Here is a 143,511-nt window from a genome sequence, read left to right as displayed (position 1 = left end):
CAAGTGTTCGGCAGACTATGCGCAGCCAACATGAAACTTAAAGTGTCCTAGTCTAAGTGTGTCCTGTTCCGAGAGCAAGTGGCTTACTTGGGGCACATCGTCTCCGCCAAAGGTGTCGCCACAGACCCCCAAAAGATCCAAAAAGTGGCTGGGTGGCCCCTCACCCCAAAATATATCTGAAGTGCGTCAGTTTGTTGGCCTGGCTTCGTATTACAGACTCTTTGTCAAATATTTCACCTCCGTTGCCAAGCCCCTCCATGAACTCACCAAAAAGTATGCACGCTTTAACTGGACGGACAAATGCCTGGAGGCTTTTTGAACAACTGAAAAGCCGGCTGACGTCCGTACCTGTGCTGGGCTATCCCCTCGACAGTGGTGACACGGACACCAGTGACTGGGGACTTCTGGCAGCTGTCGAGTTCACCTCTCATTTCCAGCTGTACCTGCTGGGGAGATAATTTATCATACGGACTGAACACAGCAGCCTGCGCTGGTTGACTCGGATGAGGGAGCCTGAGGGCCAGCTCGCTCACTGGCTGGAAAAACTGTCAGAGTACGACTTCCAGGTGATCCATCGTCCAGGGAGACACCACCAAAACGCGGGCGTGCTCTCCAGAAGACCCTGCGGGACGTCGTGCCCATGCACAGTTCCAGAGCCTAGCCTCAGTAAACAGTTTCAGCACAAAGGAATCCAGAGCAACATGGCTGAGAGTCCAGCTGCAGAGGATGCTGGGGAAACTCCTGCAGAGCAACCTCCAGTGGGGGTAGTGGTGCCCGAAGGGTGCTGTGTAGAGGTATCCCCGCAGTTGAACCTAAGTATCTTCCAGTGGGGGTAGTGGACGCTTTCAGTGAAAATCAAGCTGACTCTTCGTTCCGTCCAGGTGTCTATAGGGGGAGTGAGCCAGCCCAAACTAACCTGTTCAGTGGTTGGACCCAAGAGCAGTTAATCAGTGCTCAAGAAACTGACCCAGATATAGCACCAGTGAAAAAGTGGATGGACAAAGGGAGGGGCAGGCCACCCCGGGTTGATATAGCACCCTACAGCCTTGCCACCAAAGCCTACTGGTTGCAGTGGAAAAGGCTCTATCAGAAAGACAGAGTTTTGCTAAGGAAATTATACTGCACGGATCGAAGAGTGTTCTATCCACAGATCCTGCTCCCACAGGAGTACCGCACCTCAGTGACAGAACAATTGCATGATGGTCCAGTCGGTGGCCACTTTGGAGGAGAAAGGACCCTTGCACATCTCAAGGACCAGTACTACTGGTACAATATAAGAGATGACGTCACTCTGTGGTGCCGCACCTGCACCAGCTGTGCTGTGAAAGCCCGCCCCAAGAAAACACCCCAAGCCACCATGGGCACAGTGCGAGTTGGTGCCCCCTTCGAACGAATAGCAGTTGATTTAATGGGACCATTAAACGAAACCGAAAGGCGCACCCGCTACATAATAGTGGTACAGGACAACTTCAGCAAATGGGTCGAAGCCTATCCTGTTCCCAACGAACTTGGCTGAAAAGATTGTTTCCGAGTGGGTGTGTAGGTATGGAGCTCCACAGTGCTTACACAGCGACCAAGGTACCAATTTCGTGTCAGCTGTGTTCCAGGAAATGTGTGGTCTACTGGGAATCGACAAGACACGGACCACGCCGTTTCGCCCACAGTCCGACGGTCAAGTAGAGCGCTTCAATGCCACACTGCAGAAGATCATAGCCACCACTGCAGAGCGATACCATTGGGACTGGGACATTATGATCCCATATGTGGTCATGGCTTACCGTGCAACCAAACACAGCTCCACGGGCCTGACTCCTAATATGATGCTGTTCGGATGGGAAATTACAGAGCCAGTTGATCTTGTTGCTGGGTTGCCGCCGGACCCAGATAACACTACTACTCCTCCATCCTATGTTGTACAGCTCAGGGAACGAGCTCGAGCTATCTCACCAGTTGGCCCGGGAGGCGCTGGGGAAATCTGTAGAGTGTGCCAAACGACAGTATTACAAAAATGTTTGCAGAGTCCAACACAAAGTCGGTGATGCAGTATGGTTCCTGGTCAAGGGCACAAGGAGAGTAAAGAATAAAGTGCGGAAGTTCCTGCCTTGCTACGAGGGTCCGTACTTCGTGGTGGGTATACTGGTCCCCGACACTCCGGCTGTCTGTTGCGGCTCGCAGAGCGTGATCACTGTCTCAACCTGGAGGCAGAGCGAGGCTGTGTGGGCGCCGGCGCTGCCTTCGGTTGGTGGGGTGGCAGAGCCATAGGCTGACGGCCAGATGCAGAGCTTGATCTTTTAGGCAGGAAATGTTTCATCGCCTGCAAAGCCTTCTGCGCCTACGTGAAGCGTTCCGCGAAACCCACTACTGCAGGGCCGAACAGTCCGACAGATGAGATAGGCGCGTCCAGGAAGGCAGCTTTATTTAACTGATCATATATATTTTATCCAGGATATTGTTACAGCTAAACCTAGCTTCTGTAATCTTTCAACCAAGGTAAGGAGTATTGATTAGGGGTGTGCAGCACGGAGTCGCATAGAAATCACGCTATCATGATAGAATGCTACGTTACCAAGTCACTGAATGTTAATTAGCCTACCTTGTTTATTGTTCAAATTCACTAGCCTTCCGTTATGTTCGGGATGAAAACATTCTCTAAATTAAACTGCTGTAAAAACGTATCAGATAATTTTTTTTTGTTGCAAAAATCTGTTAAAGGTCCCATGGCATGGAAATTTCATTTTATGAGTTTTTTTAACATTAATATGAGTTCCCCTAGCCCAGGGGTTTTCAAATTGGGTGAATGTGAGCCTCCCCTTAGAGTAGGTAAGGACAGCCGAGCCCCCCCTTCCCCAAAATCCTGTCCGCCTGCTCTAACCCACACACGCCTCGGCAGTAAATGCCATCTTCTGTGTGTTCCTGGCAATGATGAGTTTCAATAACAACTAATAAAATGTAAATATTTTTTCATATTGTATTTTATTTCCTTTTTTTTTTAAGAAGTGCATTCATAAATCTTTGCAACAGCAAATAACTTCCAACTTTATGCAGGCCTATTTGAGGGTACTTTTAAAAATCACAGAACATCAGTAGGCCTAACCATAAGTCAACAAAACATGCTTAACATGTGAATGTTACAAGTGTGAAACTTGTGTCTGGGTCTTAAAGGGATAGTTCACTTTAAAATGAAAATTCTGTCATCATATAGCCTACTCACCCTCAATTTGTTTCAAGCCTGTATGAATTTCTTCTGCTGCACACAAAGCAAGATATTTTGAAGAATGTCAGTAACCAAACAGTTAACTGGTCCCATTGACTTCCATAGTAAGAAAAAATATATATAATATGGAGGTCAATGGGACCAGTTAACTGTTTGGTTACTGACATTCTTCAAAATATCTTGCTTTGTGTTTAGCAGAAGAAAGAAATTCATACAGGCTTGAAACAAATTGAGGGTGAGTATATGATGACAGAATTTTCATTTTAAAATGAACTATCTCTTTAAGCGCACATTTTAATGCACATCGTCTCGAACAAAATCAGCACAATGGACAGCTCTCTGATCAATGAACGACAACGCTTTTTGTTCACGGAGCGCATAACACATAACAGTCAACTGCATTGAAGGCATGTTATCAGATCAAAGAGATTTGCATTACAATTTTTTTTTCAGCCACATACAAGATTTGTATGTGGCTAAAATTATTTAAAATCATACATTCAGATTTAAACAATAAACAAAATGCACCATTCACGTCATTTGCACGTGTCATTCACGTCATTTGAATTTTAATTTTGAACTTTGAATAACCGCCCATGTCAGTGGGAACAATGAGGACGCGCTTTTGACGCGCAGAGGTGTTCGATGAAGGGGCTGCACTGCAGAGAGAAATAAACGCAAGTCGTCCTCCACCTGCAACCTTGATCTGTATTTATTTTTAATCATGGTCAGTGCGGAAAACCCACACTCACACAAGTAAGTGGAGGTGAAGGGGATTAGGACTTGCATAGCCTTAGTGGAGATCTGAGGGAACTCGCTCTCCACAGACAACCAGAAACGCGTGATCGGCATTTCTGCCAGTCTCTGCTTCAAGTCCACATTCGAGCTGAATAAAATAAAAATTTAAAATAAAAAAGTTCGATTTCGTGCATTGATTTGTATTAGTAGGCCTACACTAGTCTTTTCTGTCTGTGTCAGCTGCAAAAATTAAGTTGAAGATCGCCATCTCCGTATTGAACACGCCTAGCCTACAGAGAGAAATGCACATCATGGATTACATTGAGTAACGTTAGCTAGCCTATTTCTTTTCGTTTTGAATAGTTTCGTTTAAAGAAATGTAAAGCTTTCTTAAATATTTTTCATGTCTATGAGGCATAAACTGAGTTTCGATTAATTTATAATAAAAAATTAAAGAGATATGAGATATAAATTTATGATGCGCTCCAGTTCACGCGTGCAATGATCGCGGCTATATTTGCTTCTTATTTATTAAATCCAGGCAATTTGTTGAATAAACATTTATTAAAATGAAGATACAATTTATACAAAACGAAATTCACTTTAAACTAAAGAAAGTCTTTCTACAAAACGAAACTTAATGAAGTGGTCAATCATGTCTGACCCATTCCATGTCCCCGATGCATCCTATCTTACTCATGGTGTTCACTTTTCATAATCAACATATAGATGGAAAAAAATAACATATAATATTTTAACTTATGAAACTAAATGCGCTTATTTAATGGCTACAACACATAGGCTATTAGGCACATTCAAGTTAATTCTCCAATTAATTTTAAAATGATTGAAAAAAATAAACATAGCCTACCCCTTAAAAAAATAATTGTATTGCAGTTTTTTCTAAGTTCAAGAAACACTCTTTCTGCGTAGAGTGTTTGTGTTGAAAACAGGTGCCATTCATAAAATCCTTCAGTTTTCGAGTAGGCCTATTGTTTGAGCACCTGTGCACACGTTGAGCCAGAAGGAGCCATTGCTTAATCTGTCAGCATTACTACTTGTCAGTAATCAGTCAACTCGTTTGTACCACGACGCAAGTATCCCGCGTAGCTTTTACCCAGTATACCGCGATGCGAGTATATGGTTTATTTTTTTTTTTCTTCACGTCGCGCCTCCCCTGTGGCTCTTTGGCGCCCCCCAGGGGAGGCGCGCCTCACCTATTGAAAACCGCTGCCCTAGCCTGTATATGGTCCCCGAGTGGCTAGAAATTTTGAAGGGTGTAAACCGAGCTCTGGCTGTCTTTCTCTGCCTTTGAGAAAATTAGAGTTCAGACGAGCTGATCTGGAATTTTCCTGTTATGACGTCATACCAGGAAAGGTTACCTCCCCCTTGAATGACAGTCTCAAAATCCAAATGAATCAAATAGGATCGACTCACAAACGAGTCAATGAATACATGTGCGTCACCGGGTCCACAAATGCACATCTTACTAGAGAGCTGCATTGGGATTGAGTCCCGCGGGACCCAACGTAAATCTCGCGGGAGCGGGCGGTTTGAATTTTGCTGCGGGCGGGAATGGGCGGCTAAAAAAAACACAGCGGGAATCGGCGGGATAGGGAGGTTGCCTAACGACATGATGGAGAAGATGTCAATAGATGATGTAGAAAAGAACCTCAAACGAGGTATTTACAGCACAAAAGCTAAGCAAGGAAAGTCTTACATTTGGAGAAGTTTCTCAATTGTTTTGGTAGGCAAAATCATGCGGTATAACGTTATATGTATCCACATATTGCGCAGCTGGCAAATACATAGCTACTTGATCATACCTCACCAAAAACGCTCAGCACTCCCTGCAGGTCAAGTTGACTGTTTGGTGTTTTTGACAAACAATACATAGAAGTTTAGTGAGTGCAGTGGAAATGGATTGTTTCTAAATGTCCGTTTGCTATTTTGTGTTCACATTACGTTCTGTTTAAGCATGTTTTCTCAGGTTTCCTTTCAGTCGGTCACGTTCGACGTACATCGGAACTGACCGACGAATTGGGATCTGTTTTTTGTTTCTCAATCTGTTTTTCTGTTTTCTGTTTTCTGTTTTGCAAAGCAGTCTATTTTTATGTGCAAAGTTTTTGATAAAAACGAAATTATATTTGAATGTATTTGTCTTTTTTTTTTTTTTACATGCAGGCCAGGGAAACGAAACAAACAACCCCATGAATCTCTTTAATAATATCAATACAAATAGGCTACGTGTTTTTTTTCCCTGCGGGACGGGAGAAGACACAAAATCAATGCATCTCTATTATTGTGCGGGAATAAATTCTCAGAGTTTTGCGGGTGCGGGCGGGAGTGGACATACATATTGCGGGAGCGGGCGGGAGTGTAACACATACGTTGCGGGAGCGGGCGGTAATGGTCAGAAATTCGGCGGGTGCGGGCGGGAGCGGGATGAAGAAAACAGTCCCGCGCAGGGCTCTACATCTTACTCATTGCACTCACAAATTCTGACTTACATTAATACAAAGTTTTGTATTCACAACTATGTCTCTATTTGCACAAATCGCTGCACATTCATGTAATTCTGTATTTTGCACACACAAGTTAAAAGGCATTTGTTTGTGGATAGTAAAACATGTCTGCAACATTTATCAAGTTCATAGATAATTGTGTGTGCATTTATTAATCATTTTGAGTCTAAAATCATCCCATATTTTTACTCTTTAATTGCCAAGTTCATAAATTATGTTACTGATTTGGAGGGGAATACACACAAAATTACTTATGTTCAATATAAAAAGTGATATAATAAAGTTGATTTCTTAACCTTTTATCACAGTCTTGGACATTTTATTTTTTTCTCCCTCATTTATATGCTGTTATACTCCATATAAAAGCCAGAAACTTAGCTTTTTTTATTTTTTAGCACAGGCCAATTTAAAGGGTTAATGGTGCCAGCTGGTGATCAACAAATTACAAATTGTACCTCTTCCCAACAGGAAAAACCAACAATCAGAATGCATGATTATATGGTGTCATGGCTTGGCATTCAAAAAATGTCGTTATAATGGAAGTCAATGAGGCAAAAAAGTTTAGTGTAAATACTACTGTACATAATAATTTGTGAAATGCTGAACAACCAAATGTTTTATTAACAGTCTCAGGATTTTTTTTATTTTTGAGAGCAAATTTTTGAGATTATACAGTTATACTAGCTCTTTAAGGACAGTATACAGGATGGTGTATCGGTCAGGAAAAAACAATATAATGAGATGCAGTAGATTCACTTGTGTATTGTGTTATTCTGTATTGCCAACAGGCTGAAATAATAAAGGAAATCACCATTAAGGCACTGGTATCTTACAACAAAATAATTCCAATTACAGCTAAGCATTAAGGATTTTTGCAGTAAAATATCCAGAAACCACTAGGCCAGTGTTATATATTTTGATCAGTTGAGTACTTAGAATATCCCAAATGTTTTCAACTATTTGTAAATCGTGAGAAAATTGCTATTTTAACCAAGGAACCGGGACGTGTGAGCTATGCGTGTGAGGGAGTCGCCTGTCGATTGCGTCATATCTGCGTCACCCTCGGTTTCCGGTTTTATTCAGTGAAACACTTTACTCTCACTGCATTTTGAACAAGTGTCATAGCAGCCGCAGAGCGAACGTCATAACTTCCTTTTCAACACACTCAGATATATCTAATACGATAATCAGAGTTGCGTTACCTCATATACTCATGACTGGAAAAGAGGAAGTGGCGCCGGCAACCGTGTCATAATAAAAGTCCCGCCAGCGACTATGCCATAATAACAGTCCCGCTCTTCAATCGCTCCTGCGGCCTTGCTCAGCTCCACGACACTCGGTCCTGCTCTGCTTCATACTACAGTAATGTTAATAATCGCATCCATGAACATGATTTCTGCCCGAGTCCTATCCTGTTGACTGTTTCCCACCGGCTGTGAGGTAAAGACCACATGTCCCGAGAATCTGCGCTCAAACGTGCCGTCATCAAACTACGCCTTTGTTTTGAACAGGCGACCTCTAGTGGACGGAAAAGTTACATAGTGTAGCTTTAATAGAGATATACAAATATAATTTAGAGCCTCATAAATTCATAGAAGTATTCATTCCTAAACTATGGTGCATTTCCATACTCAGTAACATAAATAATAGACTATATAATCTGGGCAAACCTGGTGGGATGTCCCCACCAAAGCTGAGACCGAACCTACACCCTTGCAGAGAATGATAATTTCTGTTATTTTTTCAACTAAACTATGCGATCTGAATAATGGTTATCACACAAGCAGCAGTGCTGTCTTCATCTGCACTTTTTCTGACAACAGAAAAAAATAAGTAACTGAGTAACTTCCATAGACACATTCTGTTTGTGCTCTATCAAAGAAAACAAAACAAACAGCACAACCGCTGAATCTCGGAGCAACACTGTGTTTTATTCCTAAAATAATCAGCGTATTTGAACGAATCAGATGAGTAAATTATTTATTTAAGCTACCCATTCATGGATATGACACGTTCCTTCACAGGACATAGGCTACTTGAATATGAAAGTTTTACCATGTTTTAGAGAAAATAATATTTTGAGCTTCATGAATCATTTTCAAATGACTGTGATATTACTGAAGAAAGCTTGGAAACAGAGACACAAACTCTGATGATGAAAACTGCTACGTTAAAGGTGCACTATGTAACATTTTTTTCAGTAAAATATCAATACCACTAGGCCAGTGTTATATATTTTGTTCAGGTGAGTACTTACAATATCCCAAATGTTTCCAATTATTTGTAAATCGTGAGAAAATTGCTATTTTAACCAAGGAACCAGGACGTGTGAGGAAGTCGCCTGTCTATGGAGCAGATGTCACGTCTATGCCATAATAACAGACCCGCTGCTCGCGAGGCGTGTGTTCCGCTCTTCTTATTAACAATCACTCCAGCGGCCTTGCTCAGCTCCACAACACTCGGTCCTGCTCTGCTTCATACTACAGTAACGTTAATAATCTCATCCATGAACATGATTTCTGCCCGAGTCCTATCCCAAATCTTTTCCACCGGCTGAGAGGTGAAGACCACACGTCCTAAGATTCTACCCTCAAACGTGGCGTCATCAAACTACGCCTTTGTTTTGAATAGGCGACCTCTAGTGGACGGAAAAGTTACATAGTGCAGCTTTAATGTTTCTTTGTGCATTGTGTGTCACATAACGTAAATGGCATTACAATCTGAGAAATTCGAAAAGGTCAGCAGTAGTTTGCATCGCTGGAAATTAATGTCCATTGTTTAATATTTATGAATCGTAAACAGTCGGGAAATATTGCTGTATTGACTCCTCAAGTTCAGCTGTTTATCTTACCGGCTTGAATTAAAGTGCTGCTCGGTTTCTGGACATGCCAATGTTGAACAGTTTTCCGACGGCAGCGGCAGCTCCGAGCAGAGCTCCCAGGAACCGCTTGGGGCGGCGGTTGTGTCCACTTAGCTCTGCTTGCGTGACTGTCATTTGTCCCAGTTGAGTGAGCATATGCTTGACGTCAGCTTCCGCATGAGTGAGGGCATCCTCGGTCCATCGTGCACCTGCCCAGCTGTACTGTGTAGCGGTGCGGGGATAGTGTGCTTGATAGACGTTGCGAGGGTCCAGCCGAACATATACTTTCTGGGTGTGTGTCCTGCAGTTGGTGATCAGGAGTCCGGGTTGTCCCCTGAGTACAATGCCTGATGCCGGACCTGGTGACAGGACATCTGGTTGCAGTCGTCCTTGGGTGAACTGGAGGCACAGAACAGTGAGCCACAGCAGCATCCTGGTACAGGAAAGAGAGAGAGAGAGAGAGAGAGAGAGAGAGAGAGAGAGAGAGAGAGAGAGAGAGAGAGAGAGAGATGGGGAGAGAAGTGGTCGATCAGCGAGAGATGTCCTTGGTTGGTCAGGACAGTCTTTGTGCGGCGAGGACTGCACAGAGTTTAGCTTGCATTGGCCCCTCCCTGTCTTTCCCTGCCAGTGGCCAGATGTCTTTTGACCTGATTGCAGTGGACCCATTTGAAAATTGGCTCTTTCTGTCCCTGGTTCAGTTTGATTCGGTACGCAACCGGGGAGAGTTTGTCCACAATCTCAAAAGGACCTGTCCAGTGAGGCAGAAATTTCTTTGACAGCCGATGGGCTGCTGTCCGGGGCGGCTGGATGAAGCCGTAATACCAGACCCTATCGCCTACATCCAGTTCCTGGTGTGACGCTTTCTGGTCATAATATGCTTTCCGGCCTTCGGCACTCTTCTGAAGCTGTTGTTGGGCGAAAGCAAAGGTTGTTCTCAGGTTCCGGTGTAGCTCATCAAGGTACTGGTGAGTGGTGTAGGCCGTGACAAGGCTGGAGGCTCCCGTGTGATACAGCAGGTGCAGCGGCAATGTCATTTGCCGCCCAGTCATTAGTTCAAAGGGAGACACCTGAGTTGATTCATGCGGGGTGGCTCTGATGGCCATAAGCACTAACGGAAGTGTCACATCCCAGTCTTTCTAGTTGGCGGAAACGTACTTTCTCAGCATGCTCACCACCGTTCGATTAGTTCGTTCCACTTGGCCGGACGAGATAGGATGGTGACTGATATGCAGTTGAGCGTGTACTCCCAGAAGTTTCCAAACCTGCTGCATGATCTCAGCTGTAAAGTGGGTGCCTCTGTCTGAGTTCACTTTAAGTGGCAGTCCGAACCTGGAGAAGATGTGATTCATCAGGAGGTATGCCGTGGTTTGGGCAGTGTCGTTGGGTGCTGGAAGACACTCTACCCACTTGGTGAACTGACACACAACCGTGAGGAAGTATTTGTTACCCCTCATTGATCTGGGCAGGGGCCCTACCCAGTCTATCTGGAGGTCTGACCATGGGAATGTGACTCCTCTGCGTTGAAGTGGGGCTCTATGGTTTGGGTTTGCTGGTTGGAATTGGCAGCAAACCAGGCATTCTCTGACATATTCTGCCATGTCTTGTTGCATGCCCGGCCAGTATGCCACTTGTTTCAGGGTCTCGTATGTGGCTTTGGTACCGTGGTGTCCTGCACATGGTGCGTCGTGGGCATACATTAGCATGACCCCCCTTTGACAATGTGGCACCACAAGCCTTTGCGCTGTGAGGTCATCAGGGGCATACCACAGAATGTTGTGTTTCACACGCAGCATGTGTTGGATGTCATGTAACCGTCTGAGGCCTGGGGCAGCAGTGAAGTCAGACGCAGTGATAGGGTGGTTGGAGGGGTCAGAGAGGTGGTTTATCATGGCTTGTATGGCCGTGTCAGAGGTTTGCATGTCAGCTATGTCGTTGTTTGAAATTTGTGGCGCCAGCGTAAGCGGCTGTGATGTCTGAGCTGTTGCAGTAATTGTTCGCTTGCTGCGGGTTATCGCTGCAACGTCGATTGTGGGTGGGTGGGTTGGTGGTGACCATAGCTTGCCTTGCAGTGCATGCGTCTTGGCTAGGGCATCTGTTTGGTCATTCAAGTCTTTGTCGAGGCCTGGTTGCCTTGAGTGTCCTTTCACCTTTTTCCAGTAGACAATCATGTCGTGTGTTCTTGTGATGTCGTCGCATGCTTGGAACAGGTGTTGGTGTGTGACTGACTTGTTGTTTGCTGTTCTGAAGCCATTTTGTTTCCAGCCCGTAAGGTGGCATGTGAAACTGAGTCTGGCATAATTGGAGTCTGTGCAGATAAGGAGTTCCCTGATGTTGTGGGTTGATGCGATTTGGAGGGTTATTAGAATGGCTGCTATTTCAGCATATTGCGATGTCTGAGGACCCAGTTTGAAGTGCTGTGGAGGGCAAGGCTGGTTATTTAGCCACAGTACGCCCGCACCTGATTTTAGGGTGCCCTCTTGGTTGTAAGAGCACCCATCGACGTAGGCGGTGGGCATTCCTTGACACGCATTCTCTTCAAAGTACCTGTGACAGGTCTGTTGTTGTCGCTGGGGTTCCTCTGTGTCCAGCGTTGCCGTTGGTGTGTCATCGGAACAGTTTTGGCAGGCAGCCAAGCCGTTTCCCAGTGCAGACTTGTGATTCTGAGCATAACGAGTCTCAACATTGCGTCCCTGGAGGGCCATCAACCAGGTGGCTATGCGTGAATTGGTAACGACACCATCGCGAATACGCTGGCTGTTGAGGAACATTACAGGCTGGTGGCAAGTCTCTATGATAACCTTTTGTGCTCCGACGTAGTTGGAGAATCGCTGGATGGCCCACACGGTGCAGAGTAGTGCCTTTTCACAGTCAGAGTATCTGCTCTCTGGTGGGAGAAGTGTCTTACTGGCATATGCAACCACTCTTTTGTCTTGGTCATGTCTTTGGTATAGCCCAGCACTCAGGCAGTGTTTGGAGAATCCAGCTTCCAAGTGGAACTCCTTTTGTGGGTCAGGGTAAGCAAGACATGGGGCTTTGCACAGATGTTGTTTCAGTTCATTCATGGCATTTGCTTTAGCTTCTGTCCAGACGAATGAGCAGTCCTTCTTCAGAAGAGCAGTTAGTGGCCGTGCAATGTCTGCGTAGTTTTCTATGAACTGCCGTGAATAGTTGCACACCCCAAGGAAGCTTCGCAGCTCTGAGACATTAGTGGCTGGCTTGATGTTCTGAACTGCTTGGATACGGCTGGATTGTGGTTCAATGCCCCGTGATCCAATGAGTAGGCCCACATAATTGACCTTGGTTCGACACCACTGTCCCTTGTGGAGGGCAATTTTGGCACCGGCGGTGGTTAATTGGTTCAGAACGTGGTCTATCTCTTTCAGGTGGTCGGCCACTGATGTGCTCTTCATGAGAACGTCATCTACGTAGATGAGGTTGCCTCTCATTCGGGCGTCTGGGCATGCTTTGTTCAGGAAGATGTTGAATTTGGCTGGTGAGTTAGCATAGCCAAACGGGCACCTTGTGAATGTGTACTGTCGGTTGCCGAAGGTGAAAGCCAGCTTGTGCTGATCTTCTGGATGCACTGGAATGGTCCAGAATCCTGAGGCCACATCAAGCGTGGAGAAGATTGTGGCTCCTTTGATTCTGGGTATTTCCTGCTCCAGCTGGATCATCGGCCATCGTGACAATGGCACCTGTTGGTTCAGCTTCCTGTAGTCTATGGTGGGTCTCCATTTGCCGTTCGGTTTGAGGACTGGCCAGAGCGGCAGAGTAGGTGCTGTTGCATGGACGTATGACACCTTTCTCAAGCATAGAGTTAACAATCTCCTGCACTGGTTCGTGTGAGGTGATGGGGATCTTGTACTGCTTGACGAAAGTGGGAGGAGCATTAGGGTGCGTTGGGATGCGCATTGTGTGGAGGTTGGTGAGACCACAATCTAAAGAGTCTTTGGCAAACGACGCTTTGTATTTGTAAAGGACTTGTCTGAGTTCTTGACGTTCTGCATCATCCTTTATGGCGTCTGCCTCTTTCAGAATTTGCTGGACTTGCGTCTCAAATCCTGGATATGGCTCTTCTGTTGTTGTGTTGTCTGTCGTGTCGGCAGTCAGAGGTGCAGTGCTGTCATCAGTCTGACAGGCAGGCTGGCTAGTGACTGTGTATACTGCAAGTTGTTGGTCCTCTGTCAGCTCTGTTCTGCACACTTGATCTTTGGCCATCGGCATGACGGAAGCGATGGTTTGAAGGGTGCTGTGAACACTATGTTGTCCGTGCTCCCTTCTGGGATCATTGAAGATGGGACTGGACCAATGACTGGTAAGGTGAGCTCAAAGTCATGGAAGTCGTGGCTCACTAGCCATCCCAGGCGGTAGGCCTTGGGAATTCTGATGTCCATTGCAGTGCAGTTGTTGAACAGGATGTAGACGACACGGGATGACAGTTCAGTGAGTGGTGTCGCCTCCAGACTGAGTCCAAGTTCCAGACATTCAGGCGAAGGTTGGAAGAAGCCCAGTGTGTGGTTTAGTGTTTGACACTAAATGTTGAGCCGAACAGCGACCCCTTTGGTGTAAGCTGGTACTGCAGTCTCCTGTTCGTTGACTAAGGTGCAGACGTCTGGAATGGTCTGACCTGACAGGAGGTTTTCAAGGTTGACAGGAACCACAGGGGGCTGTGAAGTCATTGGGGCCCAAACTACCTCATTGATAAAGTCCACATGAGCCTTGAGACGAATCAAGATGTCCGCTCCTATGTATACATCATGCGGTAGGTCTGGAAGAACCAGGAAGTAGTGTGTGAGGCACCGGTCATTCCATCTCAAGTTCAAAACGCAGATGCGCTTAGCAGTTACCATGGTTGATAGGCAGGAGTCTAGAGGGAAGCGGGTGCGCTTGCTTGCAGACGGGAGGCCTGCTGTGTTTTCCGTGAGGGCTTTGAACAGCGCTAGGCTGATGGCTGAGTTGTCTGCCCATAGTGCGAGTATGATGTCTGTAGTTGTGACATCATTCAGCTGGAGGTCAGTCATGACCTTGGGGCAGTGAAAGTCAGAGTCTATGGTGAGTCGAAAGGTGCAGAGTAGTGAACTTGAGCTTTGTTCTGGTGTTGAGATAGTGTTCTTGTGGCTGGCTGCGGGATTTCTTGTGACCTCTGTGGCCTGACAGTCTGGCTCAGGTGATCTGGGTGGCTGGAGAGGCAGAGGTTCTCGCACTTGAGCCCAAATTTTTAGCAGTCTGAAGTCTAATAGGGGCTCGAAGCGATCTAGCAGATCTTTGCCGATGAGAAGGGGGTACGTGTCCATTGGTGAGATGTACACAGGGTGTATCAGACTCATTGGGCCAATTGTTAGATGGATGGGAGCTATCTGTTCAAGTTGGATCTCATTTTGGCTGTATGACTGCACATTTAGCTCACATTTTTGGGATTTCAGAGTTCGGTTCTGTCTTTTAGCTTCAAGTCGGAGTCTGTCAAAAAGGTGGGATGACATCAAAGTGAGATCAGCTCCGGTGTCGACCAGGCCTTCAAATCTCAGCTCATTCTCCAATATAATGGCAAGATAGAGTTTCCGGGCCACTCCCTTTTTGATCAGGTTTCCCAGGAGTCTTGGTTCTGGGGTTTGTGTGGTGATCGATAAACAGTTAGGGACGGTCTCATGTGGCTCGTTAGGGAGGCCGACAACCAAAACAGCACTGTCTGGTACTTTGGGACTTTGGTCGCTGCCATGATGCTTTGTGTTTGATTGTTCGTGAAGTGCAGCTGTCGGCTGACGTGTTTGGGTGACGCTGTCACTTGGTGATGGAGTCTCTGGTTCTGTGGACTGTGGTTGGTGAGCGGTGCTTGGTTCAGTCGGAGGGCAGTCAGGAAAGATGTTGGGTACAGGCCTTACACCTAGTCATGAGGAGTCTGGCCTGTCCTTCTTGTCTCCCTTGTCAGGTTCCTTTTGAAGGAGTTCTTTCAGGATTCTCAGGATTTCTGCTGTCTCAGATGAAAATGCACTGTCTTGCTCTGGTGCGTGTTCAGACTTGGGTTTGTTTGGGGCATGTCGTGAGTCGTTCCGCCGCGGGCTGTCTGGGCTGGATGCTCTGGCTGATGAGAGTCGGCCATTTCTGGGCCGTCGGCTGGCCTCCGACGTGGCTCCACCCTTTGGGTGGTTAGATGGACGTGGCTTGTCCCAGAATCTTTCAGAGCGCCCGGTCTGGTGCTTAGGGCGGACACCGTCCCGGCTGTGCTGCTCCCTGCTGGCTTGGAACGGTCTTGACTCTCTGTTGAAAGGCCTGTCACTGTGGTATTTCTGGGCGCCCTCTAGGGCCAACTCTGGGCAGTGATCAGAGACAGGGCAAATGGTTGGGTTTTTCACAGTCTTTTCAGAAGCCGTTTTTTGCTTGGCATAGGCTTTATGGGCTAGGTCCCGTAGCTGTTGGATGGACATGCTACGTGGGCAGACCAGGACTCCCAGGTGATGGCTTACTGCGGGGTGCAGATTTCGAAGGAATAGAGTTTTGAAGTTGAAATCCTCCTCCATTCCTGGCTCGTTCCGTGCCCCGAAATAGGTCTGTCTGAGTCGGCTGTAGTAGGCCTGTGGGGTTTCGTGTCGGGCTTGTCTCAGGTCCATGGCGCTGATGATACCTTGGTCTGAGTCAGGGTCCGAGAACTCTCTAATCAGGGCCTGACGCAGCTGCTGGTAGTCTGATTTGACAGTCTCGGGTTGCCGACCGAGGAAACTCTGCACCTCACGGCTGGACGTGGCTCGGATGAGGTACAATCTGTCCCAGGCGGTCACGTTAGCCATAGTTTGCAAGTAAAAGTCTATGTCCTGCAGGTAGGCGTGCACATCGTGGCCTCCTGCAGGGTTTGGGGTGAAAGTTGGGATGGTTCTGGCCAGCTTGTAAAGTTCTTGGGGAGCCACGGCGTGGCTAGGGCCACTGATTCTCTGGGCGGGCTCCCACTCCCACCCCTTTGCTGCTGATGGGGGCTCTTGGAAGCTGGCGGGTGACAACTTGGGCAGCGGGCTTTCACCCCCCTTTTGAGCTCGGAACTCTTGACGGGGGGGCCTGGGCCCGCTTGTCGAAGGAAACTCTGTGGTGTGCGTTTCCCCTTGCTGCTCGTAAGCATATTTCAGGTCTCTGTGAGCAGTTTCAAGTTCTTCTTTTAAATAGTCTTTTTGTTGAACTAGATCTTGGATCTTGGCACGGGCCGCCTGCAAGTGGGTTTCACAGGCTCTGGCCTTGCTTTCCCTTTCTTTCAGTTCAATCTGTGCTCTTGTCAGGAGAGCTTCACCTCGTTGGAGTTCTTCCTTTAGTTCCTCTTTGGATTCTTTCTCCAACTGCTCTCTGCGCTCTGTCTCTACACGAAGCTCTATCAGGGCCTTTTGAAGTCTCTCCACTTCCTCCTGAAGCTGTGGGTCTGTTTCATCCTCTTTCGCACGCCGGTCTTGGACCTCGTTGAGTAGCTGGTCTAGATGATCCTGCGCTTGGGCCTGGTTCCTCCGGGCCTCCTCAGCCTGGAGCTTCAACGCTGCTGCTTCTTGCTCCAGGTGGATGTTGCTCTTTTCGCTGAGCCGCGCCTGGGCGACGAGGTTGTGGGCGAGGCCCCCGACAATCTTGGCCCATTCTTTGTAGTTGTAGCTCTGGGTCGGATCATGGACCATCAGCCGGCTCAAGTCGTCGTCCAGCTGCTCTTGGCTCAGGTTCGGCAGATCACCGGCGGCTTTAGGCAGGAACGCAGTTGTCATGGCACTCAACCAGGTCTCGACGTGGTCCCAGTGGGCGGTGGGGCTGGATGAGCGGGACATACTGGCTTACTGTAGGCAAGAGATAGACAACACAAAGAGGCCAATGCAAGTCTGTGTAGGGGTTAGCGAGCTATAGCAATACGTGGCTATTTAATTCGTGTGTGTAATTATTGGCTAACTGGTGCAGACAGTTAGTGAAATCTTAGGCCGGGCACCTACTGTCTTGGCCGTGAGTGGCCAGGTGGGGCCGATTTGTGTGGGAGAGTGCCGGATTTAAATAACAATTTTGACAGTGCGGTCGCCCAGTGGGTCATTTACTGACACTGGCTGCTGGTCGTCAATCTATTATTCAGCTTTCCTTGATGGCTCTCATAGGTTCTGTCTTTAGGTGAACTGGAAGAAACAAAACAACGGAACAGCAGAATAGAAAAGAGCAAAATAACCAAGAATACTTAAAGAGAAGGCATGAAATGAAACAAATGAGAACATAAGAAGAGATGGATAGGGAGAGGCTCTAAGCTTAATACTAGGGATGCACCGAATATTCGGCCACCGAAAATTTTCGGCCGAAAATGCCCCAAAAGTGCATTTTCGGTTTTCGGCCGGAAGACTTTTATCACCGAAACAACATGGCCGAAATGTTGTGATGACGCAAACAGAAACCGCGACCTGCACGTGCTTGTCTGAAGCAACATGTCTGCGGTGTGGACGTGTTTCAGTATATCTGAGAAACACCCACGTCTGCTCCATGCACAAGCACTGACAGCGAGAGCTCATGTTCTCGATGAGAAGAGGACCAGACTTCACTGTGAAACCGAACGCAATCTTTAACAGTGGGCATGTTTTAAGCGCGGAACACACTTCAATCTGGCGGCAGTGCGCGCGCGTGAACGCGATCATCTGCGAGCGCGATCGATCATCTCTTCCTTAAGAATAAACATGAATGAACATCTAAGGTGTGTTGAGGATACATTACAACTTACTGTCACGTATCATATATGGTGTAATCGCTCAGTCAGTGTTTCAACGGCAGAAAGACCTCTATATAACTGCTGTAAGCTAAACAGTCATGTAGCATCATTTACCTCAGGCACCTCAGTGTCCACAGCTGTTAGTCCACTAGAAAAATCAACTCTTTCACTAAATATATGACCTATATTAGCCGTTATATTCATTATATTCTACTTTACCTGTTAATGATATATTGATTATTTCATGCATGTTTAAATAAAATGACAGACACTGTGTATAAATGATTATATTTCAACAACGAATTGGATAAAAAACTATTTTATAATTAGATTTAGAAGTTATTGCAAAAACTGCCTTATGTGAAGTGTACATGTTTGTGTACGATGTTATTTGAGTGTTGATTATTAGACCTAAAAATACATAGCAAGCAACTGAATTTAGGTTAATAGTTTGGGCTCTGTTTTTAACCTTTAATATTAATGTGCAAGTAAGGGCTCCCTATATAGTTTAGAGCAATATATTCAATAAACTTTTAGTTATAATTTAATTCATTTAAGGACAGACTTTTTTTAACCAATAAAAATAAATAAAAAGCCATTTTGTAAAACTGCTGTACCGAACCGTCAGTTGTGTGTACCGCTACACCCCTATTCTACAGTTAACATATAGGCTATGGCAGTCTTTGCTTTGATACACTATTATGTTAAAGGCCTACAGAGAAAATAGTTGTATCTTTAAGCAGTTGCACTTGTTCTGAATGCACTTTCTTGTAGTAGTCCTACAGAGAAAAATTTTAAATGCACTTTGTTTTTATGAGAGAACATTTAATTTATAAACCTTTCTGTAGGCCTGTACATTATTATTTAATGTACAAATGAGTGGGGTCAAGTTAAACATTTTAGTTTGACTTTTATTTTATACTGTGCATTGTTGCAATGTGCTAAATAAATATTGGCATAACTTGTAACTGATTTATTCTTTGAAACTTTAATATTAATGTATGCAATTGCAATGCCTTGATTTTAGTAAAGTTAGTACACAGTCATAGCCATAAATGCAATGGTACTAATATTTGGAATAATTTCTTTCGGTGTTTCGGTTTTCGGCTTTCGGCCTTGGTTTCCTCTTTTTCGGTTTTCGGTTTCGGCCAAGAATTTTCATTTCGGTGCATCCCTACTTAATACCAACGCTAGGGTTTATGACAGGGCCAACGAGTGAGGGGGCGCTGTTGAGCTACAAAGCCTAGGGAGAGGTTATGGCTTAAAAAAAAAGAAGAAAGGGGTGGCCAAACACTTAAATAGGAATATGTATATTCTAGGGTTTGCAATAAGTGAATGGGCTTACTTTACTGACAATGCCTGGGGTGAATTGGGGTCGCTTCAGGTGAGAACCGATGGTGAGGCCAATCTCACCAGCGGTCCCTGGACACTCGACCGCGGTGGTCCCAGATCCTCGTCCCTCTGTACCACGGGGCGCCCACTCAAACAGCGTGTGACTTTTAGCACAACTGGGCAGCACAGCAAGGGTTGAAATTGGGTTTCCTCTGAAATCCCTTTGGGGCCCCAAACGGAGGATCAGAGTAATTAACCAAAATGCCCTTGAGCGGTTCAGTTGGACTCGTTGACTTCTCCCTGGAGTGCCCGAAATGCTTAGTCTGCTGCGTGCCGCCGCCAATGGTACGGAGACAGAGGTGTCTGCGATTCACACACGACCGGTGTCAGTTACGCCGGCCAGGTGACTCCACTCACCGGAACCCAGCCAGAAGACAACCGTAAATTCACCACAAGCACTAGGGGAGGTACTACCTGTAAATATACAAATGGCTAACAAGGAAAGCATAACGTCAGCTTAAGCTTAAACTTGTTTAAACCAAATTCAAATAGTTCGGTAAAGTAAGTGAGGTAAAAGACTATTCAATAAATAGTGCTAAAACATGACATGATGATAATGGTGGTAATTATCTGAACAACCTTAAAAAGGGAGAAACAGAATTGATTGAATTAATCTATTCAGAAATGGAGCCAAAGGAGAAAAGAGAGAGGAAAGCCAACTTATGAGAGTGCCCAGCAGGGGGCGTGCTACTGATGAGTGGCTATCGCAGGCTGAAAAGAGAAGGCTTAATTTAAATTCAGGTTCAAACTTGTTTAAACCAAAATTTAAATAAGTGCAGGGTATCAGACTGGTATGAAATGGAAGAAACCAATTGATAAAAATAAAAAAAGAAAGAAAAGAAAAGACAAGCCAAAATAACTCAAATTGAAACAATGAGAAAGAAAGGGAAACTGACTTAGCAGAAGATGTCACAAAAGGGGCTTATTCCCCTTAGGTAGCCTCACTGGCTGAAAGGAGAACTTAATTTAAATTCAAATTCAAACTTTGTTTAAACCAAATTTAAAGTGTGAGAAGTCATTGAACCCGAAAGATTGAATGATATCAACAAAAGCAATAACAGGAAATAAATGAAAATAATTATAATAGTAAACAAATAAAATAACGAGAGTTCGCTTGAGAGAGTTTAATAAGGAAAACCTCTGCAGACGTCCACAAGATGGCGCAGTGGAGTCAGGCGTGGGTAATTTGAGAGGTGCAGCACACCTAGCGGGCTGCCCCCTTTTGTTACTCGGAGGTATTACATTACCCAAAAATTAGGTGATTTGAAGCTTGAGCGTCCGACAATGGGGAGGGTCTAGCTTCCTAACGCAGCGATTTAACTGCAATCACAAGTGTGAAGGGAATTTGTTTTCAAATTTCCTTTGTGCCAATTTGAAGCACAGAGTGTGTGGCCGGATTTACTTACCGCATATACACACAAATGTAGAACAGAGTATTTTCTCTGTAACAAATTTTAACGTGATCAAGGTTAAAATAAAATACTCCCATTCACACATCAAGCAGATACTGGCCAGCAGTTTTTTTCTGGTTGATTTGTGCAAGGTGGGTGTTCTGGTTAGCTATGCCAAAACTCCACCTAAGGGGGTGAGATCGCTTAGTTGAAAAACATTGGAACACGCAATGACTCAAATCTAGCGATTGATAAGGCCTTTTACAAAACGAATAAGAGGAATACGCTCAAATCGTTATATCATCACGCTGAAAGAAGACTTCTTCGTTCTAACAGGTGGAATTTTTCATATCACGCTGAGAGAAGATTTCTTCGTTCTAACAGGTGGAATTTTTCATATCATCACGCTGAGAGAAGATTTCTTCGTTCTAACAGGTGGAATTGATAATACTAAAATGTTCTGCAAAAGAAGTTTCTTTCCCTTTGCAGAGACCGTTTTAATATTATGAACTGCAGTTTCTTTTTAACAATTAACAGTGACTAAAATGTTTGACCAAAATAGACGCTGTTAACATAGGACTAACTGAATGAGCTTTGGGCTTTTCAGTTACAGATACGTGAGTTCGCGATTGCGAATTGTCTCACTGAAGCGTGCGTACAAGACAACAGTTAACACAAATATTATACACATAAAATTGACAAAGTTGCTCACAAAACAGAGTTTAAAATGTGCTCGATATTATCTCCACCAAAATATGTAGGGTCTTAGGGTTACATATATATTTAAATTAAAAATTAGCTCAATAGGAAATTATGGGTATTAACATTTAGGGATTTATGATTAATCATAATGGGTTATAATCTAATCACAAATCTCCAAAATCACCCAAAAGGGGAATACCTAACCTCGGTATTTATACAATATATAATATATATATATGGTTAACAACAATTTATTGCAATTAGATATATCTATATTAAATAATCACAGAATAACCTAGGGAGTTGATTCAAAACTCCTCTCCGTTCCGTTTAAAGAACGAGCGGTAATTCTTTATCCACTCACCAGGTCTATTCTTTCTTATCTAATCTTCAGAAAGATTATCCTTCTGCCACGAAGGGTAACTTTCCGAACTAGATATTAATTTACGTATTCAATAATACTCCGTGTAGGCTTGTAGCAAGATCTTAAACATTAAAGTGACTCGTGTTTTGTGAGCAGAAACAATGACAATTAAACATGGATAAACTGGTTTAACAACTAATGCTAGGATTACATACGACTACAATCAAGAATACATGTATATACAGAATAACGAAAGTAACGAAAGAGAGAGAGAAGAGGATAGAAATAGAGGGAGGACAGAGAAATGGCACTTTCACAGACAAATAACCACAGAGAGCCAGCAACGAATATCGCCTGAAAACAGGGGCACAAATCTTTTAACGCATTGCTCGATAAAATATACTTGCATGGGGTTTTGTGTTGAATTAAGCAAGATGAGTGCGTTGGAGTTTCTCAGAGTTTCCGTGCGCTGAAGCTCTCTCTCCGTTAGGTCCTTTGGTCGGTCCGCGGGAAATTTAAAGGTTAGAGCGCGTGTCTTTGCCGAGAAGGAAAGAAAGAAAAAGAAGTTTGTCTCGTCCGAGTCCTTGCAAGTTGACTGAGCCACAATGTGTGGGTGTTTCTGTCCTTTAAAGTCCATTAACTACGCCCATTTTCCCTGAGACGACCAATCGTTGGTGTGAATTTCAGGCGGGAGAGACTTTCTTTGTTCGGACTTTATTACTCAATGGAATGTTCTTGCTGGAAGCCAGAACTAGTAAAGTTTCACTTCAAGAGGACTAAACATACTAGCTGTACATCTCATAATCATATACTTTGTACCATTGACTAAGACAAAGAAAAAGGAACATTTAGACATCAAACATGCCTTGGTTTAAAGACATGAAGGCGGTGCATCTTCTATACAGAGCAATTTTGAGCGTTTAAGTAAGCTCTTACATCACGCAAACATAAGAAATATGGGGAGCATGCATATACTTAAGAGATCATCATACATGTAATTTCTGGGATAGTTTAATTAAAGGCTCAAAGAGAGGAATTCTGGTGTGTGTGTGTGTGTGTATGTGTCATCCCCCGGCCGTTCTCCGAATGAAGGGTGGGGTAGGGGTCCTGGCTGATTAGGATCTGATTGAAGCTCAAAAAGGGCCATCTAAAAGGTCCTCTGTTCACACTCTAGCTGGTCATTAAACAGTCGGAGGTGATATTTGACTCAGACTTGTTGGAGCTGTTGGAGCAGGAATTCAATTTATATGCAGAGCCGTTTGGAGGAAAGCATCCCACCACTTTGATCCTAGTTGAGAGACACTCCAGACGCTACAACCAGAAAAGGGGCTACTTTGGTTGATAAGCCTGGGTGACCTGAGGATTACAGTGAGGCCACCCTGCCGAGTACACCTCCGTGGGCCCCCCACTCCTCTATCCCATCGCAAGCATTTTGAGACTGTGTTTGTGGGTGATCTATGCTCTATGCGATGTTCTTCTTGCCTTTTTCATAAGGGCTTGAGTGTTCAGCGCGCCGTGTGCCGTCTCATGGCCACGCTCACTATCTCACATGTCTGCTGGTAGCTTACAGATGGGATTGCTGGTCCTTAAAAAAAGGGATCTAGCGTTTCATTTGGGGCTCTAGCAGAGGACAGATGTCAATCGCTGCATCGGAGAGAGGGCTGTTATGTGTTGAAAATGAAGATGATGCTGAGTTTCCCACTATAATAGTGGGCGCTCGTGCTGAATCAGATTCATACTTGACAGCCATGCTTTCCCGGGTGGCTGAGGCATAGTGCAACGCATAAATCGCCTTGCCCGCCCCTTGCCTTTTCCCGGATGTGCATTGGAAGGCTTTGGCATTGTGGAACTATTGGTGCCAAAATATGGAACACCAATAGGGCCATAATCTGTATAAAGTTTTCCTATCTCTCACTACCCTCATCGGTGGAGTGGCAGTGCCACTGGCAGGCCACCTCCGCCCTGCTTAGTGCACGAGGGTAGTTCTGAGCCGAGGTTGAGCTGCGCACAGCGCTGGCCCTTGGCCAGACGATGTCCACCCTGGTCCAGAAACACCATTGACCCGGATTTGGTCAGGAACTGCTCTTCCCCTGGAAGAGGGCCGGGTGGAAAACCATTAGTAATTCTATTCCGCCAGACCGCCACTGGTGTTAAAAACAGCCAGTGGTACCCAAAAAAAAAAAAAAAAAAAAAAAAAAAAAAAAAAAAACCAAGAGCACTTCCAATACCTCTGGGTCTCAGGAGTTCAGGAATGGCAGTGTGTGACGCTAAAAAGCCTCACCGCTCTCATTCCCCTCCCCACAAGAGGGCGAGAATGGCAGTGTGTGACGCTACAAAGCCTCGCCACTCTCATTCCCCTCTTCTCAGCGGTGCGTGGACAACAGTGCGCGACGCTATGCCTCGCCGCTCTTGTTCCCCGCTGAGGAAGGAGGTGAGGTAGACCGTGTGCAACGCCACAAAGCCTTGCCACGCTCAGCCCCTCCTTCATTTGGAGCGCGCACTTGGCGGTGTACAACGCTCCCATGCCTTGTCAGCCTCTGGTGCCTCTCCAAATCGCCAGCAGGGGGGCGCTGGCTGTCGGGACGCACAACAATGTGCCTCCCCACACTCGCCCGCCCCCTCAGTGGATGCAGGTTGTGTGCCACTCACCCAGACCCCTCCACGGACCACTCCCATGTCGTCCAGGGGTCCCTGCGTTCCGCTGCGCTGCCCCGCTGCGGGTACGTCTGTGGTGCCGATGGTCCCGCTTGTACGGTCTCTGGGAGCCTGGCTAGCGCTCCCCAGCCCATCTCGCTGGCTCATCCGCACCATTAGACTCGGCTATGCGATTCAGTTCGCCCGGCGTCCCCCCAAGTTCAGGGGCGTTCACTTCACATCTGTAACGTAGGAGAACGCCCCTGTGCTTCAGGCGGAGATTGCTGTCCTACTGGCGAAGGACGCGATAGAGCCGGTCCCTCCAGCCGATATGAAGTCCGGGTTCCACAGCCCGTACTTCATTGTACCCAAGAAAGGCGGCGGGTTACGACCGATCTTGGATCTGCGATACTTGAACCACTCCCTCCTCAGGATGCTGTAGTGACTATGAGTCAGATAAAATAATAACTTAACGGGGAATTTGAATTAAAATGAAAGAGACTCGAATGACACTATAATTTATAAATAATTCAGAATTAATGTTTACACCTTAACTTATTCGTCCAACGATATGTAAAAACTTAGAGGGGACTCTGTTAAAGGGAAACAGGTCTATTTAGCTCAAATGAATGAATTAATGAATTCATAGGGAATTTTGAGAGTCTATTTTACAGCCGAGCAAATGACTCTTCCAGCGTTCATTTGAACGGGCCGTAAATATCAACTCTGCAGCGGATATTAATATCCGAACAATAGTGAACCACTATTTAACAGCCAGGTAACTTAGATCGGCAGTTCAAGACATTAAATTCGTAGGCACGTAACACAAGAAGAGTTATCTTTGAATACAAACGGAACTTTATTGATTCAGTGTTTCCCCTACCATTGTTTTGGGGGGGCGGCCCGCCCTCCCAAAACGACCCCCGCCCCTCCTGAATGAATGGCAAAAATGATTTGTCATTACGGTCGACAATAAGAATTGCCCGATGGTCCAGTGATAGCGTGAAAGACACTCGGGCCAATGCTGCACCTTCACGGAAACTGATCATTTGCACATTTTTAAGCCTTGCCAATTTAAATATTCAAGCGCTCATAGACGAGAAAGTGTCTCTCAGTTTGATACTCGCGAAGCGCAGCAACAACACATAAGCACGGCCACGCGTCTCACATCGCGCAAATTCACACAAAATTATATCAAAATGCCTGTCTTGTTGAGTATCATCGTAAACATAGTCGGTTAGGTCTTTTAACTTAACGTAAACATGAAATTTGCCTGTTACCGCCAGCATTTATGGTCATTTTCACAAGTTTCATGGCCCACAGAATATCTAATCATGCAATATATCAAATGAAAGAACAGACCCACTGTTTTATTCCAGCTTCATACATTATTTTTTCAATCAACACTTGAATGTTGCAAGTTTCCTGAATAAGCAACATTTTGAGCATTAAGGCCTGTTCACACCGGGACGATTTTCGCACGCGTTTATCGCCGACGTTTAACGCCTCGGGACTAAACAATGGGCGCCAATGTGAATGTTCACACCGACGCGCAAAACGCCAGGCGTAAAAGCGTCATTTTTAAAAAAACGCCTCGGGTTCGTTTTTTTATTTTGACGTGGCGCGTAAAAAACTGTCCGACCAATGAGATCGCCGCTTTTGTTCACGTGCCTGGAGCTGCTGAAGTGACAGTAAAACACGACTTGGTGGCGCTCAAGCACAAAACGGTCTTGCCAAGCACACATTGATACGACGAAGAAGTAGTAAGTAGACAAAGAAGAAGATGAACTGCTAATGCTGCTTGCCAGTTAGCAAAAAGTGTGTGAATGGTTTTGTCCATATACATAATATGTCTGGTTTTGGCAAGCACATAAATACTGTCTCTCTTCTCCTTCTGTGTGACAAGCGAGTGTCAGAGGCTTAAAGTGCCGCAGCACCATCTTGTGTACCGGGAGCGCATCGACTGAATGTGCACGTTCACTCGGTGCAGCGCCAGTGAAAATTGCTTGGGTGTGAACACTCAAGACGCGCCGAAAAACGACACGAAAAACGCTGGCGATAAGCGCGCTCGATATTCGTCCCGGTGTGTACAGGCCTTTAAGCTGAGAAAATCACGTTTTTGTAAAAGACTAACGTTATATCCGAGCGATGAACAAAACACAGATGTTGTAGATTGAGTCCATCAACACCCCAAAGCTTCACAGTCCTATAACTCGTCCTGGGTTGACAGTTCATTCAATAACATTAGGCAGTTGTGATTTATATGCTGTTTAATGTTGATGATCGCGTTATTTTACATATGCATCTGCTTACACATGATATCCATGATATCGCACGTTGCTGCTTCTTCGGCTGTTTTGATCAGGAGATTCTGTTCTCGTCCAGGAAATGCACTATAGCGCCCCCTACCGTATAACAGTGAAAACATGGAAAGCCGGAAAATATTGTCATTGGCTTTCTAAATATTCAGATAACAAGATAACTCACTGCTCATGACTGAATAATTTTGAATAAGGGTTAATCTATATTTATATGCAGTGACATATAATTTTATGCAGACTATGCAGTGATACTTTACATTTGATTACTATTTTTGTACCTGACAATCTAGTTTAGACCTATTTGTATATATTTGTTCTGCTGTATTTAATTGTGCTTTTGCTCGTAATTTGATTATTTGTTCTTATTTTATTACTGACTATCTTTAACAATATAAAAAAATTGACTAAATGTAATGTAAATGTAAAATTATTTGAGATAGGATATTAGTTTTTAGAGTCATAACCTTATTAATGAAGCTTACATGGCTCAAAAACAATACTAGGCCTATTTTATTTTATTTAGTCTAGTAGCCCCTCCCCCAAAGCTGTAAACCTAGGGGAAACACTGTGATTACTCTAACACATCAAACTAATATCTAACATAAACACACGCACTCGCACATTCACACACGTAGCAGAAAGGAAGAAGGTGAGGAAAAGAATACGTTTTAAGAGAGAGAAATTATGAAAAGAATAAGTTTTAAGAGAGAGAAAATATGAAATCCCAAGCAATATATGCATTTATGACACATGACCTGAAGAAACCATTGATCAGTAATTTAATCTCCTATCGTTTCTTAGGCAGGGTTATTACATTTGATCTAATGCACCATTTCAGCTCGGAATCTAGAGGTATTACTTGCGTTTGTGTCTCGTCTCAGACAGGGGATTCTCTTTCCCCGGCTGGAGGGGGGGTTTTCCCGGGTCTTTGATTCGCTGAAGGTCTGTCGTGTCTTTTGATCGATGTCTTGGGAAGCCAATCACGTGGCGTGTTGGCGGCTGGATGGAAGTCTTGTAGGCGTTGTTTGAAGTTGAAGCGCGCTGGAGACTCGTTGAGAAACTTTGCGGCGAAACTTAACAGAACCCGAGACTTAACGGAAAGAAAATAAACTTTAAGTAAAAGAAAGGAAAGTGAGAGAAGAGCAGATGGCCTGAATGAAATCGTTGTTGAACCCATCTTCTCTGATCTTGGTCTGCCACGATCGTCAGATCGTCTCCTGGGAGCTCTCCGTTCAGAACTCAACTCTGGTCAACTGCTGGAACTCAACTCATCTCTGAACTGCGAACTGGCTGCGAACAGGCCGCAAACTGCTGGGTCTGAACTAGCTGTGAACAGCCCTTGAACAGCTGGCTCTGAACTAGCACTCTTCGTCTGTGTTCTGAGATTAAAACTCAAATATTTGCCCATCCCCTGGATGGGTTCTGGCCAATTAGGGTTCAGGGGTGACTGTGTCTCCACCCCTCCCATAAAATTGGGTTATCTATGGTAATTTAGTTTCCTGCTCTTAAGCAGAGAGTAAATTTAGACCTAATTTCTTACTATAAGGACATGATCAATTCTATAAAGATTTCATTCAGCTCATCTGTTGGATTATACCCATACGAACAAAAAGATATCAAACACGGTGCCTTTTCATCCACTCATTCAATAGTTACATAATTGCATGAACTGGGAGTGATATACATGCATAATAGTCACGTGTATCAGTTGTAAACACACTAACAAGCTATGTCGAAGACTATTTGAATGCAAGTCCAATAATCAGCGATTTGATGCACTTCATATGTAACAGTTTCTGTGAGTTTGCTTGGAGTTTTAGCTGTGTCACGTGGAGTTAATTTACCGGTCATTGAAAAGACAGAGATCTGGTTTGTTTCTTTGTCTTGTGATCATACCGAGTCTTTTGTCCTCTTTGTCTAAGTTTTGGTCAAAAGCTCATAGACAATCGAGTAATTATTATCTAAAAGTAGTAGCTCCGGGAGAATGGAGCCTCCGTCTCTCTGGTGATAGATGGTCGATTTCCTGGGGTCTGGAGCTGAATTGGGCTTTGTAAAGGGGTCATTTCTGTTCAAATCATTTGGGTCTGCGCCCACAATTCCTACAGACGCTACAATGCCGTTCAGAATGTTGACGCAGAAACGCATCTTCAGGTGCATCCGTCCCCAAGATTGGTTTGCAGCGATCGACCTGAAGGATCGCTGCCTCGATTCTCCCTCGACACAGACCGTTTCTACGCTTTGCATTCGACGGACGAGCATATCAGTACAAAGTCCTGCCCTTCGGGCTGTCCCTGTCGCCCTGTGTCTTCACGAAAGTCGCGGAGGTGGCCATTGCTCCCATGAGAGAGCGTGGTGTTCGCCTTCTCAACTATCTCGACGACCAGTCGTGGGAGCAGTTGTGCGAACACAGGGACATGGTGCTCCGACACCTCAGCCAGTTGGGTCTTCGTGTCAACTGGGAGAAGAGCAAACTCTGTCCCGTAAAGAGGATCTCTTTTCTCGGGATGGAGATCGACTCGGTCACCATGACAGCGCGCCTTACAGAGGAGCGCGTCCAGTTGGTGTTGAACTGCTTGAATTCGTTCAAACGCAGCACAGCGGTACCACTGAAACAATTTCAGAGGCTCCTGGGGCATATGGCAGCAGCAGCCGCAGTAACGCCGCTAGGGATGCTCCATATGAGACCGCTTCAACGCTGGCTACACGACCGAGTCCCGAGATGGGCGCGGCACAGCGGGTCCCTCCATGTCCAAGTGACGCTGAGATGCCGCCAAACCTTCAGCCTGTGGTTGGACCCTTCATTTCTACGGGCAGGAGTGCCTCTAGAACAAGTGTCCAGGCATTCTGTTGTCTCCACGGATGCCTCATCCACCGGCTGGGGTGTCACGTACAACGGGCTTGCAGTTTCGGGTCTGTGAACGGGGCCCCAACTGCAATGGCACATCAATTGCCGGGAGTTGCAGGCAGTTCTTCTTGCTCTCAGCCTCTTCAAAACGCAGCTCAAAGACAAGCATGTTCTGGTCCAGACGGACAGTACTGTGGCTGTTGCGTACATCAACAAACAGGGTGGTCTACGCTCCCGCCGCATGTCCCAACTCACCCGCCATCTCCTCCTGAGATGGCAGAAGCATCTTAGGTCCCTTCGTGCCATTCACATTCCGGGCCTTCTCAATCATGCGGCCGATGAGCTGTCACGGTTGCCAGTGCTCCCTGGAGAGCTGATCTGGAGACGCTTTGGGGTCGCACAGATCGATCTGTTTCCCGCCCCCAGTTGTTTTATTCCCTGACCGAGGGAACCCTCGGCACGGATGCCCTGGCACACAGCTGGCCCCGGGGCCTACGCAAATATGCGTTTCCCCCAGTGAGCCTTCTTGCACAGACACTGTGCAAGGTCAGGGAGGACGAGGAGCAGCTCCTCTTGGTGATTGCATCAAGCATCGAGGAGCAGCTCCCTACGGTGAGCTTGTATCTTTCCCTCGGCAGAGTTCTTCTGCCGTCTCAGTATGGTGTTGTATGCCATGGTCTTGGCATGCTTTCCCAGCGTTATCCAATAGTCTGCTGAGTGGGTCTTGCGGAACAGCAGTGAGACTCTCCCTGCGTGAATTTCCCCGCCCGCATCAGAACGGGGTCTGTGGGGTTCTCGCTGGGCGCTGGAAGTGGTAGTAACTGTGGCGTTTTCCAAAGGGTCCCAATTCGTCGGTACAACCGACGTACGTCGAACGTGACCGACTGAAAGGGAACGTCTCGGTTACGTATGGTAACCCTTGTTCCCAGAAGGAGGGAACGGAGACGTACATCCCGTCGCCACAGTTCCTTACCATCAATGCATGGCCGAGTCACTGGTTCGGCTCCTCAGTGAAAAACAATAGTGCGCTGCTCTCGCTTCCTGTTTATACCCGTGGTGCGGGGCGGAGCGCGAGATGCAAATCTCACACGCCAATGGCCCATTGGCCTGTTCTCTATATCTCGAAGCTGATAGGGGCTCCCTGAAGTGATCCCAATTCGTCGGTAGAACCGATGTACGTCTCCGTTCCCTCCTTCAGGGAACGAGGGTTACCATACGTAACCGAGACGTTAATAAGCCAAAGTCCCAAAAAGTTGGCGTGTTCCTTTAATACAGGTAAGGAGTGGAGGACAGAGGAGCCTCTTAAAGAACAAGTTACAGGTCTGTGAGAGACAGAAATCTGGCTTTTTTGTTGGTGACCAAATACTTATTTTCCACCATAATTTGCAAATAAATTGTTTAAAAATCAGACAATGTGCTTTTCTGGATTTTTTTTCTCATTCTGTCTCTCATAGTTGAAGTGTACCTATGATGAAAATTACAGGCCTCTCTCATCTTTTTAAGTGGGAGAACTTGCACAATTGGTGGCTGACTAAATACTTTTTTTGCCCCACTGTATATACATATATGAAAAACTTGGTTACAGTTTATTTTAAGGTGTCTTTGTTAGGGCTGGGATTGGTTTAGGGTTAGTTGCATGTAATTATGCATCGTTGTTAGTTATTTCTAACAACGAGGGTTATTTCTGACCCTCGACGCATGTGGCAGGGCATTCAGGCCATCAGTGACTACAAACCCACCCACTCCACCCCCGCAGCCACTGATGTCAACTTCCTGAACGAGCTAAATTACTTTTATGCTCGCTTTGAAAGAGACAATAGAGAAACTGCCACCAAGCTCAAACCCTCAGATGACCACCCACCAATTACACTCTCCTCCACAGATGTCTGCAAGGCACTGGGCCAGATCAGCGCGCACAAGGCTGCTGGACCAGACAACATCCCTGGTCGTGTTCTCAGGGCATGTGCGGAGCAGCTCGCTGGGGTTTTTACAGACATTTTCAACCTGTCTCTTGCCCAAGCAGCTGTACCATCATGCTTTAAATGCACTTCCATTGTGCCAGTGCCAAAACACTCTAACCCGAGGTGCCCTAATGACTACCGCCCTGTAGCACTCACACCCATCGTTATGAAGTGCTTTGAGCGGCTGGTCCTGGAACACCTAAAAGACTCTCTACCATCCACATTGGACTCACACCAGTTTGCCTACCGCACCAATAGGAGCACAGAGGATGCCGTTTCCATGGCACTGCACTCTGTGCTCACTCACCTGGACAATAAGAACACTTATGCACGCATGCTGTTTGTTGACTTCAGCTCAGCATTCAACACTGTCATCCCAACCAAGTTAATAGCCAAACTTGGAGACCTGGACATCAACACTTCAATGTGTAACTGGATTTTGGACTTCCTAACTGACAGACCCCAGAATGTTCGATCAGGACCTGCTCCACATCCATCACTCTTAACACTGGTGTACCACAGGGCTGTGTGCTAAGCCCGTTTCTCTACTCCCTCTTCACCTCCGACTGCAAGCCTGTGTATGGATCTAATTCCATCGTAAAGTTTGCAGACGACACTACGGTGATTGGTCTCATCAGCAACAACGATGAGACTGCCTATAGGGAGGAGATCCAGCACCTGGCCACATGGTACACTGAAAATAACCTGCTCCTCAACACCACCAAAACAAAGGAGCTCATCGTGGACTTCAGGAAGGAGTCAAGAGACACACACGACACCATCCACATCAATGGAATAGCTGTTGAACGTGTCTCCAGTTTCAAGTTGCTGGGGATCCACATCTCGGCGGACATGTCGTGGACGAACAACCCCTCCAGCCTGGTCAAGAAGGCTCACCAGCGCCTCTAGAGGACACTGAGGAAGAATCAGCTCTCCTCGGCTATCCTGGTGAACTTCTATCGCTGTGCAATAGAAAGCATCCTGACCAACTGTGTGGCAGTATGGTATGGGAGCTGCTCTGTTGCAGAGCGCAAGGCACTGTAGCGGGTGGTGAAAACTGCCCAGCGCATCACAGGGACTCCACTACCTGCCATCGAGCAGATCCAGAGGAAACGCTGCCTGCATCGAGCTCGCAGCATCCTCAAGGACTCCTCTCACCCAGCCCACAGACTGTTTTCTCTCCTGCCCTCCGGCAGGCGTTTCAGGATCCACCGGACCAGGACCAGCAGACTAAAGAACAGCTTTTTCCCCAGAGCTGTCTCTTTACTGAACTCAAACCCCCGTTGATCCACTTCCCTCATATACTGCTAACTCTCCTACCTCACATCTGCCTTCACTTTGTTATTTGCACTACCGACTGTTTATTACAGTAACAACTGTTTACTTATGTATCTTGCACTACCATACCTTAACTGGACTATGCTCATTTGCACTGCCGACTGTTATTTACAGTACCTACTGTTTACATTTGCATTTTGCACCGTACTTCTAACTGTAATATGCAATCACTTTCCACTGCACTTTTACACTTTTTTCGGATAGCTTCTGTCCATAATTGATTGCACTACCTTAATCCAATGCTATATTCCTCATCTTAGCCTAACATATCATTGTATACCTCTATCTATAAAATTCTGTTTATAGTAATAGCCATCTGTATATTATATTATATTCATAGTACATATTCACCTTAAATTCTGTTTATAGTAATAGCCATCTGTATATTTATTCACTGTACATATTCACCTGTAAATTCTGTTCTGTTTATAGTAATATCCATCTCTCTATTTATGACTCTAATACACACACACACACACACACACACACCCACACAACCAAGCATTCCCCTCTATTTAGCCTTTAATTAAACTATCCCAGAAATTACATATATGATTATTTATTAAGTGTATGCATGCTCCCTATATTTCTTATGCTTGCGTGATGTAAGAACTATCTTGAACGCTCCAAATTGCTCTGTATAGAAGATGCACTGCCTTCATGTCTGTAAACCAAGGCATGTTTGATGTCTAAATGTTCCTTTTTCTGTGTCTTAGTCAATGGTACAAAGTATATGATAATGAGATGTACCGCTAGTATGTTTTAGTCCTTTTGGAGTGAAACTTTACTAGTTCTGGCTTCCAGCAAGAACATTCCATTGGGTAATAAAGTCCAGCGGCGCGCTCCACCAGACCAAGGAACTTAGCTGGACGAGATGAACTTTCCCTTCCAAGACGCTCCCTTCCCAAACACCTTTAAAACTCCCGCGGACCAACGAAGCTTCGGAAGAACCAAACGGAGAGAGCGCTTCAGCGCACGAACACTCTGAGAAACGCCAACGCACGCATCTTGCTTTACACAACACCAAGAAACCATGCAAGTATCAATTCTACCGAAATTTAGATGCGTTTGAAGATTGTACCCCTGTTTAAGGTGATATGGTTCTTGCTGGCTATAATGGTTATGTCTGGGAAGGTGTCGGATCGGACACGATCAAACCCTTCTTCCTTTACCTTCTCCGCATCCTCCTCTTTACTTTCCACTATTCTGTAAATACATGTATTCTTTATTTAGTCATATGTAATCGTAGTATTAATCTTTATTAAACCATGATATTCACGTTTTGATTGTCATTGTTTTGCTCACGGAACACGAGTCCCTTTAATGTCAGATCTAAGCTACGAGCTCTTATAAGCATCGTTGAATGCTTTAATTAATACCATAACTCGGAAAGTTTGTCCTTTGTGGCCAGAGGGATAAACTTCCCGAAAATTGGGTAGGAAGAATAGACCTGGTGAGTGGATAAAGAATTTCCGCTCGTTCTTTAAACGGAACGGAGAGGAATTTTGAATCAGCTCCCTAGGTTATTCTGTGATTATTTAATATAGATATATATGTAGTTAATTGCAATAAATTGTTGTTAACCATATATATATTATATATTGCATAAAATACCGAGGTTAGGTATTCCCCTTTTGGGTGATTTTGGAGATTTGTGATTAGATTATAACCCATTATGATTGATCATAAATCCCTAAATATTAATACCCATAATTCCCTATTGAGCTAATTTTTAATTTAAATATATATGTAACCCTAAGACGCTACAGTTGTATAATCCTGCACTTGCTGCTATTGCACTTCTGGTTAGACCTAAACTGCATTTCGTTGCCTTGTACTTGTGTAATGACAATAAAGTTGAATCTAATCTAATCTAATAACTACATGTAATGTGCAACAATGACACTGTAAAATAAAGTGTTACCTAATTTCTTTTTCCTCTGTTTTCTAGGGCATAAAATTTCTAGGGCATTCTTTTGTGGGGCTGATGGGTAAAAGAAGTCAAGAGGTGCCAGGTAGGAACAGCAAAACCTCTCAATTAGTTTTAGAATAGTTGCTTAAACCAATGATAGTTATAATAAAAACTAGTCGCGTTTGAGTTGAGATATTTGTAACCCCCGACCTTCTCTTTTCACAGAATCTTATGAATGGGGAACAGTACAGATCTACGGCAAAAGGCGTTGATGCCAAAAATGGATCATCGTCACATCCGCTTCCTTAAGGATCATTTCATTATGTGATACTCAATTTTTTTTTTTTTAATTCAGTGCAGAAGTAAACATTATTACACATTGTGAAATAAGGCCACACCTGTGTCAGTTTATGTATGTCAGACATTTTAAATACAGTCCAGCTGTGATCAAATGTGTTTATGTCACAACATCTTTCCCGATGTTGTGGAGCGTTAAAGCAAATCTGTGTCCTTCTGAGGTACTCTGAGATTTGTGCTGAAAATATCAATACATAGTGCCTCATAGTGTTTTCACCATGACTGATGATGTTATAATACCAACAGTCCGGGTGTGATGTCATCCTGCGCATGTCCCGTAACTGCTTTGAGCAAAGGTTTTGCTATCTTGATATCTCTGTGTGATTGTAGCTTGATATTAAAAATATTTTCTTTATTGGTGGAACTTTTAATTCCTTGTAGTATCGTTGAATGTGTGGCGTATCTCAGTCTAAAGGTGCTTTCACAGTGGCACACTCCACCTACAGGCTACTAGATATATTTTAAAAATCAACAAGCATTCTTTTCAACTGCATCAATAAAACACAACTCGAAAGGTATTTTGAAGAAAGCCTTTATCAATATCATAACCAGGTCTATCAACGCAATCACTCCAGCATCTGTATGCACACTAAACTCTCCAAATTAATTGAAAAATCCTAAACTATTCAATGTAGAAAGTTCAAGTTCTTTAAACATTAAAGCCATTTCATTCTCGAATTCAAAATCCATTTTCTACCAGATTATGGTGATGGTGCACCAAAGAAAATATAAATACCACTTATATTAATATTAATATATATGTTAATATTAACCCTTAAAATTTCACATCTCAATATTAAGCCACCAGTTAAGGCTAAACCATTAAACCCTACTTTAACCAGTGCTATTCAGTAAACACTTACAATAATTGTTCAACTGTTTTTTTTTGGGGGGGAATAAACTAGCCAACTAGTTACTACATGTCAATTAGCTGACTTCATACACACAAATACACTCATTAATGGAACGGTCCACTAAAGGAACCTGGGATAAGCGCATAGCAGTTTACGAGCGGCTACCACTGTGCAATTGAGCAAAGATATTCATTGAGGCCAGATATTGCAAAAAATAAATAAATACAATAAACTAAATTTATTCCTGAACCCTCTTAAAAAAAATAGCAACAACAACAGAAAAACATTACTGTTCAAAAGTTTGGGGCCAATAAGAACTTTTTTTTTTGGTAACCTTATTGTAAAAGTGTTACCAAGGCTTTTTTTTTTTTTTAAAGAAATTAATGCATTTATTCAGCAAGAACATATTAAATTGATCAAAAGTGACAGTAAAGACTTAACATTGTTACAAATGATTTCTATTGCAAATAGTTCATTTGAGCTTTCTATTCAAAAGAACCCAAAAAAGAGAGAAACAATTTTGTCTCCACAAAATAGCACTTTTTTTAAGGATCATGTGACATTGAAGACGGGGGTAATAATGATGCTGAAAATTCAGCTTTGCCATCACAGAAATAAATTGCATTTAAAAAAAATATTTAAATAGAAAGTAGTTATTTTAAATTGTAATATTTTTTCACATTACTACTGCTAATACATGTTACATGGCCTTAATGTTTTTGAAAGAAGTCTCTTATGCTAACTATCTCACCGACCTCAAACTTTTGAACAGTAGTGAATATCACTAGTTGCTAATGTAAAATAAATTAATACGGCATCTCCTTAAAACCATGTATATTTTTTTACTTGAACTTTGCTTACGGTGTTAATTAATATTACAGGTTTACTACAGAAACAAAACTGTATTTTAGAAGAAACAATGGTTACAATGTGCACATTTCTTAAGGGATTCCTTTAACCAACAAGCTACACCAACCTACTTCCGTTTTAGTTTCCGTTTAAGAAACATGAGCCGAATGAAGTATGCAAGGCAGCTTTGAAGGCCTGAAAAGTTGATAAGGCCTCTTATTTATCTTTTGAACTATTGCATGAGCTGAAGAAAATCACACTAACCATGTGAAGAACTGACCTTTAACAATGTCATCTTTAGGAAAGACCAAACAAACCAGCTAACATTTTTTTGGTAAACTGAACAGAGAAAGTGGAGGCAATAAAATATATTATGGTAATGTTTAAATCGGCTTCATGCGGCAGACACGTATGCTATAGTGATTGTATTGTTTAGCCAGGGTCTGAAGTTTGATGCGATTACTCGTCTTTATCAGGCTTGTAGATGGACAGGGTTCTGGCCGAGGGGTCAGTGGCCTTGATCCAGCGAGGCATCCAGTAATGGGGCGTCCACTCGCTGCGGCCGGGGAAATTCTTCTCAAAGATCTGCCTTATGAAGAAACCCTCTTTGGTTGTGGGTGGGTTGAAAGGGAACAACTTAGCAGCCTTCTCCAACTGAGAGTCATTCACCTGAAAAGGAAAAGAAACATTCAAGGATGAGATAAATAAAGAAGAGGCTTTCAAAGGGTTAGTTCACCCAAAAATGGAAATTTTTCATTACTTGATTCAACAATTTCTTCACGTCTGACACTCTCCTATGCTGTTGATGTAGTAAATACGGTGCAGCGCTTCAGAGTTACATCAGAGCTATGCCAGAACGCTGGCTTAACATTGGCTGATGCTGTTCTTGTGAGCACCACAACGTATGCGTGTGATGCTGACGCAGGAGCTGGCCAATGTAAACTGACACAGACGATAAGAAATAGTTGAATAAAGTAAAGTCATTATTTTTGTTTGTTTTTTGTGCACAAAAAATATTCTCGTTACCTCATAAACTTACGGTTGAACCCCTGTAGTCATATAGACTAATTTAACTAGGGATGCGCGAGACTAGCTGACTATTCGATTAAACAATACTGCTGCTGCTAGTCGACTTGGAAAATACTAGTATTTGTTGAAAATACTAGTTGAACATTTAATGTATTGCTTTTTATTTTTACAAAGGCTACGTTTAAATTACTGCCATGTTAATGTTACATCTTGAATATATTATTATGAAAAACAGTAAAACAAAATAATTACATTTTACCTCAGGTCTTGCGGTTTACGCTGTGGTGCTCGCGGCACGTTCAGAGAAATCTTCACTCGGAAGGTGAGGGAGGATTTTGAAACCCTACACATAACATTCCCATTTTCCTCTGTCATGTCAAACTATTAAGCTTGCTTAGCCTTTATACTAACGGTTATGAGGGACATACAACTGTATGAAATTTTATATCGGATTAAAGGAGAAACATTGTGAAACTTACTTTATACTTGAACAGTTTCTAGATCAACACTAAAATGCGGTTAAATAATGTAATGTATAGTTGTCAGTACACGTCAAGCTTTTTTTGCATTTTTGTACAATGTGTTTTCATACATGAAAAGCGCATTCTCAAACTCGGACACGCATGTGTTTGCAGCGGTAACGAACAACAAAACCTTCGGTTTATAATAGGTTATTAGGTTTGAACTTATTGGTTCTGCGCTGCCTTTTGACTCAGTTGATTTGAATAAATGTCTATAATGGCTAACATTGCTTCAGTGAACGCTCAAGTTTAATATACAATGATCATAATGCAAGGCAAGCATGTCGCATGCATCTGATTTATTTTTTAGCAGCATTCAGTATGGGATTTGACTGTTTGTAGATTAAAGGTTTAGTGTGTAATATTTATTGACAGAAGATCTATTGACAGAAATGCAATATAATATACATAACTATGTTTTCAGTGGTGTATAAAGACCTTACATAATGAACCGTTATGTTTTTATTACCTTAGAATGAGCCATTTCTATCTACATACACCACAGGTCCCCTTACAGTGAAATCGCCATTTTGTGCCGTCATGTTTCTACAGTAGCCCTAAATGGACAAAATGCTCTACAGAGCGCTAGTCACTCTCTGCTCTCTCTGACAACATCATTTTGGTCCATTTTTTGCCCCCATAGCTTCTCAATGTGCTTCGAAAGGGTGGAGTGAGCGGTGTGTGATTGCAACTCACAACCTTACCACTAGATGCCACAAATTCACACACTGCACCTGTAAGTGTTCTTTCAAATAGATTGATCGCACAGACTTGAGGGCGGGGTTAGACTAGTCGGTCACAATTTCCATTTAAACGGTCATGAACTTAGTCGTTGCGTCTCTAATTTTTCCTACCTTTCTGGACCTTGAAAGTGGTAATTAAATTGCCGTCTATGGAGGGGTCAGAGAGCTCTCGGATTTCATCAAAAAAATATCTTAATTTGTGTTAATAAGGTCTTATGGGTTTGGGACATTAGAGTGAGTAATTAATGACAGAATTTTCATTTTTGGGTAAACTAACCCTTTAAAGTGCTGTCTCATGTGCATGTACATTACCTTAGACTCAATGTGCTCCTGCAGGCTAGTGTACCAGGATTTCTTCATGGATGACAAACCATCACTGAAGGCCTCTTTCCTTCGCCAGAGAATCTCATGTGGGATCAAGTTTATCCCTTCAAATGCTTCCCTCAAGAGATGCTTCTCCACACCATCCTATGCCGATCAAACAAGCAATTCAGACTGGTTTTAGGGGGCATTTATACATAGGCCTGTCGCGATAGTCAATAAATCAATTAATCGCACAATAAAAAAAATTTGCTCGATAATTTTTCCGGCTGCGATCATTTCCAGCGTCCGTTTTATATCCATTTTTGCAGAGCGTTACATTATACGCGCTGTATGTCAATGTTCTGTGTGTGTGGCTGCGTCTCATGTCAGCTAATCGAGGGACACTCTGAGACAGACACACACACACACACACACACGAAGCACAGACAGACTTGCGTCAAGTCTCCTGAGTTCTGCTCACATCGAGTTCTCTTTTGCTCATGAACAAACAATAACAACAACACAGAATTTTGAGTATTCTCATATTAGGAGTTTTAAATTAGTTAAACAACGTCTTAAATGAACTTAAAGAGTTGTGAGGAAATGAGATGCGCAGGACAGCGCGTGAGATCCGCGTCAGCGGTTGTTCTTAAAGTGACAGGAGCACTGATGATGCCTGTCATTAATGTTCATCAAAGAACAACGGGAACAGAAAATTGTAGCTTTAATGATGATTAATCTATATTTCATTTATTATTTATGCAGTTAAGAAAGGTGTTTGATAACTATTACATTTTTTGTATATGTCTAACAGGGAAGAAACAGGTAAAAATAACATTATAATGGGTTTATGTAAAGATTGTTTTAAGTTCACTTAAATTAAAAGTTGTTTTTTTAAAGCCTAATAAATGTTGAAATTGGTAGCTTTCAGTTAACTGTAATGTAACGTCATTAATGAAAACGTCATTCATAAAAACATGAAAATACAACACTTAAAATATACTGTCAATAAATTGTTTCTACATTAATTTGGAGAGTAACTGTAATTATTACAATATCAAAACATTAAACTTATTCATCGTGATTCATTACAGAAAAAAATTTGATTAATTAGTAAAACATTTTTAATCGATTCCCAGCACTACCTAAAATACAATCATCCGTTGCAGTTTTCCCAGCTGTTTATTCAAGTGCATTTTTTTGTTAACAGACTGAGAGTCCATTGCTTTTTTTGTTTTGGTTGTTTTGTTCATTTATTGTGGATATTTTAAATGCTTTCCGTTTTCTGTGTTAAATAGTCTTTAGAAATAAAAGTTTATTGATCTTTGAAAAGGTGTGCCTGCATTATTATGCCATTATCATTATTTTAGATGAAAATGGTCTCAGAACGACAATATTATCGTTTATCGCAATAATTTCTTTGCCAATTTATCGTCCAGCAAAATTTGCTATCGTGACAGGCCTATTTATCCATCAGCCTTTTCAACTAAAAACAGAAAACTTTTCATGCATTTTGGCCATTCATGTACATGACAATGTTTTGGGGGCATGAAAACAGGTTTAAAAGTTTTTTGCAACTAATACTGCTATCATCTACATATCATCTACAAAAACGCAAATTTGTTAAAATGGTTAGGTCATGTGCATTACGTGTTCAGTCTATAGGCACGTGTTTCTTTACAACTACTGGTCTGGGAGCATAATACAGCGTTTTTAGTCATTTTTCATGATTCGTGTGAACTGGGATCGTTTTAACAACGTTGTCATCTGTATGCCAAAAACCTTTTCCATTTTTTGCATTGTTGTGTAAATGTACTATCAAAAAAAGAAAGGGAAGATAAACCATGCAAAGCACATCAAAATATATTACATTTTAAAGAATAAAAATGTTTGGTTCCCATTGACTTCCGTTGTCCATAATTGTTTTTTTTTTAAATGTCGTCTTTTATGTCCTACTGAAAAATACATTCTGGTTTGTAACAACATGAGGGTGGGTAAATTACAGTTTTCATTTTAACATCTTTAAGGGTTAGGGGTTAGTCAAACTCAAATAATTAAACTTTGTATAAAGCATAGTAGCCGCAGTAGGGACGGACAACCCACCTTAGGCACTCTCATCTCTTCAGGCAGAGAGAGGAAGTATGCAGTGAACCTATGGTCCAGGAAAGGCACTCTCAACTCCAGGCTATTGAAGAGAAAAAAAAGCAGTTTGGAGTGACAAATGACATTTTTTGTGTTGCTGTGGGCAGGGAAGAGAAGGAAAGGGACATTTAGCCTTACCCATGTGCAGCAGTGGTTCGGTCTGCTCTCAGCCCATCAAACAGATAAAGCTCTTCCAGCAGACGCACACTTTCCTCAGCACCAGCTTTATGTGTTGGAGCCTAATTTAAAAAGGGGTCAAATGTTCAGTTGAAAGCCCAGTCATAAAATACAGCAACAATGCATGCCATGACAGTAATGTCTTATATACTGAAAAAAAAAGACACCAGTTGAGGAAAAACAAGCATACTTCGAATGGGCACTTGTAGTGTACATCAAATCTAAAGAATATTATACCTATACCTGATAAACATATGAATGAGTTGCAAATTTAAAAAAGGTTCTCTATAATTCTCTATAAAAAAAACAACTTCAAAATTATGTATGATTTGTTTGAATAAGAAAAAAATAAATAAAAAATACTGAGCAACACCTGTTTGTGTGCCCCAGGGGCCGTTTTTGTACAGAATGTGTTTTTGCAGTCAGCAAAAAAATACTTTTCTATTGGCAGTGAGCATTTTGCACGCGGTTTATGCAGCCCGTGCGCCTCACGTTAAGCCCCGTTCACACCGCCAGCGGCACGCAGCGACAAAGCGACACGATCCCATTCATTTCAATGGAGCGCTGGCGACTTCCGGCAACACGAGCGACAGTGACCGTTGGCGACAGAATGTGGGCGTGTCAAGCGACTTGAGACACACGACAAAAGTTCAGAAATTTCAACTTTATGCAAATAAGCGATTTTCGCAAACGACAACCAATAGGAGTGAAGTCAGTGGAGTGCACGTGATCCGTCTGCTGTACAGCTACTGCGGTGTCATGTCAAGAAGGAGGAGAAGTTGATTTTAGCTGTTAGCAATTTCCCTGTTCATTACGATATGTCTCTGTGTACATACAGAGACACATTTAAAAAAAATGATGCATGGAAGGACGAGGGTGATCTGCTAATGACGTTTATAGGCAACCCATAGTGGTAACGCCCACTAGCGACATGAATCTCTGGCGCTGGCGACATCATCGCTGGCGGTGTGAACGGGGCTTGAGCCGGCTGCTGCGCATCGCTGTTTTTTTCTGAGCAGAAAAGTGCCCGATGTTTTCCATCGTCAAATCGAATGAATGGAGAGGCGGGTCTTCCGTTGTGTTGACAATCACATGCCAGTACGTCGTAGGCTATGCTTTTTTTCAGATTCACAAACTTTCACGGATTTCAAGGACCCGTGGGAACCCTGACATTTAAATACAGTTTCATGTAATTGCAATGAACATACAATTATGTGTCCGTAAACATTACATTCAGTTTGCACTTTAGCATACGTTTTACAGGAATAATATACTTAAAGTCCTCGTGAAATCAAAATTGACCATATTTACTTTGTTAGCGCAAATTGCTAGTTTTGTGGTGAACAATCCATCCGTGCAAGTCAATCCGCATCAAAAAATTATTTGGCTTCGTAATCTTTAATCAAAATCTGAAAATGCTCCTCCCCTCTACATTGGTAGGCCTTTTTTGATGACGTCTGTTTGACGGCTTGGGCTTCGACGCCGACATGCCATCATTAAACACGGCCATACAACTGACAGTCTGCTGCCCGCAAGCTAATAAACAGAGATGGCGAGGAGGTGCGTTTTCTGAATGAAACGCCTACGTTTCTATATCCAATCAGGTCACATGTAGGAAAAAACAAACCACGCCCTCTGTTCTGCTCATTTAGTATTCCGTTTCTCTCGGAAATACGTCAAATCACTGAAATAAAGTCGGTTGCAACTTCCGGTTCACTGGGACTTTAAGGTGTACTTTTTCACAGAGGATACTTTGTTATAAAATTTCACACCAAATCAAGGGCACAAATGCGGATACCCAACTAAGAAAGTTGATAGGATACTTTATCTAACGGAATAACATTCATACACTTTTAAAATGTCTCCTACTCGTCATGTCCAAATACTTTTTAGAGAGACTGTCAATTTACACACGTTAATGATACAATAACAAATACCTTATGAAAATAGATGTATCCTTGTGTCAGCTCATCTGAACCTTCACCTGAGAAAATCACAACGCTGTCTGTCTTCTCACGGATGTACTTTGATACCAGGTACATGCCTGCAGACAAACACAACACAGAAAGATCACTAAATGTTCATGCTGCCATCTAGTGGCTGAAAGCAGACGCTTTTAGACAATATTGTTCATACTTATGATTTGTTCTAACACCAAGTTTTAAATGGGTCATGAATTGAGTTTTTTTTTTTATTATATTATGTTTCCTGAGGTGCATTTCTAAATGTTAATATGATTTTAACATAAAAAAAATAAAAATGTCAATTTAGAAATACAAGACCATTTTCTACCCTGATTTTAGCCCTCTAATTTGAACGCTGTTAGAAGTGACGTTTCTTTTGTGAGACTTCAATGTAAATGCCCACTGCTGTGATTTGCTAACATCTTTGAAAAAGAGTATATCATGTGGAACACTCTCGAAAACGTAACAAGTTTTTTACTATTACAGCTGTGGAGATTACCTAATTGTGAAAGTGTTTATGTTTAAATCTACTCCCGTCACATGAATGGTTACCGCGATGAGCATTGTAGCCAATGATAGACATGAATGCAGTTATCTCGTCAATTCAACATGATTTCTGCAGTCTCATGAATGCTTTTATCATAACTAGAGCAAACAATGCAAGATGTAAACAGACAGCATTATTGATTAAAGCTGGAGTTTTGGCCAGAACCGATGAATAAACAGCAATAAACGATTTTGAGACAAAGAACATCTGACTTGGGGGTGTGCGATATTGACAAAAAACTAATTCTATACATCTATGGAGTGAAAACAGTATCAAAGCCTCCCACAAACGCACAAAATGCAATGCAATCAAAAAACATCCAGAGAAATGAATGCTGCCTTTTGGATGATTCAGTTTGAAGGCCCATTAGCGCCCTCTGGAGGAAGACACCATATCACATCTTTGCAGGTAATGGGGACAGGTAGGCTTGTGGGCTTTGGTGAATCAAGGCTGCAGAACGACAGTCTCAAATGATTCGACAAATACAAAACACGTATTTCACAGACCTTCTTAAAGGCAGAACACCAATGCAAAAGCCTGCCGTGTGTGTGGATCTGTGACGTGAATGTGTGGATTGCTGTGTGTGTGGATCTGTGGCGTGCATTTGTGGATCTGTGGTGTGGTGTACATGTGTGAATGAGTGCACATGCGGCACACGGCTCCACACCATGGCAATTTAAATCTTAAAACATCTCACCCGTTGTAACTGCCATCGTTAATGGAGCAGAGAAACTATGCTTTGGACATGCTATGTGCCTACTTGCAGCACTAAGATCGGCGTTCAAACAAGCCTTGTCCAGTGGCCGCATCTACAAACAACAGCGGCAAACCCATGACCCAGTCCCGCAAACACCATCACTGGGTGGCGAGGATGTCCCATTTAATTTTAACAACTATGTGCGCCAACTTGAATGTCAGGAATGGAACAAGTTCGAGATCTACGAGAGACACTTCAGGAAGTCATTGGATACCAAACTACTCCAAGAAAGAACTTACTTTGCCTGCTCCGGTGACCCGGCAAAATGGAGAAAAGTTGCGTCCATCCTTTTCGGAGTATTCTTCCAAAACTGAATATTTCGTACGAGGCGTACTGGTGGGAAGGAGTTTGGATTACCACTCCTGAAATATGCGTCACGCATCCTGAAAAAGTTCCCCTTGAGCGATAAACATGCAGTGGAATTAACATCGGTCTCCATTACTTCCTTTGAGAAACAGCTGATCTTCGTGAGAGACGTCATCCAGCCATCGCTCAGCAGAAGGGGAGCTGAGGAGTGCCGCGGGCAGCCAAGGACGGTAAGCAGAGAAAAACTATCACACCTATGGCAGCACCGCAGGTTCAAACCTATTGAGATTATTCTCAATAATAGCACATTTCCTTCCCCTCCACCTATTATTAATGATACCAGTAATGTGCATAAGTATTATATGGACAAATGCCAATCACTCCCATCTCATACATTGGCCACGCCCCCTTGGTCCACCAACATAGAGACAACTGTTCCAGTCTATTACCCATCCAATGCTCATTTCACTCTTGACAAAGTAGACAAAGTTGTGTCCCACCTGCCAAATAACAAAGCCTTTGGATATGATGGGGTAAAATATGAGACCCTGAAAGCCACAAAATCCTGGTCTACCCATATACTCACATGTATATTTAACACCCATTTGATTAATGGGAAAGTACCAGACTCATGGAAGGGGGCCCTTGTCTATAGAACACCAAAGAAAGACAATATCCCAAGTGATCCATCAACATGGAGAGACATATGCTTGCCCGAATCCTCCCATGGCTTGTGGATGCAGGCATCCTCTCATCCAAACAGAAAGCCTACATAGACAGACAGGGTATGAACGAACATGTGTTTTGCCTGAAAACTGGAATTGCCGATTTTAAACATGAATCATGTAAATTCTATACCGTATTCTTGGACTTCAGAGATGCCTTTGGGACATTATCTCACAAATTGTTGCTTAACGCATTAGAGGAGATCCATCTACCCCAGCCCTTTGTGGACCTCATAACGGATGTGTATAGGGGATCTTTTTTACAAGTTATCTGTGGTAAACAACTCACAGAGCCTATAACTCTTAAGGTGGGGATTAAAACAGGCTGCCCCTGGAGTGCTGTCAACTTCATCCTGGCCATCAACCAGTGGATGAAATGGATCTGCCAGTGCGCACCACCACATACTAGATCCCCCAAACCCTGTCCAGGGGTACGCTGATGATGTCGAGGTGGTCTTCCAGGGACGAGAATATCATTCAAAACATTCTGACCAGAGCAGATGAATTCCTACAGTGGTCGAAGCTGGAGGTGAAACACACCAAATGTGCAGCTTTTTATGAGCGGCGAAGCGGTGGAAACCGCTGGTACAAATCTAAATCTGACAAACCCCCCCTCCTTTACAATAATGGGACAGCCTATCAAGGTCTACTCTCGTCATGAAACATACATACGGTGGCCCAGTAGTGCACAACACAACAAAATTTAAAAAGCATACATAAGTTCACAACACAACGGAATGAAACCACAACACAACGAAATCAAGACACAACACAACGAAATCAAGCCACAACACAAAGAAAAATCCACAACACAACGAAATCAAGCCACAACACAACGAAAAGTCCACAACACAACGAAATAGCCACAACACAACGGAAATGCTCCTGACCACTAGGGGACTCTCGGAGTGCGGTAAAGTTAGTTTTCCTTGCATTGTTCTATATAGATTCGCCAATCTTACAAATATTTAAACACTACGATCAGTTTTAAGTGTGCAGTTGTATATCGACATGAAATATCAATTAAAAATCACTTACGTGCATAATAGCTGCATATTTATACTCGAGAACGCTTTGACCCGCTGCCTCGGCGCTAAGGGAGCGTCTGCCAATTCCACCAAGTTGAAACATAATTTGTATGAATTAAAAAAAAAAAAATTTAATTTTCAAAGTCCAATGTTGTGTTGTGCATTATAAAGTCAATTTTACCAATACAATCAAGCTGTGAAATTTTAACATGTCTGTTTTTAAATGTTAAAAGTAATTTTAATTCATACAAATTATACGTTTCAACCAATTGGTGGAATTGGTAGACATTCCCTTAGCGCGGTGGGATCGGGTCAAAGCATTCTCGAGCATAAATATGCAGCTATAATGCATGTAGGTGATTTTAAATTAATTTTTCATATAGATAAACAATGGTTAGCCTACATACTGTTAAAACTAATTGTGGTATTGATTTCTTTGTAAGATTGCCGACTCTATAGAACAGTGCATGACAACTTTACAGCGCTCCGAGTGCCCCCGAGTGGTTGGGAGCATTTCCGTTGTGTTGTGGCTATTTCGTTGTGTTGTGGACTTTTCGTTGTGTTGTGGCTTGATTTCGTTGTGTTGTGGATTTTTATTTGTGTTGTGGCTTGATTTCGTTGTGTTGTGTCTTGATTTCGTTGTGTTGTGGTTTCATTCCGTTGTGTTGTGGATTTATTTCGTTGTGTTGTGAACTTATGTATGCTTTTTAAATTTCGTTGTGTTGTGCACTACTGGGCCACCGTACATACACCTATCTTGGCCATAAATTTAACATTGCAGGTGAGTGGGGTGAACAGGTGCAGGAGTTATCCTGTGCCTTTAAGGACAGGATCGATCTGATCGACTCCTCCCCCCTACCTGTAGTCATGAAACTGGAGGCCATTAGAGAAGTGGCTCTGGCAAAGATACAACACCTCTTTGCAAACATTCACATTCCACAAAATGTCCTACGGGACATGAATAATAAAACAGTTGAGGCAGTCAGGAAATGGCTGGGACTGAATTCTCATTCCACCAGGGACAAAATCTTCCTCACACTCAAGGAAGGGGGTCTGGGGGTCTGGGGGTCCAAAATGTGGAATGGACTTACTTCACTATAAGACTAGCACACCTCATCAGCATGCTCAACAACGATGATGCTACAGTCAGAGAGCTAGCCAGAGCTTCCCTCTTATTGGACCTCAGGACCTTTCTGTCCCCTTTGGCAACAGGCAACCAAGACAGCTTCCTAGGCTTCAGGAGGAAAAGCAACCATCTATTACTGTGGAGGCCACAGTCTGTCACAATGAGACAACACACACTACAGAGCACAACAGAAGATCCTTACTGAACATCAAACAGATGGACACAAAACAACACTGGACTCGACTAAGAATGCAGGGAAAGTTGGCATGTCTTGACTTTGCTGACCACTCGATCTCTCACTCTATGTACAGAAATGCTGCAATAGGGGAGGATATTCTTTGCTTCACTGTTAAGGCCAGACTACAGGTGCTACCAACCAGATACAATCTAGCATTATGGTACCCTCAAAATCACCATCCACACTGTATAATGCATTCTAACTCTGATCACCTTGAATCAGTTGCTCATATTGTGAATGGATGTAACATGGACAAGGGATTATACACAGCACGCCATGACCGTATTGTTGATCTCATTGCCAGTTCTGTTAAGGACATATTTCCCAAAAATATGCCTTTGTATAAACACTCACGAGTAATACCAGACTGGTTCAACAGCTCTGATGATGTGTTTTGTAACATCCCTAACAGCCTTGATGTTGTGTTGGTGGATATAGATAGAAAGGAGGTGCTAGTCCTTGAAATAGGTTGTGTTTATGATTTGTATATGGACATAGCCTTTTTCAAAAAAATTACTAAATACCAACCCCTCCTTGCTAAGATCAGTGACCTAGGCTATGCATGCAAGTTTGCGGTATTGATATTTGGCAGCCTGGGACATGTCCACAAACTGACTGTTAGTGGACTAAGACTGGCAGGGCTACCAAAAGGACAGTCCTGCTCTATATCAGCTGTGATAGGCAGCCTTGCTGTGTGGTAAAGCGATGTTTGATGTACCCTTAAATGTCAAAGCTGTGTTACCTCTGAGAATATTTGAATACTTTATGTTAGAAATTTGATTGGCGGATTCAAATAAAGAAATTAAAATGTGTGTGTGTGTGTGTGTGTGTGTCTGTGGCGTGCATGTGGATCTGTGGCGTGCATTTGTGGATCTGTGGTGTGGTGTGGCGTACATGTGTGGATTGTCGTGGGTGTGTGGATCTCTCGCGTGCATTTGTGGATTGCTTTGTGTGTGTGTGGAGATATTCATATATTCTGGGATTTTATCGATAATGATAATTGGATGATATATTAGTGATTTTTACTTTTATAAAGCCTTTTTCTCCAACCTAATTATCACTACAACCACCAGAGGTCGCTGTATACCTAAAACCGCCAGCGGGTAAAATTTACCCATACAGATGATTACTGTTTTGAAACGGCTAAAAAACTTAATATATCACTGTATTATGCCACTGTCATCAACTATGTTTTTATTATTATTTTTAGTCATCAAATATGTTTTTGTCCTGTTGTTTTGTGCTATTTTAAGCAGGTTACACTAATCACTTTTTAGTGAATAGGCTATATCAATAGCGGTGTCCGGTATTCCGCTGTTTAACCAGGTTTCAGTGAAGATTAGGACGTTACAGTTAAAAAGTTTGAACTGTAACATCGACAGTGTTACAACCCAGAAACAGATCACCACATACCCTAATCAGAAGCCTTGGATGAACAGGGAAGTTCGACTCCTGCTGAAGTCACGCAATACTGCCTTCAGATCAGGTGATGCACAAGCCTACAGTACATCCAGAGCTAACCTGAAGAGGGGGATCAAAAAGGCCAAGCACTGCTACAAGCTAAAGATAGAGGGTCACTTTTCCAACTCTGACCCTCGACGCATGTGGCAGGGCATCCAGGCCATCAGTGACTACAAACCCACCCACTCCACCCCGCAGCCACTGATGTCAACTTCCTGAACGAGCTAAATTACTTTTATGCTCGTTTTGAAAGAGACAACAGAGAAACTGCCACCAAGCTCAAACCCTCAGCTGACCACCCACCAATCACACTCTCCTCCACAGATGTCTGCAAGGCACTGAGCCGGATCAGCGCGCACAAGGCTGCTGGACCAGACAACATCCCTGGACGTGTGCTCAGGGCATGTGCGGAGCAGCTCGCTGGGGTTTTTACAGACATTTTCAACCTGTCTCTTGCCCAAGCAGCTGTACCGACATGCTTTAAACGCACTTCCATTGTGCCAGTGCCGAAACACTCTAACCCGAGGTGCCCTAATGACTACCGCCCTGTAGCACTCACACCCATCGTCATGAAGTGCTTTGAGCGGCTGGTCCTGGAACACCTAAAAGACTCTCTACCATCCACATTGGACTCACACCAGTTTGCCTACCGCAGCAATAGGAGCACAGAGGATGCCGTTTCCATGGCACTGCACTCTGTGCTCACCCATCTGGACCATAAGAACACGTATGCACGCATGCTGTTTGTTGACTTCAGCTCCGCATTCAACACTGTCATCCCATCCAAGTTAATAGCCAAACTTGGAGACCTGGGCATCAACACTTCAATGTGTAACTGGATTTTGGACTTCCTAACTGACAGACCCCAGAATGTTCGTTCAGGATTCACCTGCTCCACATCCATCACACTCAACACTGGTGTACCACAGGGCTGTGTGCTAAGTCCGTTTCTCTACTCCCTCTTCACCGCCGACTGCAAGCCTGTGTATGGATCTAATTCCATCGTCAAGTTTGCGGACGACACTACGGTGATTGGGCTCATCAGCAACAACGATGAGACTGCCTACAGGGAGGAGATCCAGCACCTGGCCACATGGTGCGCTGATAATAACCTGCTCCTCAACACCACCAAAACGAAGGAGCTCATCGTGGACTTCAGGAAGGAGTCAAGAGGCACACACGACACCATCCACATCAATGGAATGGCTGTTGAGCGTGTCTCCAGTTTCAAGTTCCTGGGGATCCACATCTCGGCGGACATGTCGTGGACGACCAACACCTCCAGCCTGGTCAAGAAGGCTCACCAGCGCCTCTTCTTCCTGAGGACACTGAGGAAGAATCAGCTCTCCTCGGCTATCCTGGTGAACTTCTACCGCTGCGCAATAGAAAGCATCCTGACCAACTGTGTGGCAGTGTGGTATGGGAGCTGCTCTGTTGCGGAGCGCAAGGCACTGCAGCGGGTGGTGAAAACTGCCCAGCGCATCACAGGGACTCCACTGCCTGCCATCGAGCACATCCAGAGGAAACACTGTCTGCATCGAGCTCGCAGCATCCTCAAGGACTCCTCTCACCCAGCCCACAGACTGTTTTCTCTCCTGCCCTCCGGCAGGCGTTTCAGGATCCACCGGACCAGGACCAGCAGACTAAAGAACAGTTTTTCCCCAGAGCTGTCTCTTTACTGAACTCAAACCCCCGTTGATCCACTTCCCTCATAAACTGATAACTCTCCTACCTCACATCTTCCTTCACTTTGTTATTTGCACTACCGACTGTTTATCACAGTAACAACTGTTTACATATGCATCTTGCACTGCCATATTTTAACTGGATTATGCTCATTTGCACTGCCGACTGTATTTATAGTACCAATGTTTACATTTGCATTTTGCACTGTACTTCTAACTGTAATATGCAACCACTTTCCACAGCACTTTACACTTTTTTTTTTTCCCGGATAGCTCTGTCCATAATTTATTGCACTACCCTAATCCACTGCTATTCCTCATATTAGCCTAGCATATTATTGTATACCTCTATCTGTAAAATTCTGTTTATAGTAATAGCCATCTGTATATTGTATTCATAGTACATATTCACCTGTAAATTCTGTTTATAGTAATAGCCATCTGTATATTTATTCACTGTACATAATCACCTGTAAATTCAGTTCTGTTTATAGTAATAACGTCTCTCTATTTATACATATTTATACATATTCAGTACATATCCATGTCCTGCACTTACGCATCCATTGTATATCCTGCACTTGCTGCTATTGCACTTCTGGTTAGACCTAAACTGCATTTCGTTGCCTTGTACTTGTACTTGTGTAATGACAATAAAGTTGAATCTAATCTAATCTAAATATCAGCCTGCAATGACAACGAGAATTTGAGGGAAATAAATACATTTTTGGGTGGTGTTATAATATAATAAAATGTCATTCATCTCATATTAAGATAACCCATGTTATTTAAATTACTAAAATACCCTAAATAGACAATAAAGAGCGATTATAATAATCCACCGCACTGCATGTACAACGACAAATCTAAGCGCACAGTTTCACCTAATTAATTGTTCATTTGTATAGCCTAGTTATATCATTTATAATTTGAATAAGAGAACAACACCAATATTGCTGTAATCATGAAAATTGTTTTATTCATTACATTATAGATCGGAAATATAATTATAATTATAATGTATAATTAATCCAAAATTTGAACATTTATAAATAGGCTAAAACATCTTAATTTGACCGTGCGTTGTGTGACTGTTTACAGTAAGCCTACACGTTGCTCAAACACAGCGCGAAAATAGAGGAATTATATAGGGGTAAATTTGACCCGCTGGCGCTTATAAGTATAAATGCCCTGTTTTTAAATCTGGTTTTATCTAAACAATTTTTAACAACAGGGGATTGTAAATAACACAGTTTTAGTAAAAGTCAGTGACTGGGAGACTTGGATATTTTGTTGAAAATCGTTTATGTACATCTGAAAAACAGCCATGGGTAAATTTGACCCCGTGGCGGTTCTAGTGTCATAGGCATGCATCATCTTTTGTCAAAATCTAACATTTAATCAAATTAAATTCTAATAATAAGACACAATAGGGCTGTTACCAATCAAATTAAATATATCAACATAATTAATCTCAATTCATGACCCCTTTAAGCTTTTGCATGCATCTCAACCGGCATTGTTTGTGCTACAAATAATTTATGCCACAAATCAGGCATCTTGTTAAACAGGTATGCCATTTGTTTCTTGTCCAATTAAAAAAAATATTGGAAACCAGATTTTCAAGCAGTTACAAACAGTCTGTATAACAGATGAAAGGAAAAAGCAAAACAAATGAGAGATCACCTCGTGCTGAATCGTCCTGCTAACTAACTTTCTAAGCAGTATAATAATAATAATATATACAGGGAGTGCAGAATTATTAGGCACGTTGATTTTCTGATCATATTTTTTTTCCAGGCACATTTGACCAATTCCAAACCACAGTAATCCTAATAACTACTATTGATTTAGTATTTAATAATGTATAAGTGATATATAATTGTTCATGAAGGCTGGAAATGAAAAACACCTTATATTCAGGTGTGCAGAATTATTAGGCATGTTTTCTTTTACAGATAAATTGAGCCAAAAAAGAGATTTAACTCAGACTGAAAAGTCAAAAAGTATTAAATGCCCATGAGAAGGATGCAATACTAATGCAATACTAGACATTGCAGTTAAGGCGTGACCATTGGACAGTGAAATGCTCGCTGGGTCAGCAGGGTTAGACAAAAACAGGTGGTGAAGAAAAGACACCTGTTAACTGCAAAAGAATTAAGAATTAAGGTGAAGAATTAAGTGTGAAACCATCAGGAACCCTTTAGTCTCCAGCGCCACCATTTTCCAGAGCTGCAACCTACCTGGAGTCTCCAGAAGTGCAAGGTGTCAGGATCTCAGAGACTTCAGTTAGGTAAAGAATCCTAAAAAATGACCCCCACTAGATAAGAATCATAAGCTGAAGTGTTGTAAAATATATGAAGCCTGCTTTTTTATAGGCTTTATAGGTTTTATAGGTTGAGAATGACTCTTGAAGGACCAGCACCACATCCTCTAGTACCACTGTTTGAAGAATTCATCTTCCAGAATCTGGCAGTACGTTTTGGGAGTTCATTTTAGTCCATCCTGAAGTCCGTTTTGCAGAGATGGACTAAAAATGAACTCCCAAAACGTACTGCCAGATTCTGGAAGATGAATTCTTCAAACAGTGGTACTAGAGGATGTGGTTCTGGTCCTTCAAGAGTCACTCTCAACCTATCTGTCCATAAAGCCTATAAAAAAACCTTCTTCATGTATTTTACAACACTTCAGCTTGTGATTCTTATCTAGTGGGGGTCATTTTTTAGGATTCTTTACCTAACTGAAGTCTCTGAGATCCTGACACCTTGCACTTCTGGAGACTCCAGGTAGGTGCAGCTTTGGAAAATGGTGGCGCTGGAGACTAAAGGGTTCCTGATTGTTTCACACTTAATTCTTCACCTTAATTCTTAATTCTTTTGCAGTTAACAGGTGTCTTTTCTTCACCACCTGTTTTTGTCAGATCCTGCTGACCCAACGAGCATTTCACTGTCCAATGGTCATGCCTTAACTGCAATGTCTAGTATTGCATTAGTATTGCATCCTTCTCATGGGCATTTAATACTTTTTGACTTTTCAGTCTGAGTTAAATCTCTTTTTTGGCTCAATTTATCTGTAAAAGAAAACATGCCTAATAATTCTGCACACCTGAATATAAGGTGATTTTCATTTCCAGCCTTCATGAACAATTATATATCACTTATACATTATTAAATACTAAATCAATAGTAGTTATTAGGATTACTGTGGTTTGGAATTGGTCAAATGTGCCTGGAAAAAAAATATGATCAGAAAATCAACGTGCCTAATAATTCTGCACTCCCTGTATATATAAGTTTCAGACCAGCATTATCTCTAATCCAGAGAATTCACATGGTCACACAGTCAAATGAGAAGATCAGAGGAGTGGTAGCTAGCTAAACCCTAAACCCAACTGCTAGGGGTGCAATGACAGCAGGATAGTTTTATTATCGACGCTTTGTAAATGTTGTGCTTGTTTAAAAATGCAGATATGCAAAAGAGAATCAAATTTCACATTCTGTGCTCCACACAAGAAAATGAGTATCTGAAGGAATTGATTGACTTACTCTTTAAATGCCACATTCATCAACATTTTATGAATGAGATCTCCTGTACTCACCGACAGAGGCACGTACAGTGGTGATGTCATAACTCTCCAAGTGAATGATGACTTCCTCCAGCACACTGATCCCCTCCTCAGGTGTGAAGCTCACCTCATGATGTTCACTGCCAATGTGGTCTGCCACCTGCCACACGACACCAGGTAAAACAAAGCATTTCTACTACCAAACACTCAAAAGTACACTTTTTTTCAATGAAAAAGGCACAATTATTTTTTATTTTTCCATTTATTTATTTGTATTTACAAATGGTCAACCTTTATAAAACTTTGCCAACCTCAGGTCACACTAAATATTATATGAGCCATTTAAAATTTCTATGAGATTTGCAACTAATTTGCAATTACCCGAATTTTGAACATACAGACATTTGCGCATTTAATATTCCCATAAATTGAATTTGCTTGATCATTTTCTTTCTTTCAATAACTTTAGGTTGAAGGCTGAGCGTGATGAATCCAGTTTGTGGAAAATTTGTCAAAAATGGAGAGATTAATCATCATCATCCTGTGCTGAAAATAGGCTAATAAATACCACATCTTCAATGTCACAATTTTAAGGAATGTTACCAGTTTTCTAATGGAGGGAAAATCATGCTGAAACAAGGATGCATATGAAATGTGGTACGGTGAAATGGTTCTGATAAATGAATTAGAAATGTTTATACTTAACTTATATTCAATTGTTGGTTACAGTTGACGTCAAGATAACTTAAAGGAAGGGCATTTTATGAGTTTAAAATCAGCTACTTTCATAGTGAGTTAATAGTTCATCAACCACATCTAATAGCTCTTACACAAAAATACATGGGATTGTGCCTCTAATACTGTAATGTTTCCTGTATTCATTAAAAATGCTTCTGATGTGAACGTAAAGTACATTCGACATGCTACATGTCCAAATTGACTTACCTTGCGAGCAGCAGCAACATCTGGGCTGTCTTCTGCACCAATGGAAAAGGTCTGAATGGGATATTTGAGCTTCTCCTCTTTGGCCAGTTTCACAAGTGTTGCAGCTACCAGACTTGAATCGAGACCACCTAGAAATATAAAAATCATGTACAGTGTGAATGTTAAAAATATATCTTTATATCAGTAACTAATACACTAAATCAAAAAAATAAATGAGTACAGGCACCTGAGAGGAGGCAACCGATTCTTCTGTGTGCCATCAAGCGTTTCTTTACCGCATTTTCAAACAGGATCCTAATGTTGCTCTTGACAGTCTCCAGTGCAAAGCCTGATGAAAAGAAATGAATTTCTCTTTAGTTCAGACTGGTGGAAAAAATAAATGGTGGTGTAAAGCTAATGTAAACTAAAAGGATTGAGATGTTCCAGAGGTATTTTGCCCATTCATCTGTGTATGGTTGCACCAGCTGTTCTTACTTCAAGTTCTTACTTAAAAATGGGTTGTGAAATGCTGTTTCATGCATACTGAGCTTTTTACACTGTTAAAGACTTGGATCCCCATCCTAAACATGGACAAAGTTTCCCCAAAAAATTGGGACGTTTGATGGAGTATTTCTGTGCCAAAAATACTCCTTCCGTTTTCTCATAAGTTTCGGAAAGTTTTTCTCAAGTATGGGTATATGTGACGTCAGATGGGGCGGAATGTCCTTGTACGGGCTCTTCTCTTTTTTCGGAAAGACTCTGTACAGTGTATATTTCTTTTATAAATATAATAAAACTAAAGACTTTTTGGAGATATGAAAGATGCAATACTACTCTATAGGTACTCAAGATTGACTGAAAATGAGTGTTTCACCCCCCCTTTAAATCATTCTGGTTTTTTTCCAACTGTTACTCCTGGGGAGTATTCCAGAAAGCAAGGTTAACTTAATGTCACATATACCTTGAACTATCGGTTGATTAACACAAACCTTGCTTACTAAAGGTATGCTGGTTCCAAAAACGTGTCCGTGAGTGATTAAGTTCAGACAACTCAGAGTATGTTCACCATGGAAACAGACGCCAAGAAAAAGTGCGCCATTCTACTTCCCTCTTTTGTTTAATGCCGATTTACATAACCTTTTTAGTGCACATCGCCACCTATTTGGTGGTTGTGCAATCATTTTTTTCCGATCTTTTCATTTAATAAGTAATCTTTATTCACCGAGAATAAGAATTATATTGTTTGTTTGATGCTAAATAATTGAATGCAAATGTGAAATGATAATAAAATAAATTATATACTTGAATTGAATTAACATTTAAACGTTACCTTGTTATAATAGTGCCTAGGGCTGTAACGATTTGACCAAAAATAAAAACCTCGATTAATTGAACATTTTACCTCGATTACAAGTAATGAGCGATTATTTTGCCCTTTTTTTGTTTGTTTTTTTGCTTTCCATTTTTTGCCCTCATTAGGTTGAGTAAGTTCCTGATAAGGTTTTTACTGTAAATATTTTCTACTATTAAAAGGTGGAATTTTTTTTAATGAAAAAGTGCATTTCTTTGTGATTTTAAAATACTTGAAGGAAACAGTTCACTTTCAGCAGTTATTGTCTATGGGGCAGATTTCTGCTTGTTGTACATCAGATACAGAAAAATTAACACAGTGGGCCTATATTACATTTATTTGAATGCATTAATGAGAGAGTGATTGTGTGTGAATTACTCATACAATCTCTATTCATTATGAAGCTGTGGTTTGTACTTACTTCAAAAGGTATTAAAATATATGCCTATAACGGTTGAGTTTCTAAGCTACTTTAGTGACTTTACACTGCGTTTCTGCACTGCTCTCTGCGTGCGATCTTCACGTGATGTGCAAGCTTCTGTCTGAGTGTTCGTTTGTCACAATATGAATATATTAGGCATTAGTTCAACATAACACACATCTGATGTTCTAAAATCACTTTAATGTTCAAACTGGCAGGCCTTAAAACATTCAAATGACAAAGCTTTGTGAGGATGCAGGTGAAAGAGGTCTCCCTTCAGGGCGTACGCGTGTTGTCAGAGACACGACACGACTTGGCTCTCTGTGTCACAGAAAAAAGCTGAGCACTGAACGGATACGTTTTCCGTATTGTTGTTTTTGAATAGTGCACAATCGCTTTAAATGTTCAAACTGGCAAGCCTAAACGCATTTACTTGACAAACTTTATGAGGACGAAAGTGAAAGCGATCTGGCTTCAGGGCTTGCGCGCACCGTGTGTGTGTGTGTGTGGCAGCGCGTAGGCTATAAGAACTTAGTTTATACAGTAAGTTAATTGCCTTATAGCCTGTGTAAAACATGCAGTTACTATAGTGATTCTGGGCATCTATAAACAAAGATAACTGCTCCTGCATCTCTCTGTGTGCCTGCAAACTGCACTTGATGTGACTGATGGGGAGGAGTCACGTGACTAAAACCAAAATAACCGACAAGGGAAAAATACGTCGGTTAGAGGTTCTGAATTTCGGTTTCGATTAATCGAAAAATAAGAGCAGGTTTTTCCTCTGGAGCAGGTTATGTTCAGAGAGTGAGTTGCTATGTTTACTTACATACCCTCAAAGTTATCTCCGTTTTTGGAAACAACTTTTTTAACTTATGCACAACTGGTGCAGCCGGTCCCTGCTCCATAGAAGAAAAAAAAAATGTACCATGTCAATAGGAATTGTTTTCTTTAAGATTGTTTTCAATGAACCAGTTGATCTGGTTCACACAACGTGACTCGTTTCAGTCAAGCAGTTAATACCCTTTTACAGGGAAAATAAAACCAGATTTACATTAAAAAAAATAAAAAAATAAAAGAACATCTTAATAATAGGTTACCCAAAAATTTAAATTCTATCATAATTTACTCACCCTCATGTTGATCCAAACCCACAAGACTTTCGTTTATCATTAGAATACAAATGAAGATATTTTTTATGAAATTTAGTCCAAATCCAATTTGACTAAACAGCTCAAATTCATATGGATTATTTTCACAATCTCTTTTTGAAGTATCAAAGTAGTAGTTGTGTACACCGTCAATGGAAAGACAGAATTCTCTCAGATTTAATTAAAAAATATCTTCACTTGTGTTTCGAAGATGAACGAAAGATTTATGGGTTTGGAATGACATGAGGGTGGGTCAACAATGACAATTTTCATTTTTGGGTAAACTAACTCTTTAAAAACACTTGGGATATAATGACCAAGTAGTATGAACTACTTTTATGCTGAATATGACATCTACCTGTGCCAAGACCCTCAAGTTTGTTATAGGTGGCATGTTTGGGTTCGTCTGTGCAGCAGTGGAAGCGATCCATCTGAACAGACTCCACTTTTCCATTGAGCTTCAAGTTAAACTTCTCAAAGTGCCCTGGTGGGAAGGGGATGATCTTTGCAGGAGTGGGCATGGAGTGTGTGACATCTGTCAAACCTGTTTGGATTTAATCAAAGATGATAAGACAATACTGTTACAATAACATTCTGTAATACAAGTCGCTCAAAGTGAGCAAAAACAAGTTTGTTTTTCACGATTCATTGTACCTTTGGCCTCAGAACAGACAGCTAGAAAGCCATCGTCAGTGAGCATCCTGAACAGTGGTCTCACTCCATAGGTGTCCCTTCCCAAGAAAACCTTTCTGTTAGCGGTGTCCAACAAGATGAAGGCGAATACACCATCTAGCAAGGAGGCCATCCGTTCGATTCCAAAGCGATCGTACAGGTGCAGAAGGATCTCTCCGTCAACTTTAGTCTGATGCTCAAACTCAAATTGATTCTTCAGCTATAAGGGATAAGATTGGACAACAGATGTTAAAGTCAGCATGAAGTCAAAGTTGACCCTATTTAGTTTATTAGCTCACATTTCTAGTCTTGTGGTAATCAAGTCACCGGTGCAAGTTAATCCACAAAAAAAAAAAAAAAAAAAACCCTTCAATCTTTAATCAAATTGTACTTCCCCTTCTTAATAGCCTTCCTTCTACAATAACGTCAGTTTGATGGCTTGGGTAAAACATCCCCTCCAACTGTCATTCTGTTGTGAGTTTTAACTACTTTTCTAGATCCAACCAATTCCCAGAGGGAATTTGAAACTCCAACTCCAAGAAAATACAACATAATGCTGAAGTTAGTCGCAACTTCCAGTTCACTTGGACTTCAAAGTCAGCAAAAAATTATTTTCTTCCCTATTGTGTCGTATAGCCAAGTGAATTTCTTCTCCAACAAGAAAAAAAATAAATAAATGCGGGACTTAATTTTGTCCATCTGGAATTGATTATATCATTGGATTTTCATGTGAGTGACAGGTTGTCCCGCCCTCACGCTGGTAAACGCATAATCAGAGAAGAGAAAAGATGTCGTTGCGACAGTGGGAAGGTTTATTTTGATTAAAGGGTTAGTTCACCCAAAAACGTAAAAAAAAAAATTAATCTGTCATAATTGCTGCGTTCCAGGCAGGTTTTTGAGCCCGTAAGTTACAACTTCAAACCACAACTCACGACTTTGTAGCGTCCCAGGCAATGTCACGCCAAACTGCCATAGTGCAAGGAATTGTGTGGTAGCTAGATGAAAACAAAGCATGGCGGACCGTATGGGGCTGATGCTCATTTTTCAATCATTTCTATCGCCAAAGGTGCTTAGTTGCTTATTTGAGGGAAACGGAGGAGAAAAAGGGCGCATTCAGCAAGAGAAGCCGTTATACGTTTTATTTAACGTTATTTGTATATTTGTTTCATAAACACCACTTCCGTATGGGGCTGTCATTGTTGTTTCACGGGCTGTGTGACGTCAGAGCTCGTAACTGGGAGTACATCGATCTAGTACGAGTTCACGGGTGGGAAGTCACGGGTTTGACTGCCGTTCCAGTGCACTTTCACAGGTAGAAGGTTGGAAAAACATGGGTTGCCTGGAACGTGGCATAATTCCTCACCCTCATGTCGTTCCAAACTCGTAAGACCTTCGTTCATCTTCGGAAGACAAATTAAGATATTTTTGATGAAATCCGAGAGCTTTCTGACCCCACATAGACAGCAACACAACAACCACTTTCAAGGCCAAGAAAGTTAGTAAGTGGCATTATTAAAATGGTCCATGTGACTCCAGTGGTTCAACCTTAATGTTATGAAGCGGCGAAAAAATACTTTGTGCATGTGAATGAAATACTGTCTTTATTCAAAAACGTCTTCTCTTCCCCGCCACTCTCTTACGCTATTCACACAGTGCAGCACTTCCGGGTTCTACGGCAGAACGTTGGCTCACTATTGGCTGAGCACCACATGCATGCGTCATGGTGCTTACGTGAATCGTGTAGGAGAGGGACACAGGCGAGAATAGATTGTTGAATGTTGGAGTCATTATGTTTGTTTTTTGCAGACAAAAAGTATTCTTGTCGCTTCATAAAATTAAGGTTGAACCACTGAAGTCACATTGACTATTTTAACAATGTTTTTTACTACCTTTCTGGGCCTTGAAAGTGGTAATAATGTTGCGGTCTATGGGGGGGTGGGGGGGGTTGGGTCAGAAAGCTCTCAGATTTCATCAAAAATATCTTAATCTGTGTTCCGAAGATGAACAAAAGTCTTATGGGTAAGGAACGACATGAGGGTGAGTAATTAATGAAAATTTTAATTTTGAGGGAACTAACCCTAAAAACTGTCCATTTTGATTTCATTTTAAGTCAAGTTAAACCATGTAAGATAAGAGAGATCAGTCATGTAAGGAGTAAAAAAAAAAGTCTAAAAGCTAAGCTACCTAGTACCTACCGTGACATGGTTGTAGATCTCGCCATTGTAACACAACCAGAGGTAGGGGAACTTCTTGACTCGCAAAGGCTGCATGCCATACAGCTGGTCCACTATAGCGAGGCGGTGAAACCCAAAGCAGCAGTTGGTGAAGCCGTTGACATTCTCAAAGCGGAAAGCGTCTGGTCCACGATGAGCAATCTTCATGGCATTAGTGCACTGGTTTGCAAGGCACTCATCACTACCAAACACGGCCCATATACCACACATTCTGATGCTGCGGATTAATAAGAACATAAAATGTATTAACAAAACTAGTAGGAACCCAAGTCATTTCCAAATTTCTCAACACATTAACTCAAGACCACGGAGTACCATGTCTTTTTGACATGCAACATGCTAATACTAACAATATTCTTTGATTTTCTTATTTCAGTTGAACAAAGCTGATTCCCTGGACAAGAGCCTCTAAACATGTCATTGTGGTTCCCGTCTGGAAGTGGTGAAAGTCAGGTTTCCGAAGTAAGTCCCATTCATTTTCTGCACAGTGGAACTGATTTTTTAACGATAACTTTGTTAAAAATCAGTTCAAGGTTGTTTACTGATTTTCTGGTAACACTTTCCAATAAGGTTTCATTAGTTAATGTATTAACTAACATGAGCGATACATTTGTTTGATTAATAAATGCTTTATAAGTGTAGTTCATGTTAACTAATGTAGTTAACTAATGAACCTTATTGTAAAGTGTTACCGATTTTCTTCTGTTGAAGCCATCAGCCTGCATTATTATACATACATCCATACATATAGAGGATGGGACTTGATTTTGTCCATCAGGGATTGATTGGATCATTATATGAGCATGGATAAATCACTTAAAATAAAAATTGATGGCAATACAATATAACACGTTGTTAGATTTACAATGTTAAAAGGATAGTTCACCCAAAAACGAAAATTCTGTCATTTACTGGCCCAATGCATTCCAAACATGTATGAATTTGTTTCTTCTGCATAACACAAAAGATGATATTTTGAAGAAGGACAGTTGATGGGCCCCATCGACTTCCATAGTATTTTTTTTCTCCATACTATAGAAGTCAATGGGGTCCATCAACTGTTTAGTTACCCATATTCATTAAAATATATTATTTTGTGTTCACCTAAGCAACAAATTCATAAAGGTTTGGAACAACTTGAGGGCGAGTAATGATGACAGAATTTTCAGTTTTGGGTGAACTGTCCCTTTAATAACCGACAGTGTTGTAAAATGGATTCATTGACATTCATGATTTACAGTAAAGGGATGTACCCGGAGATAAACAATTAAACCAGTAATACAAGCCTGTTTAGTGTGATGATCATAATCTTTCTTTGTGAGTACAAAGTACAAACATTTGTAAATAATATTACAAAACTACAGTTCTGAGCTGTCAATCATTTAATTAATTTGACTATTTTATGGTACTTTGAAGAGGCAACACTGCAGATACATATAAATGAATACATAAAAACATTTGCCACTGATAATTGACATTTACGCTTCCTCATTCATGAAAATAACAGCCGCCAATGTTAGCCACTAATGCTTAACAGTAGCGCAAGCAGTGAATTAGTTTCATCAGCATGCATGTTTGTTTACTGTTATTACAGATGCATGTATCTTGTAAATAACAGGTGCATTTATCCTGTAAATAATACAGGCCATCTGACTGGTAAAGCCTGTCCCCACATAAAAAGTAATACGGTTTGTACTGGAAAACAGCACAGTCCATTAAGAATTTCTCTAAAATTTCCAAACCCATTTTTATATATAATATACACACACACACACACACGGAGAATACATCCATTAACCTGTTAATATAAACTACATTAAAGTTTGAACATGCAATACCGACACAGATTTAACTGCTGTGACATAAACAGTCTTTATTAATCTTAAAATTAAATAAAACCACTTGGTCTTTTCAATGAATGGTATGCATTCTTTATAACAACTTGCATATAACAACATACATCATAGTTTATTCTTTCAAGCAGACATATTTATATAAATGAAATTTAATCAATACTTATTAAAGCAGCACTAGGTAACTTTTCAACCTTCATAATATATTTTCAAAACTCTTGTGATGATACATCGACTTACAATAGGTTGAATGACACGTCTGCCATAGCCTGACGGGGTCTGTATCGTTTTTAATCGTACTTTTAAACTTCGGGTTTCGGGTAGTAACCCGAGAACAAAAAGAACTACAAAATTAGACTGCTTTACGGCATATACGTCACTTCCACCACCATCCCCACTTCCTTAAATTCGGACGTGCGTGAAAAAAAATCGCTCGCAAATCATTTGTTTGCCGAATGTTATATACAATTAACCACGCAGCAACTCCTTGGCATTTTGACTTACAGACACGCCGCTACCAGACACGCCGCTACCAACCTACAACACGAGAGGTTTCTTCTTTCTGCCTCTCGGGTGCGTGCGCAAGCAGTGATGACGTCGCCGAGAAATCCATGTATACGTAATACATACAAAATCATATTTTAGGATACCTAACATGTCTGTGATATTGGTTTATTTGTCTTTCCTCAAGCTTTAATGCAAATCGATTTTTCGAATTTGCAGATTCATCTATGGTAGCTTGATAATATAATATTGACGATATATGGTTATTACCTACCACTCAAACATTGAATTGAAGTATCATATAGATTCCGTAAAACGGGAACCAATAGACTAGGCTACTATAATGACGCTGGCTTGTAAACGTGAGCATCGCGATCATTTGGCGTTTGAAAAAAATAAAACCCATGAAATTGTATTCATATGACATGCTGAAACATATGCCACTGTACCTGGGATGAAGACATTTCACACGCGACGCAAGCAGAACACCTGCATGTGAACTCCTGCAGAGTTCAGGGCTATCATAGTTGCCATGTCAACAAATGCACGTGCGATGCATCCCCTGATGTAGAGTGACCGTTTACGACAGTAGTAGAGGACAATACTGTTTCACAACTGTAGGGGGAGCCCGAGAGCAAAAGTTACCTAGTGCGGCTTTAAAGCTATTAGAGAGCAGTGAATGCTTTTCACTTTGTTGTTTGATTAAAGGCACACTATGTAGTTTTCGTTGCTAGAGGTCGCCTATTCAAAACAAAGGCGTAGCTTGATGATGCAGCGATTGCGGAACATGCTGATTGGTTGAACTCACGCAGCGTTTTATGTGAGGTTCTTTCGTTCTGCGTTCAGTAAATATCAGTCTTGCTCTTTCTGTCTGATGGCGCGCGTTCGTCTTTTTCTTTCAGAATACGTTTTAGTATCAGTGCTCGTCTCTTTTTCGCCGTTTTGTTAATGACCTCTTTATTAAAATAATACATAACAACCAAAAGCAGCACTGATTGCATCTCCTCCATACTTGTTATTGTTGCAGACAGTCTCGCACAAAAATTATTACTGTCCGTCTCTGACTGGGAGGAGCAGCCGCGCGCACTCCTAATTTGCCTAATCTTCCCGGTACTTTAGACCGCAGTGGAAACACAGACAGTAGCAGATATGGGGGGGGGGGGGGGGGGGGTTGTTAAGAAATGTTCCGGGTAATTTCGGTGGAAACGCGTCTATAGACAGTAAAAGATTGCCAATGAGCTTCTCCGCGGGTCTACACGGTAATTTGCTCAACAATGCGACACAGTCGCGTGGTTGTGACGCAGTCGTTAGCCTTTATTTTACAAAAACAGCAACAGGCCGATAGTATAAGATACAAGATATAAGATACTACATCCTTTGGCGGGGACTTTAGACATCATCGTGACAAACAGGCAATCTCTCACTAGCCCGCGTTTTAGCCTAAGAATGAAGAACTTATGTGGCGTGAATAAATCGCGCTATTCGCGCAAAGTTGGATGCTTGAACATTTGGAGTTTACTCTCTTCACATGTTTGTCTCGTTGAGAAATGGCTGACATGGGCTGTGTTTACACGTTTTTTTGTGTTAAAATCTACTGTTAATGTGTGACAACTTAGTTTTAAGACTTTTTCAGTCGATAATGTAGTTGTTTAAAGCTCAAATCTGTGGTTTATTTATAAGAAGAGTGCCTATTTAAACATTTTATCTGGTGTTATCGGAGTTGTGAGCTCCAGTGAGTCAGCGGCGGTCAGCGCTTGTTTAGCCGGCGAGAGTTGACTTTCCTCGGCTAGTCCTTCTGCCGTTGGCTCTGATGTCTCTGTGGCGTCTCCAGTATATATATATATATATTAAACTCTTACGACAATCATGTCTTCTAATACCAGCGGACACATTAAACAACTTTACTTCCATTGTGTGAGCTGTCTCTTTAACACTGCGTGGTTTATATACGTTTTGCCGCTGATTGGGCTGTCATTTTTGACACACCCACCAAACGAGATCAAACGCATCTCAAACCCGTTGCACACCGTTTCCAGGAAACATGACGTTCAACCGGAAACCGTAGCAAAACGTTGCAAACCGGTTTGAGCTTTGAACGTGCCCCTGGTTAAAATTGCTCATTTCTCTGGATTTAAAATTTTTTGGAAACATTTGGGATAAAATAAGTACACAAGTTAACAAAATATATAACATTGTTCTAGTGGTGTTTGGATATTTTAATCCAAAAATCTTAGACATTGTGCCCTAAACTTGCAACTTCCGGTTCATTAGGTTGCTTTCACCGAGTACGCCGAACCCAGAGCCACAGAGAGAGAGAGCCATCCCAGAGCCATCTCTCTCTATGGCTCTGGCCGAACCCATGCGCTGACGCACAATTCGACATCACATCTGTTTACGTTCTCTTAAGACATAACTGACCGTGTTTAGGTGAATACTTTACAAAACGGACACTTTGACAATGTTGTATGTATCTGTCCATTCAAACGCAATACACGCGCGCTGAGTTGTGCCTGTGTGTGCACAGAAACCGTGCCGAATATCTCCCGCGTCGACACGCTTATTCAGCTCTATTCATATGCCTGCTCTTCTCTCTCTCAGAGGTTTACATTTATGAACGTTTTATGAGACATGCATCAAGCGCATGGCAATGTATGTCCCATCTGGTAGATCAGCACGTTACAGTCAAATGTGCGCATCTACCACACACACACGACATCCGTTCTGACTAGATCTCTTCACAAATCTTCCCTAGTATTTATTCGTTGACTAAAATGTCAATAGATTATCGATCAAGTTTGCCGGGTTAAGGCATGTTCTATCTAAGACATTAAAATGCAAACCAATATCACATATAAATAGTACTACCTGTAAAAGGTGCTTGATTTGGTCTGAATAGATTGAAATGAGAGAGCTACCCGTCCTTCTTCAACGAAGTTTAGCTGATGAAACACACGTGTAGTATTTCTGAGTGACGAAGTTAAGACGTCACTTTGTAGGACAACCCGGAAGTTAGCGGCGCATGGGTTCCCTCGGTCGAAAAGCCATGCATTTTCCCCATTGACTTTTTGAAAATCGCAAAAAATAAGATCTGTGTTCAACAAAGAGTCCTTACACGTTTTGTCTATCAAGATAATATTTACAAGTTAATCCAAAATGTATACATTTTGAAGCCTAAATAAAGCCGTCAGATATAAAATGCTAACGGTAGGCTATAAACGGGGTGCGTTCCATTCGACCGTAAGTGGACTGCGAAGTGGACTTCAGAGGGTATTCCGCCATCTTAAGTGAGATTCCAATCCAAAGGGAGCGAACATGTTGAGAAGCACCTGAGGGCTGTCATGTTTTATATTTTACTTTATTTACCTCAGGAATGTTTACTGTGCAGCTGCACTTGGGAAAGAAAGCGTACGAGATGAGGCGCTACAAAGACCATTAAGAATAGCCTACATAGTTAACCAAATCAAAGTATTTTCATATTGAATGACAGGTGCAGCTTCACATCTCTTCATAGTCAATACAGGTTATAAGTAAACTAATACAACTAATGGACAATGTTTTGATTATATGTTTTAGATAGCCTATACTGTGTGTTTTTGTAAATGTATATGCTTATTATATGGTTTTCAATTTGAAAGTAAAGTAAATTACAATATTAATTTATGTTAGGCTATATAATCTGAACCCGTCGTTGCCTTTCTTTGATGACGTTGCAGGGCGTTCCAAATGAGCGATTATTGTCAGCGAAGTCCACTTCAACTGATATACCGTGCTCAGGGAGTAGGGAGCTGTGAACAGTGCGTAGGGACCCTGTCGAATGGAATGCACCCACGGACTACAGCACACGTCGCGGATAAACGTCATCATCAAGCTTCTCAAACTTTATTTAAAAAACACGCTCGCTCATTATGATCTGCGCTGTGTATGAACACTTATCCAAATTTTTTATGAGAAATATTGCCCATTCGTTTTTTCCAAAAATGTTATAAACTAATTTTGTTTATGCGTGCCTCTCTGAGATTTTTTTATCTTTTGTTAATGTTTTTTCAGACAATATGATTATCACTGTGATAACATTAAATGACATGAAACACAACCCAGTCTCTTTTTGTTAAATGCAAGTTTATGTATGATCATTGATCAATAATACAAAAGTATAAGTAAAAGGTATAATAAGCTATACATGAAATTAAGCAAACAATTCAGTCAAACATTCAAAGTCAAGTGCTGGTCGGCTACAACGGTAACGTAAAGTTATAGCCTAAGAATAAAAAATAAATGAAACTTCACTTTGCCCTCAGCCTAAACTATTTGCCAGGGAACAAATTGTAGATTCATGAGACCAAAGATCGCCCGTTACATATACACAAGAAGAATTATAGCTCGAGAGACACACCACAGAGACATCAGAGCCGACGGCAGAAGGACCAGCCGAGGAAAGGCTTCTCTCGCAGGGGAAAACAAGCGCTGACCGCCGCTGATCCACTGGAGCTCACAGGTCTGAAAACGCCAGATAAAATGTTCAAATAGGCACTCTCTTTATAAATAAACCACAGATTTGAGCTTTAAACAACTAACGTTACATTCTCGCCTGAAAAAGTCTTAAAACTACGTTGTCACACATCAACAGTATATTTTAACAAAAAAGACGTGTAAACACGAGTAGTATGAAGCTGCAGACTCGGAGTCTGCTGCATCTAAAATCCCGCACCCAGAGTCCCGCATTCTCAGGCCCCTCGTTTATTCGAGACAGCGCCTTCTATCAAATTGGATCGGGTAAACAATGCAATTGCAATGTGAAGGATTTAGGCCGAAACGTGAGTAGCCTATCATCAATTTAATTTTTTTAATCAAACCACTTTATAGCTCATCGACACCAACATGAATAGCTCATTTAATATTTGTAAAGATATTTTTTTCCCGAAAATACTTTTTATAGCTTAGCTAGCCTTTAACCTTGGACTTTTTGTAGACAATCCATTGTAAAATCCGATTAAAATTAAGGTAGACCAATTGAATACATTGAGTGTGAGTGTGTTAATATCAAAGAATGTCATCATTAATAATTTAATCAGATTTACGGTTTGACCTTTTTTTTTTAATTACCTTAAAACTATAAATTGAATTAATTAATGTCAAATGGAGTATTTTTTTACTTTATATAATTTATGTAGCCTACTTAAATGAGTAGCCTATACTTATAAAACTTACATATTAAAATGAATCCATGTTAATTAAACTGTGATATGAAGTTGTTGATATGAAGGATCCTGCAAATGGTGAAATAACTGATATATATATATATATATATATATATGAAATAATGTATATAAAATAACACTTTTTGTTTGCCCCACAGGATATTCTCAATGGGAAACCAAAGTGGTTCCCCCCAAAGCCACGTGTGCCAGTCTACATGGACAGGTGTCTTCCTCAACCAGACGTTTAAACAAGCCGATATATTTAAATATATTTTTTGTACATTGCATCTACTCCAGTAAAATGTTTCTGTTAAAGGACCCACCGGCATTTTTTGATTCTGACGCCCATAATATAAATAGTATAAAGTGAAAGCGAAGGTGGACGCGTGTACATTTTGAGTTTACTCGCGCGAATCGCGCGTGATGTGCGTTCTCTCTCTATGGCTCTGTGATGCCCGATCGGCGTATGACAGCAAAGTCCCGCGAGAGCATTTCGAGAGCAAACGATAAAACCTTTAATCTTTAACCTTTAAAACCTTTACCTTCAACCACCAATAAAATATCAAAAGAAGTGCTATCCCACTTCTGTACTCTTGGAAATGCCTTCAGTGTAGTTTTTGACTAATGCTTTGTGAACAGCAGGTTTTCATTGTATTGAAATATATAAAATACTGTTTTATCATCAAATGTTATGTTGTAGGTTTGGCTCAACACTGGCTCAATATCCTTCTAGCTACTGCATACACACATTTTTTTTTTTTTTGTAGATCCCACTACAACTCTTTCACAAACTCTTCTATCATACTTTCTGTGGAATATTCTAAACCCATTCAACTGACCAATAACAACAATTGATCAGTAATGAAATGTAGTCACGTTATGCTATAGGCTACATTTGGAAATTTATTACAAACAATCATTAGTCACAATTATCATCATGTAACAATTAGCATAACACAACTGTCCATGGACATTTAAGTATAAAAGTAAATGGTCCATGACAAACAATATTTTGTTGTGGCGATTGTTTGGCTTAGGAGTGCGGCACTGAATGCTACATAATAACCCAGTCAATTACACTGGTTACATGAATTAATTAAATATTAATTGTCAACATGTGCCAGACAGCTAATTTTAGACCTTAATAAGATATATCAGTGATAAACAGCAACAGTGAAAATAGTGCAAAAAGATCTCAAGCATTGGAAGAAAAGACCAAGGGCAAAACAATTATAAAGCTGAAAAACTATGTACAAGTTTGAATAAAAATCATATAAACGTTTGAACTAATGTTCTGACATTTTTCGAGCATGCTTTCCCAATCACAAGAAACATTGTCAGACTTCCTGGAGAGGCACTTCAGGAAAAATAAGTTATTTAAAACCAAAGCTTCTGTTGGTTATAAAACTAGCTGCCATTAGACTGCCTACTAAAATAACACTTGACTTTGATCAGGATTCATTTGAATAATTTGCAGATAAAGTGACTGTGAAATGTTTGTGTTAGCAGTCCCAGCAGGTGTCTGCACCTGAAAAGCACAGCACTGCTGATGTTGGAGAACCCTGGTCTTGGTCGATACTTCATAAAGTCAATACGATAATCTCTCGGTTACTGCTCAGACTGAGGTTTGAAATAATCTTCTGTTCTAAATACACTGGGAAGCTCTTGATGTCTTTGTGATTGCCTTCTTGGGCTAGCAGGTTTCTGAAGAAGAAAAAGAAGAGGAAGGAAACATTCAGCACCAGTTCTGCAATTTCCAAAGAATGCCAAATACATTAGTGCTGTCAATCGATTAAAAAAAACAAGTAATTAATAAAAAAATTCTGTGATTAATAACATTGGCGTAATACTGATGTCTTTTTTTGAAACATTAATGATTGATATTCAAGATTACAGTATAATTGAAAGCAATCAATTTAAACTTTTATTAGGCTTTTAATTTAAAACAACTTAAAACAATCTTCGCATAAAACCATTATAATAAATGTCATATTTACCTGTGGCCTTCATATATAATCAATATGAAGAAATTTAATAAAGTTATCAAACACTTTAGTCTTAACTGCATAAGTAAATTAAATATAGATTAATCCTTATTAAAAGCTAAAATTTTCTCTGTTACCTTTATTCTTTAATTAATATTAGTGACAGACATCGCAGCAACTGGTATATTAGGCTGCTGTCCCTTTAAGATCTGCCGCTGCCGTACATGACGCGGATCTGACACAATGTCACGCACATCTCATTTAATTTAAGACGTTATTTAACTCATTTAAGACCGCTCTTTTGAGAATACTCGACAAAACGGGCATTTTGGCATAATTCTGTGTTATTGTTTGTTCAAGCGTGAAAGAGATCTTGATTCTGGTGCGCTATCTGTGCGCACGATACTGGTGCACGTCTTTCTGTGTGTGTCAGGACATTCACAGACAGCGCATTCTCTTTTGTCTTGTGCATTTGCATGATTAAGAGCGTGATACTATAATGTAACTCTTACACATTGGATACTCTTACACTATAATGGATGACAGAAAAAACAGATGCTGCGTTACTTGCATTAAATATTTTTGTATTTAATATTAAATATGTGAAACTGAAAAATATTAATTGCATGCGTTAATGTGCTAATTTGACAGCACTAATATATCATCAAAAAGTTGATTTCACTAATTCCATTCAAAAAGTGAAACATGTATATTATATTCATTCATTACACACAGATTGATACATTTCAAATGTTTATTTCTTTTAATTTTGATGTTTATAACTGACAACTAAGGAAAATCCCAAATTCAGTATCTCAGAAAATTTGAATATTGTGAAAAGGTTCAATATTGAACACACCTGGTGCCACACTCTAATCAGCTAATTAACTCAAAACACCTGTAAAGGCCTTAAAATGGCCTCTCAGTCTAGTTCTGTAGGCTACACAATCATGGGGAAGACTGCTGACTTGACAGTTGTCCAAAAGACGACCATTGACACCTTGCACAAGGAGGGCAAGACACAAAAGGTCATTGCAAAAGAGGCTGGCTGTTCACAGAGCTCTGTGTCCAAGCACATTAATAGAGAAGCGAAGGGAAGGAAAAGATGTGGTAGAAAAAAGTGTACAAGCAATAGGGATAACCGCACCCTGGAGAGGATTGTGAAACAAAACCCATTCAAAAATGTGGGGGAGATTCACAAAGAGTGGACTGCAGCTGGAGTCAGTGCTTCTAGAACCACTACGCACAGACGTATGCAAGACATGGGTTTCAGCTGTCGCATTCCTTGTGTCAAGCCACTCTTGAACAACAGACAGCGTCAGAAGCGTCTCGCCTGGGCTAGAGACAAAAAGGACTGGACTGCTGCTGAGTGGTCCAAAGTTATGTTCTCTGATGAAAGTAAATTTTGCATTTCCTTTGGAAATCAGGGTCCCAGAGTCTGGAGGAAGAGAGGAGAGGGGTGCCATGTCATCTGCTGGTGTTGGTCCACTGTGTTTTCTGAGGTCCAAGGTCAACGCAACCGTATACCAGTTTTAGAGCACTTCATGCTTCCTGCTGCTGACCAACTTTATGGAGATGCAGATTTAATTTTCCAACAGGACTTGGCCCCTGCACACAGTGCCAAAAGCAACCAGTACCTGGTTTAAGGACCAAGGTATTCCTGTTCTTAACTGGCCAGCAAACTCGCCTGACCTTAACCCCATAGAAAATCTATGGGGTATTGTGAAGAGGAAGATGCGATATGCCAGACCCAACAATGCAGAAGAGCTGAAGGCCACTATCAGAGCAACCTGGGCTCTCATAACACCTGAGCAGTGCCACAGACTGATCGACTCCATGCCACGCTGCATTGCCGCAGTAATTCAGGCAAAAGGAGCCCCAACTAAGTATTGAGTGCTGTACATGCCTATACTTTTCATGTTCATACTTTTCAGTTGGCCAAGATTTCTAAAAATCCTTTCTTTGTATTGCTCTTAAGTAATATTCTAATTTTCTCAGAAACGGAATTTGGGATTTTCCTTAGTTGTCAGTTATAATCATCAAAATTAAAAGAAATAAACATTTGAAATAAATCAGTCTGTGTGTAATGAATTAATATAATATACAAGTTTCACTTTTTGAATGGAATTAGTGAAATAAAATCAACTTTATGATGATATTCTAATTATATGACCAGCACCTGTGTGTGTGTGTGTGTGTGTGTGTGTGTGTGTGTGTGTGTGTGTGTGTGTGAGAAGAGCTCACATTTAAAAAACCTGGTACAGCCATTGTGCGAAAGATCTTTTTGAAGGCGCCTGGTAGGGTTCCAACTTCACCTTCAACTTCAGTTACTTGTTCTTCCATTGCACTGACATTGGCTCCAACCATTTTGACAAAGCCCTGAGAATTACACAGTACACTTGAAACAACAAAAGAAAAATACCAATTTATCACCATGGTTCAGACACCATTTAAAGTTAGTACCTCCAATTTGTCAATTTTCCGGTAAATCTCTCTCATCTCTTCTGATTTTCTTTGTATCTGTGGTAGGTTCTCATTGACCACCTGTGAGGTGTCATTTCGAATCTATATATAAAAAAGGAGAAGTTATCAGAGTCTAGCATGCTTTTTCAGTTAATAAAGTATTTGCAGATTAACCACCTTTTGTAACGGTGCATTAAGCAGGAGTTTATGGGGCAACAACAGAGTCTGTGAAAAATGTGAGGGAAGATTTTAAAAGTTTGAACTAATGTTCTGATATTTTTCGAGCATGCTTTCCTAATTATAAGAAATGGGGAGCTCCTCAATATCCCTCCTCCATCCTATGACCCGGAAACTGATGGGGCTCAGCCATCTTCAAGATTCATTTATTTGTCACATACACAATTATATAGAGCATATATAACCAGCAGTGAAATGTAAGGAAATCTTAACTCTCTGGATGCTTCTCAATTCTTATTTGTGCATCCTCGTTTCCTTACCTAGCTTCCTTTCCTCGCGTCTTATCTCCACCCCTTCAGGATGCGAGGGAAGGATGCAAGGAAAAGATGCGAGGACGGAGGAATTGAAGCAAATGAAATGATATATCCTCGCTCCCTTTAGAGTCACTTCAAAGTGTCGTCAATTAATGATGACTCTACACTGCTGGATTTATTTTGCACATCGGGATTCTTGAACATTAGAGATAACTATTTATATTGTAATAGTTTCAACCCCTAAAAAAATACCACATTTGTCCATATTTTATTTAATATTACCAGTTATTAATAACAACTAATTATTCCCAGTTATTAACTGCTTTTTATTTGTTGTTTATAGTATTAGTTTCTTTCTTTCATTTTCTTGTGCTTTGATATAATTCTGCAACTGTCAGTTGTTGTTATTTGACATACATTTGTGTCTTGTCATGTACAAGAATTATAAACATAATAATAATAATAATAATAATAATGAATAAACTGTGGCAAAATGTGAAGGGGGAGGAGAATTTATACGTGCGTCACATTTAGCCGATAAAACACTTCCGCAAAGGATACACCCATGTATCCTCGCTCATTACTCCTCAGGAAGCCTCCTCACTCCTCCATCCTTGCCATGTAATTAAAGAATTGAGATGTCCTACAAGATGGCTGAGCTTGGTCGGTTTCCGGTTCATAGGATTGAGGATGGAGGAGAGAGGAAACGAGGAGGGATATTAAGAAGCACCCTCTAATTGCACCGCGAGGAGGCGAGGATGGAGAAGTGAGGAGGATTCCTGAGGAGTCATGAGCGAGTACCTTTGCAGAAGTGTTTTTTCGACTAAACGTGACGCACATATAAATTCTCCTCCCCCTTCACATCTTGACAGTTTATTAATTATAATTATTGTAATTATCATTATTGTTTACATGTACAAGACACAAATGTATGTCAAATTACAATTGTAGTAGGACAGTTGCAGAATTATATCAAAGCACAAGAAAATGAAAGAAAATTAAACAAACTGTAACACTATACAACAAATAAAAAGCAGTTAATAACTGAATAATTAATTGTTAATACGGACAAATATGGTATTTTGTGGAGGTTGAAACTATTAGAATATCAATAATTATCTCTAATGTTCAAGAATCCCGACGTGTCATCATTAATTGACGATGCATCGAAGTGACGCTAAAGGGAGCGAGGATATATCATTTCACTTGATTCAATTCCTCTGTCCTCACGTCTTTTCCTTGCGTTCTTGCCTCGCATCCTGATGGGGTGGAGCTAAGACACGAGGAAAGGAAATGAGGATGCACAAATAAGAATTGAGAAGCACCCAGTGTCAGACTTCCTGGATCAAAAGTCAAAGTTCACTGTTACAGGCTCAGCTGCTATACATCCATTTATATTCTATTAGTGGACAGTGGATACTTCATACAAAAGCTCAGTATTTTCTAGATTCTATTTTAATCATTTGCTTTAGTTTCAGTACAGTCACAAAATACACATTTATTATATTTTATTACAATATCATCCTTTTTCACCCCAGCAACTTCACAAAAGGGGGAAAAATAAACATAGAAAACATTATGTAAAAGCAAAGACATTGAGCTTACCATATCAAGCATACCAACAAACTCATCAACTCTTGTAAGCATTTCCTCCAGGCTTTTGTCCAAGCACAGGACCTGCACAACAAATATTTGATAAACGTCTAGAAAACAAAACACATGGTATATTGTACATAATATACTCTGTGTGCATCATGTGACATAAACGTTACAGGGATAAACAGTTGCTTCACTGACTTGTAAAATAACAGAGGACCAAGAGAAAGCAAGTCTGGTGTTAGGAACATAATTCAGTCAGCAGTGCAGAGAACAAGTCAGTCTTTATTTAACCCATATCACGCTGAACAAATTAGGTTTGAGAACTACACTGTGCTCCAACAGGACGAGTATACAGAGGCACTGAAGAGACTCTGAGGGGGTCATCAAAAACAAGATATTTTGAGAAAATAATTTTTTGTTCATTCAATAAAACGCTATTTGATGATGGTGGACTCATGAATGCTAGGTGTGCAGATGATGTTCACTTGGTTCTTTGTGACATGACCTGTTTTTTTTTTGTTTTTGTTTTTGTTGTTGGACAACCACTCCCACACAGAGTAACAATGGTTTTGAATTTCTTCACATTGTTCTCCATCCAATTCTGAAGAAATTATTTTATAATCTTATCCAGCCTGGTTAACAAACTTTTTTGACAGAGGCTTGGCCAAACCCAGGTTCATGTTCTTCAATAGGGCAGGGGGTGCTAAAACTCACACGATTTCAATCCCATTAATTGATTACCTCTTTATATGAAGCGAAAATCCTAAAGGTTCACATACTTTATTTATTTCAAATAAAAGAGGTGATATTTGTTTAACTGGATTTTGTTTTTCTAGATAGAGGACTCCACTCTCAACCATCAAAATCACATTATTACCAAAAGCATTATAAAGTGTTGTATTGCAGGGAAACAATCTGATATTATACTCATTCGAAAATGACATCAGATATATTCAATTTATCAGTTTATGTTAAACTTAGACAAGCAGAGTGATACAAACAGTGAAACAACTCAGAGTGTATGTGTTTGTGCATTAGTGGAGAATTTTCAGTGACACTTTCTGAAGGTTACATCTCTATACCAGTAGGTGGAGACACTAGGTATCATTTACTAATAATTGCGTGGACTATTTGTTTTTGTACAGACAGAACTTCTCATGAATAAAATAAAATAAATCAGCCTAATTCACAGAATTTGAGTATACTAAATAAGCCATAAGCCACCCCCCTCTGTGAAAAATCACCCTCCAGAGCAGTTTTGACGAGTCCGCAGATTGGGCTACTTTTAAGTTAAGTTTTTGCTGCAGGTTGATTTCCACCCCTGAAAGTACAATTTCCACTCTCATCCACCACCCAGACGTACAAAGTCAGTGAAGAAAATCGTATTGGACTACGTTTGTTGCACAGACCTGGCAACCCTGATCCAGAGTCCCCCTTCGGTTTAAATCGCCCTCCAGGGTGCACCGCAATATGACCAAAAGGGCACTTCACTATTAGCGATTAAAGGGGCTGTGAAAGCCACTGCTATGAATGCAACTGAGACTACATCCACCATGTAACACTGTCATGTGTCAGTTGCATCGCTTTACTTCACCGTAGCCTGATGGGATAGTAAAGTGTCCACTGGATGCACACTTCAGAATCTCAAAAAGTAGTAGGTCCTCCAGGAACTTTTTGCCTACTGTTTTATGAATATTATGAATTCGGACACACTCGTCAGCTCACGTATGGTTTTTCCCCTATTATATAGTATAGAAGTAGCCATATTTGGACGCAGGGCCAGTGTCTTTATGAGAGAGTAACTGAATCTGATTCATTCACGAATGAAGGTTGAGTTCAACTCAGAGGTTGATTCTGCTGTGGCTTTTTTTTTTTGGAACGATTTTCCTGGGAGGAGACAAAATATATAGACAGGGAACAGGCAATGCTGTTTTGAAAATATAAGTTGCTATCAATATTAATTTCTTGTTTAAATAACTAACTTGTATCAAGATTACATTCACACTCGTGCTGCAGTATGGCATCATAGCCGTGCAAATATTCAGAACATTGCATGTAATATATAGTAATAATAATGATGATGATGATAATAATAATCTGACCTTTTTCTATCCTGCCTTTATTGTGTGTTTTGGAGTTTTTGCATTATCATGTTAAACAGATACGCCAAATAAAGGCTTTGCATCAATATGTCCTTACCTCTTCCTCAACGTTGGCTCTGATATAAGAGGAGTATGTGATGGCCGTGTGTCTCAATAGCTCGTCGTCTTGTGTCTGCTCCGGCTCGCCCTGGTCCTGGGTTTCTCCGGATGCTGAGATCGGGCTCTGGGCCACTGCAGCGCCAAAGCTCGGGCTCTGAGACACGGTACCGCTGCTCAGGGCCTCACTCACCATAGACAAGCTGCTGGCGCTTTGGGACACGATGCCGCTGTCTCTGCTCACCTCTGCGCTGGACTCCTCCAGCGGTGACAGCACCGCTGCTGCCCTGTCAAAGCGATGCTCCATGTTTTGCTATCCACTACACTGCTCTTGTTTATGTGGAAGTGAACGCAGAGGAGCATGTGCGCATGCGCGAGTTTAATAGCCAATCAGAGAACGGGTTGGCCACATGTTTGGTCATGTGATATCAAAGGTCAAACCAGAAACTCAAACGGATAGATCTGATTTTAAAAAATGTTAAGTTACGACAGTAAACCAGACAGACAGACAAAATATTTCAATCAAACTGGTTCACGAAGGATTTAGTAAATTGCAGTGCAATGTAATTTGTAGGATGGTCGTTGATCGTAACAAAAACCAAGAATGTAAAAACACAACAAAATGTTTTTATTTTCATCTCAGAATTTTATTTTATGTTTTTTAAAAAAAGACATCAGTAAAAACCCATATAGACAATATTTACATGTATTTTAAGTGTGGTTTGACTGCCTGACTAATATATTTAGACACTGAACCGTAGGCCTGTTAAACCATAAATATCACTCTGACTGAAACTGACCTAACACGGCTGACCGACTACACAATCGATCGTACCTTTTCCCCCCCTCTTTTTAGTAATCTGGTTTAGCTGGTCCTGTTTTGAATTTCTGTTAAATGTATTCAGTGTTGATGATACACAGACATACAGATGAACCAAGACGACAACAATGATCCGAATACCAAATAATTAATGCAAAATATAATGAAAGTGATTCTTAGCAAAAGAGACGCAGTTCAAGCAGTGTCCAACAGATGGCGACTCGGAACAAATGTATTTTGACTCACACGTGTTATACCATGCCCTTGCTTTTACCAAAAATGAAAATATTTCCAGTGGTCAGATCCAAATACTTAGTCTGTTTGAGTGAACTATGTCTGTAGGAGGGGCAGTAAGGCACAAAAATGGTGGATATGAAGGTAAGTCTTTGTTCAAGAAGACAAATACAATGCAGTCAACCTAAAAGCAAAAGCATCCACAGTGGTTTTAAATTATATACAAATGTATTCCACAGACTCTCTATAAAACAAAATTAAGTATGAACTGGTGTGTTCCCAATGTTAAAAAAAATATGATATAAGACTAAATTTTATACCTGAAGTTTGTTTGGACTGAATGCTCAGTGGCAGCATTAACATTAAAGCCATTAAAGATCTGACTATGAGACAGCGGTCTGTTCAGCTGTGGGGATTTAAGTGGAGGACAGATGTGAGGGTTCATTAACAGTGAAGTGACAGAAAATATGTGTAAAGAATAAAACAGAGAGAACCAACTTACATTCCACTGGACCCCTGAAGTCAAGAGGACATACAAGTGTGAAATACCTATATGTGATGACCAATTAAACTCCACTGCAGTCAAATAAACCACAAACAAAGTAAAATGAAATCCCACAAGACCAACAGTACTAAATGTCTCTAAACGAGTGATGTTTTAAGATAAGTTATTCTTGTCTAAATAAAAACTTCCATGATTTCCAAAAAGCCTTTTTGTAATGCTGACACGAGTGATATTTAAATATTCGGAAAAGGAACATTCTGAGGGAATACACTCAATTGTAAATTACTGCATATAAAAGGTACTAAACACATACAGCAGACATTCATTACTGATAGTTAATAATAATGATTATTAAATCTATTCAGTTATTACATTGGAAAAAATTAATTCAGACAGGGCAAAAAAAAAAAAATGTGTTGCTGATTAATTGTAAATTCATTTTGGCATTTGCATAATGTAATTAGCTTTTCCATTATACCAGGAGCAAATGTTTGTTTCAGGTACAAACGTAAACAGAAGACAGTACAAACACACAGGTCTAAACCCAATTTCTGGTCCCAAGAGACATTTAGATAACATGATTAAAATTAACCTCTAAACAAGAACCAAGAAACACTGATAAACAAGGTAAAAAAAAAAAAAAGTGGCTCTGCTTGGAAAAAGAGACATACCACTAAATTGGACACATTTTTTACACAAGACATTACATCACATGGAAAGAAAATATTTAAAAAGAGTAAAATTCCAGATATTGTTTCTGTTAAATTATTCATTTTACAAAACCCTTAAAGTTTGGTGAGGTTCAAAGTTGAGTCTGATGTCCCAGGCTGAAAAGCCGAGTCTCTGGGTGGGCTGGATTTTATACGTTACTGTATGCATTATAAAGTGATGACTGTGCCATCCTCCTCCACCCCTCCTCTGGGTAAAGCCAGGCTGTGACGGGGGTCTGTCCTCAGGCTACTGAGGATTTTGTGTAGACTGCCATTGCTTTCCCGCATAACGGGGTTGCTGCTGTGGTAGGAGTGGTGTTGGAGGGTAAGGTCTTTGTGCAACTTGTAACTCAAACTATTGTGCCCTGTACCGTTAAGGCTCGGTTGAGAGTGGAAAGAGGCCGTGGACACCGTGGATGGAGGTCTTGTTTGGGGTCGTGTAGGGGGGCTGGGTGGGGTCACGATGGTTGTTTGTGTCTGGGACCGGGATGCTGTTGAAGCCACTGAGACGTTGGAGCGTCGTGATGGCCGCTTGATGTTGTTCTCAATTACGATGTCCGACTCCTCATCACTCTCCAGATCTTCTGGGCTGTAGCCATGAGAGATGGCGGTGGCACCGGTGGGAGCGGTGAAGGCGGGGTATCCCACCGAACCGCTGCTGTCGGATGACTGACCCGAGCTGCCTGAGATACGACTGCTTCGCACCACATTGTTGCGCTGGTTTACCGGCTTCACGGTCACAATAAGGTTGTGGCTGTTTGCGATCATCATGTCAGTCACCTGGTCCAACGTCTTTCCTGTCACCTCGATACCATTGACTTCCAGGACCTCATCATTGACAGCCAGAAGGCCCGTGCTCTCAGCCAGGCCTCCAGGTACCATGCGGGAAATGAAGATACCCGGGACCTTTTCCAGGCCATGGGGTGTAACACGGACACTGGTGCCATCACGGATGTAGAATCCAAGGGGCTTGTCCGAGCCATGCCGGTAGAGTCGAACTCTTCGGTGAGATTCAGGAAGGATGTCCACATCAATAATTGACGATACAGGACGGAAGTCCTGAGGCATGCCAATGCGGATGTGGGGTCGTTTGCGGTTCAGGTCATTTCGAAGAGTGACGACTGCCTTCTTTTTCCGGGTCAGAGTGCTGGTGCCAAAGTTGCTGTAGTCAACCTCTTCTGCAAGAGTAAACAAAAAATGATGACTGTTAATGCTTAGGTGGATTAAAGATGCATATTATGAATCATTATAACTAAATCTAGTGGCATAACATGTCTCATAAGTACAAACAAGGGCTATTTCCTTAAGCCACAAATATGGAAATGTACATCAACCTGGTGTGATACACTTCAGCCTTAGTACTGTTAAAAGGTAAAGCTTCATATGAAGTTGTGGATGAGGACAAGCATGAAATCTAATAAGACCTGCTGGACGGTTTATACCCCTCAGATCCTCCATGGATTATGATGTAACATGATTTTTCTGCCATGTTAACACAAAGCATGTGGCCACCTTATCGCATCATTATAAAAATGTAACCTTAACTACTGGCAGAACACAAAGGTCTATGTTGAAGGTATTCAGTAGAGATGAAGTTATCTGCATTATTTGATATAAACTGATAAGTGCGGTAAGAACACCATGCTACTGAAGCACATAGATTAAGGTCCAATCCCATTTCTACCCCTTAGCCCTTCCCTTTCCTCTACCCCTTTGTTTTGCGCGTTCACGTGAAGGGGTAGGGGTGTCTCGATTCTCTTTTGGCTGGAGTGGTAGGGGTAAGGGGAAGGGCCAGATAGCCCTTCAAACGAAGATTTTTCAGGACCACACTTTGAACGAAGGGGTATGAGGAGTTTCCCTCCACCGACTACCGTGCTGCTAGAATGTGTGTATGTTGCCACTCAGGATTGATCACTTGTGTGTCGCCTGGCTGCCAGTTTCTCCGTAGCTTGCTAAACTCACTATTTGAGTGATGTGAACACATATTAATAATAGTTAAAAAAAAAGATATATATATGGTCATCCTTCATAACGCAGTCGATATTTACATCACGTGTGACATATCGTCTGTAAACTCTTGCGTTACCAAAGCAACAACTGACTTGACGTATAACGTATGAACATTATTGCAGCACCACAGTAGAACTAAACCATATCCGTACCAGCCGGTTCGGATTACCATGGAATGGAACGGTTAATAAACAAAGAGAACAGTTTGGCCCGATGGAAAAGTTGCTGCACTAGTCTTGTATGTTCTGTATATCATTCTGTATCATCTTAGGAAATGCTAAGGCTCGTACCTTTTTTAACTGAAAACGAGTGCCGTTTTATTAAGTCCAAATACAGTGCAAAACTCTGTTGGGAGTGAGTAATTTGTTAAACGTGCTCTGCGCCTGATATAGCCTACGCACTTCATTGCTGTTCATACTGGTTAAATGTCACAAGATACTAATAAAATAAACGGGGTATGATGACGTGTAATGGTATAGTAGTGGTGTCCCATTTCTTAGGGGAATATTTTCACCCCTATGCCTTTCCACTCTGTTTCAAGGGGCAAGGGGAACGGGTAGGTGTAGGGGTAGGGGAAGACATAGGGATATAAAATAGAATTGGGATTGGGCCTGTGTGATCACAAGGTCTTCTCGAAGTCCTACTGAAACAGACAACACACACAACACATCTTAAAACAGAAGTGCAATATTGAAATGTCCTATAGGACCTGGGACTTGCTTAATTCATTGAGGTTCCTTGTAAGGCCAGTGATGAAATTGTTTTTGACGAGCATACAGTGTTTTAATAAGGCCTCTCTTTGAACACTAACATAACTGAGTCCAACAACACCCTCTCTGTGCTAAATCAGACACCCATCAACCACACCTGGACCGTTCGCTTTGGATATAAAGGCATAGTTTTCAGTGCAAGTTTAACTGACTTCCCAGCAGGAGTTCTCAAGGAAAGACAGGCAATAAAATGCCCACCTTCTGTTCAATTACTCAAAAATCAATTTTTAAAAATGCTTTTACAAAGCTTCCGAATTCATCAAAGCATCCAGCCGCAGTTGTTCTTAGTTTGGCTCTTTGGCGGCCTGATTATTTTGATTGAGTCCAGACAGACTTTTATTATGTCCTGGAATTTCAGCCACAACTGCAAGTCTCTTGATAGGAAACACATTGAAGTGTTTCTGCTTCTGGCCTTCATTAAGAAGGGTACCGTTCTCTCCAAATGTCCACCCTCAACTGTCTTCTTCTGAGAAAAACTATAACACCTAAAAGAACATGTAGCAACTTAGACACTGATGGAGGACTTAATTTGTGAGTAAGCTAAGACAAAGCGCAGAGTTAATTGTAAAGTCTGGAGCCTGAGACTCGGAGCTATAGTACTAGATTTTTTTTGTTTTGTTTGTTTTGCCTGGCAGAAACTAGACTCAGCTGGATTTTCCATTTTGGCTCCTGCTGACCAGTCCGGACTGGTATCGGAATGGACCCAGTGTGGATTCTTTAACCTTCAATGGGACAGAGAGTGAGGGCAAGCCACTAAGTCACCAAGCCTAAACTACTCCTGACAGAGTAATCCTCACTGCACTGATGCATGATGGGAAAATAAATTCAGCTCAGTGATCAAAGGACAGCTGGCTGTTTCCAGACATTTCCAGGGGAAAGTGAATGGCCCAGTGCCTACCAGACAGAAAACAAAGACTACAGGTTCAAGGAAGGCAACAATGTTGCCCAAGAAAGTTCAATTAAATGGAAGTTTTTATAAAAGAGAGGGATGGCGAGTCAATGGTGATGAACAACATGCTTAAATCATTCCATACATTATTTTGTACAAATATAGCAAACCCCATTATTATTTTATTTATAGGTTTAGGCACTAAATGTCGGATCCTTGAAATTTTAGGTTATGGACATCCACAATACTAACTAAACTGTATTTTTCTTTTAGGAAAACATTGATTTTCAAACCATAATTTGTCTTGTGGTCGCAAAGCCAAAAAAAAAAAAAACATTTTAGATGAAACCACCTAAGCCTACAAAACTCCAAGTTTGATGGAAATGTCCTGTGCGTGTGTGTGTGTGTGTGCTTCTATATATATATATATATATATATATAATCTGTATATTGATTCTACACGATTCTGCAAGTTTTATCATTTTACTATTGCAGGCATAACTTTGCTCCACCAAAACAAATTTAAAAGTATTCCATAAAGTTAACAGATTAAACCTAAATAATTGATCATTATTTTTTATATACATTTTTGTATAATAAAATTCTGTTGTTAAGAATATTAGTGTAAACTCTATTAATACAACATAATATGTAGTATATTCAGCCTCACCTGTAAGAATCACATCCAGAAAACAACATAAAGCATGCAATAACACAGAATTGAGATAAAGGCAGAAATAAAGTAAACAAAGCATGCAAACAGTTAACTCAGCACAGAGAAACCAGGGAAACAATTTCTCATTTGCTGCCAATCAGAAATAGACAGCTCAAGTGAATAAAGTAACACTTGAATGTTGTCCCTGACACTGCAGTCACCTGACTAGACCCCATGGGGAGGGGCCCGGCCCCAGTGTCAGGGCAGAGGTCAATGGAGATGTGGTGGGTTAGCCTAGTAGGAAAGGAATAGACGATACATTCCACCACACAGTGCCTCAACTAGGAATGCAGAAGTTGCTTCACAACTTAACCGAGATGACCTACAACGCGTTTGAAGCATAACTCATCAGTTGACCGAAAAGCAGTATGGTCCCCATCAGTCACCCATGGGTGGGTGTGGGAAAGAGGGGTGGGCGAGGTCCCAGGCCTTTGTTCATGTTGCCCCCTCTCTCGTTAACTTCCACACTGAAAGGGTCTTTTTCAAGTTCTTTTGGATTTTTACAAACGCTCATAAAAGCAGGACTCAAAAGAGTTTTATGGCCAATCATTATGCCACCCAACAGGGTTTATTTTCCCATTTTCTCCTGTATTTCCTACTGTGTGTTCTGGAGAAACTGCCAATTCGATTTCTCTTTCCTACTTTCATGACACCCTGCCCAAATTCCTGTCTGGGGTCTATTATTTGTACTCGCTGTCACTGGTGTGCTACTGAATAATGCTCTTGGTAGGAGTCATCTGCAGATGCCACGAATGAATAAAATGATGTGCATTAGCTCTGAGTGGCAGATAGCGCTAAAGCGATTGTGCATAACAATACCCTGCCTGAGAAGCTATATAGCACCCAGACAAACAGAATGTCGATTACCATAACATCACCAAACTACATGACCGAGGACCCAGGAGAAAGAAAGGGAACTCTAGAATGAATTGCATAAATTATCCGATTACACATAAAAGCAGACACAGGTACTCGAGGGTTCACCGCAGTGCAGGATCAGGCTAATGTCCTCACAGACAGAGCCCCCTGGGAGAGTCAGTCTGTGTTTGCTTTAAACCGTCGCACTCACATTTCCCTGGATGAATGGAGCGATGGCTTTTGGCTTCTCTCTGTAGCCCTGAGAGAGATTAAAGGAGGAAGCCCCTCCTTCAACTAGTGCACACTCAGCAGAGCTCTCTATGCAGGCTCCTACACACCCTTATGGGTTTTAACTCGTGTTACCCACAGTGCACTGGCGTACACATCTGGGAGAAGTTAGCAGCAGCGGTGAAGGGTGGAGACTGTGTCGGGAGATTAAGCTCACTTGCCATCTTTTTGCAATGTTGCATAAGGACTGCTTTTAACAGGTTAAGAAAAAAATACAAACGTTATTTTAGACATTCCACCAACTCTACCCTAGTCTGGAGAGCACTTCAGCTCAAATGTGCAGGTAGTACGTCTACTGTGCCATTCACATGCTTCTCAATGCAGCTTTACACATAAGCCATCTCTACATGAAAACATATGCTTAGTGTTTAACCTTGTTCTCCACCCCCCATATGTTCCGCAAGTGTGGCCAAGTTTAGGACCTGAATGCCAAGAGTCTTTTAGGCCCGACACATAACCAAGCATGTCCTATCCTAACATTAAATAATCACAGCAGCGGCCAGTACATAACATCCACAGAAATGTAAATAAAGGTCATTAAAAGAAATCACATAAAGCTCTGAGGCTGAAAGTAAATGTTTGGCTATGAAGAGTGTGTGGAGCGGACAAAAGGAGACAGAATGGAAAAGTTGTGTGGAACGGAGGATGACTGTCAGGAAGCAGAACATGGATGCACTGGCTGCCGTCTTCATGCTATGGTGCATGTCGGTGGTGCCTTTATGACCTCATACACATGAGTAAAGGGAAAAAAAGTAGACAACTCTATATTAAGACTGTATGCGAACCATACTAGCTTTTGCTGGGATCTCTGGACCTGATACCAAGATCAAAGCTTGTGCAGCCTGATGCTGGTATGACCCTAAACGCAGTAAGAAAAGAGAGAAACTTTGGCACTACTATGCTTGGCGACGTAAACCTTTTGTTCATAGGCAGCGTTCATCCTCTGTCACCAACACAAGCAAGGGAATAGTTATGATGAGCTGAAATAATCAATCAAGTAGAAAACAGGTAATATAACAAATACAATTGCATGTGGAAATCATCCAGTAAGATTTACAAAGACAATTGCCTGAGAGACTTGCCTTCCCTTGTGATGCAACATTGATGAGTCAATAAAATTACTGATATGCAATTTCAAAATATTTCCAAAAATGTTACTATTATGAAGCGATTAAACCAAAATAGGCTAACAATTAACAAAGACTTAGGATTGAAAGAGGGAACCAAGCCATTTGCAAGATGCATAGATACTTTGGCAGGGGGTGGTGATGCTTTTGTCTTGGCAACTAAGGCCCCGTTTACACTTGAACGTTTTAAAATGAAAACGATCCTCGTCTACACTGCGTTTTAAAAACAATCTCGGTCTACTATGCACGATGGAAAAAGTATGTTACATGTTGCAGTATTATATGTTACAATATTTTACATAAAATATCAGACAATATTAATATAGTTACAATATTATACAGCGTTTAACTGCACAACGGCTGCTAAAAAAGGACCACAAAGTCAGCAAAGCATGCAGTTCCGTCTCCGTGTTATTGTTTACACGTTCGTCGAGGCTGGTATGTTACAGAGCCCTTGAGGGAGAGAGCTCTGGGAAACGCAGTCCTGGTCTGATATTGTTGTGTTCAGGTGGCGTAATGTGGGCAGCCACAACATCATTTTCAAAAGTGTCTGTTTTGGTCCGTTTACATGGAAACACTACCTCTGAGTTTTTAAACTAAAACGGGGTCTGCAGCGTTTTTGAAAGTATCCGTTTTCGAAGTTCAATAACGCTGGATTAGTGTAGACGACAGGTGTAACCGTAGCAAAAGTTAGGCGTTTTTTAAACGAAAACGCACTAGTGTAAACAGGGCCTAAGGCTATGTTCACACTGTCAGTCCAAATCGGATATTTGTGTATCCGATTGGAATCTGATCTAAAATTATTGACATCTAGCCAAGAAATCTAGACGCGGCCTAGCGGCAGCAAATATAATTTGCAGCCAGGGCGTCTAGCAACTCTCCGTTGGCTTGCGAAACTGGAAAAACCAAACTCTAGTCAGGACAATCACATCGTGTATTGAGTCGGTGGGCAGGCTTAACATAATGACGGCAGAGTTGCGGCAGTTCTGCGTGTTACTTGAAAACAAAGAAGCTGGCGTACAGTAGTCTTTCGAAACGGCTTTCGCCGCGACTCTGGAAGACTTGGAGTTAAGCTTTTCTTTGAGAAAAGAACAAAGAACGGCACTGAAGTCATTCTTAAAAAAAGGAAGATGTGTTCGGAGTTTTGTCGACCAGATACGGCAAAAGTTGAATCTACCAACTAGCTCCACTTCACCTTCTTCGTTGCTCTGGTTGGTTGTAGCGCTATCCTATTGCGTGCAGAGGGAATTTGAACCTTTTATCCCGCCCCTCGGATTGAGCCATGCCAATGGTGTGTTCCCAGACCCAACATTGGCATTGGGTCTGCCTTGTCAGGCTAATTGACGTCCACACTGTGTATCGCAACTGTTCAGATTTATGTGTCCATGCAGCTCTATTGTTTTCCGGAATATCTGCATTGGTTTCTATGTCAATGACGTTGTGTTCGTAGGCATAAGCCAAAAACAGCAGCAACAACATAGAGGGGTTTGCAATACAGATGTTGTCTTATTTACAACATGACATTGTGCAGCCGTCGCGTGCTGGACTACTGCGTCTTCTGAGGCAGCGGCAGAACCATAGGGGGCTGATATGAGCGGCTTTATCTGTCGTCTTCGCCAGTCTCAAAACATGTCTCCATTATATTGTCATTTTCTGCTCGACTGGCAGCGTCTTTCAGCATGTTTCCTATAACAACGTCTGACGTTTACATTTTACGTGGCGTGAGAGAGTCACAAACCACGAGAAATCCAATCAGAGCGGTCAGACTGTAACGGATTTCCAGAAATGTTTGAATAGGATTTCAAACCACATATTTCATATAATTTCAATATGATTATTTCATAAATTTGATCAGATTTCAATCGGATATGCACAAGAATCGGATTTGGACTGACAGTCTGAATGTAGCCTAAGCACCCCTTCAGAACATCATAGAAACTGCATAGCAACACCCTGGCAATGCCCCAAAACACCCTAGCAACACATAGACATACAGTGCAAATGGACAGTGCAATGATATCCTCCTTTTACTCCCTTTAATCCACTGATTTGCTATCTGCTAAACTGTACTCCTGCGGTGCTCGCAGAGGTCAAGCGGTGAGTTTGAGTCATCAGTGATGAGGGGGTGAGAGTCCTCATCTGGCTCCGACATCATCCTGCTTTTGAGATGATCCCCAACCCCCAAACAAGCTGCTAAGTGAGACGTTCCAGATCTGCTCTCTAATCTCTCACTGTCACAGGTGACACCAAACAGCAACAGGTTTAGAGGGGGGTGCAGGAATGAGGGAGGATTAAGGTGTTAATGACACTCACAATCTGTCGCTTTAAAGCTGTTTGTGGAGGAAAGAAAAACTAGGCTAATCAGATAAATGGGGTGAAAAGATTCCTCGCACCCAAGACAAGCTAAGTAACTACAAGGGGAATTAATTTAGCTTAAAATAGAGACAGACACTTTTGATTAAAATTTCGGCTACCAAAAGTTTTCGTGCAAAAATAGTTTTCAGGGGCCTACATCTTTGACTGAAACAGTGATGTTTAATTAGCGCTTTTTTACTGTTCTTTCTATTTTGGGCAAACAATGTGGATAAACTACAACACTTAAGCATTTCAGCTGTGTGGACTCTAGGGCTGGGTTGACAATATTGATTTCTCGATTTTAAACGATACTAATATGGATTCTTAAATCTCAAGATCAATCTTTTATTCGATGCGGTTTTCTGTTGATGCATGAACAAAACTTCACTAAACATTTGTAGCGCACAAGACATCCAATAAATCGCAATGAGTGTAAACTTTTAAATTTAGTTGCTTTTATAACAAAAAGTCAAAATTCCGTGACAGATCACTCGCTGTTGCCGCATCAGTTCACATGTATATATATATAATGTTTTTTTTGTTTTGTTTTTTAAGAAGTCATTTTTGGTTTCAGTTTTCAGCCAAGTGCATCCTGAATTTTAGTTGAATATCCTGTTTCACTTTGAAATATGTCATATTACGGAATTAATAACCATACATTTGGTAGCCTTTTTAATTATTCACATATTACCTATACTGTCATTGCTTTAGAACTTAAATTATTTTTTTAAATATATTTTTCTGGCAATCCACCAAGCTTATCTTACAATATTAAAAATGGAAATCAACTTTTACTGGACTATGATTAGATGTTATAGTTTTTTTTTTTTTAAATAGCCACAAGTTTTGCAAGTATTCAAGTACGAACAGTAATAACAGCCAAATTTTAAACATTAAAAAACAAGCTGAAACAATGGAAAATGCAGAAGTAAAATGATTTGTTGGTTTGGAAACAATAACTACATAGCTATACTGGATCATCTTCCATTAAAGATGAACTATTCACAATGCAAGGCAAAAACAAAGTTGCGAAACCAACAATGAAAATGATTCCAAACCACAGCATAAAATGCTTTCACTGCGATTTGCTCTTTTGCAGAGTCTAAGCTTTGAATTATACTGCGGTTTATGAGAGAAAATGATGCTGCAGTCTTCACATAAATAATGAGAAAATACTGCATTTAGGGCAAGTTAAAACTCTTGGAAGAATCCATTTCTTCATGTTTACTTTTGGTGAGGTTCCTGAGTCACATTACCACACAAAAACAGACCTGCAGGTAAATTATCAGGAGTCTAAGTAAAAGATTGTTGTTGTTTTTAAAAGTAGAACTATATAAAGTAGATTTATGGCTGATGCCAGAAGTGTCTTGGCCACATGAGGCAGTCATGCCATGTCTCTAGTCTGGACGAGCCTTTTTCTCCTTGCTGTTATTGGGAAAGTTTTCTGAAGGTCTGGGCAGGTTCAGGCTGGTCTTCCACACCTGTACTCAATACACTCCCTTTCACAACCCACTTCCTGAATCAGACCTGCTGAAATGTGTGCCAAGATCTCAGATTCCGCCTCGCTCCACTGCGTCTGTTTGCCGTGATGACCCTCACGTGTAGACACGTATAACACGTAACACACACTCAATCACTCACCCACACAGATGAGGTCCAAATGCATTAAAAGCAAGATACTATCAGAACTTGATCTTTTTATCTAATATTTTGAAATAAGAGTAGCAAAATATAAACTAAGAAACATTAGAATCGAATTGCATTTCATGTTCTATAATACAAATATAATGACACATCATGGACAGAGTTTTGCTACAGCAGGTTCAGCCAAAGGTCCTATCAAACGCTTCAAGCTGTCAATTTCTCCACATGAACTGCATCTGGTTTAACTGGCTTCTCCCACATTCACAGCTGAACTCCTGAATTGCACGGCAGCAGAGATTTGCAGGTGGCCCACAAATTTGTACAGAGAAATAAATAGGTATGTTTTGTTTTCAAAGCTGGGCAACTTTATCTAATGAAGAGTTACACACTGAATCAAAGTAATTAGATGAAAGATAAAATCGAAGACACACTTCTGAAGCCAAATGATTAAAGATGCAGGTTCTATCACAAGAAGGAATTACTAGCATCACAATTGACCTATCGGTAAGCCCGGTATATAAACAAACTAATAGTTACCCCCATAGTTACTGTTGCTAACTCGGACAAACAAACGGAGTTGCTAACTGTCTTACAATAACAGATGTCAGTTATGTGAAAACCTTGTCCCAAGATGTTTTTGGACACAGAAGGACCACCTCTCGTCGAGGAGCATTCAAGTAGGACTCAAATATGCCATGGAGGGATATATAAAAGATTTTTAAATAAATATGGTGGGTAACAAGATTAATTTGGAAGCGAGGGTTTACAGATCTCAATGCAAGCGGGAGAAGCCTCATGTTACGATCGTCACGATCGCAGATGATAACATCCAGGATCAACACTGTTCATGTACCGTAGGGTAAGATTAAATTAATTTACATTTAACCAGTTTAATGTGGAGAGGCACTAAAATATAGACCTTTGTTTATGTGTTTTTGACTTACACTGTTAACCTTACATGACGTGGGAACAGTTAGCTATTTAGGTTTGTATGTTTGCATGGACTCACTAACTTTAATCGAAACTTAATGAGAGTATGACAACCAATAAAAAACTCTCAGGATACCTGGAATCAGTGTTACAAGGACCTCAGGCACATAGTTTTACCATTTTTGTAGCAAAAAACACCATCAAACGGGAGCTTCGGGTCTTCCAATGTTTCTCTAAGGCGCTGAAACCTAAAGATGAAGAGTTCTGGTCCCCGTGCAACTGATACTCAACTACCATTTGCTCATCTGCATTTGAGGGGAGGGGCTTACCAATAGATCAGTTGTGCTCAGTCGTTATTGTGCCTTTACACAAACCACTTAACCTAAGGTTACTTTGCCGCCCCTCTAATCAATGGACTGTAAAGTAACTAGATAAGTCACTGGTAATTGGCCAGCAACAACCAACAGATTTGGCTGAGTATTTCAGACTGAGCGGCCAAACAGAAAAGGCCTCCTTCCATGGATCCTTTTTGTAAAGACCAAGTAGGTTTTAGCTCTTTTTTTCCCCCCCTTTGATTTCTCATTAAGGCAGATGATACAAGTACTGAAACCAGTGTAGTGTCCCCAATGTGTATACCATACATTATGTAGTAATTATTATGTCACAAATCAGAGCATGTTGAAATTAAGATGACGTATGAGCCCTGATGCAGTGCTGTTTCTAGGGAAATTACAATGTAAACATCAGTGCATGCTGTTTGTGTCTACTACTCTGCCTACAAATTTGGGGTGGGGGGTTATTACCAACTCCAAACTTTTGAACTTTTTGGGACACAGTCCGGGACATTTCCCTCCCTCGTCACTTTTGGCTGTCAGCAGCTGAGAGTGGAACTGGGGGCGCGCCAATCAGATCAACCTAAATGACAGCTCACCAGTCTCCCAACAACCAATGAGATAAGGCCACCGCTCCAGTGCCGTTATTTGTCAGGTGCCCTCACAGTGAGGGGGAGCTCATTGTTTTAAAGGTCTCTGACCTATATACGTGGCATCCATTGGTGTCCCGCCATTCACAGAGTCTAATTGTTTCTTTAAATGAACGTCCACAATACGTCCACCCCCGCACCTTTCTTTTAGCAAGCTAAAGCCAAATTGGCTTAGAAAAATCCAACAGTAAACCGCTAATAAGGCCAGTATGATTTCAGAATTACATCTTGTACGATGGCTTAAACAATAGACTGCAATGAAAGAGGCAGAGAAGGTATGAGGAATGTGGTCTGTCCAACCACTACAGATGAAAGGGTTTAAGGAGGATTTCCAAAAAGCCATTCCCCATCCCCCTACACACAAAAAGACAAACCAAACAAAACAGAGTAATTTCCCTTGTTTGCTCACATGAGGGATACTGCCTGTGTGAGGCATGACACGTACAGACAAAGCCTGTAAACAAAATTTAAAATGCTTTCTTTAAGCTGTCATATGTTTGTATGTATTCATGTATGAGAGAGACTGAGTAAGAGAGATGACAGATTAAGTTGTCTCCTGGGCCAACTTTGGCTCTCATGTGACAGCTAAAGGCTGCGGTCAATCTATCAATGGTCAAGTATGTTTACTTTTTGATACGCTTAATGTTAACAATCTAATGAGAGAAAATTAGGAGTGAAAACTTAGAGGCCAGTCAACATTTTTGTAACATTAAACTGTTAAAGCCTGTTCAAAACGAAAATGTTCAGCAAGAACCTGCAGACAGTCTGAATGAAAGTGCAAATGGCCTCTATTATAGTAGGTGGCACTTATAAAATACATTTTAAAAAAAGATTTAAAAAAAAAGAGCAGAAATACTCTGGATATCCCGGCTACTCTAGCACACAAAACGCTGTGCAACTTTCCATTTCTGACACCTACTCATCATGCTTATCAAACAACACAAAATATAAGAGTACAGAGATAAAAGCTAGTTCCTATTCACCGTTTCTGTGCAAAACCAAAAATTGCTAATCTTTTTGGTTGACCAGATATTTTCGCAGAAAAAAAAAAATAAAAAAAAAAATGCATTGACAGCATGCAAATGTTTGTGTCAACAGACGTATGAACAGCCGTTCATTCAAATTAAAATGTTTATAGCAACAATTTTGCCCACTGAACATTTGTCTAGGTATGAACAGGCCTTTAGTCAAGGTTTCTAACTGAGCTAAGTTTGACATGACCATTTCCACTCTCTATCTTAATTATATTTTTACTGTACCTTTAAGACTACGTAAATAACCTGTTATATGACTGGCTAAACTATATGTATGGGATCATAGCGGGCCATGTTTCTAAATACTGAATAAGGCTTCATTTGTCATAAGTAAATGTGCACAAAATTATGATATAAATATGGTGGCGATTCCACATATTTGGACCAGATCTCATTGGCACATTCATGATTAAAACTATATTTATATACACACTTATACAGTGCTCACTTTTATATGCACTCATAATTAAGTTTTGAATTGGTGTCCCCACAAAATAAAGCCAGATAGTTTTGGATCCACATGGATGATAGTATAGTTCATGTGAACTTCTGTGAACTCACACAGAGTCGTGTGTGCTATTACACAGACAACAGGAAGATGGGGAGTATTCCAGCCATCTCATCCCATGCATGCAGGAATGGACAGAGGGAGGGGGGTGATCTGAGGCAACTGCTGTGGGTGGGATGCGTAGCCAGACGGTGCAGTCAGAAATTAATATACATTTGGCCCACAGCCTCCCAAAAACGAGGCAGGAGCACGGACGGTCTGTGAACGATCCATAAACAGCCCTCTCCCTGACAGGGTGTGTCTGTGAAACTGTGGGGGTGTAGAGTCTTCTTTGTAATTAAGTCCACCTAAATGATCTGGGTGGCAGGGTCATTCCTGCAGTTCTCACGATCTCGTGTGTACCGCTGGCTCAGAAATTCAGCTCATTTATTAGGCAGAAATGGAGATAAGGTGAAGTTCTTTTTTGTTCTTCACTTAGAGGTAAAAAAAAAGTGTGTTATACTGCAAACATCCTAATGCCGCACACGCGTTCTGAGAGTGCCGTTCAGATGCGGCATGCTTTCATCTCAACAAAATAGGCATCAAAAAAATGACAGCAGTGAGAAAACAGCAGTTAAGAAAGCATCTGATCATAGCAATGTGGGTATGATTGCACACGCTCTGAAATTCAGTTCTTCAGTCAGGTCACTTCATGTTTTTTTTAGAACTTTACACAATAAGTTGTTTAGAAATAAACTTTAGACGCCGTTCACACGTTTTTCCATTTCACTGCTTTTCCACTGCGGAACCATGAATATGCAAATCAGCCCCGCCTCCCCTCACTCATACAGGGTCATCTACAAGTCGATGTATCGGTCACATCCCGGTAATTAATATGATTAGCCTTCAGCTTGACTACATTATCAAACAGCTAATAATGTGTCACTAATGTTACACAAACCATATTTCCATTCGCCACCTCAGAGTTAGACAGCTGCCTTCTAAAAATCTCCTCAGAAACACTTTGAACAACTTAGAACGTCAGTGGAGAAAGGCATATAGTTCATCATAACATTGTAATATACATCATATACATATTTCACCCACTTTATTGCTAAAATGTACCAGATTTTTCATATCAACAGCAAAATATACCAGGATAACTTAGCTTCTCTTGAGACTCCCTTGCTTCAGAGCGGTCATAGTTAATGATATGCTAAAGCGCACCTGCACACTTACGTGATTGGTTATAAGGTAGCTAGTGATGCAAGAAACACTGGCAATTTCAAACCGTGTTTTTGCGACCCTTGCAAAAAAAAACGTGCAAGTGTCTAACAGTCTACTATAAAGAGCTTTCCAGTGTGTTCATGCTTTACTCGCGTCTGACCTGAAACGGAACAGAAGAAATGAATCAGAGAAGATCTCCATGTCAAAGGCGGCCCACACCTACTCATTACATAATTGCCACAAACCAATGGTTGTTTACCAGCTGGAGAAAAAAAGTTTACTTTGGAAAGCTGTTCTGAACTTCCAGAAGCAAACCAACTTTGTTTGGCCCTGATTTTGTTCAAAATGAAGGTCACACAATTTCGTTCATTGACTTCACCTGAAGCATATCGAGGCCTTTACTCCTTCACTGTTGATTGACTGGTCACTGGCTGTTCCTCATCCACTGCAATAGGCATGTGCCGGTATCAAATTTTCATGTTGCGATTAATTGCTGAAGCTTTTATCACGGTATACGGTATTATCACGATATTGAAATAAGTTGCAAAAAAAGTGTTGTCATACTATAAAAGGTTAAATCACTTTCTTATAACAAAAGAACCAAACATTTAAATACTATAAAGCAATACACAAAAATGTATAAAGTAAACAAATATTTAAAACAGATTAAAGTGCAAAAGAATTATAAAGAACAATAGGTATGCTGAAATGAACATTTAACTAAGATTAATACATGCTTTAGAAGTATTTTTCATTGTCAGTTTGTTAATGAAGGAACTAATGTTAAATACTGGAGCCTTGTAAAGTGTTTGATTGAACAACAGTCAGAACATATTCAAACAATATCTAGGGCATGTAATTTAGTCCAGATTAAAATATAAAATGCAAGTTTGAAAATGAATAGCCTTAAGTCTTTAAGTATTATGTATTAGGTTATGTGATTACTGGGGAAACGGCTGCATTTCTGCTGTTCCGTCAGCGCCCTCTGCTGTCAAAGAATGAATGTGCACTTCAGCGTGTCTCCTCATTCCGCCATGTGCTCGGCTCATGCACGGTCTATTTACATCAGTGCACGTTCCTCTTTGACGGGTTTTTCATTTTAAACGGTTGATGGGTAAAGTATTCTTTAAATTCATTCTAAAAATCTGAATAATTCGTAATAAATAATTATTCACGGTATTTTGAAGTGCCCACGATAACAATATTGTGCATGTTCATTATTGCGGTATATCGTATTACCGTTTACCGGCACATGTCTACACTGGAATAGTGTGAATAGTCCCTTTCTCATTTTTCCATAAGGTATTTCAGTAGGTTATGTACTGTTCCCTAATCGCAGGTTGTTTACTGTGACCTTCTGATTTGACTTAGTAAGTAGTCATTTAGCAGACACTAAATTGTTACCAGGACAATCCTGTGTTTAAGAACTTCATACAGGGCACAGTGGTAATGACTCAGTGGAATGGATTGTCCTGGTGGGGCAACAAACCTAGAACCTTTTAGATCAGATCATCAATCCCTGATTTCTGCTACAAATCTCAATTTCTCTCTAATAATTGAGAAAAAACTCAAAGCCAGTGATATATTGAGGTCACGAAAACTGTAGGCAAGACCCCCCCTACGCCTCTACCACTGAGCTAATTTTGGAGGACTTAATTACAAAGAAGACTCTTCACCACTGCCAATTGGCAAATGTCTGAGAAGCAAAGGAAATCAGCCAGACAGGTACTAATATAAATGTACAGACAAAATTAAAAATGGTTATTTTGTCAACAATGAAGATAAAATAAAAAATGTGTATCATGATAATTAAATGGTTTTAAATTAAAATATGCCGTTTACAAAAATATGATGAGGAAAAATGAGCATTTCAAGATAATAACGGTGCACTAAAGCTTAAGAAAAACATAGAATTTGTTTTAAACAAATATATACACACAACATAAACATAATATTACAACTTATATCTGTACAAAATTACGAAAATAGACAAGTGAATTTATCCTTGTCAGATTATTAATTCACTGTGTAACAATTCACTAAAACATGGACAATGAATCGTAAACAATGTTATTAGTTGTTTTTTTTAAGGATAGTTTCACGTCAACCGTGAACATAAATTTTATTTTTGCTGAATAAATTAAGATGCTACTTTAGTCAGAGTAAAATTGATGACAATGTCATGATGAAATACTGACTAAACAAAGGATATTTTCATCTAAGGACAAAAACAAACAAAATGTAAAAATGAACACTGCATCTGATCTATATAATACTGTGTTCTAGAGCAGAGTTCATACTTCTGTCTTGACTGAGAGGTGAGAAACGGCTCTAAGAAAGAAAGAAAAAAACCTTGCAAAAGAGAAGGGCAGAGAAGACTGTGCCAGAAGAATATGAGAAAGACACAAGACGACAACCACGTCTTGTTACCAAAAATAGTCTGAAATGGCCCAGACAGCCTGTCTGCAAATGAGAATTTTAAGAATCAGGTTGAAGAAGTTTTTGAATGTGGGGAGGAAAAACACTAAAGATACAGTTGTTGTTCACTTGATAAGAATAAAAAAAAAGGCACAAAGGCGTCTTTGTGGCAGGAATTAAATAACATTTTAGTCATGCGTCTAAAAGTCGCTTTATACAGACAGCTGTTAGACGGATCAGATTACGCCGTCAGTTTGAATGTAACGTCAGGTACTTTTTTTCCATCTGCATGATTCAAAACTGACCCATTTGCTTCTCAAATAGTGTAGCGTAATCTCAGATAAACAAGCACACACATGCCTTTAAAACTCTGAATCAAAGTGAGTAGATCCCTTGAAGAGCAGCGCTGTGGTAGGATAAACAGCTCATGTGCTCCACATGTCTGGTCTCGTCCCAGAGAGCAGCCCTAATTAGCAAGGAACAGGAATAAGCTTTGCAAAAACCAGCTACTCTTGCTCAGCCAGGCGCCTCGAGTTAAATTTCAGAAGAGTGGCTAAACCACCGTCACCCAGAATGCACCTCTCCGGGTGCACACACCCTGAACAGGGCTGCGGCCTCAAATCTCAGTCCAACCGCACGGCACTGGGCCGAATCCAGAGGCCACAAACTTCTGCTCCAGGCGATAAACAACTATAGCCTCCAGAATCCTGGTGAACACCACTTCCTTCCTCCCTGCAACAACAGGCAGAGAACCAAGACACTGGACAACACTCAAATTTCATTCTTTCAGAGTCACTTTCTGATTTGGGGAGTGGGCACTGGGGATGTGTATTGTATGACTGTGTGTGAATTCAGTTTGATTTGGCATCACTCGACACCTCCCTTTTGGAGACGAACAATGTGAGCTGAAAGGTCACTTAGAAGCCAGCGCAAGTTCTCAGCAGGCTGAACTTACCCAAAAAGGGCTTATTGTGAACAGTTACAGGCAAGGCTAGTGATTCAAATCATTACTTCTTAAAAGCAATGAATCCCTTGACCTGAAGAATCAAGAACTGGTAGAAAACGAGCTTTTGAAACTCGAGATGAAATTGAAATACACCACATCTACTTTGTAAATGCATGTTTTAGTTTAGTTTTTATTGTGAAAGAATCGCCCACTTTTTGGACCCTGCAATGTTTAATCAAAATGTCATAACTGAATCTTCCTGTGAAAATGACGATGATTTCTCTTTGGTGATGTATGCCAGACTTCTCCGATTAATTAAACAAGCCCCTCACAATTCACTGCAAGCTTGCATCCATTATTTTTCTTTTTCGATGATCTAGTATGCAAGAAAACATGTCGCCACTTCAGTTTCATCTTGATTTTTAAAGGAATTTTCTGGATTCAAAACAAGTTAACCTTAAAGGGGTGGGGAAACACTCAGTTTCAGTCAGTCTCATGTCAATCTTGAGTACCTATAGAGTAGCATTGCATCCTGCATATCTCCGAAAAGTCTTTATTTTTATTATAATTATAAAAGGAAGATGCGCTGTTCCGAGTCTTTCCGAAAAAAGCCGTGCGGCTGGGGGCGTATCGTGTGGGCGGAGCTAAAGAATGTCGAGCGCGCACCGCTGTTACTGTGTTGAGTGCGTCTGAAAGCTGCGTCATCCCTAAAAGCGTGAAAAAACTTTATTCAACATAAAAAATGGCTTTTAATCAGATACAGCCATACATCTATGATCCGGAATCAGACCCAGAGGCTGAAGTTGAACAGGAGCAGCAGCAAAAACGACTAGAGCAGGACATCTCTATGTGGTATAAGTTACACTAACTATATAATATGCTTAGCGGCTTGTGTTATTTACACATTTATACTTTAATTATATCGTGTGTGTGTGTGTGTGTGTGTGTGTGTGTGTGTGTGTGTGTGTGTGTGTGTGTGTGTGTGTGTGTGTGTGTGTGTGTGTGTGTGTGTGTGTGTGTGTGTGTGTGTGTGTGTGTGTGTGTGTGTGTGTGTGTGTGTTTACGCGTGGTTTGTGTAGACATGATTTGTAGTAAGCGGACTGGTTTTGCGCGTCAGGCTAGTGTTTACATAGAAAGACATGGAATAGTAGCGCATTTGAATGAAGAAGCGCGCTTATTTAGTTCAACATATTTCCCCATTCTTTGTGTATTGTTGTTTGGAGTGCTTTTACAATACACAAACATACACATATAGTGGCCAGCTAAACAAATGTACACACTATACATCGCATGCTCCATTGATCAATACGTGGTCATGTTTGGGCTACTTGATGGGCATAGGCAAAAACAGACATTTAAAGCAGTCTTACTCACTGCCTGCGGTTCCAACGTTGGGACCTTTATCGTTGGGACCGCTCCATCCTTCAGTATTAGGCGATTTGAAAATCCGGAAAAGCAAATTCCATCCACTTTTGCCTTAACGCGGGGTTATTTGGCTACGAGCCAGCGCTTTGATGGGCGTAGCCTATTGCTTTCACGCGCTCTCTCTCTCTCTCGCGCGCGCGCGCTCTTCCGGTAGAATTGTCCGGATTGTTGTTTTACCTTTTTTTTTTTTTACTAAAGGACGTTTGTATTAGTCTTCGCATGTGCACTTTGTAAACATGGGGGCGGTACTTCTGCCTACGTCTAGCGTGACTTTTCCAACGTGATGACTCAATCACTGGCACGCTGCAGAGAAGCGCAAGATGAGCAATTTAGGTTAAAAAGTATATTAATTTAAAACAAAAATAATTACCAATCGTTTCACTAGGTAAAACCCCATTTCTCGTCTGGGATCGTGGAGAGCCTCTGAAGCCCTTCAAACCCTTTAAAAATGCATTGATTTAGACCTTCAACATTTTGGTTGCCATGGAAGTCTATGATGTGGAGAAAAATCCTTGAAGGTTTTCCTCAAAAAACGTAATTTATTTTCGACTGAAGAAAGAAAAACATCTTGGATGAGATGAGGGTGAGTAAAATATCAGGAAATTTTCATTTTGAAGTGAACTAATCCTTTAAATCGACAGCACTCATCGTGACATCATGTTGTAATTTCAACTTGGGACCAATTTGTAAATGTAAAAATCCTCCTTCTTCAACTTCAAAATCACCCGACATCGTTGTTTTACCTTTGTTTGTTTTTTTACTAAAGGACGTTTTTATTAGTCTTCGCATGTGCACTTTGTAAACACGGGGGCTATTTAATAGTATAGCCATTAGTCACACAATGTGAATAATGAGTGTTAATTTTATTGTGGAAAAAAAAACTTTAAAAAACTTTTCTGCCATTATATCCAACATAATGCCTAAAACAACCAAAATAAAATGTTGAGAACAACTTAATAAACAGATATAACAGATAAAATACTTAAATTTCAATAATTTAAGTGCCAATTTTGGGGGTTACGAGTTACAAAATAACAGATTACAGTAACGATATTACTTTTTTGGGTAACGAAGTAAAGTAACGCATTACACTAAAAACATCGGTAACTACACTACTTTACTAGACAATAGAAATGCGCTTTCCTGCGTTACCCAAGCCGTGTTTGCCTGTGTGTAAAGTTCTGCATTGACCACTTCACTTTTTGTTGTTGCCATTAATCTAATAAAAAGCTGGCTTTGTTCTCGTTTCCCAAAGCCTGTGTTTTGAAAATTGTGTGTTGACCCCATTTTAAAATGACCCCACCATAGCCTTTATCCTGTGGTTTGTGCATTTTACAGTGATGCATACACTCTAAAAAAATGGTGCTATATGGCACTAAAAGTGGTTCTTGGCTCGTAATCATAGGGGAACCACTTTTGGTGCTATATAGCACCATATCTTAACATGTTCTGTATATGGTAGTGGTGCTATAGCACCTCAGTCATTTAAAGAACCGTTGAAGAACCACTGAAGCACCAAGATTTGGTGCTATACAGCACTTAAAGTGGTTACCCTATGATTACGAGCCAAAGAACCACTTTTGTTGCCATATAGCACCATTTTTTTAGAGTGTACTTCTTTGTGCAGACAGGGACATTGTTCTTTCATATGGTTTTACATGGCATTGTGTATACAGTGATGATAGGGCTATGATGTTTGTCCATGTATCTACACGGTAAATTAAGAAACGGGAAAGTAAAGTAATAAGTAGTGAAGTTACTTTTCAAATGCAGTAACTAGTAAAGTAATCTCATTACAATTTACAGAAGTAACTAGAAACTAATTACTTTTTTTGAGTAACTAACTACCCCAAAACACTGTTAAGTGCTTTATAACATTAGAAGCTTGCTTTTAAATACTTAAAAATAAAATGACCCAACAGGGTTCAACAGGATTTCTTCCAAATTATTACTTGCCCTGCCAAAATTTTCACTGGCCCCACCACAAAAAAAGTAATAAAAAATAATAATAAAATAGGCCTAGTCATTGTTTTAGTTGTTTTTGAATTTTAAATATTGTTAAAGAGTCAGTAATAAAAGAAGAACAAATAATCAAATTACAAGCAATAGCACAAATAAATACAATAAAACAAACGTAAATGAAATAAACAGTTCTTTTCAGGTTTTTCATGTAGGTCTAAAATAGATTTTCATGTATAGAAATGGTAATCAAATGTAAATATCACTACATAGTCTTCACTGTATAACTATAAATTAACCCTTATTACAGTTATTCCTTATTACAAACTCGTCAGTTGGGATGAAACGATTACCGGTTTCACGATAAACCACGGTAAAATTTAGTGACTGTTAGTAATATCGTATAAAATTTAATTATCATTAAAACCGCATGTGATTATCACGATTTTAAAACTCGCGGTAAATCTTGTCCAGTCAGCGTCAGTCTGTTGCGCGCACCGCTGTTTTCTGAATGAGAAGAAATGGCAGAAGGCAGTGACAGCGCCGGGAGATTTTTCAGATATCTAAAAGGACCAAATCTGAGGCGTTGTCATATTTTGGCTTTTACAAAAGTCCTGAGGGAAACTTAATCGAAGATGGTCACCGTGTCTGCAGATCATGCCAGAATAAAATCGCTGTAATAGAGGGAAACACTTCAAAACTACGAACGCAAGGCAAGTGGACTTTGACCTGAATACCAAAACTCCGTCTGGGAAATAATAACGTGAAGCGAACGAACAAGTTCAGACAAGACTAGGGTGACATTTAAGGGAGAATAATCAGGGTTTACCATTAACAACCGCCGTTTGCGGGTGTAAGTTAACGTTATTTCGGCTGCACACTAGCCACTCTGCAGTTGAACTTATTATAGTCTTCTCAAAAGCCATCTGTTATAATCGCGTTGCGCATTATAACCACTCACACGTGTTTATATTGAGTTTATGAATGCAATAATCAGAGGCGTTCAGATTATCCGGAATTTTGTTCAGAGCGCGCACCGCTCACACGCTGAAATCTACACTAAAAGCAGAGATGTGTGTGATGTACACAAGAGATTCATTCATCATACAGAGGTTGACTGTTTTTGTTCTATTTCAGCAGCGAAAATAGTTTCAAACAAACACAGCAGAAGCACAGCGCATCTGATGTGACTGGCATAAAGTTGGTGAATTTAGGGACCGTCTCTAAAGTTACACACAACATTGGTAACGATATACACGTTTGAAACTTTATAGCATTTGAAGAGAATGAAAGTCATAAAACTGGCTGTAAAGTGATCATCTAGGTGTCAGGTATGATGCAGTCATTTTGATATTTAATAAAATAAACTGTCAAATCATATGGAAATATGGATATGCATTATTTCTCTAGGATACTGTTTGGGCTCTTACACAAAACATGGTAGATTTAAATGCATCATTGCTGAACACTGATGAGAATATTGCTTGAGAATATATTTACAGAGATAATATTAGAGATTATATTTACGAGAAATTATTATTACTTATGCGTTGCTATTGACGACGGCCATTATAAGGAAGAAAATCCCACAGAATCTTGCTTAAAAAAGTGCATAGAGCTGCTTTAGTTTGTTTGTTGATTTTCAAATAAAAAAACTTGAACAAAACCGTGATAATATTGATAACCGTGATAATTTGGGTCACTATAATCGTGATGTTAAATTTCCATACCGTTTCATCCCTACTCGTCAGTGAGTGATTTTTTTTTCTATCTTTTGTTTGATTAACAAAAAAACAGACAGCAGCAGAAATATTAGGTTGCTGTCACTTTAAGAGCTGCACAGATCCAATATACGGTTACACATGCATTCTCTCTCTCATGTTTACGTTCACTTAAGACATAACCAATTATGTTTACAATGATACTCGACAAGATGGGCATTTTGACATAATTTTGTGTGAATATGTCCGTTTAAACCCAGGAAGACGTGAAAGAGTATCCGCGCTGTGAGACGCGGCATTCTGGGAGTACCAAACTGAGAGACGCGGATACTTTCATGTCTACTTGCGCTTGTATATTTAAGTTGGCAATGCTTAAAAACACATGCAAATTATCAACTCCCGTAGCGATACAGCACTGGCCCAATCGGACAAGTGACAGTTCTGTCAACTGGCCCGAGTGTCTTTTACGCTGACCCTCGAGCCCTGCCCCATTTACATCAATAAGTGCTTCAGAACAATCTTTTTTTTATGAAAATGTGGAACAAGTCAATTATTTCTTGTGATAACCAATCATATGCCACAAATGCTGTCCACTAAGCTTAAACTGTTTTGAACCTGGAATAGTCCTTTAAGGCTGGAAAAGTTTCCTTTAGGGAGGTTTGTGGTAAAACAGAGACATTATAGGCCGCAAGAAGGAAGAATCCAGGAATTAAAAGCTTTTTAATACGATTTTGATTTTGGATGATTTACAGGACACTGAAAAAATGCCTATTAAAACAAAGGGAGTTTATAACTAAATTCAAAAGGAAAGAATATAACCCATTCTTTAAAATGGAAACCGAAAGAACAAAAAGGTGAAACTGAAATGTCAGCTATGCTTGAGCCCGTTCAGAAATTCCACCAGGAAAATGTGTGTCAGAGTTTCCGTTAAAACCCACCTGTATGACACAAAGAGCTCACACAGCGTCTGCCCCACCCTCTGCCCTCTTTCTTTCTTTTACAGCATCCTTTAAATGTGCCACACACGCTGGACCACACAACATCAACTACATTTTACAGCAGTCATCCAGTGGCTTCAGTGTAGGCTACAATTGGCAGAAGAAGACAGAGCAGCGGTAACCAGCACAAAATGACACTAGAATCAGCCAGGTTACAGCACAATAACTGACCACTGGATGAACAATTGTGGAAAGGTTTGTTCATATTCGGTACAGAGGATAGTTCTCCTCAAGTCTGATGTTATAAAATAGTCTGGAGATGCAGATTAAAGATTACTTGGTCCAACTGGGCTCAGGGAGAAAAAAAAATCTTTGTAGAAGGGCACTTATAAAAATGAAAGTGAAAAATGTAGCCAATTTGTAAATGTTAAAATACTCAAAAGTATATCATGATTTTAGTGTGAAAGAAAAAAATACACAAGTTTTAAAGGGGTCATGACATTGAGAATTTTGACATATAAGAGGTCTTTGTAAATGTAATATTAAAACTCATATAGCTTAAAACGTCCTCCTCATTATAAACAGAACATTTAATTAATTAAGCTGCTCGTTTGGATATTGTGGGATCTGTGGCATCACATCTGCCTCTAGAGCAAGACATCAGTGAGTAGTTTTACATCATCACACCACAGGTCCTGCCCACTAGAATTCTGTAGCTTAACAGCCGACACCTGTCAACACCAGATGCAAAAAGTATACAGATACATGCTCAATTTCTGATGTATTCCATGTACTTGAGTCAGCTGACAACCAGACAAATGGAAGAGTGAAAGAGTGTTTGCTTTGACACAGGCGAAGCTCAAAAGTTGACAGACCCCTTCAGATTCTGTGAATTATTTTAACAAAACAAGAGGGATAGTAAAAAAAATGCATAATCCAAAAGAGAAAAAAAAAGCTGAATTTATAAAAATGACCGCGTTCAAACGTTTATGTACCCTTAATTCTTATGCTGCCTTCATGTTCTATCGGAATTATTGTAAATACGAGTTTCCTAGGTAAAAATGGCACATGAACACCCTCTGATGGGAAGTTCGGAAAATAATTTTGATACCCAAATTCCCGAGATTGGCGTGCCAAAAACTTTAAACATGGGGGTAGAGAACTATTGCTGTGTGATTTATAATTTTTTTCCCAAAAACAGCTAGATCGTCTTGTCATTAATGTAGTTCATATTTACATATACAAGTCATCATTTGAAGCGTAATGTATGTTTTATACACAGTGAAAATAGCCTACATTTGACCGAAATTATAGAATCGGCAGAAAGCAGACTATCTGGATAGCATCGTAAATGTTAATATTGTCAGTGCATGGGACACTACATATAATGTTGGTTTTAATAAGAATTTCCAAATAGGCAAGAATAAACCTTCCTGTTCAGTCTGACAACAAAGCGCACTTGAATGCAACAAAATCGTAATCATGATTTCTGAAGTGGGAATTATGAAATTTCGAATAGCACGTGAAGGCAGCATTGTGTCATCATTACAGCCAACTGTGTTGGATCTGACAGCAGCTGCCTCACAAACCATAACTAAACATTTTGATAATGCTCTTGTGCAGTCATAATGTCTATAAATTATTTTATATGGATCATTTTTTTCAAAACACTTTCTAGTGTGCAATAGCAAGGTACTTTATATTATGTTACTTCTATTGTAAAATTACATTATTTTCAAAAATACAATAAAATCTTGGCTTCTCCATGTTATTTTCTTGCAATTTTTTGCAGAGCCCAATTTTCTTTTTAATGTGAACAGAAGTGGGGGGCCAGACTTCGCCGTTAAAATGACTGCTATGCCCCAGTGTTTTGGAGAAATCAGCCCTTTTACAGGAAAGACAGACAGAGACACTGCTGTATCAAAGATGGCCTGACAGCTGCTGTCTCCCCTAAAAAACAAATAAATAAATAAAGGCAATCTATGAATAACGTTTATGATGTTTTCCGAGAATCGTTGCTGTTAATGGCACCGCCTCAGGCTCCTCTCCACTGTGCAGACAAAAGCAGCACGTTATTCAGAGTAACCGCTAACAAAAGGAGTGAAGCTGCGCTACTGTGACTAACGCTTTAAACTCAGCCAGAATATGAAGAACTCAACCTCTAGTGTCATTTTATTATTTATTTTCCCCCATATGAAAGAGGCAACACACAGTCTTGCTCTAGCTCCATGAATGCCAAAAATAATCTCAGCAGGACCGGCCCTCTGTCCCGGGACTCGACCAAACGCGACTTTGCTCGCCAGCAGCACGTGAATTGCATAATCCACTGCTGTCCTTACATAAGAGTCGCAGCAGAGAGAGGAACACAGACTTTTGGCACAAATAAACACCATATCAAAACAATCATGGATGTAATAATCTCACAGCGAGGGGAGATTAATTTCTGCTCCCGAGTTCCGAGTTCAGTGATTTTTCAGGCCTGCTCGTGGTGGCGGCACATGGTGAGAACAAACAGCTGTGGGTAAGCTGCATGTGTGGACGGCCAGGCATTCTCCCATTACAGATTTCCCAGAAGCCCCTGGGCTCTGCTGACTTGACCAGCCAGATGTGCAAACGGTTCCCTGCGGTTGGCTGCTGCTGCAGACAGACGGGGAAACAGAAGAAAACACAACAGAACCTTCTAGAAGGATTTATGTTGTAGAAAGCAGCACCGCTATTTAAGTGATTCACTTATGAAACATCAGGAGGACTAACTCATTTAAGGGCACAATCATAAAGACATTAAAACTAACACTTTGTGGTGGAGATTCAAGACACCTGTGCACAATAATGAAAATACAAATGCTACCGAAATTAGTTTATAGTGGGTCGCCCGTCATTCTCCTCCAAAAATAGCAAGCACACTTAGGAGGAGGAGGATGGAGGAACAGCTTAGACTGTATGAAAACTAATGTCATGGAGGATTTACACTCTAAAGTGAAATTCTGAACAGCTACAAAAGATATTGCCTTTTGTTACAGATTTGTGAAACCAAATCAAATCTCTGTACTCATTAATCAGATGGATGCAATTTATATACCAATTTCTCTGAACTATACTGGTTCTCTGCCAAAATTAGATATTTGTTCATGCTAATTTCCCCTATTTTTACATTTAGATGGTATGGAAATACATACGTTGACAAGCAGGCATTAGGACCGAAAATTTTCAATTACCTTAAGTTTATTTAATAAATCAACACTCAAGAAATTATAAATATTTAAGTTTCACATAATGCAATTTTTATATCAATTTTGCAATGATATCATTATAAAATACTCCAATTCTTTTGACATTTAAACATTTAAACATTAAACAGTGGCTGTAATAAAATTTTGATTCATGACAGATGTATTAAAACATGCATTAAATAAATACATGAGACTTGATACATTTCGGGAAACTGTACTGTATCTTTTAACATACCTTCTGATGTTCATTTATTTTTATTTCGTGTTATAACTAGAAGTAAAGAGGAAAAGATGATCAGTACATGTGCGCTCTGCTTGAACTGAGGCACTACAGGGATCTCTTACTAGGGGTGTAACGGTACACGTATTCGTACCGAACCGTTTCGGTACAGGGCTCTCAATTCGGTACGCGTGTGTACCGAACGGTTACGAATTAAATATTTAACAGTTAACAGTCGGCTTGTTTTAAGCGCGGAACACTTCAATCCTAGTTCCCACTCGAACATAATAAGTATTCAGTCCATTTTATCACGAAATTCAAACGATAAATGCCGTTTTGACGCTCTTTAATGTGACGACCGACAACTGTAGCCTATAGGCGCGCCAATTCAACTGGCCGCGGCGCGCGCGAGTGAACGCGATCATCTCTTCCAGAAGAATAAACATGAATTAATATCTTAAGGTATGTTGAGGATAACTCTTACTGAAACGTATCATATTTCGTTTAATCGCTCAATCAGTGTTTCAATTGCGGAAAGACGTCAAACAGCTTGTAAACAATGTCACGCAGCATCATTTACCTCAGAGTTAGAAGTCATTCAGTGTCCACAGCTGTTAGTTCACTAGAGAAATCAACTCTTTCACTAAATATATGCTCTATATTAGCCTCTCTATATATATTAATTCTACTTAACCTGTTAGTAGAATAGTAGTCTTGATTATTTAATGCTATGTTTAGATAAATCTGTCATGAAAATGACAGTCACTAAGATTATATTTCAACTACGAATTGGAGAAAAAACAATTTTATAATTAGATTTAGGAGTTAATGCAAAAACTGCCTTATGTGAAGTTTACATGTTTGCACACAATGTGTTATTTGAGTGTTGATTATCCTATAACTAAACATGAATATCAGCTGAATGGCTCATAGTTTGGGCTCTGTTGTTAACCTTTAATATTATACTAATAATGTGCAAGTAAGGGCTCCCTATATACACAGCATTATCTTTAAGAAACTTTTAGTTATAATTTAATTCATTTAAGGACAGACACAATTTGTTCAGTAAACCAGTTTAATAAAAAATAAATAAAAAGCCATTTTTTAAAACTGCTGTACCGAACCCGTATCGAACCGTGACTTCAAAACCAAGGTACGTTCCGAACCGTCAGTTTTGTGTACCGTTACACCCCTCTCTTACACCATATTAAAGAGCACTAAAACAGCATTTATTGATTGAATTTCATGATAACGTTTACAGAATTGGAAAGCCACATATCAAAAGTACCAAGACTCAGCTTTATGCAATAGTTGGATGGGAGTCGTGCTACTTTGTTCACACATTAACAGAAAACTAGACTAAAATATCAGTTGGGATTTAAGAATCGATACCAGGTCATCAAAATGAAGACCAATCATAAACATAGTCTATGACTATCAAAATGAAGACCAATCATAAACATAGCCCATGACAAATATTCCAAAGAAACCCCATCTCAAACACTGCTCCACTTCAATTCCCTGACACCTCTGTACTATTCATGGTCTGAGTTGGCCCTCACGCACTGTTTTCAGACTTTCCCCCCTCTTGTCTTCCTCTGTGGAAGAAACTTACAGTGCTACTCTTCTAAAATTAGCTAGTAAAAGTGCACACAACTAGCAATGCCAGAGAATGCCTTGAAAAGCAATTTCCTGCAGTTTTAGCAGGCAGACTTTGAAGATCATTCCAGTATAGATTAAAAGGCACATTTACAAGTGCATGCAAAGAAAGACGTTTTTACACCCTTTAAGAAGCATGGCCGAATGCCATGCTGTCAAAATGCCATTCATTTTTTAAGCATGAAAGAATACCACAATAGCTTATTGTTTCAGATTTTTACGAGTCAGAAAGTGACTTAATGCTATTAATAGAAATGCAAATGTCAAACTATAGTCTATATTGCAAATAACAGATTTACAATTGGTGGTTTGTGCAAAATTGCAAGCAATTTTTGAAAAAATATCTTGAGGCCAAAGTAGCTAAATGTAGATGGGAAGTGGTTTCCCCAGTAACCCGAGTCAGTGATATTGTGTTGGCATTAGTGAAACACATTAGTCTAAACACGTATTTTGGACACAAAACCCTTTTTAAAAGACCTTGGCCCACATTTGCCTACACCCCATCTACATTTACCTAAAGCATAACTTTTATCTTTTGTCAGAGAAGGGGGTGGGGTGGGGGGTTAGTTTAGTTAAGCCTACATGTCTCCAAAAACAGTAGCAACAAGCCACAGATAAGAAACCTTCATGTTTGTTGATGTTCTGTGTGTCTTGTATTTAGTCTCAGCCCTGATGTATCTACAATAGGTCACTGTGAACTTGAATAACCTCATTCATACAGACTTGTACGACTATTACATCTATCACAGGGCCCTATGATTTCTGCTATGCGGAAATCGCAGAATCCAGTCATAGAAATAGAATTTACTGTATAATACGAAAATTTAGCAAAATCACAGAATTTAGCAAAATTTGGATGAATAAATCAAAAGTAGGGCAGTACATTTGATCAAATCGTGATATGGACTAGTACTTGACTGGACTTTTAATTAAATACAAAGTCTACAAATGTTAAATACAAAATACAAATGTTCTGCATGTCTCTGGGGAGTTTTCCCAGACAGAGATTAAGCCTGGACTAAAATGGCCTTTTAAACCAGATTAACAGAACTTTGCTTTCTCTGTCATGGTTTTAAATAGCCCTAGACTTGGTCTAGCCTAGAGTTTAATAAGCTGATTTCCTGGAGGAAGACTTGAGCTACTCCAGGATTAAATTGAGGCTTAAAATAAACCTACCAGGAGGCAGGTTTAACTTCAGATTAACATTGTGTTTCAAAGAAGAAGACACTGTCAATTTCCTTATTTTTATAAAGATTTGAATGGACAATTTTATACAGTCGCCAGATTTAAATAAACCGTTAGCAATCTGACCAGTAGCATCAAATTACAAGAGTTTTAATACAATATATGAGCGATGTAAAGACATGGAGTGACATTTGAGCATTAATGATAACAACAACAACAACAACAACATACACAATGTAAACCCTAACGCTCAAAATACTTAATTGGTTTGAGTAGGACAAACTTAAATTAATTAGTAGAATTTTATTTTTCTTGAGTTCACAGCACTGACATATTTCAAGTAAACTGGACTGTTTTGAGTTGTATGAACTCATTTCATTTTATTTAGACTAATTTAAGTTTGGGCTGGGATTTTTTATTTCCCAGCATGCTTTGTCCATAGCACTCAAAAAGGGAGAGTAAATGCTAAAATTAAGTGTTATATAATGTTTGTTTATGCAAGATTAATAATAAGGGAGATTTAGTAGTGATTCATGTTTTGGTATGCCAATTTAGAAGAGTTACCATCATGGTGACAAGTGTAGCATGCTGCTTGGTTTGAGAGCAGGTAAGTTACATGGTTTAAGTTGCTGTTACTGATGTTAACATGCTAGCAAATTAGCAAGTTGGCATTTTCTGAGTTATTTTGTTATAGCTAGCAAAATATTTCTTAACTTGAAAAAAAAAAAAAAAAAAAAATCTCATTTAACTTTTTTGAGTTCTGATAACTTAAATTAGGGTTTACAATGAAGTAAATAACTCAGTTGATTGGCAAGAACTCAAAATAAAAAAACAGTCTTTTGTTAATTGCTATCAAAATGTATTGCTAACTCAAAGTTAGCTAACTGCTCACATGAGTACTACAAACACAAAACTGCTTATTTAAAATTGGCAACATCCTAACTCAAAAAAATTTGATGTAACTGATTACCTTGAATTTGAGTTAGCCCAACTTATTTGGGTTTACAGTGCACCAAGATACCAGAAAGAAGTTGTTTACAGAGAGAAACATCCACCCACAGGAATAACGTCTGTGACCCACAACCAGAAGCTCATCCGCCCAGAACAGATTTAGACAGTTCAACAACACACATTTTGTTTGTTTTTACAAACTCACGGATTGAAGTTGAAGTTACAGTCAAAGTTTTCAACAGCGCGTCACTGAACTTAACTTGTGTTTAAACTTTAACATTTTTTTAACAAGATCTTTTTAAATGATTGCTCAGCTATGGTTATGATCGACCAGCAGAAATAAAGGCCACAAAAATAAAATATACTGCCAACGAAGGATAAAGAACAACAGAGTAAATTGCATTCATGCATGTATAGTCTTCATATACATAATCTTATTTTACATCAACCATAAAGTTGAAGCCACCCCTCTAGCATGCTATGAAGACTTCCGACAGGACAGGACATGTGTTCTCAATCAACTTCATTTCTAATTTGGGCTTGAAAAAAAAACAAAAAACAAAACAAAGAACACATGTCTGTGTTTTTATCCTCTAAACTTTCACTGTAACGAGAAAAAAAAGAAGAAGAAGAAAAAACACTTCTGATTCAAATGTTCCTTTTTAGGCAACAGATGCTGCATGACAAAGATGAACCATCTGAAACTTCAAAACAGGACAGCAGAGTTTTGCTCCATTTTATTATTATGTCACAAACAAAGACATGATGGAGTGAATTACAAAAGGAAAACAAAACTTCTGGGTCATGTTCCCAGACCCATGAATCTTGCTCATTTCCCTTCTGTAATTATTATTACATGCAAATTCAAAACAATCCTTCAATCTTATACACTTCCGAGGAGAGAAAAGAGATAGAGAGAGAAAAAAGTTAGATGCACTTCAAGTAACTAAGAAACATTTTCTTACTACATGGAAGCTATGTAAAGGGTCAATATTTTGTCTACATAGAACTTATATTTACACTCATTAATTGCAGAGTACAGTACACTACTGATCAAAAGTTTGGGGTCAGAATTTTTCTTTTTTGCATTTATTTGATTAAAAATACATTTAAAAAAAAACATTGTGAAATACTCTTACTAGCATTGTGAAATCTTACCAGAGCTGCACGATTAATCGTTAAAAGATCGCAATCTTGATTCTAACGTCCACGGCGGAGCATTGAAGAAAGGAGGTTGATTTTAAGTATCAGCAATGTTCACCAACGACTTAGAAATATCGCTTACCCTACCTTTAACATTTTGCCAGAACCTCTAGTAAATTACATGTTATTGTGTTTAGTTATCTGTTCAGAATCGTGATCTCTTTTTGAAAAATAAAACATAAATCATGATTCTCAATTTATCCAGAATCGTGCAGCTCTAATTTTAGTGTATATTTTTATTTTAATATATTTTGAAATGTAATTTATTCCTGTGATGTAAAAGCATTTTCAGCAGGCACAACAGTCTTCAGTGTCACATGATCCTTTGATCAGCACACGATCAGCTTGTTTGATTGGATGTTTACACAATATAATGTGATAAAAAAAAAACTAAAGTACAAAATTATTTGTTACTGGAAATCTTAAGCCATTTTGAAAACAGGCAAGCTGCTGTCACACTACTGAAAAATGTAGTTAGATTAGCAGCATTGCTACTTTTAGTTAGTTCCTCCCCAACATTGAATATGTGCAATGATCCATTCCATTTATTTCCTCTGACCCTAGATTAGTCATTACCCAGAGATCTTGTGCCTCTGGCCAACCACAGGCCAGGACAGGTGCACATCAGGTGGGTCTTTCCCACAATGCTCTGGTGTGGAAGTCCCCAGTGTCTGTCTCTGCAGGGGTGAGATCTGCTTCTGGGTCTTAACTGAGCATTAGAAAGCCCTGAGTCAGTGTCTGCTACATGAGATCAAGTCCATGTCTGGCTGAACTCAAGAAAGGAAATTAACCCAGACTGCCTGGGCTCTTTTTTTCTCATCTTTATAGTGCATTTAAATAAAGGAAGTCTCCACTGGTGACCTCTCTGAGTGAGTTAAAGGGAGGGGGAAAAGAAAGGAAGAAAAAGAAAAGAGAAATATAAAGTTTTGTGAGTTCTCAGAGCTTTGTTGGCTCCAGGGGGGGCATTTAAAGAAACTGTTTTGTCCATGTGTGTTAAGACTGTTGCTGTAGAACCTTGTAGGCACTTCAAGCGGCCCATCAACCTTTATTTAGCTAAATGAAAGAAAATAGTTAAGAACGGTTCAATTTTTAAACGTTTTACACTGTATAACCAGTGAAGTCCGATTCCAAATAACAAAAGACTTTTTTTAGTCAATCAAAAACAACCGATGTAATCGGTTATCCAACAGTTATCTGGTTATATAGCTTAAAACTAACTGTACTATGTTGTTCTGAAGGTTTGTGAGACTTAAAAAGAAACCCTTTGTTCTGTCAGTAGTATTAGGAAAGTAAATAAATGTTACTAGCTTTTTTGTTTAGTATTTTTCAATTATTTTCAATCAAAATCAATGGAATGTGATGCTTCCTTTTGAATGTGTTTGTTATCCCTAAAAGATTTCTGAAGTACCTTTTTTTTTTTTTTTATAATTTATTTAAATGTATTAATAATGAAATTCTCATCTTCTGGCAATGAATTTCCCCCTTCCAAAAAGTACTAAAATAATCATTAACGGAATTATTAAATATCCAGAATTGTCTAAAGAAACTGGAAACAGAATTATTAATGGATTACTTCACCCAAAAAATGAAAATCCTGTAATTTACTCACCCTCATGTCATTCCAAACCCATAAGACTTTCGTTTATCTTTGGAAACACAAATGATGATATTTTAAATGAAACCTGAGACGTTTCGGTCCCTCCATTGAAAGTCCATTACACCAACACTTTGATGCTTCAAAAAGTTCATAAAGACATGAATCGAGCGGTTTGATCCAAGTCATTAACAATATCTACATTTGAGTTTCGAAGATTAAAGAAGGTCTTATGGGTTTGGAACGACATGAGGGTGAGTAAATGAGAGAAGAATTTTCCTTTTTTGGGTGAACTATCCCTTTAAATTGAATACTCTTCCCAAATGTCTATATATATTTATTATAATGTTGCATGAAAATTAAGCAGTGCACTTTTCATTTTTATCAATGATGCCGACAAACATCTGAAAAGTGGACGTGGAGGTCAGATTTCCGATATATTTTGGGGCACAAGCACTTCTGTGGAATGCATCAAGAATAAACCAGACTCTAAATGTCTTGATTTTTTTTATAGAAAGTGCTTACATGCCTAAAACTGCAGTCCTATCCATCTGTGGTCTGAATGTGGCTTTTCTGGCTCCTGAAGCTGAATATCTCTGCTTTGGAATAATTCACACTGACTCACAGTCTATCTGTGTCAGGAACTCATGATTGACGGGAATGCTCGGACTCTCCAGTACCGCCCATCGAGCGTTGCCTGTTACGGGCTTACTCATGCTCAGGTTAAGAGATAGCCAAACCGTGAGAAAGCACCTCATTGTTCAGCATTCACAATGGTCACTATGAGCGCTGAATGGCACTCACAGCTACGAGCAAAGAAACTAATTAGCATAATAGTACAAATCCTGCTGACCACTTAAATGCTTGTGTTGGCGCAAGAAAACGCGGCTTACGTAATCCACGACTGGAAGCCAAGCCGTCAAGAGGAGTAAAACTTCACATGCATGAACGGTTTGACCACATTCCAGATTTTTTACCAAAGCTAGAAAAGCTAAATGTTAAATTCTCCCATCCTTTAAACCGCTGTTAAGGTGTCAAAAACAGTATTCTGCAGTTAATAATAATAACACAATATAATACAATATAGAAACTTCAACTTTTTTGTTTGTTTGTTTTGCTGACAGATGAAAATAGTAAATCTGATCACTATATCTCAACACACTAAGTCTTCTCTTGAAGTGTGACTATGCATTGCGTCTTGCTTAAAGGCATTACTGGACTACGGTTGTGTAACTGCTGAGATGGGAAGTATGCAAATAATTGCAGAGCAGCATTCATACCTTTAAAGCACGATAAGAGAAGCGTCCCATCATCTCCTATCAGCCTGCTGAGGTGCCCCCCTCTCTCTCTTTTTTGTCTCTTTTCATGTGGCTCTTTTGTCTGTGTGAAATGCCCGCCATACCAGCAGACTGTGACCTGCTTTCTATAGGCTGCAGTTTCTTTGAGAACGGAGCGATCTGAACCCTCAAATGAATAGCAAAGCCCAGTTTACCAAAAAAAAAAAAATGCATACTACACACAAACACACTACCAAATACAAGTTTAGGGTCAGTAAGATTATGTAATGTTTCTGAAAGAAGTCTCTTATGTTATGTTCACCAAGCCTGCATTTATTTGATGAATATTATTACAATTTTATATTAACTGTTTTCTAGTTGAGTGCAATTTAAAATTTAATTTGTAGATTCAAAGCTGAATCTTCAGCAGCCACTACTTAGTCATCAGTGTCACATGATCTTTCAGAATGTATTCTAATAAGCTGATTTGCTGCTCAAGAAACATTTATTATTATTAATATAATGCTGAAAACAGTTATACTGCTTAATATTTTTGTGACAACTGTGATAGTTTGTTTTGTTGTTTTTGTGTGTGTGTGGGGGGGGGGGGGTAATTTATTTTCAAATTCAATCAATTTAAAACATCCTTGCTAAAGTTAGAAAATGACAACAGTGACCCCAATTTGTGTACTCTGTATCCTGTAGACTAGAGTAGGATTAGTACTTTCCAAATCATAGTAAATGATTAGATGTATTCAACTTTAAGAAAAAAAAAAAACATTGACCACAAACTAAAAGCTGTATATATCCCTATATAGAATCAATATCTACATTTTGTGATAGTGACTCAAAAAGAGTCCAGCTACAACTTTTTTAGTGAATGACATCACTTAAATGTTAGCATAGAGACAGAGCGTCACGCGTCATAATCTGAAGACCACGCCCACCGGGGGGGGGGGGGGGGAGCAATCGAACTCCATTGACTTTGCATTGCGTGGATCGGCATCCTTGTCATTTCGGACTTATAACAGAAAACAGAACAATGTCTTAAAGCGGATATGTGACAAAGTGTACAGCAAACAAGATAAACAAAACCCACAACCAATAACCCAGAAGTTTTTATAAGCTATTGACCCAAAAAACGAGCGTTTAAGGACAAAAAAGTGGATACAGGCCATTGAGACAGAGCACGACACGTTATATTACACTGAGAACTACACACACTGGAGAGGAACGTCATCAGAGACAGGAAATATAATATATAAACCTGACATTTGGTTATTTGACTTAACAGTGACAACATATTTACTGCACACATAGGTATACTGAGGCATACTGAGTGTTAGGATCCCAAAATGTACCCATTCTTCCTGCTGAAGCGTCACGTTTTACTGCCTTTATCCACTTTTGTCTCCTTAAACTCTCGTTTTTTTGGGGTCGACAGCATATACAAACTTATTTCTGTGATTTTTAGCTTGTTTGCTGTACACTTTGTCACATATCAGCTTTTAGACATTGTTCTGTTTTTTGTTATAAGTCCGAATTGACAAGGATGCAGCCTCACGCAATGCAAAGTCAATGGAGAGCGTTGGATTGCCCCCCCCCCCCCCCCCCGGTGTGGGCGTGGCCTAAATACGCTCTGTCTCTATAGTCTAGCTCTATTTGAATATGCACCACCCATTTTTCACCAATCAATCAATGCCCAATTAATAAAGTCATGCCCTACATTTTTTCTGATTGAATATCCTGTTTCACTCAGAAATATGTCAAATTATGGGGTTGCAAATAGCAAATAATGTTGACTTTAAAACCAGAAATCATGCATTATTCATAAGTTTGGACAAATTTTGCCACTGACAAAAAGGCAAACTAAAACTAATTTTGTTATTTAACGAATCAGACACATGTATCCAATACCTATAAATCGCAAAATGTCCAAATATATTGGCCCATCACTAGTACCAACCATTTTGGAAAGCAGTTACTACAATTGAACACACATTCTCTAATGTTGAAAGGACTGGCCAAAGTATCAAATACACATTGTAACAGTTCAGCTACAGGATGCTGATTTGTCTTTAAGGGTGCATTGGGATTTACAGGAAGAGTCTGAGTCTCTCCACAGGAAAGAACTGTCGCTCTCTTCCCTGTCATCAAAACCAGCAGCCTTTCCTGTAGAAAGTTATCTCCAGACCACAGCGGCTCTATCACACACACATTAGTGTGTGCTGGTGACAACATAATAGCTGCACAGGGGGGCCACGTTTGCGAGGGTGTATCTGTGTGCTTCAAAAAACAGCATACAATCACATGATCCTGTTCACCCTGTATTTTTGCCTGACCACAGAAGATTGTGGGATGAATCACTCTGTAAGTATGTACTAAATTCATACTGTACATTCTGCTGGGTTTTAACCCATAACTGACGGATTCAGAAAAACTTCAAACCAATATAATTACACAAGGCTTCCTTAAGACTAATATGTCGACTAGTTCTTCAGGCAAGACGAGTCACCAGACAATGCTTCAAATGAAGCAGGAAAATCCACCTCGAGAAAAAAAAAACAGCGCGAGACAAAACTGGGACATGGAGAATAAAGGGATGTGGGTGGGAAGTGAGACAGCTCGTACCTTGTCTCTGGATAAAGATTCGCAGCAGGGGGTGTGCGGTGGACACGGCCTTGCTGAAGTTCTCATCGTTATTGATGGGGAGAAGATCTCCGTGAACATCAGCGTATCCGATCATCACCTCCATGTTTGCAATCCGGTGGATTGTCATGATGAGTTTGTAGAATTCCTCAAATTTGCCCGGTTTTATTCGATCCACTGAAAACCTGCGGAACTCTGCTCCATACTGCAAAAGAAACACAAAGGTCAGCATGCTGTCACAAAGCATCACTACATTGCTTTTTATAGGGCTCCATAACATTTGAAGGATCTTTCCAGTCATTTATGATTAGGGGATAAGAGTCCTGCACGGGTGCGGGTGACCCACGAATATTGCTGAAATGGGTGAAAAACATCCTACTGTGTCGGATACGGGTGCGGCTCGGTTCGGACAAGGGAGAAACACGGGTTTAAACACGGGTTTTAAACAGTCACATGCAAACGAATATATAAAAATATATGCATGTATATTGTAGCTGTGTTCCTAAAAAATATATGCATATTTTTAGGAACACATCTACAAAAATATGCCTTGCCTGTATTTCAAATTGATAAAATAATTTCAAATCCATATCAGTTTATTTGTGGCTGCGCAGCGCGGTTGTGATTCTTCTGGGAGGGCCACAAATAAACTGATATGGATTTGAAATTATTTTATCAATTTGAAATACAGGCAAGGCATATTTTTGTAGATGTGTGCCTAAAAATATGCATACACTACTGCAGTCTGCACTGCAGTCGTCGAGATGGATCCTGAGGAGTTGAAGAAAAGATAGCCGCAAATGTGGAACTTCGTTGCTGAGGAAGCACGCAGATAACTGTGGTAACAAACCAAGCACATGCAGTTCTATCGAACAGTATTTTTGTTGTGTTTCCTGAGTTTGGTCTCTTAATAACACTGTCTTAGTACATTAAGCCACGTTAAGCGTTTTCTTATAATGGTTTTCTATGGGAGGAAAACGCTTAACGTGTAATTAAACGCGTTGCGTTCATATTCTGGGCTCATCTGATTTTTGTGTATGCGTTATTAGTATTATGTTTACTGAGTTTGGTCTCTTAATAACAGTGACTTGGTACATTAAGCCACGTTAAGCGTTTAGAATGTCCCGACTGAAGTTGTCCTTGTGCTAATGGTCGTGTAATAACTTCTGTATGCGGGCAATAAACATTTTTGTAAGTGTGTCTATAATGTGATATGCTGAACTGATTTTATTGTGGGTGCGGGTCGGGTGTCGGTTCTATTTTAAGCGGGTCGGGTCGGGTGCGGATTTTATTTAGTGCTGTTATCGGAAAAGGGGTCGGATGCGGTTTTAAGCACTGCGGGTACGGGTTTACAAAATCGGACCCGTGCAGGACTCTGGGATTAGGATTGCTGGCTGGCCGATACACTGGCCAATGTTTGTCAGTCATCATTCTCAGGGGACAAAAAGTAGTTATCAGTGTGGTATATGTTCAATTGTTCGGAATAAATAGTTTGTTAAGACACTTAATTGTTCAGAGAAGACTATGGACATGGCTGTTTTACTGTTTTTGTTTGTTTTGTTGTGAACTTGAATGTCATCTTCTGTGAAGAAGACTACACTTACAAAAGAGAAACTAGATGGCAGGTTATTTTGCTTAAGTTTTCAATTGACTGACCACTGAAGACATAAGTTGTTACATTGTTGTTAATAAATGTTAACTAAAATAAATTTGACAATGTAGTGTGGTACATTGCGAACAAAGGTCAAATATTATTTTGCATAAAAGTCTAAAAACGGCATAGCAACCAGTGCTTTAAAAAAAAAAATTTAAAAATTGAGAATCGAATCGAGCCGTGACCTTAGAATCAAAAATGTAATCGAATCGAGGATTTGGAGAATCGTGACACCCCAAGTATCGATCAACCAAACTCACTCTCATGGCAATAGAGCCTTTTCACAGACTGTGATGACACGTTTTAACGGTCATCAATATTTTATATCCTGCAAAGTTTTTTGGATTTTCATTTTTTTTTTTTTTATGTATGCTGTTTTTATAACACTAATACTTTGCATTATATTACTTTTGCATAAAATTACAACATACAAGTTACTGCTGCTGTGAGGGTGTTTCTAATACAGCGTCTATGGGAGTGATGGTAAAAATTAACACTACCATTATCAATCTCACAAAAAAAATTCCCTCTTTTTGAAAGTTGTGAAATCACTATTGTGGAGTTTTTATTTTGCTATTTGAGCAAATGGGGACACAAAAAATATATATATTTAATGTTTTCTCTCATTCACTGCTATAAAAGTTAACCCAACTATGACGACTTCTGCTCTGAGAAACCCGGAAATGTAAAAAAAGGGTCTATCTGTAAATATTTTATGTTTTGCCGAATTGGTTGCTAATAGTCTGCTTGGTAGTTGGTGTCCTATGCAGAATGTGTACTCTGCGTATATGGAGTAGCAGTATTGGTCATTAAATAGAATTGACTAGTTAAAGCTGACTGGATGGGTGAGAATATCGGTTATATTGTTCATTAGATCTAGCTTTTTTTCTGCCCACTTTAAATCAGACAAAGCATTGCGTAAGATTGCATTCATTTGAATGAGAGAGAATGAGAGATTGTGCGTCTGTAAATTGAGTCTCTCTAATAGTGAAGCTGTAAGTTGAATTACTTCAAAACCAGTGATTCTTCCACCTCATTGTGAAGACATATAATGCAGCTTTTCAGTAGCAAAGCAATTTTTTTAATATAAGTCACAGGGCAGTGTTGACAAATGCTCCTGAGTCCTGAATGTTTTTGTGTGTGCGCTGTGCGATCTCTGTGTGTGAGTGACTGTGCTTCAATGAAGGCAGCACACCTTCCAGCCAAACAAAGATTTAAAACAAAAAGTTTAAAACTTCCACATTTTCCAGGACCATGGGAACCACAGATGGAAATCTCTGGTTAAATACTCATTCTATCCAGTTTCAAACTTAAAGTAGACCAAATACATGTCAGCTTATATCCGTTTCGACACCACCTAACTAAAACTGAAGGGACTTGTTTCTGGTATTTTTACTTACTGGCCTCCGATTAATCTATTTATCCTTCAGACATGTCAGGATTCACAAAACACTGACAAAAAGAGATAAAGAGTGTTTTCACCAGGCCTCTAACAGTCTGCTCGGCTGTTTGCAATGAGGAAATGGGAGACGAACAGGGACCTGAGACACAATAGAGTGAAGCACAATGCAGGGTGATGAGTAAGCAGAGCAAACTTCCACAACAACACACACTAACCTAACGGATGTCACCCTGTCCCTGTAGCTGAGTTGCGCAGGTGGACAAACCCAAGCAATCTTCTCAGAACACACACTCAGGTCCGTGCGCACAGGACACGTCATTACTTTTCCTCTGCTCTGCTTTTTAAGTGTTTTGCTATGCCGACGTTGACTAACAATTCACCTACTATGATTTGGAAAGTACTAACCCTACACTACAGGACAGATAGTAAGCAAATTGGGATCCCTGTTGTTATCATTAACTAAAACTATTACAAAAATGTTATTAATTGAAATAAAGCTGAAATAAAACAAATTTAGGAACATTTTAAAATGTTGCCTTTAATAAGTTAAGCTGAAGTATTGAAAATTACTTAACTAAAACTTAAATTTGATAAACAAATGAAAATGAATAAAAACTACATAATTATTTTTTAATAAATTAAAAAAAAATCTTAATAAAAACTATAATAGTATACTATAATAGTATATCAATAATACTAAAATAAAATCTCCACGCAAACTTTTAAACATCACCATCGCATAATGGCACCATGTAAAGTTACCTGGTTTTAAGTGCTATGACCAAGATCAAAAATGTTCAAGCATCTCTTGCTGTGTGGAATTCAACCCTACAAACCTTTGGTTACTAGCTCTGAACATCAGGTTATGGCCGTTAAGTATATCTTTGCCTACATATTCGGAAGAGGCAATTGTCTGCCCCCTTCACTAAAGGGGTCAAGCTGAGTTTATCGAATCACGTGACTGTCATGCAGATGCAAGCCTTGACTCAATGCGTGGGTCGTCCCATCCAGCCTGAAAAACACAGGCCTCGCTTTGTCTTTCGTAACAGCGGTTGAGGCTGCAGAATCCCAGCATTCACTCGTGGACTGTGCTGCTCTATGTAATTATGCCCCTAGAACAAGAGTCCTACATTAACCAGTGGCAGCCTGTCATTATAGCACATGAAATATAAATGTGAAGCAGTAGAAATACACTCAGAAGGTCTCTGGGGTGGCAGGTGTGTGATCAAGTTGACTACATGTGAAAATGTGCCCAATTGCAGACACATACGAAAACATCCTTCCCACCACCTACAGTAAGTGTGAGAATTTAACCCATTCATCAGCAAGACATCAGAGCTGCTGCTGCACGGACTACATAAATAGAGGTTTAATTCCAGTCTTTTGTTTCTAATGTGAAGAACAAATGACATTAAAAGGGTGACATACTTTTGTTGTTGTTCTTTCCCTGAGAGTCACTGATAATGATAGTCAAGGTCTCTTAAGCAAACTGTTGTAATTCAACCTTATTAAATAAACCGCTTACCATTGGGAGCCAGAAACATTTGCATAATGTTTTATTTTGCTAACACTGATGGCTTGGCCCCTTCTTACTGTTATAGTTATATGGCAGGGTTGTAGGCCAAGGACATCATTTATTTACATATCATACATTTCTTACAGTTTACTTGAATAAGAAAAACTTTATACGTAATATTAACTTGATTGTGAATGAGAAATAATTTAAATTATAAGGTATATATATATATATATTAGGGGTGTAACGGTACACAAAACTGACGGTTCGGTACATACCTCGGTTTTGAAGTCACGGTTCGGTACGGATTCGGTACAGCAGTTTTACAAAATTGCTTTTTATTAATTTTTATTCAACAGTGGTTAAATGAGAAAAAAATGTGTCTGTCCTTAAATTAATTCAGTTAGAACTAAAAGTTTCTTAAAGATAATGCTGTAAACTATATAGGGAGCTCTTACTTACATATTGCAATGAAAGATTAACAACAGAGCCCAAACTATTAGCCTAAATTCAGTTGCTATTTATTTTTAGATATAATAATCAACAACACTCATAAGCTTCACATTAGGCAGTTTTTGCATTAACTTCTAAATCTAATTATAATAATTTTTTTCTCCAATTTGTTGTTGAAGTATAATCATTTAGTGGCTGTAATTTTCATGACAGGTTTATTTAAACATACATTAAATAAACAAGACATCACTAACAGGCTAAGTAGTAAATAATGAATATATAGGCTAATATAGTGCATGTATTCAGTGAAAGAGTTAATCTCTCTAGTGAACTCACAGCTGTGGACACTGAATGATTTCTGAGGTAAGCGTGATTCTACACGACATTGTTTACAGCTGTTTTATTGTCTTTCCGCGGTTGTAACACCGATGGAGCGATTACACAACATATGATACGTTTCAGCAAGTTTGAATGTATCCTCAACCTACCTTAAGATATTAATTTATATTTATTCTTTCTCAAGCGGCGGCGCGCCAGTGATTGCAATCATCTCTTCCTGATCGCGTTCACTCGCGCGCCGCGCGCTGCCGCTTGAAGTTGAACTGATGCGCGTCTATCAGTCACGTCATATTATAGAGCGTTAAAACTGCATTTTTCGTTTGAATTACGTGATAAAATGGACTGAATACTCAATATGTTCGTGTGGGAACTAGGATTGAAGTGTGTTCCGCGCTTTAAACAAGCCGACTGTTAACTGTTAAAGATTGCATTCATAACCGTTCGGTACACGCGCACACCGAACCGAGAGCCCTGTACCGAAACGGTTCAATACGAATACGTGTACCGTTACACCCCTAATATATATATATATATATATATATATATATATATATATATATATATATATATATATATATATATATATATATATATATATATATATATATATATATATATATATATATATATATATATATATATATATATATATATATATATATATATATATATATATATATATATATATATATATATATATATATATATATATATATATATATATTCATTTAATTTAATAAAGTAGTGTGTTCAATATAATATTTGTTTTTGCTGTGATATCAAGATGAAATATCAATTTGGTACCAAACACTACATTTTGGTCACATGAAAACCCAATAAAGTACAAATTAGATTTTTCTTGATATGTCCCCTTAAAATAAATAAATAAACTTTACACAACTGTAGCATAAATTATGTGATATATTTAGTTTCAGTTTTACACCATTCTGCAACACATGATTAAAAAGTATCTATTCTATGCTATGGTAATCAGAGTTTTGGCGCGGACCAGCTGCATGAACGATACGTGACAAGCAAGCAACAGTGGATTATTTACCTGACCGAGTCCGACAACATTATTCAATCATTAATCAATCATTAAATGTTAGAATAGATGTGTGTCTGTGACCCATTAAAAATACCACAAGTGTTTTAGTTTTTTTCAGGGGTTTCGCTTTACATGCGCAAAAAGTAGCATAAACAACAGAACATGAGGATTCACACATCGTCACATCACACACCTGCAGCGCTTCTGTAAAAGGAGGAAACTGAATTTAAAAAAACTATATAAAAAGGAATAAAATAAACAGGACTACACGCAATATTTAACTTAATTAACAGATTAACAAAAGGAAAACACTGTGCGACATGTAGTAGGCTATAAGCTATGCTTGTTTTTGTGACACGCTAACGCATTGTAGCCTACTATTTGTTTTCTTCTTTAAATCCAAGTGATCGCAGAGGCTCCTCACACGTGCACTGCACACACACAACATATCAGTTCCAGTGTTTCTAACTTGACATTTCAGTCATACAGGGACAACGGATGAAAAATAGCCTTTTGGCTAACTCTGGTGCATTTACAGCAATGTCAATTAATGTACACTGTCCCTGTCAAATAAATAAATAAATTAAATTAAACTAAAATGCAATCACCCAAACATAAAAGTTACACTGCTCAATTTGAAAGGTCCGCTGACAAATCAGAGTGCCCAGCACCCAACCAAACTCATTTTTGCGCATGTGAAGGATGCTGTTTTACATGGATATTGGAGCACTAGTGAACTACAGAGCATTTTTTACATAATAAATAATAGTTTAGCAACCAAATGTTAGATGGCAAATATGGAAACATATTTGGATTCTTGCCGAATGAGAGAGGAAAGGCCAATGCAGTTTCAGTTTCGCTTTAAATAAATTAATTTTGGCTTGATGTTTGTATGCTGTTTATAATGAATGCCACTATAGCCTAATTGTGTTTTACTTTATAGTTTCATATATAATTTATAGCTACTTATTTTTTCTTTCTTGTCCTGTTCTGAATACGGTTACATTTAAAAGATTGTTATGGAGATTGTTATGCCCCCCACCAACAATTCCTGCCGCAAGTTCGACTCTCTAACCATTAGGCCACGACTGCCCCGTGTCTGGTGTGTACGGACAAATTGGTTGTCTTGTCACTGGAATCTTATCACATCTACTCCACTTAATTTTGTTGTTGTCCATGTGCAAACTCAAGCCTAAAAAAAATAACACGACTTCAGATCATAGAGAACACAGGCCTAAACAGAGCCTAACATACCCAATTTCCAACATCAAAATCCTGAGTAATATGAGAACAGCGAAAACACTTTATCAGTCCTCAAAACCCTGACAGGTTCAGGCAAGTCAAAACACGGAACTCCAGCCAGATACACAGCTCTTTGTGTTAAATACTTGTGTGACACTAAACAGTACCCAAAACCCAATCTTATCAAATGTCAGTATAGCGTTCCAAAGACTACATTTCCAATTGAGATCCAGCTTGGTCAGTGGAAAACGGCAGTAAAAGAGCAGTTGGAGGAGTGTTTCTGGAAGATGTACAAATCCCTAGACACATTAGACACAAAGTGGTGGGAGGGGAAAAAAAAACAGCTCCTCACAAAAGAACATTGGCTCACGGTTCACTTCAGAAACCCCCCCCACGCACTCTTATCACCAGCAGAGTTCCTCTCCGAACAACCCTTCCTTGATTGTGATGTACCGGAACTGGGTGATGACATCATAAAGAACACTACGTGTGATACGGACAGAGATTAGTGACATCACTGTTGAGTAACACATCCTTTGTGATGTTGATATAGATTTGGTTGATCCACACAGTGTTCCAAACATCATAGTAGGAAGATCTTGGATAACAATTCCATAAACATTCCTGCCCCGCGGGTTTCAGCTTCACACATCCATCCACTGATACTTTTGTTTGGGGGTGCGAGTATTGGTTCTTTCAGGTTTCAGTGGGAAAGCGGGTTGATCCACAGACACCATTCCAACATTCATAGGTATCTGGCTCTTCCAAGAAAGGAGAAACGTAATGGGGCCCGCTTGTCTTTACAGACCCCCAAACAGTGGCTCCTTTCATTGACAACAGTAGCAGGGCTTTTCAGCCCCTGTTATGAATTAGAGCAAGGTTGAATAATGGAGGCGAATAATAATCAGACAATGGTAACGGAGTCAGGATCTGGGCACGTTGCCCACACATTCCAACAATTAGGACCATCACATCCATAACCACATTATAAAAGTTTGTCTAGCCAAATAGACAACTGAGTTTTTTCAGCCACTCTCGTTTATTTTTGAATATAGAGTGAATAAAGTGACAGACGTCTCAAATGGAAAAGCAGAGACATTTAATGAATCATCCGGTTCCAATGGGTCTCAATGACAGCACTTTGACAGATACTGTCTCCATCAGCTTGGCTGCAACAGATGTATACTCCACACTACCATTAGTATAAGCGGTGACAGATATAGAGTTATTTATATTTGTGAATGGTTGGTTGGAGCTTTGTCAGATATTTCCCCAGGCAAATTGAACAATTACTGCATATGAAAGGCCTTCATGGCTCCACTTTGAGTAATGATAAATCTATCATGCTCTTCTTCAGGGAACTATTATAATAGAATGACAGGCAGAAACACAGATAGACAGACATCTTAACATCATAATTTCCCTCATAAGATTAATCAAATATCTATGTTAACCGGTGGTTTTACGAATGTGCTGCCTGCAAGTGAGAAGTTTCACTTTGTCCAACTGACACAAGTAAAAGAGCCCATCCCAGTGAATCAGCTCTCGTGTTTGCTCTTGTCAATTGTGTATGTCCTTGTGTTGTTTGGATACTATTTTCGGACAGCTGGTAATGAGGACCTGACCTGATGTGAAAATTACAAACACACAAAACTTCAGAGAGAAAGCTCCCATCTGAAAGCCACATGCTGCCTCCAGACTTCAGAATGGCATTTCGCAAACAGGATTTGTGCTTGATCATTTGAAGGTTTTATATTATTTTGGAGACCTAAAAGCATGAAAATCACAAACACTATCCATTAATGTGACAGTTCAAACGCCAAAAACGGTTATGTTGCAACTCGTTTTTTGAAGCCGAGAAAAGTTAAGCTGATGAAACAAAATGCAAGTAAGTAAAGTAAGTAAATGAGTAAACTGTGCTAAGATCACACTATTATGATTTGACATGGGCTAACCAAAGTTAGCCATCCCTATTTTTCCCCATCTAAAAATATACAACATCGTGTAACTATGCAACGAAACTATTCTCGCAAAATAGTTTCCCTGCGTGCATTTCATACAACTCACCTTGCTTTTCACTTCCACGGCGTTCATGTTCAAGCTATGCAAAGATAGAGATTTATTATTAAAGCTCCGGTTCATTTCGCTCGCTTGAAACTTTTCAGCCCGTCCAGGATGATGGGCTCGATTTATAAGCCTGTCCCGTTATTGAACGTCCAATCTTCACTTTCCAGACGAGGAAAAGTTAGTCCTCCGAGGCTGTGTGACAGTTTTTCTTAAACTGAGGTCGCGTTGTGTCTCGGTCACTTCACAAAACTTCTGCAGAAAATTATGTGAAAGGCAAATCAGCGCCTCTCACTAGGGGGAGTGGGCTAAGTTTTCTCATATGACATCATCGCTCCCTCTCTCAACGACTCCAACGAGTTTACCAGTCCTACTACTGTGAAGGCTTCGCTAATGAATATTAAATACGTAGCGTGACGCTATTCCGATAGGGGTAACTGATTGGCTGAAAAGCGAACGTTTGTAAGCGGGCGGGAATTAGCTGGCGAAGTGAATGTTCAGTTCAACACAAATTCTTTAAAGTATGTTATCTTTGAATTATGTTTTCTTTTTAAAATTAGAAAATTCTAAAATGTAAAATTACTTTTCATTCCAAGTCGGGACTTGTTTTCTCCTCGGAAAGTGGGCGGACCTTTCCTGCGACGGCTTGCTTATGAATATTAATAGCATTACGTGACTGGACGCTCCAGGAAGGTTACCAAGCAACTTTAGCACGACCGTATCATTATTCACGAGCTATTCCTTAGCCATAGTAGGATTTGTAATATCTCCTGACTAACACATCACATATCAATGTGGATTACAACATACAGTACATACAGTACAGTAAAGAGACTATACGCGCACTCCTTTTAGAAAGCGATTACGGACATTCATACAGAATGTCTGGATGTGCAGCATTGCAGGACGCGTCTCTCAGGCGCCAATTCCCGACAGCTGCTCTGGCCAAGAATGTTTTTTTAGTAACTTCTTCGGCAAACATACCACTGGCCAGTAAAAAACACATATGTTTATGCTTGTCCGTGATCTCAAAACTACATAAAACATCCTGGGACTAGGAGTTCACTGGGATACTCAATTTGAAGATAAAATATTACTTTGATCACTACCAAGAAAAACATATTAGTAGATATTTTCATTTGCACAACTGTCTCTTGGTCAATTAAAGGGATAGTCAATACAAAAATGAAAATTCAGTCATTATTCACTCATTCTCAAGTTGTTCCAAACCTGTATGAATTTCTGTCTTCTGCTGAACACACACACAAAAAAAGATATTTTGAAGAATGTGGTTAGCCAAACAGTTAATGGGGCCCCGTTGACTTCCATATAGGCTATCCTAATGTTTTCCATACTATGGAGGTCAATGGGGCCAATCAACTGTTTGGTTACCAATATTCTTCAAACTATCTTCTTTAAGGTATCTAATATATAAAGTGTGTTTGTTTGTTTAACAGTGTACGTGAGATCGGCCAGATGTCAACTAGGTGGACTAACTGGTTGTTCTCACATAGACCGCTAGATGTCACTGCTACACAATAAAAAGAATGTGCCTTGCGTTGAACCGTCCAGTTGAGGTGCACTGAATTAAAGGGGTACAACCACGCCCTCATTAGCGTTATGCTATTAATACTCCATCCCTACCTTTGTTGTGTTTTTGCGGGATAGTTCCTCTTTCACCCAGCTAAATCACAGATGCAATGAGTCTGTTTTAGCTGTTTTATTTTTAGCTCAGATGTGACGTGGTTCTGGCATAGCTGTTCCATCAAACAAGTTCTCATTGCTCTTAGAGGGAGAGAGATAGTTCACCCAAAAATGAAAATTACCCCATGATTTACTCACCCTCAAGCCATCCTAAGTGTATATGACATTCTTCTCTCAGACGTACACAATCAGAGATATATTAAAATTTGTCCTGGCTAATCAAAGCTTTATAATGGCAGTGAATGGGAGCCCCAGATTTGAAGCCCCAACCCCCCCAAAGCCCCCCACCCCCCCACCCAAAAGCGTTAACACAGTTCGAACACTAGCCGAATTTGCCGTATGCACATTTTTGGGCTTAAAATTGTGGGCTACCATTCACATGCCATTATAAAGCTTGGATTAGCCAAGACATTAATATAACTTTGATTGTGTACATTATCCCCCGGTTTCACAGACAAATCTTAAACTATAGTCCCAGGTTTGAATGCATCATTGAGCTGTTTTTTAACTGAAAGCAATTTGCACTGCCATATCTTAAAATATGTCAGTGCCATCGTTTGTCTCACGATGCACACCAGTAATGTTTTTTTTTTCTAATGCATGTTTATAAAAATGACTTAAATGTCAAAAAAGACTAAGGCCTAATGCTGGCTTAATCTAAGCCCTGTCTGTGAAACCAGGCCTTTGTGTAAAAAATCCAGAACTTTCACATGAGATGAAGCCTTCAGTCAGATCGGTCATCTGCAGTCTATTTCAGAAGTTTGACTTTTTAAATTTTTTTTTACCATAATTCAAAAGTACGTGAAAAATCTGTAAAATAAATCTGTAAAATATCATAATATGACAGTTTTTTTTATAGTGTATAGCCTAGATGTTCAAAATGGACCAAATTAAATAAGATTATTCAAAAGAGATTCACTGACATAATAAATTAATAGAACTGAAACTGTATGATCCTTGTGTAATTGCCGTAATTTGAACAGTTAATGATAAAATAAATCATACGTAAAATGAAGCACCATAACAGCTAAACTGTTTTGCGACATCATTTCTAAAGAAATGTTCTTTGGTATTTTTTATATGTGTTGTGGATTTTTAACTCATACGGTGTAACTAAGGTTTTTGGCATGGTGTTTGGCAACAGTGATTAACAATTAATTATGGAAACCTTTTAAGCTATATGCAAGAATGAAATATTTTTGTAGGCCAAAACCTGGAAATGGGTTAGCATTTTAGCACTTCTGGATTTGGTTCAAAAATCTTTGGTGGTTTTAAATGTTTTTTTTTTTAAATGCCTAAAATAAGTAAGGTCTGTAGTTAAAAATGAACTAATTAAAGATATGTTCATGTTTTATAACATAAAAACATCAGAAATCAGCCTCATTGTGATTTTTTTAAAGCTTTTATCTGTCTTGATAAAGGTGGTAGCTAACAAGTGACTAAATGGGACTACAGAGGGTGTCAGGGATATTAAACATAATCGTGTCTTGCAGACTTTCAAACCATATCTAAGTCAAATTTAAGGGAATAATTGTTGACTGAAAGAGTTGTTGGAAGCTTAATGGTGTAGACGTTGAAGTCATGTGAACCACAGTGTGGTTTGTTTATAGCTGTTTAACTTTTTACTTCTGGCAATAGGCTGACATTTAAACCAAAAGCTCCAGTAATGACATTTTGATTACATATTACAAGGTCAAAACAATTGTTCACAATAAGAGATATAACATGCATTTATAAAATAGACTTTAGGGCTGCAGACAGCATAACTGCAGAATATGGACAGTCATTTAATTCTCATTATTGTTCTTGGTGTAAATGGGCCTTAAAGGGATTGTTCATCCAAAAATGAAAATTCTGTCATCATTTACTCACCCTCAAGTTGTTCCGAACCTGTATGAGTTTCTTTGTTCTGCTGAACACAAAATAAGATATTTAGAAGAATGTTTGTAACCAAGCAGATAGAGCAACCATTGACTACCATAGTAGGGAAAAAAATACTATGGTAGTCAATGGTTGCTCTATCTGGCTGGTTACAAACATTCTTCTAAATATCTTCTTTTCTGTTCAGCAGAACAAAGAAACTCGTACAGGTTTGGAACAAACTGATGATGAGTAAATGATGACAGATTTTTCATTTTTGGGTGAACTATCCCTTTAACAAAGTAAACAAAAAGGACCTAATAGTACTATAGTCCATGACTTGAGCACCATCTGCTCATTTGCAATGACATATTTGCATTTTTGCATGAACGATTTCTTTAATGGTAGGCCTACATACATTTAAATGTAACTTTATTGCCCCCTTGAGTATTGAGGTACGTTACTGCCACAGTAACGCCAGAACTCATATTAAGGGCCCTATCATACACCCGGCGCAATGTGATGACAGGCACGTGTTTTTTGCTATAGGCCAGACATAGTTATAATTTTCACGTCCAGCGTCACATTGTTTAAATAGCAAATGCACTCGTGCCCATCTGTTCACCCATGGGCGTGCTGGTTTGCAAACGAGGTGTGTTCCGGCGCATTATTGGCGCTTTGCTTTTTTGAGGCAACTGAAATTGACTGCACCATTGAACAACAAAAACCTGGTCTAAAGTCAATAGCGTAGTATTTTTTGTGTTAAAGGGCGCGTTACTAATATGCGCCTATAGGTGCTTATTGCTGCTTATTGCGCACACATAGGGACGCGCAGCAGCACACAAAAAAATGTAAATATTAAACATAAAAGGATTCCTCTCTGGAGAAGCGTTCAGTCTTTCGGCTTGCAAATTCCTCCATGTAAATAGCGAATCCACCATGGTGAAAGCGCAACTGGCTTTTAAAGGGAATGGGAGATGAGACTCTGATTGGTTTATTGCACGTTATGCCCAAAACACACCCATGTCTCATTAAGAAACTAGGTACAACTCTTTTGGACCATGCGCCTGGCGCGTCGACGGGTTTTTCCGTCATTAAACTAGAAAAAGTGGATTCGGACATGCCCTAAGTGCACCTGCGCCATGTGCTCAAATCGTTAAAATAGGGCCCTAAGTGTATAACAGAACCCAAGCTTACTATGCATTGGTCAAACATTTGCATGTGCACTTACATACTTGCGTAGTGTATTTTTCTGGCCTTCCGCTTAGTTGCAGCATGCAGGGCCCCTTATAACCCCAGAGGGCTGTGTTAAAACCCAGGCCAAAACAGAGGCCCACATGCACGTTTTATGTGTAACTCGAGATGTAAGACAGGGATCAGAGTGAAATGCTCTGATTGCCTTTGCTGATGTGGAGACTTTTGAACTGTCCCAGGGTCAGTCACACTTGTTATCACTAAGTAATGGTTATAAGAGCAGGGCTGATCTGGGATCTGCATCCCATTTGTGTTTTGACTGGTCTCAGAGAGTGATTAAACAAGATTAAGGGGCTTCAACCCCTGCAGTCATGCCTGTATGCAGCCACTAATAGGCATTTGCTTGACTCTGTAAACAGCGACAGGAAGCTGTCGTTAGGGATATCAGCGTTTAGAAGCTCGTCTTGAAGGCTGTGTCTCTATAATAGATTATAGTGCCTACAAATCCATACAATTATGCCATTACATTACTGGACTGTCAGTAGACTGTTTGAAATGAGGGTTCAGATTACAGCTTTAAGTGTTGCACAGCAGACACAGAAGAACTAGTGTCATTTTGTGGAACTTATTGTTTTACCCTGATGAACCATGAAATTGAACCACTGTTTTAATCAAATATCAAATATTTATATTCTTTCCCCATAGGATTGTTTCAGAAACGTAAGAATTTGATACTTAACCCTTTTTTACCACTAGGGGGAGACAGATCCCATAAGATAAAGCACATCTCAGACAAAGAACACCACATAAGACAACGAGATGGGCTTTCTGGCATATTTTAGAGACCTTTGAAAACAATCTACATAATAATAAATTGTGTTTTTTTTTACAGTTTCTTTTTGTGCGTACTGGATGTTCTGTTTTTTTACAAAAACGAATGTGTAGTAGCCTGTTGTGGTTAAGAACAATCTTATCATATTGCCAGTTTGTTTTGGTTGCCAGCAGTGATTACTCAGAAATCTTTCTAATATGCTGATTTGCAGCTCAAAAAACATTTCTTATTATTATCAATGTTGAAAAACGTTGTGCGGCTTAATATTTTTGTGGAACGTGATACACTTTTTCCAGGATTCTTAAAATAGAATAAAATATGAATAAAAAGTACAAAATAGCAGCATTTATTTGAAATACAAATATTTTGTAAAAGCACAAATGTCTTTACTGTCGCATTTGATTACATGCATCCTTGCTAAATAAAAGTGTTAATTTTCCAAAAAGATTTTTTTACTTGCATCAAATTCTAAAAAACATTACATCCTTTTAATTATTCCATACCTTTGACCGGTAGAAGGATATATATATATATATATATATATATATATATATATATATATATATATATATATATATATATATATATATATATATATATATATATATATATATATATATATATATATATATATATATATATATATATATATATATATATATATATATATATATATATATATATATATATATATATCCTTCTACCGAGTTTCCACGACACAGATGTGTAGGATATATATATATATATATATATATATATATATATATATATATATATATATATATATATATATATATATATATATATATATATATATATATATATATATATATATATATATATATATATATATATATATATATATATATATATATATCCTACACATCTGTGTTGTGGAAACTCGGTAGAAGGATCCCATCATCACAAACTATGCTCATAACTTAAAAATTTCCCATCTAAATCTCCCATGACCAAATTTTGAGCCGTGCAAATTAAATTAAATGTATAGGCCAAGCTCTGTACACTATGTCAACAACTGTCTCATGTCTTCTTTATTTCTACATTTAAAGACAAGCATCTGAAACTAAGAAACGCCAATGAAACTCCCTTATGTCTCCTGATCTAAAGCATCACCGAGCAATAATATTTTCCTCTGGCTTGGTGCTTCTGATGCTAATATAGACCAAAACAATCCTTGACAGGAGCGGGACATGCGCCATGAGCGATGTTTAGCATTCACTTTCCTCCGAAACAATTAGATTCCTCTACAATATTTAGTTACTCCTCACGTGCAGGTATCTAGGGCATACAGAGCCCAGATAACAGTTCGCAGACCACAATTTGCATGCAATAAATCATATTTCGATAACCGGCCATGTCAGAAAACTTCAGTTGGAATTTGCTGATGTGTCGCAGTGAGTTGTATTTTATTGTGTGTGATGTTGATGTATTTTGTTCATCCAGCTGCACCAGTTGATAGATTACATTCGCCGCTTTAAAGGTGCTGTATGTAAGTTTACCATAATATGTTTGCAGATATTTTGGGAAAACGCTAAATTCACACACTCGTTTCTCTGAAAAACATTTCTACAGTCAGTTATTTCCGTGTCAGAATGTCTGCTTTTGTTTTAGTCTGTGTGATACCACACGTTGCCAGTTTAGCCAATAGTATTTAGAAACCACAGGTTGCAAGTTTCAGAAAACACAGCATATTGCTGCCATGGGCGAACAAACTGGGTCAGAGATCGCAGATTCTACCCGACATAAAAAGCCTCGGCCCATCAAAAAATCTAAAAAAGCACATTAAAATGCGGATTTATCAACTCATCAACTTGCAAGTCTCCTCACCTTCCATTTTCAATTGTGCTTGTTCCTGTTGCGTGTCCTTAAACTGGAACAGAATAACATGGAACCCATGTGAGCGTCTAGTCTGATGGTGCGTTCACACCGGACGCGATTCGCGCAATTTGCGCGAGTGATTTACATGTTAAGTCAATGCAGAGACGCGAAATGGCATTCTGCGGCGCGATTCGCGCGAATGAGGCGGCGAGATTCGCGCGATTCGCGCCGCAGAATGCCATTTCGCGTCTCTGCATTGACTTAACATGTAAATCACTCGCGAAGGACGCGAATTGAGCGTTTTGAACGTGCGATTCGCGAAACGCTCAAGTTGAAAAATCTGATCTTTGGCGGATATTTCGCGCCGCGTTAACCAATCAGGAGCTTGCTCTAGTAGTGACAACAATGAGGAGAAAATCTGTATATTAATATCTGGTTCAGACAATATGATTATCACTGTGATAACATTAAATGACATGAAACACAACCCAGTCTCTTTTTGTTAAATGCAAGTTTATGTATGATCAATAATACAAAAGTATAAGTAATGTATAACAAGCTAACTTATACATGAAATAAAGCAAACAATGCAGTCAAACATTCAAAGTCAGTGCTAGTAGGCTAACGTTACAACTGCAACGTACAGTTATAGCCTAAAAATATAAAGTAATGAAACTTATCTTTGCCCTCAGCCTAAACGATTTGCCAGGGAACAAATTATAGATCCATGAGACCAAAGATCGGCCGTTACAAGACGATTTATAGCTCGAGACACACCACAGAGACATCAGAGCCAGCGGTAGACGGCAGAAGGACTGGCCGAGGAAAGGTTGCCCTCGCCGGCTTTCACGTGCGCTGAGCGCGCTGTCCGCTGGAGCTCACAGCTCCGACAACGGCAGATAAAATGTTCAAATAGGCACTGTTTATGTAAATAAACCACAGATTTGAGCTTTAAACAACTACATTATCGACTGAAAAAGTCCTAAAACTACGTTTTGTCACACATTAACAGTAGATATGAACAAAAAAAAAGACATGTAAACACAGCCCATGTCAGCCATTTCTCAATGAGACGAGCTGCTGGCGGAAGCCCCGCCCATGACGCGAATTTGCATCTGTTGTGCAGTGAATGTCACGCGCGATTCGCGCGAGTAAACTCAAAATGTACACGTGTCCACCGTTATTCGCGCGAATCGCGTTCGGTGTGAACGCCACATGAGGAGGAGGGGGCGGGGCAAACAATATTTTGAATTTGGACTGCAGTACCCATTTCATTCTTACATACAGCACTTTTAAGGTCACAATGAAATCAAATTTTATTTTTGGAGGGGGTGGGTGGAATGTTGCGGTATTTTTTATAAATGATTTATCTGTGCACATTTCTTTTTTTCAAAATTCATCTTTAATCAAAATAACCCTCCCTCTCACTTCTCTTCTCTGATGACGTGTTTGCTGGCTTGAGGGCGGGACAACCTGTCAATCACATGAGATCACAGCAGTAGCAAACCACAACGATTCAATTTCAAATCAATTCCCGATGGACCAAATCAAGCCCCGCCCTACATTTCCCTTGATCGAGAAGCCGTTTCACAATAGGGAAGAAAAGACTACCTGAACTTCCGTTTCATGCTGACTTTAAAGGAACTTGTGGCCAGCTGCCCTGAGCTGCACACATGAATGCGTATCCAAAGGAGAAGAATGAAAGATCCTCTGTGAGAAATTCCTGTCAGAAGGTTCCTGGAGAGTAGACGCTGTTCTTTTTTTCTATTTTTCAGGAGTAAATATCCCTTCAAACAGAGAGACATTCCTGAACATCAGCACAAAGAAAAAGCAAAAAGGGGTTAGTGGGAGAGAACGATTACAATCTAAGGAGGGGAAGGGAAAAATTACTTCCCCAAAATCAAGCCTTTTTTTTCTTCTTTGAAAACCTGATTAAAACCTTGAGAGTGTGTTTAAAGCATATGGATGATCTCAGCGTCTTCAGACTGGAGGACGTTAGTGCAGCTATACTCTTACACAGGCAGCTGTGATCAGGACCACATTTCAGCTGATGCTCCACTGACTTCAGCTCTTCTTCACTGCGGCGATCGTGGTCTCTCCTGATGGAGGGATCAAACAGAAGAGATGATGGCGTGAGAAGACTTTTGAATGTATGGGACCTCTTTGTGTTTGGCACAACCACCATCCAATCCCTTCTGAAGAGCATTCTCTGTCTCAACACGTAGAAGAAAAATTTGAGCATAGGTTGTATTTGCTTAGTCAAAAAGGCCAGCTTTATATCACTGAATGGCAAAGTTAAGAGTAAATTCCTGCTTGGCGACGTTCATATCCTTTTTTAAAAAATGTCCTGACTGTATAATAAAAATAAATGTTTCTGAAGCAGAAAATCAGCATATCAGCTAAAATATATTAAAATAGAAAGTTTAATTAAATAATCACATATTACAGTTTTTTTTTTTTACTGTATCTTAGATCAAATAAATTCAACCTTGGAGAGTATCAAGCATTAGAATTATATTATCATATTTTATTATTATAGGGAAAATATAATGTACACTTCTGATCAATTTGGGTCCGTTTTTTAAAGCTTACAAACTCAAAATTCATCCCGTGAAAACCGTTTTGAAATTGGACATTGCGTTACCATGGTACCGGTACTTTAGAGTCTTTTAGCGGCTCCTCCCCTAGTGGGTGGTGTCAGGTTTCATATTACAACATTTGTTTTAACCTCTTCATAATCAAAACCTTTTCTAAACTTGACAAAATACATATAGTCGGAAAGGCCTGAACCTCAAGGTTCCATATTTGGCGACTATTTTGTGATAGAAGTGATATTTGGACAGAAATGTATTAATTTGTTGCAGGAGAATGCATTTAAAAAAATCAATGGAATGTAGATGACACCTGGTGGTTATTTTTGGTACAGCGCATAAAAACAATATCTCATTGGAACTTCAATTTTTGTGATATCAACTTCAAAATTGAAACATAACTTGGTTAGATATATGTCTTTGATTTTATAGTAATTTTAGAGTAAAATTTATTTTGTAAAATATATGTTTTTTTTATTAGGACTGTACATTTGATTTACAGTAAATTTAAACTTCCTTAACTTTTTCATATACTTTCATTGTTTGAAGTGCTTTCTTTGCCGAGTATCTTCTTTAAAACAAGACCAAACATAGGTCTGTATTGCAAAACATTCTTGAATTGCAACCATTTAGGTTTGGATAGTGGATTTTTACGTATATTCTCAAAACGGGGGGTGATACACTCTAAAAAAAAAGGCTCGTAATCATAGGGGAACTATGCTATATAGCACCAATTTTGGTGCTTCAGTGGTTCTTCAGCGGTTCTTCAGAGGTGCTATATAGCACCTTAGTCAAAGAACCGGTGAAGAACCTCTGAAGAACCGCTGAAGAACCACTGAAGAACCGCTGAAGAACCGCTGAAGAACCACTGAAGAACCGCTGAAGAACCTCTGAAGAACCGCTGAAGAACCACTGAAGCACCAAAATTGGTGCTATATAGCACTAAAAAAGGTTCCCCTATGATTACGAGCCAAGAACCATTTTTGGTGCAATATAGAACCTTTTTTTTTTTAGAGTGTAGTTAATGGGTTAAAGAAATTATTTGTAGTCATTAATAAGCACATTTTTATTCTTTAGTACAGTCAAAAACTTACATACAGCACCTTTAACTAGTTGCTTATTAGAATGCATATTACTAGGATATTGGCTGTTGTTTATCAGTATAAAGCACATATTAATGCCTTATTGTGCATAACCATATATTCTACATCTATTAATCCTACCCAATACCGAAACATAACAACTAATAACTATTAATATCAACTTCAAATTTGGAACACAACTTGGTTATATATACGTCTTTGATTTTATAGTAATTTTAGAGTTAAAATTATTTTGCAAAATATTTATTATACATATTTTGTATAATATTATTAAACATTTTTTTTTTTTAGTACAGTACATTTTTTTTTACATTTGAACTTTTTCATATCTTTCATTGTTTGAAGTGCTTTCATTGCAGAGTGTCTTCTTTAAAACAAGACAAACATAGGTCTATATTCCAAAACATTCTTGAATTGCTACCATTTAGGTTTGGATAGTGGATTTTCACATATATTCTCAAAAAGGGGGGTGATAGTTAAGGGGTTAAAGAAATTCATATTTTTAGCCAGCAATAATGCATCAAATTCATCAGTGACAGTGAATGCATTTATAAAAGACTTCTATTTCAAATAAATGCTGTTTTTGATTGATCAAAGAATCCTGAAAAGAAAAACAGCACAACTGTTTTCAGCATTAATAATCTTAAGAAATGAGCACCAGATATCATCCACAGTCTGATTGCTTAGAAGAGTAACAGCACACCTTTTCTCAACAAGTCACATGATTTAATGTACAGTATGTCCCTAGCACAAAAATTGCAAGTTGATTTATGTGTCAAAGTTTAATAGGGTTAGGGGTCTGTTTGCGCAATAATAATTCATTGTGATGTTTGTCTTAGCAGCATGTTTTATACCTTTCCCATGCTCAAGGTCATTATTTATGAATATTTCCCACATTGTACATACTGCCTACAAACAAACAAACAGCATGCAGATGTTTTCTTAATGAACAGTTACGATATGCACACACTCAGAAAAGAGAAGCGCACAATATGTTTGGAAGCAACGTCTAGCTTGCCGTTGTCAGGGTTTGTTCCCGTGCCTGAAGCCTGATGGTGTCAAAACACTCTCCACTTTTTCCCGAAGAATGAAAACACAAGCCATCTGGAGCAGGGGTCAAAGGGTAATTTCAGGCATGGTAATGAGGATGCTTGTTGCTGGAGGATGTGTGGAACACACAGCAGTGGGTCTGTCTGCCACTGGAGTGAGCATTAAACACTAACAGAGCACTGCACCACACAATCTCAAATATGCCTTCCTCTTTCTCTCAAGGTATCCTTCACATTCCTCTCTATGCTCATCTTTCACTTAAGGCATGACGGGTACAAAGAGAGCTGTTCTAAAAGGTAGGCATCTAGGTTAAGGTTAATATTTTATATAATGTTGTTCGTGAAATCTTAAAACGGTATTAGTATATGTAGAAATTAAAATGAATCAAGATTATGCATTGTTCAGCAATGTTTTGTATTGTTTAGCATACTTATAGAAATAATATACTTTAATAAATATACTTAAGTGCATGAATGTGATGTTTTCAGACATCTAAATCCACAATGCAATTGAATGCATTATAGTTTAAATGGTAAAACTTTAGTTTAAGGTCCAATTCTCACTATCAAAGGTGCTGTATGTAAGAATGACAGCTAGTGGTTGAAATGGGTACTGCAGTCCAAATTCAAAATATTGTTTGCCCCGCCCCCACCTCCTCAGACTTGATGCTCATGTGGGTTGCCAGTTTGAGGACACGCAACAGGAAAGATGACGAGGAGACTTTATCTGCGTTTTAATGTGCTTCCTTTCATAGAGATTTTTAGATGGATGCCGAAGCTTTTTAGGTCGGGGTAGAATCTGCGATCTCTGACCCAGTTTGTTTGCTGGCTTCCATGGCAGCAATATGCTGTTTTTTCCGTCAACTGGCAACCTGTGGTGTTTCCGACATGGAACGCACATTTCAAAGTAAAATAACTGGCTGTAGCATTGCTTTTCAATGAAACGAGTATGTGAACTCAGCAAGTTTCCTAAATATCTGCAAATATATTATGGTATTTTTATGCTTTAATACATACAAAAACTTACATACAGCACCTTTAACTAGTTGTTTATTAGCATGTATATTACTAAGGTATTGGCTGTTGTTTATTAGTATAAAGCATATGAAGAGTTTGGTTGCAAAACGCGATAAACGCCATTTTTTGACATTTGGATTTTATTATTGGAAATCACTGTTTAGATGTACCTTAATCTATGTGTGAATTGCTGCCATTAATAAGATTTGAAAATGTACATTTTAAGCCAACTACAAAATGTATTTTTTCACAAAACGCGATATCCGCCAGCCCAGTTTCTTTACAAAGTGCGATATAGAACGTTCAGGATGCTGCGCAAGCTCAGGATGTCACGCGAGGAGAGAGTCACCGCCGGTGAAGTGCTCCGAGTTTGCTCAGTGATTTAACGATAATATCAAAACAAAAAACATATTTTTAAAAAGAGGATTCAATAGGCTAACTAAAAAACGTTTACCAGTTTATACTGTAGGCGAGCCGTCAGTCACGTAGGCTACGTCACTGATCAACAGCTGTCTGTCAGTCAGAGAATCAAAGCTTCAGAGTCAAGCTAACGTTATGGATTTCGATGACGGATTGGAGCCGGTCATTCCAGCTGCTGTTGGGAGAAAGAGGAAGGCATCTTAAGAAAATCATCAAAGGGAGAAGACAAACGGGCAAGGCATTCAGGGGAGGGAAAACATCCAAAGATTAATTGTTGTCATCGTGCGACTGCGAGTAATGTTGGTCTGTCATGCCGACACACACACACACACACACACACACACACACACACACACACACACACACACACACACACACACACACACACACACACACACACACACACACACACACACACACACACACACACACACACACACACACACACACACACACACACACACACACACACACACACACACACACACACACACACACACACACACACACACACACACACACACACACACACACACACACACACACACACACACACACACACACACACACACACACACACACACACACACACACACACACACACAAAACATTGATTCACTAGCTTTTCTTAATGGTATTACAGTAGTAGAATAAAGCCTAAGGTGGATATATAGCGTTTTGCAAAAAAAAAACAAAAAAAAACGTTATGTTGTGTATGTTCTGACCAAAACTAACTCGGAATCTTATTATTATTAATCAATCTTTGTATATACTATTCCATATATTTATGATGTATTGTTTTTTTTAACCAATTTAAGATGTTTGACAATGTTAAGATAAATATGTTGCATTTTGGCATGGTTTTTGACTTATTTATGGACATAAAATTAAATAAAAAATATCCTGGATTTGAA

At 40.0% G+C, this 143,511-nt stretch overlaps 3 protein-coding genes across 3 annotated transcripts; all 3 read right to left on the bottom strand.

Annotated features, from left to right (window-relative positions):
• Positions 1-35,771: 35,771 nt before the first annotated feature.
• On the bottom strand, positions 35,772-67,662 carry LOC307133992 (asparagine synthetase [glutamine-hydrolyzing]-like). The gene is made up of 12 exons (XM_079829412.1): positions 67,242-67,662; positions 61,981-62,236; positions 59,768-60,005; positions 59,472-59,657; positions 56,441-56,542; positions 56,215-56,342; positions 55,303-55,429; positions 43,805-43,911; positions 41,829-41,929; positions 41,652-41,733; positions 39,558-39,713; positions 35,772-37,621 (listed from the first exon to the last, which is right to left on the bottom strand). The coding sequence occupies exons 2-12, from the start codon at positions 62,227-62,229 to the stop codon at positions 37,412-37,414; spliced, it is 1,686 nt and encodes a 561-aa protein (XP_079685538.1). The 5' UTR covers positions 62,230-62,236; positions 67,242-67,662; the 3' UTR covers positions 35,772-37,411.
• Positions 67,663-70,337: 2,675 nt separating this feature from the next.
• Positions 70,338-78,679, bottom strand: bloc1s4 (biogenesis of lysosomal organelles complex-1, subunit 4, cappuccino). Its single transcript, XM_079828773.1, has 5 exons — positions 78,312-78,679; positions 76,119-76,190; positions 74,023-74,124; positions 73,804-73,938; positions 70,338-71,278 (listed from the first exon to the last, which is right to left on the bottom strand). The coding sequence occupies exons 1-5, from the start codon at positions 78,615-78,617 to the stop codon at positions 71,183-71,185; spliced, it is 711 nt and encodes a 236-aa protein (XP_079684899.1). The 5' UTR covers positions 78,618-78,679; the 3' UTR covers positions 70,338-71,182.
• A 266-nt stretch (positions 78,680-78,945) lies between these two features.
• Positions 78,946-129,259, bottom strand: pard6gb (par-6 family cell polarity regulator gamma b). Its single transcript, XM_079828772.1, has 3 exons — positions 128,992-129,259; positions 119,253-119,475; positions 78,946-81,757 (listed from the first exon to the last, which is right to left on the bottom strand). Exons 1-3 carry the CDS (start codon positions 129,064-129,066, stop codon positions 80,748-80,750), a joined length of 1,308 nt encoding a protein of 435 aa, XP_079684898.1. The 5' UTR covers positions 129,067-129,259; the 3' UTR covers positions 78,946-80,747.
• Positions 129,260-143,511: the final 14,252 nt, after the last annotated feature.

Source organism: Gobio gobio (assembly GCF_949357685.1).
Source record: "Gobio gobio genome assembly, chromosome: 11".
NCBI lineage: Eukaryota > Metazoa > Chordata > Actinopteri > Cypriniformes > Gobionidae > Gobio > Gobio gobio.
The sequence above is the reverse complement of the archived record's forward strand: the minus strand, read 5'-3'. Positions and strand labels throughout refer to the sequence as shown.

What these genes read in the sequence shown, in the direction of transcription:
- LOC307133992 (XM_079829412.1), bottom strand. Translation starts at nt 62,229, where the DNA reads ATGTGTGGTATATGGGCCGTGTTTGGTAGTGATGAGTGCCTTGCAAAC. An exon ending in AGATCTACAACCATGTCACG is followed by an intron (nt 60,006 to 61,980) that starts GTAGGTACTAGG and finishes TATCCCTTATAG; the next exon opens with CTGAAGAATCAATTTGAGTT. An exon ending in ACTTGAGGGTCTTGGCACAG is followed by an intron (nt 56,543 to 59,471) that starts GTAGATGTCATA and finishes TCTTTTCATCAG; the next exon opens with GCTTTGCACTGGAGACTGTC.
- bloc1s4 (XM_079828773.1), bottom strand. Translation starts at nt 78,617, where the DNA reads ATGGAGCATCGCTTTGACAGGGCAGCAGCGGTGCTGTCACCGCTGGAG. An exon ending in GAGCCAACGTTGAGGAAGAG is followed by an intron (nt 76,191 to 78,311) that starts GTAAGGACATAT and finishes TTTGTTGTGCAG; the next exon opens with GTCCTGTGCTTGGACAAAAG. An exon ending in CTGTACCAGGTTTTTTAAAT is followed by an intron (nt 71,279 to 73,803) that starts GTGAGCTCTTCT and finishes TTTCTTCTTCAG; the next exon opens with AAACCTGCTAGCCCAAGAAG.
- pard6gb (XM_079828772.1), bottom strand. Translation starts at nt 129,066, where the DNA reads ATGAACCGGAGCTTTAATAATAAATCTCTATCTTTGCATAGCTTGAAC. An exon ending in CCGTGGAAGTGAAAAGCAAG is followed by an intron (nt 119,476 to 128,991) that starts GTGAGTTGTATG and finishes TTTCTTTTGCAG; the next exon opens with TATGGAGCAGAGTTCCGCAG. An exon ending in AATCTTTATCCAGAGACAAG is followed by an intron (nt 81,758 to 119,252) that starts GTACGAGCTGTC and finishes TTACTCTTGCAG; the next exon opens with AAGAGGTTGACTACAGCAAC.